The sequence below is a fragment of the Eschscholzia californica genome, unplaced genomic scaffold, assembly GCF_041429995.1.
Source record: "Eschscholzia californica isolate CP2 unplaced genomic scaffold, dmEscCali1.0.p SCAF_4, whole genome shotgun sequence".
NCBI lineage: Eukaryota > Viridiplantae > Streptophyta > Magnoliopsida > Ranunculales > Papaveraceae > Eschscholzia > Eschscholzia californica.
The window spans coordinates 20,969,382-21,101,695 of record NW_028238461.1 but is presented as its reverse complement, the minus strand read 5'-3'; the positions used below and the strand labels follow the sequence as shown (position 1 = coordinate 21,101,695).

The 132,314-nt window shown below is 36.8% G+C and overlaps 7 protein-coding genes and 3 long non-coding RNA genes across 11 annotated transcripts; 2 read left to right on the top strand and 8 right to left on the bottom strand.

Moving 5' to 3' along the window:
- Positions 1-4,206: 4,206 nt before the first annotated feature.
- On the bottom strand, positions 4,207-8,920 carry LOC147543590 (uncharacterized). Of its 2 annotated transcripts, none has more exons than XM_086632788.1 (8): positions 7,887-8,920; positions 7,759-7,809; positions 7,621-7,665; positions 6,586-7,086; positions 6,098-6,247; positions 5,900-5,998; positions 5,280-5,740; positions 4,207-5,022 (listed from the first exon to the last, which is right to left on the bottom strand). In XM_086632788.1, exons 1-8 carry the CDS (start codon positions 8,146-8,148, stop codon positions 4,393-4,395), a joined length of 2,199 nt encoding a protein of 732 aa, XP_086488914.1. In that variant the 5' UTR covers positions 8,149-8,920; the 3' UTR covers positions 4,207-4,392. The 2 variants fall into 2 exon arrangements, with proteins under 2 accessions (XP_086488914.1, XP_086488913.1); XM_086632787.1 differs by having other exon boundaries at positions 6,586-7,089; positions 7,887-8,914.
- Positions 8,921-23,366: 14,446 nt separating this feature from the next.
- Positions 23,367-24,302, bottom strand: LOC147543589 (transcription factor MYB15-like). The gene is made up of 3 exons (XM_086635474.1): positions 24,167-24,302; positions 23,952-24,081; positions 23,367-23,877 (listed from the first exon to the last, which is right to left on the bottom strand). The coding sequence occupies exons 1-3, from the start codon at positions 24,300-24,302 to the stop codon at positions 23,367-23,369; spliced, it is 777 nt and encodes a 258-aa protein (XP_086491600.1).
- A 16,841-nt stretch (positions 24,303-41,143) lies between these two features.
- LOC147543587 (putative WRKY transcription factor 46) lies at positions 41,144-50,930 on the bottom strand. Its single transcript, XM_086672833.1, has 3 exons — positions 50,647-50,930; positions 50,421-50,546; positions 41,144-41,801 (listed from the first exon to the last, which is right to left on the bottom strand). The coding sequence occupies exons 1-3, from the start codon at positions 50,853-50,855 to the stop codon at positions 41,231-41,233; spliced, it is 906 nt and encodes a 301-aa protein (XP_086528959.1). The 5' UTR covers positions 50,856-50,930; the 3' UTR covers positions 41,144-41,230.
- LOC147543588 (uncharacterized) lies at positions 45,901-49,767 on the top strand. Its single transcript, XR_015239631.1, has 6 exons — positions 45,901-45,983; positions 46,063-46,106; positions 46,345-46,401; positions 46,487-46,548; positions 48,094-48,154; positions 49,322-49,767. It is a non-coding gene; the product is annotated as an uncharacterized LOC147543588 (long non-coding RNA).
- A 14,027-nt stretch (positions 50,931-64,957) lies between the features above and the next one.
- Positions 64,958-67,127, bottom strand: LOC147543586 (putative WRKY transcription factor 46). Its single transcript, XM_086637803.1, has 3 exons — positions 66,859-67,127; positions 66,619-66,744; positions 64,958-65,659 (listed from the first exon to the last, which is right to left on the bottom strand). Exons 1-3 carry the CDS (start codon positions 67,062-67,064, stop codon positions 65,101-65,103), a joined length of 891 nt encoding a protein of 296 aa, XP_086493929.1. The 5' UTR covers positions 67,065-67,127; the 3' UTR covers positions 64,958-65,100.
- Positions 67,128-67,932: 805 nt separating this feature from the next.
- Positions 67,933-68,343, bottom strand: LOC147543585 (uncharacterized). Its single transcript, XR_015223844.1, has 2 exons — positions 68,127-68,343; positions 67,933-68,025 (listed from the first exon to the last, which is right to left on the bottom strand). It is a non-coding gene; the product is annotated as an uncharacterized LOC147543585 (long non-coding RNA).
- A 1,765-nt stretch (positions 68,344-70,108) lies between these two features.
- On the top strand, positions 70,109-71,719 carry LOC147543584 (uncharacterized). Its single transcript, XR_015224142.1, has 5 exons — positions 70,109-70,421; positions 70,768-70,830; positions 70,922-71,105; positions 71,196-71,324; positions 71,465-71,719. It is a non-coding gene; the product is annotated as an uncharacterized LOC147543584 (long non-coding RNA).
- Positions 71,720-80,438: 8,719 nt separating this feature from the next.
- Positions 80,439-81,377, bottom strand: LOC147543583 (uncharacterized). Its single transcript, XM_086635473.1, has one exon. The coding sequence runs from the start codon at positions 81,375-81,377 to the stop codon at positions 80,439-80,441; it is 939 nt and encodes a 312-aa protein (XP_086491599.1).
- A 10,242-nt stretch (positions 81,378-91,619) lies between these two features.
- On the bottom strand, positions 91,620-92,051 carry LOC147543582 (uncharacterized). The gene has a single exon (XM_086635471.1). It carries the CDS (start codon positions 92,049-92,051, stop codon positions 91,620-91,622), a length of 432 nt encoding a protein of 143 aa, XP_086491597.1.
- Positions 92,052-97,994: 5,943 nt separating this feature from the next.
- On the bottom strand, positions 97,995-98,471 carry LOC147543581 (uncharacterized). Its single transcript, XM_086635470.1, has one exon. It carries the CDS (start codon positions 98,469-98,471, stop codon positions 97,995-97,997), a length of 477 nt encoding a protein of 158 aa, XP_086491596.1.
- Positions 98,472-132,314: the final 33,843 nt, after the last annotated feature.

The following is a 132,314-nucleotide window of genomic DNA, read 5'->3' as shown; positions in this document are numbered from 1 at the left end:
TGTTTACAAACTTTACGTTCCGATAATGGTTTCGAGTTTCTTTCTCACGAACTCTAAACATTTTTCAATAATAAAGGGATCGTTCATCAAAAGAGTTGTATCAACACTCCTCAACAAAACGGGATGGTCGAACGTAAACATCGCCACATTCTAGATGTGGCTAAAGCTCTTTGCTTTCAAGCTCACTTACCACTCAAATTTTGGGGTGAATGTGTCCTAACGGCCGTTTACTTAATTAATAAAATGGCAACTCCCATTTTCAATGGTCGTTCCCCACATGAAGTCCTTATTGGTTCTCCTCCCTCTCTCGATCACCTTCGAGTGTTTGGTGTCTTTGCTATGCACACAACACTTAAATTCGTCTTAAAATGGATCCCCGTGCTTCTCCCGACATGTTTATAGGTTACCCTATGCCCAAAAGTGTTATCGCGTTTATGATTTACAAACTCATAAAATTTACACGTCTCGTAATGGCACTTTTCAAGAAACACGTTTTCCGTTCCAAAACTTTGATCGACCACCGTCTCGCCCTTCACGTCCCATTCTGTCCATAACGGACAATGGGTCGTTCGGTTTTCTGCCACAACCGGTTGACTCGACTCTGCAGGCACCCACTGCTTCAACGACTACGGGGTCCATTTGGGCCACTGATCAACAAGCTGCTGATCCATCTCTATAGGCATCCTCGCCCTCGGGTTCACCGGCTATGGGCTCCAGTCGGCCCGATGTTCCCTCTCTACAGGCACCCTCGCCCTCGGGCTCCCCCACTTTAGTACTGACTGTTCGGGTACCCGACAAGTCGGTCGATCCTCCCTCTTCCGCAGAGGTGTCCACGACCGACTCCTCCGACCCAGTGGATCCACCTCTCCCATCCTTAGATTTGGGCACTCCTTCACCTAACGGACGACCGATCCGGAATCACCGACCCCCCTCTCACTTGGCGGATTATGATTGTAACAACATATCTCTGCCTTTTTCCAACACACGTTCTGACATTTCTTATCCTTTAACGGATTATCCTTCGGTTGCTTCTTTCACCCCAGTACATAAAATCTTTTTGACATCGGTTCTGTTTCATTCCGAGCCAACCTCTTTCAAAGAAGCTACGACCTCCCCTCTTTTGAGAGAGGCCATGGCCGCCGAAATCAAGGCACTTGAGTCCAATCGTACTTGGACATTGACTCCTCTCCCAAATGGGAAAAAACCCATTGGCTGCAAATGGGTGTATAAAATCAAGTTTAACGCCAATGGGTCCATTGAGCGTTACAAAGCTCGTCTTGTGGCGAAAGGCTACACTCAGATCGAAAGACTTGACTATAATGATACTTTCGCCCCTGTTGCAAAGTTAGTCACTGTTCGAGTTCTTCTGCCCATTGCGGCCGTCAAAGGCTGGACACTCCACCAGCTTGACGTTAACTATGTCTTCCTCCAGGGTGATCTGGATGAAGAGGTATTTATGAAATTACCACCTGGCTTTTCACTTAAGGGGGAGACACGTGGTTGTCGCCTTAATAAATCCCTTTACGGTCTGAAACAAGCCTCTAGCAAGTGGTTTTCTAAATTTTCCTCTGTTCTTCTGCAACGAGGATTAACTCAATCACTTTCTGATTACTCTCTCTTCACGTATCGTAAAAGTAACACGCCCGTTTATGTATTGGTGTATGTTGACGACATAATTATCACAGGGAATAATACTGTGGCAATCCTTCCCTTACATCGTTTCTTTGCTCCGCCTTCTCCCTTAAAGATCTTGGCCGCCTTCAATACTTCTTGGGGATTGAACTGTCTAGATCTTCGAAGGGTATATTGGTATGCCAACGTAAATATATCGTTGACATTCTTAAAGATTCTGTACTCACAACCTCCAAAATCTTTCCTTTCCCTATGGATCAAAAATCCAAACTCGGTCAGATGGATGGTCTACCACTTCCAGATCCTACGGTATATCGCCGTCTTATAGGTCGTCTCATTTACCTCACGGTCACTCGCCTGGACATCACATTCGCGGTCAACAGTCTTAGTCAGTTCATGCAAGACCCCCTGTCCCCTCATACGGATTGATCCCATCGGGTCTTACGTTATCTCGAAGGTTCCATTGGAAAAGGAATATTGTTATCTTCTTCTAGCCGCCTCCTCGTTTCTGGTTTTTGTGACTCTGACTGGGCTGGTTGTCCGACCACCAGACGTTCCACAACCGGCTATCTCACAATGCTGGGTTCCAGCCCACTTTCTTGGAAATCCAAGAAGCATAACACTATCGCTCACTCTTCTGCAGAAGCTGAATATCGAGCACTTGCCACACTCACCTGTGAACTTCAATGTCTCAAATCCCTTCTCCTCGATCTAGGAATCAATCACTCATCTCCCATGTCTGTCCACTATGACAATCGTGCTGCAATTCACTTTGTAGAAACCCCGATATTTCATGAACGTACCACGCACATAGAAATCGACTGCCATTTAGTGCGTGAAAAGATTAAAAGCAAATTGATTTCTCTACAATTTGCTCCCTCCTCGAAACAACTCGTAAACATTTTTACGAAGCCACTTGGTGCAGAAGCTTTCAGATCTACTATTGGTAAGTTGGGCATCATTGACATTTCTGCTCCAACTTGAGGGAGAGTATTAGAGTCATGGATATGGATCGGTCACCCGATCCATATGCTCGAGCCGACCGACCCGGTCGGCCAAGAGGAACCGGTCCCACCCGGTTCCACCTTCCAGAAGACTTCTTGTTGTAATTAGGATATACATCAAATACTTGTAATCTTTATCCTAGATTTACCCTAATTGTGTTTCATTAGTCTATAAATGCTTGTAAACTTCATTATTATCAATACAAAAGAGAAATATTAATCTCTAACTGCTTCTTTACTATAATTGATATCTCTTTCTTTCGTTCGATCAATACTCGGACTATTTAAGAGATAGTTCTCACACCTATCTGCAATATGTAGCCTTGAGCTACTAGTGTTGTCTCGTGGGAAATTCTACTATGTTTTATTTCTTTAGCTAAGGACCTCCTTATAGTCTCGACATGACTGTAATTTCAGCCATTGGGTTGCAGAGCCTCTTTATCTCCTAGATTTTCTGGTTCTGGTCTTTGCCTTTTGATCTTTTCTGGTTCTCGAAACTGGATAAATGCTTTATTGGTTGACCCTTGAGTATAAATAACTCTAGTGGGAATAAATTCTTTCCCTGCTTACTTCGATATTTCATATTGCTTCTTTATCTACTGTGATAGTTCTCCACTTTTTCTCGGGGAGTGACCCCTTTACGCAAGTATTGCGTCTTTGGGTATATTCTAACCTTTCTGTTCATCGTCTGCAGGCCTCAATGTAGGAGTCCCAGGAGATGTAATGATCCTTTGTTTCTGGAACCTAGTTGATTCAACTCAATTTGACATGATTCGAAGAGAAATACCAGAGTGCTACTTCTGTCATACCAGCAACAAACATCTTTTAGATTCTGAAGAAGTCATTTTTGAAGTTGAAGAAGCTCTCTACGGATTTGGGAGCTGCTCGTTATGCTTTTCTTCTATGGGGCCGCTCGTCTTGTCAACTGCACCTTCTCCCTATATAATGAAAAAGAAGTTTATGTATGCCCACTGAGTTCTGTTACTTTCATTTTATCTGTTTTGCTTGCAACCTTTTAATCTGACCTTGATTCTGCACTCCGTCGGCTCCCCGAACTGGTTCTGCAGAGGGGAGTTTCGAAGTTCCCCTATTATAAGAGCTGACCTCTTACACAAACTGATTTATTAACCTAGAATCCCGCTTTGACCAAAGTAGACCTTTTTGAGATTTTCTCTGCTTAGCGGTCTAACAGTCAACTCTGATTTTGTCTGTATGAAAGTCCCAAACACGTATAAAACAAACTAAATTTGGGTTGAGAACTCATTTGGAGCCGCAATTAGGATTGGAACTCAGGAGGTTCACGAAAAAATTTAGAGGCTCTTCAAATAAGACTGAACCTCCATTTTAGGAGTTTCTATTGGGGTTGCTCTAACTTTGGACGGGGTCGGTTACACTTTATGGGCCAATTGGGAAATAACCCTAATTTGATACTTCTTTCTCAAGGTGATCCAATCTTTCTTGTGAAGGTATAATTGTATTCAAGAAAGAGACAGAAATGCAAATCAACAAAAAAAAGTTACATACTGTGAAACTATGCATCTCCTGATAAGATTAAAACAGAAAAACCAAATTCACAAATTAGCAACTTGATTATTGACTTTGCTAGTTACAGTTAATCACAGACAAATGTAGCTGAAAATGTACAAAATCATGAACTACAAATACGAAACTAGCTCGCATTGAAGAATTAGTTTAGAGGAAAAAAAAGCGCAAAATATGATTAATATGTTCAAGCAAAATATGTTAAGAGTGTTCATTATTTCCACCAGACATGTTGATTCTTCCTACCGAAGATCTTGGGCTTACATGTAGAACGAAAAATCTCTTTGAACAATGGAAACTGCAACAAGAAGAACAATGTCACAGGGACTAAGGCAATCAACACTAAAGGAATTGGAATCCATGAATATTTATCCTCAAGTAGAATCGTAATTGCAGCACCAAATGCTACCACAGTGGTTGCTATCGAAAAGAAGAGAGTCGCTAGGCCTATTATCATCTTCTGTGGTAATGATTCGAGGAAATCTTCTTCAGCGTAACGTGAAGTTAGCATTGATAAAAATATAATAACCGAAGTAATCGAGGAAAAGAGAGCTAAAGCATCTGATATTACAAACAGCATGAAAGGCGTCTTACTTAAGAAAATTGGGTTGCCATTATTTAGGTTGTCTGTGTCACTGACATTTCCACCCGGTACTGTAAAAGCTGATGCAAATACTACGGTAATAATGAGAGTTGATACCAGTGAACATTGTTCAGCTGTTTTTTTCATCCATTCCTCTCCTTTCTTCATTAACTCGGCGTGTTTCTCTGTAAATAATTCTTCAGCAGTCTTTCCCTCAACTATTCGTTTCTTATGTCTTTCTAACGTAAGATTTTCTACCTCCTGACAAAACGGAAAGAGCGTATTAATATGATACATATATTGTTCATCTAGGGCTAGTTACGAACAATGACGTATGTGGGAAATGTTATTTTCATATTCTCGGTATCGTCACGAATAGTTCCCACCGTGGGCAATTCAACCCGACCAAATAAGTTATGAAGTCAATGATTAAACGAGTTTTCTACAATTGTTTTGTGAATCTCACAGAGTTAACAAGAGTGTCAAATGTAATTGATGATTCTTAACTGTGTACTTACCTTAAACCATTGAAGTTCGCGTTGCATCTGAAGTGCTGCGCCAGATACTGAATTGAGTTGACGAGTAGGAGCTAACTTAGCAGCCAAATGCAAGATAGTATTACCACCATCCAAGGAGGGGACCTTCATTTTTGGCCCGTTAAGAACACATATGAGATTGAAAATTTTTTCCTGTCGGAATTCAATCGCTTCTTGTAGTATCGTTCTCTTTGTTTTATTTTCTTTCTTGTCGTCCGTCTTGTCCATACTCAACCAAATTAGATCAGGACATATTTTGATGCACTCGAGTACAACTTCAGCTACACCATACCTTGTAGCTGCTAACAGTACCCCCGTTTCATTGAAAAAATTAATGATACTTTCGCTACTCATCCGAGAGATTTCTCCACAGACGCGCTCAACCAAAGCCATGGCTTGCTTGTGGATCAACTTTTGCTCGTATACTTGTTTGATACCAACAACTGAAATATATAAATAAACTTTTTTTAAACAATAAAACTTGAAACCTCGCCCAATCTTGTTGACATTGATACATGTTATCACCCTACTAAAGAGGGGTTCAAAACCAAAGTGAGCTTGACACAAGTTAATAACTCAACATGAAACAAAAATAAACTTACGTCGACTTAAATAGGTCATGGAGAGAAACTTGGTTATAAGTCCTTCTCCTCTGTTCAAGAGCTCTCCCGATCTCTTCGAATAATTATCCACAGGAATATCTGCATCGTCCGAGAAAAATAAATGCACAAGTGATAACTATTTACTTAGCATATAACACTATCATGAATCAATATTAAGTAGGAAGTTGTGAAACAAACATGGGTAGATGAATCGTTGCCATGATCTTAATTTACTTCCACTTGGGAATGAAGATGGTCTTCTCGCCATCACTTCTAGTGCAGAATAATCCGCTTCATGTTTTTGAGTAGCTAAGTTTGGGTACTTTTGGATCAGGTACAACGCAATATCTACAAACAAACATTATATTCTTTTCAGCATCGAAATAAGCAAAGTTTATATTACAAAAGTATGACTTGACTTTGTTCCATAATTGGATCAGGGCTGTTAAAGCCAATTGCGTCTAACTCCTCTTGAAAAGATTTACGATGACTTGTCTACATCACAAACTCGAATAAGTAGGCGATGTGGGATAATGCTAATAACTCTTTCCCAATCACTAGGCTTTCCTTTTCCACATAGGGCTAAAGTTACGAAGTCCTTCATTTTGTGCACAAAATGACCAGGTGAAGATCATTACTTTTGTTTCAGACATGTTTTTCTGATTAAAGAAAAGTTAGTAACTTACCGTATAAGTAGCTGGTAGTAGTAATACCAATTAGGTTTCCACCAAAAACTCCGGAGTAGGGTTTTGGGTCCTCGTTCGTAGTAACTGAACAGAGATACTCAACCATCTTCTTTTGGTCAGGTGAAGCAAAGTAAGCAGCAACTACAAGAGGAACCCAATTCATATTATCAGTGATTTGTGTCAAATTAGGGTTCTTTTTAACCAGAGCCTTAGCAGCTCTTGTGATTCCTGCACACGCAACAACATGAAGTGCTGTCGAACCATCGTCATCTTTCAACTCAAGTGATTCTGGTGTCATGATTTGCACCATCTTCTCCACAAATGTCGAATGCCCTGCGCGAGCAGCTACGTGCAATGCCGTCTCTGAGAAGATTGTGATCCTTGCAGTGACAGCATCTGGATCAACATTCAAAAAGTCTCTAGCCCTTCTCCAATCACCATTCAATGCTGCTTTATATAATGATAAGTACTCCTTTCTAAGGTCTCTCTTCCCATTCTCCTCTACTAACAAAACACAAAAGAATTAATGAAAACCTAAAAGAAAAGCAATACTGAGATGACTTGAGATGTTCTAAAGGATTGTTTTTGTGAGAATATTCTTCGTACCGATTGCTAACTGTCACAATTATCAGTTTGCGGATGTTATTTTGGTTAACACTACAGAAAGGACGTTAAATGATCTCTTCCAAAAATTTAGATATTGAGTTGGACGTTTACAAACTTAACGTGATAGCTGAGCTAGATACACATGTGATAGGCCCAAAGGCTGCACGTGTCCTACATAACCCACAAAATAGACACGTGCTAGACTTACACCACATATGAAAGGGCCTGCAAGAATAATCCCACATAGACAAATGGTACTCTAGAAGAACATAATATCTAGGCCCTCTCCCTTCATCCCCAAGAAATTTTGAGTTGGATGGTCAGTCGGTCACAAACTTAACCACGACAGTCGGTTATTCATATCTTTTAGAAAGAATAGACCAGAGAGTTCTTAAAAAGATAAAGAGAATCATCTAGGAGTGAGCTTACCCAAGTTAGTGTAATTGGTTTCATATTTATCAGCTGCCAAGTTTTCTGGTACATCGATCAAACAAACCGTCCGGTCAGTTTTAATTGTTGTTAATGTCAATGAAATCAAGTTCAATCAAAAAAATCAAATGAAACTACCAGAGTAATTAATGTAGCTCTCTTTGTTAAGCTTTATCACCGGCGAATCGTCTGCCAAATATTCGAAAAAACAGTTAACTCATAACCCAAGTTAATTAAAGTGCAAAAGTAGAATGTATATAGTTCACCAGAATTGATATAGTCATCACTATTGAGTTCCAATTCATCTGGTATCCGTACTGCATTTGCTGTTACATATTCTGGTGGATTTACGACGACAGTATGTGTCTGATTTTGATTAGGTTCCCATCTATAAGATGTTTCATGAATATTAACATTTGGTGATCGTTGAGTTCCCGTTGCTCCTGTTGTTGTATAGACATTGTTTTCGAATAATTTTGCTACTGACATTTCGAAATCGTGATCAAATGTTGATGAAGATGCCCCCATTGTTGTATTTGTTTTTACTACTCAATTCTGATTCCTATTTAGATACTAGAACCTCTTTCATATATGTATATACAGAGTGAGTGAGGGACAGAGCTCTTAGTCATAGTGGCAGATTAAGTTCTATTTTAGTTTTTGTTATAACCTTAATGTTGTCTTATTTCAATTGAAAAACAGAATATGTGCATAACTAATTAAACTACATTTTTATAACCTAATTCCCACTTTACAGCATGGCAATTAGCAAGGCTAATTAAGAATATTTTCATCTTTAATACCTTAAATCCCAATTAGGCTGGTTGATTAGTGCATAATGAATTACAATTAGGACCAATTTAGATGGTCCCAAACACCAATCATAAAAGCAAGAGATTCCTTTATTTTTGTTCTTGTATGCATGATGGTTGGCTTCCAACCCCATGAGTGTTCCAAATGAGTGCCAACCTGGGATAAGATTCATGTGGTTGTTACCAACAGACCAACTTAAAATCTAAAACAAATGCAAGTAGGGAAGAAAGAACACATGTTTTGAAGCAAGAGTAAAGATGCAATTCCAAATACATATGCAGTTATCTTGAAGATCTGTTATACATTTAGTCCATGAAGAAGAACATCTTTAATGTAACACACCACCATAAAAATCTCGAGTGACACTCAGAGAGATTGATTACTGACTGTAAGACTAGCTAGGATGGATTTACCGATCGATCCCTTTTGTATATATTTATACATGCAAGAGTTTACTAAGCTATGGGAAGTTACAAAAGATAGATAGTACAAAATGTTGAATATAGGGAAATGCTAAATGTACAAAGAATCTTTGACAAGGTAGGGAAATGCTAAATGTACAAAAATTCTTGGCAAAATGTCATGAAGATGCTAAATGTACAAAGAATCTTTGACAAGATTCTTGACAAAATGCCATTTGAACGGTCCCGATCAAAGTCAAACTTTGAAAAGCTTTGATCAATTTTTGTCTTTTAGTGAAAAAGAGTCATTAAGTCACAAATTTTGTCAAGGATCTTGTACATGTAGCACTCCCGATTCTCTTAATATGGGATATATATTGAAAATATGATATATATGATACATGGGATATATAGGATATACGAAAATACTTTATATAATATATTCTATATATGTAACTTTTGTAATTATATAAGGGGAAGAACATCTCCTATTATATACACAAGAATTATTAATGAAAACGAGTTTCTCTCAATATCTTATTCTTAATTTGTATTAGTTTCTACTTGGTATCGAGAGCAGGTTCGATAATTGAACCTAGTTATTTCGAATTGAATTGAATTCCGCTGCGAATCTCGAAATTGAAAGCTCAATGGGTTCCAATGATGATGCAACAATGGTACTATCAAACCCTCACGTTGTTCACAGCCACATCGATGCACCCTTTCCATTAGGTAATACCCTGAATGAGAACAATTACACTCTTTAGTCAAAGGTCATGAAGATGCGTATTAATAGTCGGAAGATGTGGGGGTATATCAGTGGCACTAAAACAAAACCTGCAGAAGGAAGTGAAGAATATGAAAATTGGTACTCGGAGAATGATAAGGTGAAGGGATGGTTGTGTGATTCAATGTCCACAACACTAATAAACACATATGTTTGTTTGGAAACTGCGAAGGAAGTTTGGGACTCTCTTGAAGCTATGTATACAGACACATCTGATGAAACTCAAACCTTTGAGTTACATAGGAAGTGTTTATCAACAAAACAAGCTGGTCGATCTATTGCGACCTACTATGATGAATTAGCAGCAATTTTTCAAGAAATTGACCAGCGTAACACTGTGAAAGGAAAAATGTTGAATCTATCGCCCTTGTACAAAAATATGTAGGACGTCTTAGGGTTCACATGTTCCTCTCTGGATTAGATAGTATGTATGATCAGGTGAGTGGTGAGATTCTTCGAAAAGACCCCCACTTACTTTGGAACAGTCTTATCAGACAGTACGAAATGTGTCAGTTCACAAACAGGTGATGGGAACCTAAACACTTGTAACTAAGTCTTCAGTTATGGTAGTCAACTATAATAAGGAACAACCTCAAGGTTCCTGGAATTCTCACAAAGAGGCTAGACCGCTACGCCTTGATCTTGAGTGTACCCACTGTGGAGAGAAGGGACACACAAAACAGAAGTGTTATGAAGTCATTAGGTATCCGGAATGGTGGGATTTTACAAAGCGACCTAGAAAAAACATACCTGCGAAGAAGGATTCTGCTATAATTCCTCCATCAGTGAATGTTGTCCAGTCAGGTATGAAAACTAAAGGTCTTTGAATAGTACTTGGTTAATTGATACTGGTGCATCGGATCACATGGTAAATGACACTAACATATTATCATCCATTATACCTTCAACCCAAACCTCTATATACACAGCAAATGGTGGTTCTTCTCCTGTAATTGGGGAACGTTCCACTGACATATCTGAAACTCTAACATTAAATTATGTCCTTATTGTTCCCGCGCTAGAGTACAATATCCTATCAGTCAGTAGGATCACTACTGCACTTGCATGTACTGTGACGTTTTGGCCTCAATTCTGTATTTTTAGGACATAGTAACGCGGCAGGTTCTTGGTTGTGGTGTTAGAAAAGGCAATCTCTACTTTTTGGACCTGTCTAGTAGTGGAGAGCAGAGGATTCATCAGGAGAATAAAGTTGGAGGAATTGAAGAAGCAAAAGCTAATGTTTGGTTATGGCATCGGCGATTGGGTCATCTCTCCTTCGGATATCTTTAGAAATTGAATTCATCGTTATTTTCGAAGTGTAATATTTCAAAATTTAAGTGTGATATTTGTGAATTTGCTAAAAATCACGTATTACATATTCTCTAAGTTTCAATAAAAGTTCAGAACCTTTTAGTATTATTCACTCTGATGTATGGGGTCCTGCACGTATTCCTTCTTTATCTGGAGCTCGTTACTTTGTGACTTTTATTAATGAGTGTACTCGTATGACGTGGGTATCGCTACTCACTCATAAAAGTGAAGTCTTTGAAGTATTTAAAGTATTTTTTTTAGATGGTTTTGACCCAATCCCAAAGGAGGATACAAGTGTATCAATCTGATAACGAAGGAGAATTTACTAGTGATGACATGTCGAAGTTCCTGATAAATAACGACATTCGACATCAAACCTCTAACGCTTATACCCCACAACAAAATGGGTTAGCTGAACGAATGAATAGACAATTGTTAGAAGTTGTTCGTGCATCTCTTTTCGGAATGAGTATGCCATTGAATTATTGGGGAGATGCGTTAAAATATGTTGCCTATCTGATAAACCGCACACCATCTCGGGTCATTGAATTTCAGACCCCTTTCAAAAAACTCCACGATCTTATCACCATCCCTGCAATGCCAAACCTAGAACCACGTGTTTTTGGGTGTGTTGTCTTTGTTCATATACCTAAACATCAGCGAGGAAAATTAGATCATTATGCTCGAAAGTGTGTGTTTCTTGGATATGCTGTTTTTCAAATGGGTTATCGCTGTTATGATCCTGTGGAGGGGAAAGTATATATCTCATTAGATGTTTCGTTTCGAGAATTAGATGCATATTTTATGGGATCTTCCCTTCAGGGGGAGAAACAAAATGATAGTGAAGGAAAGTTCCCCATTATTGGGGATATGTTTCAGGAACTAGAGGATTTGACAAGTAATTTGAATATGCATAGTAGTCTAAGTGATGGGAGTGAATCAGAGCAGGTTATAGGGGGAGATCAGGGCATTGAAGATGAATTTTATGAAAATAGAGAGGATCAGACGACAGGGGGAGATCAAGCTGAAGTAGTAGAAGTTGTCTGTGACTCCAGCTTTCTAACACCATCTACTGAAGACCTGCCTCAGAATGTCGAACCTCAGGTATTACTTGATCCTACCACTGTTAATGATGTTCAACCTAGACGTTCAGAAAGATCTACTAAAGGTATTCCGAAGTTTACTTATGAACCACATATTAATTCTAAAGCCAAATACCTAATTTCTGATTATGTGTCCACCAATAGGTTGTCTAAGTCATTTACATGCACCATGAATCAATTATCCTCTGTATCTATTCGTAGTAATTTGTAGGAAGCACTATTAGATCCACGATGGAAGAAAGCTATGAACGAAGAGATGAATGCATTACAGAAGAATTCCACTTGGGAACTTGTTGATAAACCCCACGGATGTCGTATTGTTGGGTGTCGTTGGATCTTTACAGTAAAAATGAATTTTGATGGAAGTATTGACATGTATAAAGCCAGACTTGTTGCCAAAGGGTATACCCAGACGTATGGTGTGGATTATTAGGAGACCTTCGCCCCGGTGGCAAAGATAAACACTATTCGTGTACTCATTTCTCTTGTAGCCAATCAAGGTTGGCCATTACAACAGTTTGACGTGAAGAACGCATTTCTCAATGGAGACTTAGAAGAAGTATACATGGAGTTACCACCTGGAGTCACGAATTCTGAAGTAGGAAAAGTATGCAAATTCAAGAAGGCATTGTACGGGTTAAAACAGTCACCACGAGCTTGGTTTGGACGGTTTACGAAGAGCATGAAGGCATTTGGATATAAACAAAGTAATTCTGATCATACCTTGTTTATAAAACAAAAGTTAGGCAAGCTTACTGCTCTTATTGTTTATGTTGATGATATGGTTGTTACTGGAAATGATTCAGTGGAAATGGAGGCTCTGAAAAACTATTTGTCGCGGGAATTTGAGATGAAAGATTTGGGGCAGTTAAAATACTTCTTAGGCATTGAAGTTGCAAAATCAAGTCAAGGTATTTTCATGTCCCAACGAAAGTATATATTAGATCTTCTTGTTGAAACTGAGATGCTTGATTGCAAACCGATAGATACACCGATTGAAGCAAATCATTACTTGGGAATATTTCAGATCAACTTCCATGTGACAAAGGAAGGTACCAACGCTTAGTGGGGAGACTAATTTACCTCTCTCATACTAGACCGGATATTGCATATTCCATTAGAGTCGTGAGTCAATTCATGCATAATCCAAGTGAAGAACATATGAAGGCAGTCTTTTGAATACTAAGGTACTTGAAGAAATCTCCGGAAAAATGTTTCTTATTCCGGAAAGTTGGTGATATGGAAGTAATGGGATACACCGATGCAGATTGGGCAGGAGATATAACGAACAGGAGGTCAACCTCTGGATATTTTACGTTTGTATGTGGGAATATGGTAACATTTAGAGCTAAGAAGCAAAAAGTTGTTGCTAGATCAAGTGCAGAATCTGAGTTACGGGGTATGGCTCAAGGGGTATGTGAACTACTATGGATCTACATTGTGACAATAAAACAACAATTATGATTGCACATAATCCAACTCAACATGACCGTATGAAACATGTTGAAGTGGATCGGTTCTTTATCAGAGAAAATATTGACAAAGGGTGCATATGCTTTCCATTCGTAAAGTCAGAATATCAACTTGCATATATTCTTACAAAAGGAGTTTGCGGACGAATATTTAACAAAGCGATTGACGAGTTGGGCATGATTGACATCTATGCTCCATCTTGAAGGGGAGTGTTGAATATAGGATATATTCTCTTAATATGGGATATATATTGAATATATGATATATATGATACATGGGATATACTAAATACTTTATGTAACATATTCTATATATGTAACTTTTGTAATTATATAAGGGGAACAACATCTCCTATCGTATACACAAGAATGATTAATGAAAACGAGTTTCTTTCAATCTCTTATTCTTAATTTGTATTAGTTTCTACTAAAAAAATGAAAGATATGATTCATGGAAATCTTTCAAAACCTAATAAGTTATCTTAGTCCGTTTAACGTGGACTCTTAACAGAATTAAGCCGAAGATTAAAACTGGTACACATCAAGAAACCTCCACCTAGACAAACTTTTGGTTAGGATGTCTACCAACTGACCGTTACTATGAACAAACTTGATAAGTAGCAAGCCGTCAACAACTTTTTCGAGCACGAGGTGATAGTCTAATGCGATATGCTTAGAACTCCAATTAAAATCAGGATTCGCGATCGTCAAGATCGAAATTTTGTTGTCAGACATAATTCGAGATGGTTGAGACAAAGAAATGCGGAGATCTTGTAAGACAGCATTCGGGAAAGCTAGTAGAGGCCGACTAGAAGAATCTTTATAGATTTGTAGACCAAGATGAATAATGCCTTTAATATACCGAAGAATCCATTTAACTACGTGGAGATGTTGTGGAGTTACTGCATGTATCAACAGACAAACTTCATTAACAAAGAAGCCAAGATCTAGTCTTGTAAGAGTCAAAATATTGAAGTGAACCAACTATCTTACGATACAAAGTCAGATCACCGAAGGGGGCCTCTGGGGTCATGAAGTGAGTACCTGTGACCATCGGTATGGGTGATGGTTTGACTCCATCCAGATTGATCAGATAAGCAATGCACGGAGTTCCTTGCAAAAATCACTTCCGAATTTTGGTCAGACAGTGGCAGGGTACTATTACTAGTCCAAAATGCTATAGGCTTACACAAAATTCGTGAGTATTGTGTTCCATGTCAATTATATTCGAACAACCCCAGGAGGCACTCGACCGCCTTAACCCTCATAGTTAGCCTTGCCCCTTTGCTCAATAGGGCTCTTTCCGAAGGCATCAGGGGGGAGAACATTTTGGTGGTTGGAGTGGATTACTTCACCAAATGGACGGAGGTTGTACTTCCATTACAGACCAAAGCCCAGAATATCCTATCTTTCAGCTGTCGAAACATTTTCACCAATTTCAAAGTACCAAAAATCTTAGTAATGGATCATGGGTCCCGATTCGACAATGATTAAGTAAGATAATTTTAGGAAGAATAACAAGTAAAATCGATATATGGCAGGTATCCCAGCCTGCTACCAATAGGAAGTGAGGTAACAAGTTACCAACCCATCCCTCATTCAGTATTTAAGAACTAGATGTGAAGAAAAAGGTAAAAATTGGGTAGACGAGCTCCTAAGTGTCATTTGGGCCTATCGAACCACCCTTAGAAGAATAGGGGAGACTCCCTTTAAGATGGCTTACGGTATGGAATCTGTGATGCACGTTGAAATAGGCAGACCTAACTTTCAAGTAAAATACTTGACACAGGGAAAACTGAAGAAGTAATGAATGAACACCCGAACCTCATAGAGGAGGTCAAAGATCAGACCGAGCTTAGGAATCCGCCTACCAAAACGTTGTGGTCTGATAATACAAATCCTACTGTTATAACTAAAAGTCGCGGAAGCTATCGAACCTATCCTAGAAATTGATCCGATTATGAAGATTAATCGAAAAGCTAAGTCAAAATCAAATATGCGAACAGAATTTAACGAGGTTCGGCTTTAAAGCCTACGTCCTCGGGCGAACAAGAAATCTTTATTGAAGGATAGATGAAGACGACTAACACAACCCGCAAGTTCGTCCCAAGATGGTACCGTATAGAATTTAACCTTCTATACTAGATCTTCGACGACCGAGAAATTTAACACCGCTCAAAACTATGAACAAAAAATTTCTCTCTCACTTGCTCTCTCTCTTTAGCTCTCTCTAAAGAAGAGTTGTTGTTGTTTGTGTTGGTGTGTTGATTACAAAGCACTCAACCCCTATTTATATATATTATAAGCCAAAAAAATTGGAAACTGCCTATTGAGCCAAAAAATTGGAAACCATCCCAATTTTTAGAAACTGCCTATAGCTGCCCCTTAAACCTCCTCTTCAATTTTTAGAAACTGCCTCTTACAATTCTCCACCTCGTACACAATTTGATATACTTCAAATTTTGGACGAACACCAGGATACTCCTTGTAAGATATATCTGCTTTTTGTAACTTCATCCGACTGCACCATATGTCCATGGCTGCCTACGTACCCTTTTATAGGATCAAGCCTACCGTAGTTCTACCAACCCTTCACATAAAGATTACCTTGTCGCCATTACGCCCTTTCGGGCAACTTAACACGAGCCGATTTGTAGCAATTCCAGGCAATGCTGAAACTTGCTACATGTCACCACTTTAGTCAACATGTCCGCGGGATTCTCATCTGTGTGTACCTTCATGAGAGAAACATCACCTTCCTCTATGACATCTCGTACAAAGTGATACCTGACATCGATATGCTTAGTACGAGCATGATGGACCTGATTCTTCGCCAAGTGGATCGCACTTTGACTATCACACCATACATCCACGCACTCCTGCTTAATCCCTAGATCATCCAGAAGACCCCACAACCACAATGCTTCCTTCACTCCCTCGGCCATAGCCATATACTCGGCCTCCGTAGTAGATAACGCAACTGTAGATTGTAACATCGATCGCCAACTAACTGGAGCACCATGTACCTTAAATACATAACCAGTAGTAGATCGTCTTCTATCTAGATCGCCAGCATAATCCGAGTCAACATAACCGCTTACCTGACATGTGTCTCCACCAAAGCACAAACCCGTATCAACGGTACCCTTTAAGTACCTCAAGACCCACTTCACAGCTTCCCAATGTGTCTTCCCTGGGTTTGCCATAAACCTGCTAACCACACTGACCGCTTGTGAAATATCTGGACGAGTACACACCATAGCGTACATCAAACTGCCAACTGCACTAGCATACGGTACACGATCCATATGATCCTTCTCCACCGTAGTAGTGGGAGATTGTTTTCCTGAGAGCCTGAAGTGTGGTGCCAAAGGTGTTGACACCGCCTTCGCATTCTGCATCCCGAACCGAGAAACTACTCGTTCGATGTAACCTTTCTGATTCAAGTACAGTTTCTTACTTGACCGCTCTCTCTTAATCTCCATTCCCAGTATCTTCTTTGCAGCGCCCATGTCTTTCATCTCAAACTCTTGACTGAGTTGAGATTTCAACTTATCTATCTCCACCATGCTTCGAGAAGCAATAAGCATGTCATCCACATACAAAAGGAGATAAATAAAGTCACCTTCGCGAAGCTTTTTGATGTATACACAACAATCATAGTCACTTCTGCGAAAACCATGCTTTAGCATGAAAAAATCAAATCGTTTGTACCATTGGCGAGGGGATTGTTTCAATCCGTAAAGAGACTTCCTCAAACGACATACTTGATTTTCTTTACCCTCAACCTTGTATCCCTCAGGTTGAGCCATATAAATTTCTTCTTCCAAATCTCCGTGCAAGAAGGCGGTTTTAACATCGAGTTGTTCCAGCTCAAGATCACTATGAGCAACAATACTCAATAGCACCCGAATAGAAGTATGTTTCACGACTGGTGAGAAAATCTCATTGTAGTCGACCCCTTCTTTCTGTGCATAACCCTTGGCCACTAGTCTTGCCTTATACCTTGTACCCTTGATTTCGGAAGAATCCTCTTTCTTCTTGTACACCCATTTACAACCAATAACAGACTTACCTTCGGGCAATGGGACAACCTCCCATGTCTTGTTCTTGTGAAGAGACTCCATCTCTTCTTGCATAGCAACCAACCAACTCTCTCTATCCTCCGCGGTAATAGCTTGTTTGAAGGTGACCGGCTCGTCGTCTTCCACCGAGAGTGCATATTCAACAAGATTTGCCTGCCCATAATGCCTAAGAGGTTTGTCTGACCCTAACCTCTGTACCGGCTTATATAACCGTTTCGGCCTAGTGTGTACCGAAACATCCTGCTGTTGTTGTTGTAAAACTTGTGTACCTTCCCCTTGAACCTCCTCATGACCGGGTTCATCAATTTTCTCATCCTGAGTATTATCCTGATGCTCCACCTGATCATGATTCCTAGAAACCCGTTGGTCTTCGGCTTCTACTTCCACTACTTGAGCTTTAGTAGACCCAACATCACCACAACTAGGCACCGTAGCTTTCGCCATAGCTACAATAGATGACTCATCAAACACCACATCTCTGCTGATTACAAACTTCTTGTCTTCCGTACACCATAGCCGATAACCCTTGACTCCTGTAGCATATCCTAAGAAAATTGCCTTCTTTGCTCTATTGTCAAGTTTGTTACCTTTAACATGGTAATAGGCCGTACAACCGAAAACCTTAAGTCTCCCGTAATCTGCATGTTCACCTGACCACACCTCGTAAGGTATGCCGCCATCTAAAGAAGAATGTGGAGACCTGTTCACAATATAACAAGCTGTAGCAACAGATTCTGCCCACCATTTTACGCCTAGTCCCGAATTGGAGCGCATACATCTAGCCTTCTCAAGTAGTGTACGGTTCAATCTCTCTGCGACTCCATTCTGCTGAGGTGTGTTTACTACTGTCCAGTGCCTCACAATGCCTTCCTGATTACAAAACTCCTTGAATGCCCCATCCGTGTACTCGGTCCCATTATCCGACCTTAACGTCTTCAGCTTTCGACCAGTTTTGTTCTCAACCATTGCTTTCCACACCAGGAATGTGTTGAATACCTCATTCTTATGCTTCAGAAAATAAAGCCAGACAAATCTCGAATGATCATCAACGAATGTAACAAAATACCTGGAACCACCCTTGGAAGGTAACTTTGCCGGTCCCCAGACATCGGTGTGTACGTAGTCTAATACCTCTTTGCGCCTGTGCTTGCTTGTAGAGAACGTCACCCTGTGTGCCTTCCCGAACACACAATGCTCACAAAACTCCATGCAAGGCTTCTTCATGTCCTTCAACAAGCCTTTCCCGCACATCAAAGATAGACCCTTTTCTGACATATGCCCAAGGCGCATATGCCAAAGCCTCGTACTAGCCGTTGGATCCCTTCCACTGATTCCTACTGTTACATCTCCCGTAATTGTTGTCCCCAAAAGTTTGTATAAATTACAGTAACGAGTACCTCTCATTACCACCAAAGAACCCTTAACGACTCTTATGGAGCCATTCTCTATAATTATCTTACAGCCGTTCCGCTCCAACACACCAAGGGAAATTAGATTTTTCCGCAAATCGGGTATGTGTCTTACGTCCGTCAATGTTCTCACCACTCCATCGTGCATCTTGATCCGTATTGTTCCGAGTCCCACAGTTTTACATATACTATCATCACCCAGTATAACTGTACCACCATCTATACTCCTATAGGTAGTAAACATCTCCCTATTTGGGCACATATGGTGTGACGCCCCTGAATCAAGCATCCACTTATCGTAGATCTTCTCAGACACCTCCGTCACCGAGAAACATTCGTCCGCCTCTTCTGACACATATCCCGCCTCTTGCATCTCTTGTTTCTCCTTGTAGCCTTCGTTCTTTTGCTTCAACTTTCTCTTTGGACAAGCCGCTTTAAAGTGGCCAAGCTCACCACAACTAAAGCACGTTTTCTTGAAAGAGCCTCTAGATTTGGATCTAGATTTCCCGCCCTTTCCCTTTCCCCTTTCATTACTCCTCCCCCTCGTTACAAACAACCCTTGTGCTTGTTCTTTGTCTACTCCACCCGACGCCATACTGCTAGTAGCAACCTTACGAAGGTCATCCGCTAATAGCGAATTTCTCGTCTCTTCCATGGTTAGACTATCACCAACAAGCATCAAAGTTTGAACAAGGTTCTCATAGGATATAGGCAATGAAAGTAACAATATGAGGGCTTGGTCCTCATCCTCAACCTTAACATCAATATCCTTCAAATCTGAGATAATCCTGTCAAACCTATTCACATATTCCTGAATAGAAGAACCCTCTTCCATTCTACATGTGAATAATTTGGATTTTAAGTAGACCCGATTCGTTAAAGTTTTCGTCATGAAACTGCTTTCTAGTTTTAACCACACACCCGCCGCCGTTGTTTCTCCGTCTACTAGGAACGCCACGTCCCTCTCAAGACACAACATAATGGTAGCCCGTGCTTCGAGATCTAACTCCTCCCAATCCTCATCTGACATATCTCCTGGTTTCTTTCCCGTCAACGTCTTGTGTAATTTCTGCGAGATTAACAGATTCTTCATCTGCATCCGCCAATAAGAAAAATCGTTTTTCCCATTGAACTTCTCTATCTCATATTTCCCTGATTTGACCGTACCACTTCTCGATCCCATCTTCTCTTCGTTCAATCTCAACAAGGCTCTGGTACCAATTGTTATAACTAAAAGTCGCGGAAGCTATCGAACCTATCCTAGAAATTGATCCGATTATGAAGATTAATCGAAAAGCTAAGTCAAAATCAAATATGCGAACAGAATTTAACGAGGTTCGGCTTTAAAGCCTACGTCCTCGGGCGAACAAGAAATCTTTATTGAAGGATAGATGAAGACGACTAACACAACCCGCAAGTTCGTCCCAAGATGGTACCGTATAGAATTTAACCTTCTATACTAGATCTTCGACGACCGAGAAATTTAACACCGCTCAAAACTATGAACAAAAAATTTCTCTCTCACTTGCTCTCTCTCTTTAGCTCTCTCTAAAGAAGAGTTGTTGTTGTTTGTGTTGGTGTGTTGATTACAAAGCACTCAACCCCTATTTATATATATTATAAGCCAAAAAAATTGAAAACTGCCTATTGAGCCAAAAAATTGGAAACCATCCCAATTTTTAGAAACTGCCTATAGCTGCCCCTTAAACCTCCTCTTCAATTTTTAGAAACTGCCTCTTACACCTACACACAAGAAAGAACATTCGAAGTGGGTGATGTCGTCTAGGAACACTAGACTGATGAAAAGCCTTCTGCTGCCAAACTCTTCCTTAAATGGGAAGGACATACAAGATCATAAAAGTAGTTTCCATGAAACATTCATCCTTAGAAGATCCACGAGGATACGTTTTACCCCGACCCTGGAATGCAATGCCCCTAGAAAAGCTTTCACGAAGAGGCTAGAAAGAGCTTTGTAAGGTACGCAATCTACCTCAAAATTCTTCGTATGAAATCAACCATTTAAGGGGGATCATGAGTTTAATATCTTGAGTATATAATGGTTATTTCTGTGAGTAGGGAACTTTTTTTTTTACATTAATGCCATAAGGGTTGTGTCGAAAAAGACAATTTTTTTTCACCTTTGGGGCCCAAAATGAACTACTCGACACTTATGCAGGCCAAATGGTCAGCTGGTCACAAATTGGGGCCTAAACAAAATTTTTCCATAAAGATATTATGGTATGAATGTCATATCTTCACTAGTCTAGTTTCTTCGATAGTGTGATTTCTTTTTAATGCAATATCTCATCAATCCGCTGACGTTATTTAAGCCTCCAACAACAATACAATGTGTATTTTAGTATAATATTTTTGGGATAGAATAAATATGCAAATTCATATTACGATATGAAAATTCATGTTGTATGAACGTTCATAATGCAATAAGGGAGCTCATATTACATTATGTGAACCATTTGACATGTATGAACGAGAAACAAAATCTTTCTACAGCGAGAAAAACTTGGTTTATGATATGTTATGAGAGCTCACAAAAGGAGATTTTGAAATTTAACCGGATATCAAAATAAGGAATTTCTAAAGAGAAAAAAAAACTTAAAAGCAAATCTGTATTATTGAACTCAAATTACTAAACAAAAACCTAACCTTCCATATGAAATGTTTTGTTTCATGTAGTAGTTAAATGGAGAAGAAAAAGAATCTGGTGACGTGCTATTAGTGACGAAGTGTGGTCGGTTAGCTTTGATATATCAAAGTCACAGTCCTTGTAGTCAATTGTCGTTTGCCTCCTGTTTTGTTATTTATAATTCATGTGAAACAATATTAATCGTATATGTTTATAATTTGTATTACACGCAATATAATTAAAAGATATATAGGTAGGTAATGATCATAAGTTAATATGTATTTTCGTACAACAGGCCAATTGAAGTGGGAGTAGTTAAATCTTGGCATTATGTGGATAATTATGTAATCCTTACTATAATCTCCTAATTATTGAAAATTCTCCCTCTTGGCCAACAGACACTGCCCACTGCAATCCTGTGAAAACATAGTAAGTGTTTTAAGATTAAGAGCCAAGAATGGCTAGAAGATGAGTAAAAGTGTAGAAGCTAAAAATTTGTGGACGTCGGAATCACCCGAAATTTAGACATCATTTAAGAAAGGAAAATTTTGGTCAAAACTCACTATAAATTTTTTTGATGAAAAAATTAAGTCAATATTTTTTAGTCTTCAGCTTCTTAGGTATTTTTTGCTAACTTGCAACAACTTTGCAACAATTTTGCAACACCTTGCGAGAGCTTAGTAACACCTTGCAACATCTTTGCAAAAGGTATTGGATTTTTAACCAAACAAAATACAAATATTGGATTTCTAACCAAAAAATATAAATTTTGAAGTTTTAAACTGCAAAAAAAATAAAAACTTGTCTTTTGAACTTAAAAATGTTTAAAAGTGGGTCTTCGGTCCAATTTTCTGTTTGAAAAACAACATTTTAATCAAGATCCACGCATCATGAACTTTGCACTTTTGAGGTTGAATTTAGTCGTGTGAACCCTCAAATTAAACTATTGTTTTGTGGTTATTTCTATTTTCAGTAGTTTTCTTAAGTTGTGCACTTTTGTTTTTTAGAAGTAATGTAATTTGAAGTTGGTTAAGATGAGGTAATCTATGATACTATGCAAAAGAAGTTCCTATACGAATAACTTTCATTCAATTGAATAAACAAAAGGAAATTTTGTCGAAATTGTTCATAATTTCTTTTATTTTGGTAAAAAATGATAACTCAAATTTTAATAGTCTTTAGCTTCTTATGTATTTTTGTAATTTGCAACTATTAGCAAAAAGATTGCAACTACTTGCAAAAGGGTTACAATTCTGTGAAAATGTTGCAAAAAATATTGTGTTTTTGACTAATTTAAACAAAATACGAAATTTTAGATTTTTTAACTAAACAAAATATTAATATTTGGTGGTTAACAAAACAAAATATAACTTTCTTTTTAACTTAGAAAAACTTATTCCGTTTTTCTGTATTTAATAGTTTTTAGCAGTTTCCTAGTCTAGCCAACTTTATAAAGTTATATCAACTTTCTTATACGTCACATTCATTACGACAAAATCACTTCGATAGTAACACTTGATTCATGTAATCGAGCTTATCAATTATTCGAACAAATTCATTAATCTAGAGAAAGCAGTTGTTTAATGTAAATATACCATATAGTATTCATGTTCAAGAACTAACAACCATTATGCACAAATACACAAGTCACAAGTACATCATTTTAATTAACAACATAAACCTCAACCACTTTGAGTTTAATTTGTAACCTCATTAATTTGTCAATAAAATATATCATGTACCATGTTTACATAATCACTATTCTCAATCTCATCACTAAAATCAAAGATTCCACTTTCTAGATTTTCCAAAGCTCCATTCAATCTACCATGATTGAGTTGAGAAGAAAATTTCTCCTCCCTGGGTAATATACCATCTGAATTATCTTTAAGAACTGTTATATGATTACCACTAAATTCTATGTTGCTTTGGATAATGAAAGGATCAATGTCTAACCATTCAGAAAAACAAATACTGGGGAGGGAACTTCGGCTCGGTTCTTTAACATATATTGTTCCATCACTACTTTCAGATGAAGACCCTTGAATTTGATTTAAGGATTGAAAAGAACCAGAATTCGAATCTGTTTTTGACTTTATTGAGTTGGTTTCGTTCGAAGTAGTACACTTAGATCGATCGACCGCCTTGAGTTTCTTCCTCAAGTATGTATTCCAATGATTCTTGATCTCATTGTCAGTTCTTCCAGGCAAATGCTGAGCTATATAAGACCACCTGATCAAATTGAAGAAACTTTGCTTAGTAAATAAATGATATAATTATACCATTAATTATACTAATAAACTTACTTGTTGCCTAAAATCCCATGAAGAATAGAGATTGTCTCCTCCTCTTCCTCATTAAAGAAGCCTCTCTTTAAGCCAGGCCTTAAGTAATTAATCCATCTTAATCTGCAGCTTTTCCCATCACGTCGTAAACCTAGATTTTTCATTCAAAATATATATTGTAATAATGTTTATTTGTACGTACAGATTTTATCGAAAAAAGACTTCCTTATACGTACCAGCTTTGACAGGAATAGAACTCCAGCTGCTGTGGCCATTCTTGATGATATAGTTCCTTAGTAGTTGATCTTCATCGGGTGACCACAAACCTTTTGTTCGCTTAACTTTAGTCTTTTCGCACGATCTACACCCCATTCTGTTAGCAAGAAAACTTAGTTACTAATGGAAATACCCGAAAAAAGAAGTTGAGAGTCTATTGGTATATTGGGATAGAATGTGAATCAAGTACTGTTGCATTTAAAAGGAGATGTGTAAAGAAGTAGTACTTTGAGGAGATGAGAGAAAAATTGAGACAAGGAGAAAGAAAGTGTATTGTTGTATTTAAAAGAGATGTTTGCATACGTACTAGATTAAATTGTAGTTAATATTTAATTATATTTTTGGTACATATGTTTAATCAACATTTTTTATAAGACGAACAAGACGGACGACAATTTGATTTAAAGACTTCGAAATCAAGTATTTAAAATTGTTATATTTGTTATATGGGTGCAGATTAGTAAATTACCTCGAAAACAGCTGAGTTAGACAAATTAGTCTAAGCTCATTGAGGTTTGTGGTTCTGGGAACAAAAGAAAAAGCTATAAATGACTTAAAACTATTTCAAAAATTTCTCTCAAAAACACCCTTCCGTTAGATTGTTCTTAATTATGTCACATTTAATTCTGAAGGAAGAAAATGAAGACGGGACAGTCCATCTTGGCGTCGGACGGGACAGTCCATCTTGGCTAACGCTATTAGATCACATTTAATTCTGAAGGAAGATAATGAAGACGATGATGCTTAATTTTTTCTCTCAACTAGAAATGCGGAAAATAAAAAACTAAACTACCCATAATATAATTACTCAAAAGACTAAACAAAATCCATGTTAATTTTAGGGAGATTGTAACCGACTGGAGATTGAGTCCACACCCCAAAATGTGGGGGTCAAATAGGTAGGAATCCCCTGCGTAACACAACTGAGTTGCAGGTCTACAAGTCAGTTTTCTGATAGTAAACTAATGGAAGATACAAATTAGGATGTACTTTACGTGATATTTATAGATTTGTCATTGAAGAAAATCTTGTGTTTATGTAGTTTTCTTGCCATTTTATTTCTTTCATTAAGAAATATCATCTCTCCCTCTCTCTCAAATTATTTTTCTCACTTTTTCCCTCTCTCCAATTTGTATCTTTCCAATTTCTAGTTTCTCTCTTTAAATTTATTCTTTCTCGCTATTTTCTCTCTTCCTATTTTCTCTATTTTTTTTCTTTTTATTTCCTCCCATACAAATTTCTCTCTCCAATCTCAAAAAATTTCTTTTTCTCTTTACAATTTTTCTCTTCAGATTTTCTATTTTTTTTTTTTTAATTTAGACTTTCTTTAAATGTTTTCATTTCGTTTATATTTTCTCTACACAAATATTTTTTTTCTCTCTTCAACTACTTTTTTTCTCTCCTTATATTTTAAAAAGTTCTAAATTTTCTTATATATAAGATACTACTACAAATGTGTAGCGCGTTAAATAACATCCCAAAAATCGTTTGACACTCGAAAATGTACAAGACATAATCAAATGTCCTAGACATCTTTCTAAAAGACAAGTTATTTTAATAAAAACTTATAAGATATTTTGTTATGTAAAACATATAATAAATTTACTGTACTGTACATATGATTATTTCTTATACATTTTCAACTTTTTAACACTGTCTGGCAAAAAGTATTGGACATTTCGTTATGTACTATACATAATCAAATGTACTGTCCATATGATTATGTCCTATGCACTTTTCAAATTGCCTAAACTTTCTAGGGAGAAAGTATGAGACATTTTGTTATGTATAGTACATAATCAAATGTATTGTACATATAATTATGTCGTGTACACTTTTCAAATTTCTGATACTTTTCAAATTTCTTACACTTTTTGGAGAGTATAAGATATTTTGTTGTGTACAACGCATAATCAAATGCCATGTACTGTAAATATGATTATGTCTTATACACTTTTCAAATTCCGTACACTTTTCGAGAGGAAGTATAGGACATTTTGTTGTGTAAAGTACATAATCAAATGTCTTGTACTGTATATATGATTATGTCCTTTATACTTTTCAAAACTTTAAAAGATTTTAACAAGATTAACATAAAATTTGTGAACTTCAGCAAATGAATGACAAAATGATCCCCCATCATCATCATCATCATCATCATCATCACCATCGTCATCATCATCATCACCACCATCGTACATAGTACATAATCGTAACCACCATCACCATCGTACACAAAAAATATACATAATCCTTCCAATAGCGTGATCATCATCTTCATACACAAAAAAAGGAGAAAAAAATGATATCATCTTCAAGCCTTCAAATCTAAAATTTATTAGATCAATCTAGTAAAGAAATTCTAGATTTAACAATGAAGATCTCAACCCTCCGCTCTTTCTCACCATTTCCCTCTTTAAAAATCTAACAGATCTCACATCTGCTGCCCTGTTGTGAAGACGAAGGGGAAGGAATCTCCTTCGTCATAGTTGCAAAGTTTGATTGAAACTATTGAATTATGGAAAACATAATCCACAATGTCGAGATCAAAAGGAGCCTCTCTCAGGCACTACATAAACTAGTTACCGAAACTGCTCAGCCTTCGGCTAGTTAGTCTATTCACTTTCAGATGACCTAAAACCCTACTTACTAATGTTCTATCTCTAAACAAGCTAGTTATAGTTATGAACTCTTCAGTAGCCATCAAAAGCAATACTTTTCATCAAAATTCAACTCATTTGTGGAACTAATTTAGAATAATGATTGGTCTGATGAACTTAAACAAGACTTCGGAAAAAAATCTTACCCATGATCATGAAATAGTTTTATATATTTTGAAGAAAATAGAAAACTACCCGGAAGAGACTTTATATTTCATCAAAATGATGGTGGTGGCCGGAATTTGTTGGGGAAGATTAATTACTGTTAGCACCTGGTGGAGGAGATTGACCAAGGTCAATCTTCTTTCACTCCAAAGTCCTATTGGCACCCGGATATAAAAAGATTCAGATCAACCCCTTGCTCAAGGTCTTGAACTGTCCAAGGCAAGACCTAAAGAAAGAGCTCAGACTGACCTGTTCAAAACCCTCTGACTGGCCAGTGCGAGTTTTTATCTTTCCTAACTTTGCTTCAAGACAAATTCATATCTAAATTGATTGTTCATTACTAGATTTAATTTGATTTATCAATGCTTGATTTGAATATGATTTGTGTTTTAGGGTTTGATGTTTTGAAATTAGCTGTTTTGGGGTTTTCTATTTAAAATTTTCACGAAGAAGAAGATGGTGATGATACGAAGGAGAAAAGGAAGTGATGGTGAAACTTGATTGTTCAATACTTGGTTTAACGTTTTAGGGTTTCATGGTGGTTCCTTGGCGTGATGATGACTGTGATGATAAGAAAGAAAAGAAGAAGAAGACACAAAGAGGAAACGAAGATGAAGAAAGAAAGAAGATAAATACACGAAGAAGAAGAAAACAAAAAGAGAAAAGGGAGCGTCAGTCAAAGTGGGTGCCGGGCACCTAACCCTGGCTTTAGCCAGTGGCAACAGTCACCTGACACGAATAAAAATTTCGCCAGGTGTCTTTAGACGATCCAGACAAAATTTCGGGCCTACGTTGGACCTAAACACATGTGGCGTGCCACGTGTGTCAAAAATCTGAGATGCCTCGATTTTCACTTTAGATTTAAAAATCTTAATATATAGTCCTTGAAAAAACGTGTTTACATAGAAGTCCTTGATTTTGTTTTCATTTGGACTATTAAATCAGATTGACGGTCCAGATCGAAACCCAAGCTCCAAACCCCTAAATCAATTAATTTGACCAACTCTTTATCTCTCCAAACGCGTTCTTTTTCCAATCGATAATCGGTAATTCATAATGTCTTTATTCTCGATTCATCACCACGACGAGTGTTCAACTAGTAATGAAATAGGTGTTGGCATAATTCCACATTGGTTGTGGAAGGGGCATTGGGTGAGTTCATAAGTGGGAGAAGCCTTACCTCTTTAGCTAGCTTTTAGGGTGAGAGAGGCCTAAGACCACCCAATACTGGTATCTGAGCTCAGGTATATATAACAAGTCTTGGCCCAATAACTATTTAAATTAAGAGCCAACGTGTGATGGAGAGATTGTTGGGATAATCCCAAGTTGGTTGTGAAGGGGCATGGGGTAAGTTCATAAGTGTCGGATAAGCCTTACCTCTTGAGCTAGCTTTTGGGGGTGAGAGAGGCCTAAGAACACCCAACACTTGTCATTGGGATGGTTTTGCTTGACGTTGTTAATTTAGCCGTCTTTAATAAGGGCACTAAACCTGTGACAGAATAGGAGTCGGATTTCATCACTGATCTTGGCCATCTAGGAAACAAGGCTGTGAATCCCAACCTTCACTTAAAAATTAAATTCTTGAGTAGACGTTAGCCTTAGGATTCGATCTTTAAAATTAAAATCTTGATTAGACGTTAGCCTTAGGATTCGATCTTATAGGTCCTTCGTGCATTCTAAAACTAAGATATTATCTTGGCGGGCCAAACACGAGCCAAGCTACACAATCCTTTTACACGACTGCCTCGAAAAGAGGAAACGTTACCAAGGCAAGCTCATAGTTTATCGTTCACCGAAGGAATATCTTGTTCATCCTTCTGCAAGAAAATAGTTTGATAACATCCTTAGTTTAAGTTTGAGGAGAAGTAAAAGTTGTCTAGATCTTTTTAAGTGAAACTGGCCAAGTTGTCGTCTAGATTTGTCTAGGTTGCTTGGTGGAGTCGGTTGGCTTGCTTTTCGTTTCCTCAGGACCTTGTCAGTTTCATTTCATCTTAAAAAAAACAGGGAAAGAGATAGAAAGATCGTGGTCCAAACATAATGACCAAAATGAAGCAAATTCCTCAAATCCACCATGGTGGTATTTAGTAAATGGTCAATATAATACTAATCAACCTAGCTACAATTTGCATAATGATGATCATTGGTATTATTCTCAACCTCAAGAAGGTTATGAGTCACATTATGGATATGTCAATAGTTCATCTTACATGCATTATAATGAAGACTTTTGTGCTTCAAACGTGTCTCAACCTCAATGGGTCAACGTTGAAACTATCGAGTCTTCATCTTTAGCATGATCTTCATTAGACCAAATTTAAAGTGATCTTGTAAACTACAATTAAAAGTTTAATCAGAAAACTCAAGAGTTACTAGACAAAAGTCTAGTCTAAGAATAGTTAGTGAAAAAAATAGAACTCTAAAATTAATAGATTAGGATTACCATAATAATATAGAGTATTTACACAATACCTATGATGACAAGGAGGGTATAATTCTTCTAAAAACATCGTTATTAAGCCTAAAATCTCATAAATAATGGAGGCCAATATTAAGATCTCCTCTCATTTTACCAAAGTTGAAATCCTTTCAGACCACAATGATGAGTTTACTAGAATTGAAGATGGTTTGAAGTTTAAACTCACAAACGAAGATAATGAGCTATGGCTAGTTGAAATGGATGATGACTCACTTTACTTACGTGAATCCTTACACAGTGATGACCTAACCGTGAGAGAAATTTTAGAAGATTTGTCTGAATCTTTATTTAGGTTAAAACAATATTACTCTAAAAAAAATGTCACTTATCTTTATAAATACAAGATCAGTAGCTGTAATCTCGACTAGATCATCAATAATAATTTAAGGGACAATAACTATAAAGGTCAAAATTATTTCGAAAATGAGTAGAAAAGCACAACACATTTCGTAATTATTATTCAGATAAAAAGACATACAAAGACTAAAATACCCTTTTACCATTTTTTGTAACTAATTTTTAAATTTTTTTTATATAACATTTTCTTGAGATGTCGGATTTTTATGAAATTTATATATATATTTAAAAAGAAATTTTCATTAAATTTCTAACAAGATCCAATTTCATTACTTTTTTTCAAAAAAAAAAAAAACGCAGAAAAACGTCGTTTTTTCTAGAATTTTTGGGTGTATGGCCCAAAAAATAGGCCCTAATAGGACTTTTAGTCCTCTCTAATCCCATAAAGGGTATAAAAACCAAAATAATATTACAAATAGATATCTGGTCCATTTGGTTCAATCTAGAGAGAAAACACAAATCCCTAGAATAACTATTAAATATTAATACCTAGACTAACCTTTCTTAAATATAAAAACAGTTATAAGATCAAAATCACCAAATATATTTTCCATTCTTATCTCCCTGTTTCTCTCTCCAATCACGTTTTTATATTAAGAAACCGTGATCTTCATTAGCTTTCTATAACCGAAACCTTCTGGTTTTGTCTCTCTCTCTACATCTTAACCGAAACCTTCTGGTTTTTCTCTCTCTCTCTCTCTCTTTACATCTTAATCGAAAAATCCTCCATTAAATCAGAAACCTTGTTTCATATTCATTTGAGTTGCTGAAATCATCTTCATCATTGTTAATCAGGTAAAACAAAAATCAATTTAAAAGTTTTCTGATCCTGTTTCAGTTTATTATAGTTGATTCTCTCTCTCTCTCTACATCTTAATCGACTGAAAATCTTCCATTAAAACAGAAAACTTGTTTCATATTCATTGGAGCTTCTGAAAATCATCTTCTTAATTGTTAATCAGGTAAACAAAATTCTTCTTTACTGATTCTGTTTCAAATCGAGTATGTTATTATTGTCTTTCTCTCTCTCTTAAAGTTTCATTAATGTTTTTGATATTGATGAGATAATCCTTCATTACTGATTCCTACAAATCGAGTATACTTATTGTTGCAATCAATCATCATATCAGATAACTTTAGATTTGCAATTTAAGCCTAATGATATTCACACTTTTTCTTCAGATCTGGTGTTCAATCTGTACGGATTTATGAAACGTGCGTTTTTCGTACGGTTCCTCATAACAGAATTAACATTACATGTACTTAGTGGTGGCCAACGGGCCGTGCCGACACGGAAACGGACCGGCACGACCCGTTTATTTAAGGACACGGAACGGCACGGAACGGTCCGTTCCGTGCCGTGCCGACCCGTCACGGGTCTGGCGCGCCGTGTCGGGTCTGGGATTTTAGAGCCCCAGACCCGTTAAACACGGCCCATTAGACACGCAGGAACGACACGGAACGGATCGTACACGGCACGACCCATGGGCACGGAACGACACGGAACGGAAACGGCAACAACGACACGCTAGCAACGGCCCAATTTAGTTATTTGAATTTAACAAAAGAGGTTTTACTTTATTTTTTTTACTTAGATTTTTTTTTGTTGAAACAAACTAAAACTTTTTTTCAAAAAAATAAACAAATAAAGTGGTAAAGATAGTCCCACACCTAAACCACAAAATATAAAGTAAATGTGGAGAGTCTTTATACAACTCTTCTCCAATAAAATAAGCAAAGATATGACATAGACTCTAAAGTTTTTGTACATCACAATTTTTTACTTGAAAAAAAATGTATATTTCTTTTATTACTTTTTTTTGACAAGTAAAAAAATATTTATGAATGGGTCGGAGCCACGGAAGCGACTACGGAAACGCCACGGGAACGACTACGAAAACGCCACGGAACGGCCACGGAAACGGCCAGAAACGCAACGGAAACGCCACGGGAACGGGTGGGCCGTTCCCATGGGCCGTTTCTGTGCCCAGACCTTTGTGGTCTGGGCACGGCACGGAACGGCACGGCTCAAGCCGTGCCTGGCGTGGCCGTGGCGTGTCTGACACGCCACGGCTGCCAAACGGGCCGTGCCGGCACGACACGGCCCGTTGGCCACCACTACATGTACTTTACCATAAATTATCATACTTTACAGTAAACTATGCAAACATCTCCCGTACGAGGTTTTTCAAAATGAGAACATGATATATGTATTTTCTAACAAATTATATATATTTTATCAGGAATATCATGAAAATTATATTATTGTCCATAAATTATGCGTAATTTATAGAACATTACGTATGTTTTAATCTCAAAACAGTACTCGTTTCATTATTAGAACAACTTCGCTTTATTTATGCAAATCTAGTGTACTTTGAAATAAATTATATATAATTTACATAAACGTTCATGTCATTTATTGTAAAAAATATGCTTTTCTATAAAATTTATATGTATTAATCTCTCTCCATTTGTTATCACAGATGGAGTTTCAAGTAGAATCATCAAATCAAAAAAAGCAAATCACACTGAAATCAGAGGGGTTGGATAAGATATTTACAGATGGAGTTTCAGGCAATATAGAATCAACACAGGGCATGATTTCAAATTCTTAAAAAATGATTTGAACCGTGTTACTGATGTGTGTCATGTTGAAGATAGCAAATGAAGCGTGCATGTGGGCACCATTGAAATGCGAATCTATGTTCATAACTGATTTTATTTCTTCGGTTACCGCATCTACTATGTACTTCCGGTTCTATTTTTGACAATCTAATGAATAAAATTTTATTATTTTTGATAAATGTATCATTATGTTTCGTAAAGTATGCATAATTTATTCTAAATTAGTCAAGTGTTTTCTTTTGTTTTCCCTTTCTTGGTGGTTGAGCTTGCTCCGACCTGTAATAAATATAAATGTTGCATAAAGCATAAACACTTAGTTACAATATATATAACATTATACATAAATTATGCATACTTTATCATAAATTACAAAAAGTAAGATTTTCAAATAAAACCCTAAACCCCAAAAATTACATTACATGTTTAATAAAGTATGCGTACTTTGTTACTGAAATTTGTCTAAATCTCAAACAAAAGTAAGATTTTCAAATAAAAATTAGGTTTTTACCGATTATAAACCATTACCAAAATCAAGATTTTCGAATCAAACCCTAATATTTTTTGTGAGTAATCATTACCAAAACGATGAAATACATTGTTTTCTGATCTATTCAAATTCGATTATTTAGGGTTTCGGTTTTGAAAAGATTTGAATCTGGATTTTGATTCCGAAACGGTTGAGAAAAGAGAGAAATGATTGATTCATATACACAGATTCAATAAAAGATGGAGACAAAGGATAGTATTTCATCGTTTTGATTCAAGTTCGATGTGCGTACGATTGTTTAGGGTTTCGGTTTTGAAAAGATTTGAATCTGGATTTTGATTCCGAAACGGTTGAGAAGAGAGAGAAAGGATTGATTCGTTGCTTGTTTTAAATCCCATAAATCACGCTGGAAAAAGATGGAAAATACGCTTTAACCCCCAACTTCATTAACACCCGCGTGTTTTGAACGAGGGACATGGACGGTATGTATTTTGTAAAGTATGGATAATTTCGTCCATTAAGCAAAAGGACTAAATATCCATGTTTTGAGAAGATTGGATCATAAATCTTTTTAGATGATTATTTTGGACCTTATACCCATGGACCCTTTTTTCTAACCTTTTTTTTGCAAACCAGGTTTGCAAATGTAAATTGCAAACTGAAGTTTCAAAACATAAATTGCAAACTGGATTTGCAAAATGTAAATTGCAATCTTCATTAGCAAGCATTGCGAACGTAATCTCGAGTTGTAGATCTTACAAACTCGATTTGCAAATCAAAAACAAAAAAAAACTAAATTTTCTTCTTCTTTATCTGAATAATAATTACTCACATTCAATTGCGAATTTAGTCTTTGTATGTTGTAGATCTTACAAATTCGATTTGCAAATTTAGTCTTTTCCAGATTTGTAAGGTTTGAGATCTAGTTGCACGTCATCATCAACATCACATTCATCGTCGCATCATCAAATTTAGGGTTTCGATTTTTATAGGAATTGTCATCATTGACATTAGAGGAAGATTCGAACCAAGTATATATAGATTTGTCCTCTCTAAACAAACAAGTTCTCTAAAGCTAGTAATTGCCAAAAAAAAAAATCCATCAGGGGAAAATGTTATTCCCACTTATGCTTACTAGTTCAGAGGCACTAAAATGTTGCCAGGATGCATGAATACCCTTTCCCTATTTCCCATGGATTTTGGGGGCAAGTTGGACTTGAACTTACCAACAACATCACTATTACCACGAAGCTAGTGTACCCCAGATGCAACGGTAATGTGATCCAGTCTTTGTAAATATAAGTCATTTTCTTCCCTCAATACCAAGCAACATCTTCCTCCTCAAGACCCAATACTATCAATCAATAAATCTCATCAAACTTAGATTCACAATATGAGCTCAAATCTCTATTCAATAACAAAGTAAAGTATCCAAAAACAACTGCTAACCTTTCAAATGCTCAAAACATTCATCATTAACTCGAGAAACTTGTTCCATTAGTTTCTCTTTTTAAAATAACAAAAAACCTCTCAAAGGAGCCACCAAGAACACTATCTTTCACTTTCTCTCACTAGGTTAGTGTTTTTCACAACAAAAACACACTCTCACTTTTTTTACATTTTTCATAGCTTTTTCTTCTAACCCACTTCTGTTTGATAACCCTATAGTACTCAAGGCCACACTCAAACTTCATATAAGGCCTAATACCAAATTTGGTTTAAAGCCCACTTTTCAATATCCCCCTTATACCAAATTTCCGTAGCTTCTCATACCTAACATTCACTTCAATCGTTCAAAGACATCATGTCTCAAAGGCTTCGTAAATATATCCGCTATTTGATCTTGAGACTTGCAATACATCACTTCAATATCCCCTTTTTTAACATGCTCAGAAATAAAATGATATCGTGTATCGATGTGTTTGCTTCTTTCATGACAAACGGAATTCTTGGCTAAAGAAATAGCCGATTTTTATCAAGGAACACTTCGGTTGGACGAACTTGAGGGCATTGAAGATGCTTCAACATATTTCTTAACCAAATTGCATGACAAACCATAGAGCTAGCGGCTACATATTTCGCTTCACAAGTAGATAAAGTCACAATGGGTTGTTTCTTAGAAGATCAAGTAAATGCCGTGTAACCCATAAAATATACAAATCCCGATGTACTCTTTCTTTCATCTAATTCTCTACCCCAATCACTATCGGAGTAACCGATTAGTTTAAAATCTTGTTTACAAGAGAAAAATAAACCATCATTGAGCGTATCTTTAACATATCAAAGGGGCCTTTTTGCAACATTAAGACGAGATTCATCCGCTGTCTCCATGTACCTACTCACTAACCCAACTCCATAAAGAATATCCGGTCTTGTACATGTAAGATAACGTAGGCTTCCAATCAAACTTTTGAAATATGTAGGATCGACATCACGTCTTCTTGTGCATTTTCTCAATTTCACTCCACTTTTAAGAGGGGCGTTAATTTACCGGATTACATGACTCCATTTTAAACCTTTTAAGGACTTCCTTGGCATATCCACTGTGAGAAATAAATATGCCATTTTCCATTTGCTTCACTTCAATACCAAGGAAATGACCCATCAACCCAGTATCGGTCATATCGAATTCCTTAACCACGTTCTTCTTGAACTCATCAAATAGTCTTAAATTATTGCCGGTGAAGATCAAATCATCAACATAGAGACAAACAAATAACATACCTCCATCTTCTTTCACTTTCATATATAAAGTGTGCTCATGAGGACACTTTTCAAACCCATTTTCTTGAAAATACTTATCAATTCTTGCATTCCATGCACGTGGAGCTTGCTTTAAGCCATAAAGGGTCTTCTTTAACTTATAAACTTTATCTTCTTTACCCCTTTCTAACATATCCCAAAGGTTGTTCGACATATATCTCTTCCTCTAGGATACCATTTAAGAATGCCGACTTGACATCAAGTTGATAAATCTTCCATGAATGTTGAGCCGCTATACAGGGAGTAACAATCTAATTGTTTCCGCACGAGCAATGAGAGCAAATACCTCACTATAATCAATGTCGGCTCTTTGCTTGTAACCTTTAGATACAAGTCTTGCTTTGTATCTTTGGAGTTCTCCACTTGCATTCTTCTTTGTCTTATACACCCACTTCATACCAATAGGTTTGTATCTCTTTGGCAAGTTTGTCAACTCCCAAGTATCATTCTTTTCAATTGAATTAATTTCTTCATTCATTGCATCTTCCCATTTTTCTTCTTTAATAGCTTCTTCTTTAATAGCAAGAAATATACCCATGTTTTTCTACTATAATCATCAACAAAAGTAAGAAAATAGTTATTACCTCCATTTGTCACCGGCTTCAATGGACCACAAATATCGGCGTGCACAAGCTCCAAGGGATTACAAGCTCTCCACCTTCCTTCTTTTGAAAAACTTGTTCGATGATGTTTACCAAAGATACATCCTTCACACACTTTATGTGGGTGATCAATATATGGTAAACCCTTTACCATATTCTCGTTTGCCAAAGTTTTCATCCCATCAAAGTTTAAATGCCCAAGTCTCAAGTGCCACAACCAAGATTTATCTTTCACAATAGAGTTTAAGCGTTTTACATCACCATGTTGAATGTTCAAAGGGAATAATCTATTTTTCGCCATCTTTATTTTTCATCAAACCCATCACAAGAAAATAACAACGTAGGATCAACATTAATTTCTACATCATTCGTAACAAGATTTGATTCTTCTTTAACTTCATTTTTATACCAACATTCGTTACCATAATGTCCAAGTTTGTGACAATTATAGCATTCAATATCTCTTTTATCTCTACCTTGACTATTATAAGGTGTACTAAAGTTTCCTTTACCTCTTCCTCTTGGTTCATTTGTTATTCCTCTATTAAAAATATTTCTTCCTCTTTGGCTTCCAAAGCTCCTTCTATGATTATCATAACCTCTACCATAATTTTCATGGTCTCTTTCTTTTTTTTGTATGTGTTGTTTTTTTTTTTTGAAATTGAGTTTTGCTCGAAGCACTTAATCAATCGAATAATTTGAAGAACTTGCGACGTTTCCATTCACCCTTTGTTCATGGATTTGTAATGTTCCCATTAATACATCTACCGTAATAGATTCCAAGTCTTTTGATTCTTCAACAACAATAACCACACTATCAAATTTAGGTGTCAAAGACCGTAAAATCTTCTCCATCACCCTCACATCATCATATTTTTCACCACACCTTTTCATTTCGTTAACATAAGACAATACTCTTAAGATATAATCGGAGACAAGTTTCTCCTTCATTCATACCTAACCTTTCAAATTCACCACGCAAAATTTGAAGACGAGCCTTCACTAGTTTATCAACTCCTCTAAAAGAATTCTTGAGAATATTCCAAACCTCTTTCGATGATTTTGCTTCAGACACTTTTTCAAATGTAGGACTATCGATCCCTTGATATATGAGAAACAAAGTTGTTTTATCATTCTTTCTAAAATCTTTAAGAACATTTTTTGTAAATCATTCATACTATCCTCTTCTTTTAAACTTGGTTCTACATAACCGTTTTGAACAACATCCCACAAATCTTGAGATCCCAATAATACACTCATTTGAATAGATCAATGTCCATAGTTTTTTTTGTTAATCTAGGTATTTGAGATTGTACCATGTTTGCCATATTTCTTAGAAGATCCCCAAAATTTTCAAACCTAGATTCTCAAAATGTTTAAATGGTAAATTATTATGGCTCTGATACCATGTTGTTTGATGTTAAAAGATATAACCACAAAAACCACTAGCAATATATAAGACCCAATACTATCAATCAATAATCTCATCAAACTTAGATTCACAATATGAGCTCAAATCTCTTTTCAATAACAAAGTTAAATATCCAAAAATAACTACTAACCTTTCAAATGCACAATTCACCATTAACTCAAGGAACTTGTTCCATTAATTTATCTATTTAAAATAACAAAAAACCTCTCAAAGGAGCCACCAAGAACACTATCTTTCACTTTCTCTCACTAGGTTAGTGTTTTTCACAACAAAAACACACTCTCACGTTTTTTTTACATTTTTCATAGCTTTTTCTTCTAACCCACTTCTATTTGATAACCCTACAGTACTCAAGCCCACACTCAAACTTCATATAAGGCCCAATACCAAATTTGATTTAAAGCCCACTTTTCAACATGAGATTGATTAGTATCAATCTCACTATGATTGTTGCGGATGACTGCATAATATTCGGTAGGAACACGATTGATAATATCCATAACCTCAAGAACATATTACAGGATTTCAGCGATACGTCAGGTCAGATGATAAACTATGCGAAATCTAACATCTTCTACTCTAAGAACTCGCATCCAAAATTTAAGAGACTTATCATGCGAACACTGAAAGTTAAATACGCGTCCACTTCCGAAAAGTATCTCGGGACCCAACTTTTCATAGGAGCTCAGAAAACTAAGGTGTTCAAGGACATTCTGGAGCAGATACAAAATAAGCTGCACCAGTGGAACCATTCGTATCTTTCTCAGGCAGGTCGCACTGTGGTCTTATCGGCCATAGCAGCGGCTGTACCCCGATATCAGATGCAATGCTTTGCCATCCCGAAAGGAATCAGCAAACGCATCCGGGCCGTTCAGCGGTCATTCTGGTGGGGTAAGGCAAAGGGTATTTGCACTAAGGCGTGGTCTCATATTTGCACACCCAAGAAAGCAAGGGGTCTTGGGCTCCATCTCCCTGACCTGGACAACGAAGCACTACTGTCAAAGTTAGCTTGGAGACTCAAAACGGAACCGGACACGGTATGGGTTAAACTTCTTAAGTCTAAATATTATCCGAATCAGGTAAAGCCGGGACCAGCGAAACACCACCATTCGTGGAATTGGAAGACAATCCATAAACATTTTAACCGCATTGAAGAGCTGGTGATTTGGGAGGTGCAGACAGGAACTGACATCAGCATCTGGACGGATAACTGGATCCCGGGAATTAATGGAAAGGTAAATAACGATTACAATTCTAATCTTAATAAAGTGGCCCAACTTATCAGAAACAATCATTGGGATAACGATATTCTCAGATCAAACTTCGATGAACATACTTGCAATCTCATCAAAGCTATTCCACTTAATAGTGATGGAAAGGACCAGATTAGGTGGAAGCTCACCGACCCGGGTAAATTCACAGTGGCATCTATGTATCAATACCTTTGCAACAATCATAGTGAGATTGATACTAATCAAAAGAACTGGAACTTTATATGGTCCATCCCGGCGGTTCCTAGGATACAGATGTTTCTATGGAAAATTTGTAACAAAGTTCTTCCAGTACGCGAAAGAATCGGGAAGTATATAAATAATAATTTTGCGTGTCCCAACTGCAATTCGATGGAATCGATAGAACATGCATTATTACATTGCGATCTGGCGAGAAACATATGGTTCCATTATAATATCATAACTGTTAATATTAACTCTATCGCAGACTGGATTTTCTCGTGGGAAGGAAATGTTAACATGAGCTATACAATGAATAATATCCATTTCTCGACTATTTTATGGGTGATATGGAAAGTGCGATGTGACCACTGTTTCCAATATGAAATAAACTCTATTGACCATATCATAAAAATGATTGAGAACTATCCAAAAGTCAGAATAAATCCCAGAAGTCGTAGCCAGAGCGTCTGTGGCGAATGGCAGCCCCCGCCGGGGAATGTTATTAAAATAAATGTGGATGCATCCTTTACGAGCCTATCTTCCAATGCGGGCCTTAGTCTCATCGCCCATAATGAAGAATCCAGATTCATAGCAGCAAAAGTCAAAGCTACCAGGGCTAGAAACAGTGAAGAAGGAGAAGCAATGGCAATGTTATTTGGTATGGAATGGGCCAAAGAAAACAACCACAAGAAGATAATCCTCGAAAGCGACAACATAAATCTCGTAAAACATCTCAAGAATGAAAGACACTCGGTTCATTGGCAATCTCTCACTCATGTCAGAAGAATAAAGAAGTTAAGTAGTGAACTTGAAGAGGTAACATTTCATTACACGAAGAGGAAGCTAAACTCCAGTGCGGACACCTTAGCGAAATGGGCGCGAAAGAAGAATTATTGTAAAGAGTGGAATGTTGTTCCTTTTATGCTTTCTGGAAACTATTGTAATAACTTTATGGTTTAAGGATATGATATATACTACTTCAACAAAAAAAAAAAAAAAAAAATACAAAGCTGACTGAAAATGTTTTTGTTGGGCAATTGCTTGTAAATGTAGCATTTCCGTTCACATAATAGATGGTATGACTCTTTCCACACAACAAACATGCAGTTGAGGGGAATCAATGGTTGTGTTGCAATTAGGCCCCATTTGGTTCCGCTTATTAGAAACTAAAAACCAACTTTTAACTTATTTTAAGCGTTTATTAAAAACTTTGCCCGAAGTTGCAACTTATTTTAAACTAGAAAAATTCATTTTCTCCAGAAAAACAGAAGCCACGATTTCGTGTTTTTTTACAGCTGTTTTTATAAAAGCTAGTTACGAAAATAAAATAAAATAAAATAATTTTTTTGTCACCACCATCACAACCACTTCACCACCTCCGTCACAACCACCCCACCACCTCCGCCACCATCAATAAGCTATATGTGTACTGAAACGAGGCCTTATTATCTGAGTCAACATGAGGCATTTATTTTGTCTCAGTGATATGAAATACTTTCTTGTCATCATCAGGAGAGACATTCTTTTTTCCAAGTCATAACTAAATCTGTATCCTAAGCATGTCTTTCAGGAAGTTAATCAGGTAACTGACTGGCTTTCTATGCATGGGGCTGGTAGGGGGGAAGAGGTCCTTGACCTCAAGACCGGGTGCTGGAGCAGTTGTTGACTAAAGATAAGCAAAGTGTCATTAGAGTTAGACAAAAATGAATCATTTTGCCTCTTTTGGTCGTTGTAATTTGAGTGAGGAGCCATCTGTGGTGCTTGAGTATTTTTTTATTCTTGTGATGTCCTTTTTGAGGGATTGTAATGCCTTGCCTCCTAAGGGCATATGATAACCTTTTGGTGTGCTTGTTTGTTTTTGTGTTTGACTCCCTGCTGATTAATGAAAAAAAAAAAAAAAAACTAAATCTGTATTGTACAATAGATTCCAAATTTCTAATACACTCAGGATAATAATTTTCTAAAAGCAAAATACAACAATATCAAAAGAAAACTTAAGTTCAATTGAAGAAATTGGCCATGTCGAACCCAAAAGAAGGGTTGGGTCCTGCAGGGTGAAATTTGAAGTTCATATCTACCGTGTTAAATATAAGGTCCAAGTCGTTGATTGGGACAGGAAACTGAAAGTCTAGGTCCTTTCTCGGAGCAGGAAATTCAAAATTCATATCGTTAACTGGAGCATCTAATTGCATATTAAGGTCCGAAAAGATTTGATCAAATAGTATTGAATCGGGCTCTGACGGGGTAGCGTTAGTTCCAACTTCTTTAGTAGTATTGTTCTTTATCTGGCCATGGCACGAGTCAAACTGGTTCGGTTCTTCAACTTTCACACTTTTACCTTTCTCAAAATCTAGGAGTACTACACCTTTCGTACATTTATTTACTCCGATTTGATTCTGATTCTGATTCTGATTTTGATCCTTATTTAGATTATATAGTAATGAAGTGACATCCAAGCAAATGTGTTCCCCCAAATAAGTCACATCCAAGATACATGGATTGCTTGATTTTTGTACACGCTTCATAGCAAGACATTGTTGTGCATATCGATAACTACATCGATAATAGCTTCTGAAAATATAATAAATTTTATGTCAACGTATAGTTTGATCCAAAAATATTTGTAACAAAAATTTAGCTCCTATTTCAAAATATTGAACATTTCAACATAAATTATTGGGGAAATTCATATCCTTGCTTGTTTTGTGAGGCCTGTATACTTTGTTTTTGTGAGAATCGATGTTATATAATAGGTCATCGTATGTTTTTAGCCAATACAAATGTAAACGAAGGGTACGTTTAAATACATCTTGTTTTCTATTGTTGCTTTCAGCACATTCATGGTACCTGATCTTAAATTGTGTTTGATAGTAAAGAAATATATTTCATAGACGTGTATTTATTTCGGTAAAAGTCACGAAAGTGATGTACTGGGATATATAAATAAGTGTATTCCATGAAATTGCTTAAAAGTCACACGTTTTGAGTTAACGTGTCCGCACTTCATAGGAAAAAAAATGAAATTGCAACCGAACAATAGAAACTAGTCATTTCTACGGATCACTATAAAAGGAAAGGAAATTATATATATATATCTATTATACAAAACAGATACTTGTGACTAGGACAAAATTAATGTAAATGAATGTGACTTGGCAATCTGACTAGGATAAATTAATACATTTTTCAGCCAAGTAGGACAACCACTGGACAAAAACAAATCCAACCATCCATTTTCTCTTCTAAGACTCCGTTCATTCTTCGATGTCCCTTCACTTGCTATTTTCCATTATTTCATAACGTCAGACCCTCTATTTTCCCTTTCTTTCTACAATTTTTTTCTTCTCTCTCTCTCCAACACACTCAAGGTAAATCACATTGAAAAATCAAAGAGTATCCACAAATCAATTTACTCATGGCGAATCACCAGAAACAAATCACATTGATACTCAATTCGAATCAACCTGCGTGGTTTCATAGATACTTAATAAGAAAACTAATAGTTCAGTGAGTTTTAATGGAAAATAGATTTTTCATATAGTTCGAACACTTCCTAAGATAGGTTCTAATTTTGTTTGTAGAAATCGAAGTCTTAAAGGCTCAATCAATTAGGGCTAATAATCATTCGGTTCCTTAACTTCCATTTATATGTTTATTTGATAAAAGGTATCCTGACTTTGTAGTTCACATTAGAGGGTTTTTTGTTAATTGGTTTGGAATTGAATCTATTGCTTACTTTTTATGTCTATTTGATTTCATTGTTTGCAGTTGTCACAGATTTGATTATTTGCAAAACTGATGAGTTTTTTTCTTTTCTCCTTTCCCAGGTGAAAGAACGGATATTCAACTTGAGTTTATGTCTCAAGGTGTTAAAATCAATCAGATTGTTTCGTTTTTTACCACTAAACTTTATCTAGACACTAACTGTTTGATGAAATGTCTCTTAGAGGTTTGAAGTCAATTGTTTGGTATTCTCTTTTAAATTCTTTTTTTGCTTCTATAATTATTTTTTTTTTCTTCTAAGAAGTTTATCAAAAGGAGGGAAAAAGAAAACTTTCCGTCGAGCACATCATAAAATTGAAACTTGTTACTTTGATTGATTTTAAGTGTTATAATTGCAGTTCAAAAATCACAATTTTGGGTTAGAAATTTATAGTTTTAGTCTAACTAATCTTACCTTCCTTTTACTTTGTACGAACGAACAAAATTAATGATAAATGATAATGAGATTTTTATTCTTAGTTTTCTATCCATCTTTTTTTTACATGTTTATATATATGGTATATGTATAGACCTAAAGTTGATGATGGCCCTTAATGTTTCTGATCCTGGCAGAAAGGCGTCTTCTTCTAGCTGACAAAGAAGTCCAAAGTTGCGCTGTCTCTTTTCGTTTTCTCAAGTAATTTTATTCTGATGATTCGCAGTTTGTTGAAGGCTTTTGATTGTTTCTTTCTTACTACTATAGATACTAACTTTGGTTCCTACTCTTCATTAGTGGTTATTTCAGGTACTTTTTTTTTCCTGGGTATAAATTATCTAGGTTTCTCTTTCACATAAATACATCCTCCTTGAAGAAGTATTTCAAGGACTCAATTATGATGCAGTTTGGACCCTAATTGTTTGGATAGAATAATGTTGAAAAAAAGAATGTGCTTTCCATGCTGTATACGTGAGTGTCCAGTTTGTATACGTGAGTGTCCAGTTTGTATTCTTATTTCATCGAATGGGTGTAGGAATCTCTCAGAAATATCGCTCCCATATGGATGAATGTTTCTTTGGCAATGAAGAAGAACCCTAAGGCAAATAGAGCTTTCGGTTGGGTGCTTGAGATGTACGTACTTTCCCTCATTAACTGAACTTTTAATCGTCTTCTAACACACTCGTCACCATTTTCTTATACTCCTTTTCGTTTTTCTGAATTGATATCTAGGTATGCTTATGCTGTTTCATCTGCTCTCCACAGTGTGGGTAACATCTTGTACAAGGATTTCATGTTTTAGTTCTAATAAGTTTGTCGTTTTGTTTTCCTTATGAAACAAGAAGGAACTATTTTAGTCTACTAAAACTCTAAAAGTAAAAAAGAACTAAATGAAGTTTCACGAAAGAGCTCAACCAATACAGAACTCGTATGAAGCTTGCATTGGTTGAGTAGTAACATGTATGGCTCTCCACTGGAGAGACCCGAGTTCGAATGTTACCGTTTCCAAAAAAAAATCCTTAACCTCATACTTCAAGTTTCTAAAATTTTCATGTTTAATTTACCAATTTTTTTTTTCTGGTTATCATGAACTAACTATGATTGGTTTCCTGTTCGATATAAAGCCTCCATGGGAAATTGGGAAGAAGTTCATAATTCATTATACTTATGGATGCGACTATGACATGAAGGTATCACCCAATGGTCCATAATTTGCTTCTTTATGCTTTTCTCTTGGTCTGTGATGATTGAAATGAACATTCCATGTTGTGATTCTAGGGTAAGATATGGGAAAATTGGAGAATAGAGATTCGACAAAAGATCATATGATCGAACCCCACCCTGAAAAAATCTTCCAATGCCTCCCCCTGGTATACCAGAAAGTGTTGTATGTTTCTTCATCTTGTAGAACTATTTGTCTGAGTTTTACTACATATAGGTGCAACCAAGAACATGAAATAAGCCATACTGCTATCCTTTACCGGTATGAAGACTCATACAATGAGTGGAAAAAGAATTATGGAGTTACAAATATATAACGGTGTTAACTATTAAGTCCTTTATTGTAGCGATATGAAGTTGCATATATCAATTAGAGTAGTATTTTATGGTTGTAAACGAGAAATTGAAGTATTTTCAAAGCTCATGGCGTCTTTGCCAGCGTGTTGTGCTCTAGAACTTCATAAAAACTCCATTCTATGTGCTTCCACTTTTTCGGTGGTATGTGAAGTGATCGCCCTGTAAGTTATACGAAAGAAACGACCATGATTGGGAGATCGGACCTACAGAGTAAAAGATTCCATAGGAGAGTTAATCTTTCCCATCTCTATTGAGGTTTCTTCGTATCGAATTCTTCTCTATATTTTGGTGCTCGAGTGTTAAATAAGGGTGAATGAAGCAACACCGATATTCGAGGCACACTGACCAATACAAAGCAGAAGTAAAGCAAAAATTAATTCAAAATTAACATTTTCTTGCAGGTGACTCTTGTGAGAATGGTGAATGAAGCAACAACCAATATTCAAAATTGGGGTTCATGAAGAAAACCCATAAGCCATGTCTATGTAGCTCTATTGGATAACAAGTTAGAAAATTTCTAAATCATTTCGATATTCTTGCAGGTATGTTATACTGTTTTCTTCTAACATAAATGTAAAAATCTCCTCTTACAACCCACTTCGACTGCAGAATGATTCATGGAGATGAGCCAGAATCATTTGAATAGCACCTGACTGGATGAACTCAGTATTCCCATTTCGTTCTTATTCAGTATAGAAAGACACAAAAAATAGGATTCCTACAGTGAAATATGAGCAGTTGTATTTTTATTTCTATAGTATCAACCTTTTGATGTTGTATACTCTGAATCATTAATCAAATGATGTTTTATAAGAATAGGTTGAAGTCTGCCAGACTTTTAACGAAGACATGATTTATAAAACCAAAAACTCGGACAGGTCTTGCCAACTTGGCCCCGAAAGGCCTGAGCTTGTTAAAGGAGTTGAGCTTCTCTTCTCTACTAAAGGGAAGCTCTATGAATACTTTACTGGTTCAAGGTACTCACTCTTCTCTCTGATCCGTCTCTAATTAACTTATGTTTCTTCTCTGTAATTGTTATTGTTCTTTGTAATCTAGATTATTGTTGCAATTTGTGGTATCTCTCGCCTATACTTACCCAGGTATTTCCTTATCTGTCACCCAATTGTATTTTGCTTGCTTCCAATCTTTACTTTTATGGTGTCATTTATGGAGTTATCTTGATGTATTTTGGGTTATTAACACAACAAATCTACCATGAGTTATTACTTACTATTTTAAATTGGAAATATGCTCAACAGTAACTTGTGGTTGTGTGGAACCAGTTGGTATTTTTTTCCTCGAGTAGTTTTTAGTTTAACGTCTTCGAGACTTCTGTAGATTATAAGTGATTGGGAGAAAAGCAAACCTTGGATTCCTAAAGACAGAACTAATGAGGTACTTCAACAATCATCTACCTGACTTGTTACTCGGCTTTAAGTACAAAAGCTTATAATTAACAATTGTGGCTCGATTTTTTCAGGTTCTCAGCAAGGTTGAGAAGCTCAAGAAGTGGTTGACAGAGAAGGAAGTCGAACAGAAAAGGTAAGCGGTTCTTCACAAAAAATATATTCATTGGGTTTCCTTTCATGTAAATTTCGTGAACAATTAGTACCCATTTTCGTATTATAAAGTCTTATGAGAAAATCTTTAATCACCGATTAGCTAAACTCATTTCGTTGTTACTATTATCGGTAATGACGCAAACATTTGGCACACACTAACTGTTCGATAAAATGTCTAACTAAACTCATCACATGATATACTTTTTTGTTATAGTTGAGAGATTAAGAACTACATCTAATCAAGGCTTATAAAATCTAATCAAGACTTACATTGCATTTAAACTCATGAGAATATGAAAAAAAAAATTCACCCGTGTTAAAAAAAAAATTAAATCAATTGAAGATTGAAAATGAATAGGAAAAGAGAAAAAACAAAAACAATAGTTGTCTTTTTAAAGGACAGTGCCTTCTCGTTATTTGTTAGGTATGATTTGAATGATGGATTTGTCATATATATATAGTAAATTATCAAGCAAAATTAGTGACTTTGTTGACGAGGTTGGTACCTCCCAGATTGTCAAGCCAATCCAATTGAGGTAATTAATATCATTTTTTTCTTGATAAATTCAAGTATTAAAGTCAGTCTCTTAGTTTAAATTAGTCCCCCATAATTAGAACCAAATGTATAGATCCAAGGACAAGCCAAGTTGATCTTTAAAGGTATCCTTCTCATTCCCAGACTGAATAGATTGGATAGTCTTAATTTCTCGCTCAGTTCTTTTTAATATCATTTTTTTGTTACAGATTTAAATCATAGTAATCGAAGAACAAGAAGAGATGGTCTTAAACACCAAACACTATGTTGTGTCTGCTAACAGACCCAAAAGTAAATCCTCTAGGAATTCAACTTCTTTATCAAAAAACATTGTTCCTATATAGCCTTGGGTTGATGATAAACTTTGGAGAGGTAAAAAACTTAGCAGTAAAATAATTTGCACAATATGTACTTATTAATGGTTGTGATTAGACTACTTTTAACTCAATCATTGATTCATTATTATGTCCAGACAATATAAATGATGTTCACTCAGCCTCGAGAAGGTCATATTTTAGCATGGATGGAGTTGGTTTATATGAAACGCCAACTCCTAAGTACAATTTGTTTTTTCCAACATCCGTAAATATAAAAAAGTCAGATTATTGAAACAACAATGTCATGTTAATCATCTGTTCTGCGACCTACTCAAATGTACTAAAAGTAATGATTGGAACATAATCATTTAGTTAACTACGATTGTGAGTGGTATAGTATTGAAACCATCAATTGCCATCTTAGTTGAATATTTTGCAAATCGGATGTCTGTAACACTGAAAGCTACAATTCAGTTTTTCTACTTTCCATGCCTTATGCTCCAGTGTCCGACAACCATCACTATAATACTTCTTTGGTTATCGTGCCAAAATCTTATTTTTAATATATTTTCATTCAAGGTTCCAAAGAAAATATATGTTCTTATATGTTCTAAATTCTTCTTCTCTTACTAGGTATTAATCCATTTTTCAAATTTATTTATTTTGTTAATAGGTGTTATTTCCGGGGTTATAAACGTTCTTAGAGGGTCATCTTCTTCATTATATATTATTGGGTAAGTTTTAGTTTTATTTATTTTTATTTAAGAAGTTTTATACAATGTTGTGCAATAACATTAATTACATTCAGGGGATCATAAACGCGTTGAACGTACTACGATGTTATGCGTATTTGCTTACTTAAAGTGTTTGTTGTTGATTACTAGATGCCAAATTATTTTTTTAATTATTTAGGCTTACAATAGATTTATTGAAATATTATTTGATTATATGACGAAACAAACATGGGTTAAGAAAAGAGTTGTATCAGTATCACTGACATTGGACACAACAACTTTGGAAATTCGACCACCGTTGGTCACTTGATTTACAAGTTGGGAGACATTGGAAACTGTGTTGTCGAGAGGTTCCAGAATGAGTCTCCTTAGATTTTTAAGAGGTCATTCAAGTCTCTTTGGTTCTTGACAATCTCAAGGTTGAGCGCGAGCGCGGTGGTACCGTCGACATTACTTTGTGGAAGTTTGAGACCACCAAGTTTTAATGTATGGTTGTTGATGCTCTCGGACATCTTAACTTTATCAAGACCGTGATTGCTGGTACCTCTCAAGTGGAGTGTACTTCCCTTATCATTCACTCCACCACTTGAGGTATTGAGGTCGGTACTTGTAAGGATGGACACACCCGGGCACACGTTCATTCCCTTGGTGTCAAGAAGATGATATTTTGTTGTAACAGGGTGAGATTTATGTTGTGGGCTCGTGATTATTTTTTGTTAGTTTATGTTAGTTTAAACCGTGGTCAAGTATTCTTCGGCCAGTGTTTTGTCAAACACATGAACCTATGACACATTGATGAGTCATGAATTAATTTTTATGTTTATGTGTTTATGTTTAGAAGTTAATAAATCATATAAGTACAATAAGCTAGCTGCGTTAGTTTCGTATAGTCATGAATTAATTTTTAGGTTTATGTGTTTATGTTTAGTAGTTAATAAATAATAGAAGTATAATAAGCTAGCTGCTTCAGTTTCGTATAGTCTAAAGATCCATACATCTTCTCCAGTAATATTATTATTTGGTAGCATTGTGTAAGAGAATTTCGGGTCAAATATGTTTGTCTTCAGGACTAAGAAATCGGTTTACTTTCTTTTGTGTACTTTTTTTCCAAATTCTTTTGGGGTTCGGTAAATCCTAATGTTATGTTTTCTTCTGTTTGTCTTTTAGGTCAGTGATATATCTCTAGCCGATTACGTCATGATTAATGCATCAAAGTATGCTACCTATGTCTCCCATACATGTTATGAGACTGGCTAATGATGCACGACTACGACTAGAACAACAAAAGGAAGCCAGTGATTGTGCGGATTGCCAAGCGTGCAATGGATATCAATCATCTTCTACTGAAACAAGAAACTAAATTATTTATATTTATTTGTTTGTTTGTTTTACACATTCCTATGGCCAAGGCAAGATACTACAAGAACCGGTTCTCCTGATGTGGTAAGGCGTCTAGCTCTTGATGTCTCTTTTGAGAAGAATATAAATCAGGCAATATATTCCTTACCACTGCAGCTGGAGAAAGCGTTTTTACAAACCTCAAAATCGTTGTTGAATGCCTTTCTAATTTAATTATTATAGTAGTGAATGGTTCTTCAAACAGGTTAATGTTTAGTGACCTCAAAGTGCGAGGTACTTGTCGGTAGTGAAGAAGGTAGATGCTTTCTCTATTTTTCTGGTTTAATGACAAGGTTCTGGAACTATTTCTAAATTAAATTCTCTTTAGTGACATAATTTAGTAATTAGTATATAGTTATTTGCATCCGAAAATGGCAAACATCATTTTATTTTTCTATATTATTGATTTTATATTGACTTCGTCATTACAAGTTTTTGTGCTATCCTTTTTTTTTTAATTTCAAGTGTCACTTTTATCAAGTTTAGATATTTTTTATTTAGGTCATTAATTAGTTTAAAAAAATGTTAATTAAATATCTTCCGGAAACTTTTAAGATCGTATTTTGTATGTCTATTCTTTTGTCGTGCGTAAATGGCATTCCCCCGCCCGTAGGGCGGGGGTTGTGCCTAGTATATATATATATATATATATATATATATATATATATATTATATTTATTATATGGGTGGGTGGGTATTTTAAGTAGGTCTGGTTGTCTCATTCTTTCTCTTTATATGCTTGATTCTAATTTTGCTTTTGAATATTCTATCTCTCCTTAGTGGATATGAGAGAAGGAGTTTGTTTAAGTTTCATCAGACAAGATTTATATATCAATAAATAAATGTTTATGATGATTATCAGGTATACCTGGGATACTTTGCTCCAACAATGACTTTTTGGCCATATTTCCTCCAACTATAACCATCATCTGGAACTTCTTCAAACCCATTATTATCTGATGGATTAACCCTAACTTTTTCAGTTAATATTTTCCTATATTACATCACACATGCATAAACAAAAAAAATCTGATTAGTATGAAATTAAATAACTTAAACTTCTTAATTAGTTTCAAGACATGATGTATATGTACCTTCTCTTTGATTGTAGATATGATTTAAGTGGACCTCCTCCTACTAAACTCATGGAAGACTTTGAGATAGCCCTGTCAAAGGAGGAAATAATCTTATCTAGTAATATTTCTCCTGTTGAAGTTCTATCTTTGTCAAGATGAAACTTTAGCTGTTTTGCTAACTCCTTGGCTTGAATTAGTTCATTCATCAACATAGCTTCAGCCATCATGTATCAACTTGAGAATTCCACAAGGAGATTGAGAGAGAGAGAGAGATTGAGAGTGAGAGAGAGAGAGAGAGAGAGAGAGAGAGAATCTGATTGAGAAGAGGGGAGAGGTATCTATTTATAGAAAAGGTTACAATATGTCCAAAAGAAACATGTCAAATGTTGAACATAGAAAAGTGAACCTCAATTTTGACAGAAGTAAACAATACTGTGTAAATTTGACTACTAGTGGACCCTTCAAATGCAAATATATGTGGTACTGAAGTGGTGGGTGGTGGTCATGGTTGGAGGGGGTTCCAATCTGGCTTTTTGGTTGGGAGATGGTTGAGTGTCGTTCTTTATGGTCCTGTATGATCGTCTTTGGAGTAATTCTCTTTTTCACTTACTATTGCGAAAAGGATGTCAGCTGTCAAAGACACATAACGGAGAACTTCGTTTCAATTATGAATGTTATATTTGTTTCTTCAAGTTTGTATCTTTCCTTTCAGTGTTGTAAAGTTCATGTATAAATAAGACAACGATTAATGCTTGTTTAAACCCTAGTTTTTCTTTGAATGATACATCAAGTTAGTGTCAAGTGAGTGGGCATGATTTCGCATGGACAACCTCTGTTTTTTTTTTATTAATGATGCTATGCCCGACACATCTCCCGTCTGAATCCTGGCCGACTGATGTGTCGGGCATAGATCTAGAGAGAGAAAATTTAAAATTTTCTCTCTCTAGATCTATGCACGACACTTTAGCCGACCGGGATTCAGTCGGGAGATGTGCCGGACATAGCATTAGGGCTGTTTTTTTCTCTCTCCAACCGAAGTACCATGTCCATTTTGCTTTCTCTCTCTCTCTCTCTACGGCGTGTGTTTCACTCCCTTCTTTCCATGTTCTTCTTACTTTCTCTCTCTAAAAATGACAAAGATATTAATGGTGAAAATTTATTATTTGTGTTCTTTTTCTAATATTTCACTCTTGTAAATGAAACTATCATGTAATTTAATGGTGAAGAAATCTGATGGGTTTTTAATGGAAAAGAAATTCAATCTGGATTTTTGTAATGGTGAAGAAATCACATATCATTTTTTTAGTTAAACCAGAATTTCATTCATTTGTAGGAATCCAACCCAAGAAATTGTAGATGGTTTTGAATCTTTTGGGTCCTTTGCCTACAACATGAGACCTGCAAAAGATAAGTTACAAGATGAGACTTGCAAAAGTAAATTACGACATGAAGCTAAAGGAGCACAACATTACTATAACAAAATGAAAAGACCCTAAAAGTTACAAAATGAAAAGATCATGAAGATCATAAATGAGAAGACGCCAAAGGTCATAAATTTTATTATACCTAGATACATCCAAAGATCTACTAAGTAATTCTTGTAAATAAGAGGGAAAATAATATTTCAAACTGAAATTGTGTTGGCGAAGAGAGAAATGCATTTCTTTTTCACTTGCACCTGTTGTTCCTCTGGTTATCAATCGATAAGTCGATTTCTCTCTGTCTTGGCTTGATTTAGACAGAGTTTCCTTTCTCTAACTTATGGAGAGATAGACTATTAAAGAATAATGATTTATCAATATTCCTTCTTTCGGATTAACCGAGATAGACGTTAATGTAGTCGAGGCGAGAATAAATTCTCTTTCCTTAAGACATTTTACACCCCCGTAACAGCACCAAACGTTAGGGTGTATGCCTTCGGTATACAATGACTTTCCTTCAGAGTTTTAAGATGGTACTTCTATATTCTGAAAGCGGACGAACCTTTGTAAATATTATGAGCTCTTGGACTCATGCAGATGATCTTCTAGACGCTTTGGAAATTCAAACTTCACTCGAAACTTCTTTCTTCCTTTTTCTAGATATTCTAAGCAAACCAGAACCTCTAGAAATACTTCTTAATCAGATATTCTAGGCAAACCAGAACCTCTAGAATTACTTCCCAATCAGATATTCTAGGCAAACCAGAACCTCTAATTGTTAGAAGAGAAGAAGAGAATGAATTGATGATAAATGAGAAGGGTTTGGGTTGTTTATATAGGAATTGAATGGGTGCATAGTGACTTTTGGGGTTAATGGATGTATCCTTTCGAAAGGGTGGACTAATCTGAAATAATAACTGATTTCTTGAGTCGGTTGCAACCTGGGACGTTGGATCAGGCTTTAAAACTCGGAAGAAACGCCCATCGTCAGATGGGGTTAGATCTGTCCCGAACTAAGCCCGACAGAGGGCAAAATTGGCCGTTAGATCAAGATCTCAGCCTATCTCGAACTGTGACCGACGCGGAGGTGACGTGACCCGTTGGATCTCGCGGATCCAACGCTTATGGTCGCGTCCCACCGTTGTCCCGAAACATAGGATGCGCGGCCGTCAGATCTCGCTTCAGAAACTCGGGTGGAACGCGAGTCGTCCAGATCTGGACGTGCTCGCTTCGCCCAGATGGTCCTCAATCTAACTTTGTCCGTTTTGACATTTCAGTCCTATTTCAACCGATCTTCGTCCAAACTTTAAACTTGAATTTCTCATTCATCCAGAATCGGATTTGAGTGATTCTTGGCTCTAAATTGAAGAGCTCGACGAGACGAACACAATGGCGCATTCCGTTACTGAGTTTGACGAGTCGGGTCGAGCCAAAATCAGCTTCGATTCCAACAGCACCTTCATGATAGTGGTCTTCTGTTCTAGTCACAAGCTTGTCTGCATCATTGTTGTGGCTGAGATCCTAATTGTTCGACCAAATCAGAAATTTTCTTAGGGTGAGATGTATGTGTTTATGAAATAAGTTATGGAGATAAATAATCCCTATTCAATGTCACACTCTCTTCGGAAACAATGACGACTAAGAGAAGTAATTTCTCTATATGCCCTTTACCATCTTAACAATCAGTCAGAGAGAGAAGATCAAAATCAAACTAGATGATCAGACCCTATAGTTAAATTTATGATCTCCAACTGCAGATCGTTGTTGCCAATTTGTGTAGCGAACGGTTAAAGATTGTTGGCAAGATCATATAGATAATCACAGAAGACAGTAGTAACGATGGTGATGATGAATCTGGGGATGGATCTTAGAGAAACGACGAAATCATCTTCCTCGTATATTAGCGTCATCTTTATTCCCTCTCTTACTCCAAAATACCTTAAATAGATGACGAAAATAATAAACTGGATAACATTCCCTTCGAAATTAGTGAATGGGATTCCGATGGAGGAACCCCTCCTTCCGCGCCGATAGAAACCCGTATATCATTTTATTGAAGAATAAAAAAAAAATCTAAAATTTTATTAAAGATTTACACAAGTTGAAGATTTACACAAGAGCTTGAAGATTCGAACAAGATCTAGATTTTCTCTCTCTAAAAGTGAATTAAGAGAATTTGAGAAAATATCAAGTACATAAAAAGATATTGCATACAATATAAAAAAAGAACAAAAAATTTGGAGTACAGTACATTCACAAATGTCCTATCTCCTTATGTTTTAGTTGCTGCTTCTTCCTTCTTTTTTATTTCTCATTTTTTGTCAGGGTGTCTGTATGATCTCCAAATGTTTATCACTAGCAATGAAAGAAGTAAAAACAAATTTCGTGCAAAGAATTGGAGAGGTTTCCTTGTTGCCTCAGTATGTACCTGTCTCTTAACTCGTCTTTTCTTCTTTTAAAGAAGCTATTTCTGTTGCTAAATCTTTGTCGTCAGACATTGTGATGTTGAATTTGTGAAAAATGAATGTTTAGAATTGCTTAATTCGTGGTTTACAAATTCTGATGGCTGCTGAAGTGACAACTCATTTCTTTAGTGGAAAAGTGATGTTGTCGGAAAGTAGTTTTCTGGGTATTCCTAAAAATTAGGATTTGTAACACTTAGATGGGTGGTGAGGACCAACAAAAATACTCTGACGCTCAAGTCAGTCAAGGGTAGCATTTAGATTGCACACTTTCATCTATGTGCATCATAAGAATAAGATTCACACTTGTCTTATTTATAAAGCTTTGCATCTCTCTCATCTTAAGAAGTTACAATGTGAGACTATGTTATTATTACAAAATAAATTTTGTTCTCCACGGTTTAATCCTACATCACTAAAGACAAACAAAAAGTGATTGCAAGTTCTTATAATAGAGTTGAGGGATAAAACACTGTTGGTTGGACTATTTATGGGCTTTACTCGGGTGAAATCTTAATGAGTATCTTTTATAGTCACTCGAATTAAAAATAAATAAACATTGTGTCCGAGTCCGAACGGTCCGATAGCTGAATTGCCTGGCAATTTTGGAGGGCTCATACGGGCACCGAACATCTAAACTCTGTCAAGTGCCCGCACGATTTGTCCGGATGTACGAGCAGACAAATTGAAAATACGCCGCCCGCACCGAAAAATTAAGTGACTGTAGACTGCTTGTCCAGTCTGCTTTCTGCCCCTATTTGACACCATTTAGCCCTCCAGGCAGTCGTCGCTCTCCTCAGGCAGAGTACAGGTCAAAGTGCTAAACTGGCTTCTACAGATCTCCGTACTTTGCCTCTCTTGCCAAAGCTATGCTCAGGGACAGAGGTGACTCACATCCACCTTTCTGCTTGCTTTAAGGAAAAACACAGTTGAAGGTGTTGCGAGTAGACTTTTAGAGACCTTTGTATTTTCTTTCGAGGTGCAAGCAGAGTTCAAGGGCAAAGCTGACTCCGATCCACCGCTTCGCTAGCTTCTAAGCTAGTGTACTATCCAAGGTGCGTACGCGACTCTTACCGACCTCCCAATAATCTCTCTTGTTAGAGTTGGGATCAGGTGGTATAGCTCTTTCAAATTCACCCTTCTGATAGCTATCGAGGATTTACTCTTGCATATATAAGCTTCACACGTGTGGCTGGGTCATTGTTGACTTCTGAACTATTCAAAATTGACTAGAACAACAATGTGATGTAGAACAATTAGGTGAGTAATGAAGGAGAATGAACTTTGAACCCCAAACATAAAAAGTCAAATGTTATTACTAAACTTTATGTTCAAAAGTTAATTTAACCGATGTCACATACACCAATACAAATATGGGAGTCAACAATGACTCAATGAGAGTTCAAACCCTATTGAAATTGACTTTGGAAGGACTACTGAAAGGTTTTTTCATTTAATATAATGTACTTATTCTTTTTGGTTTTTTCTCACCCATCTCTTGACTTCCTTTTATCCACTTTAAGACTCAGATAAACTACAAGGTATAGAAGAGTCTGAAAGAAAGGCAACAGCAATCACAAAATAGTCAATCCGGGCTTTTGTGGACCTTTAGGAGTCCACCAAAGTTGGTGACATTCTATATTGGAACATCTAGCAAATGTCCAATTACATTCTTTTTTTGTTTTTGATGAAATAAACTAAAATTAAAAAAACACAGCAATACAAGATCTCTGGTGTAAACCAGAAATAAAGGAGGGTACAATATTTCAAATTTTCCTATATCCATATCTACGACCCCATTTCGCGAGTGCATCCGCCTGAGCATTGCAGTCTCTAAGAACAAAGGTGAAGATTATGCTCGTGAATTTATCTTTAAGGTTCATAACTTGTTGCATGATTCTTTTGGATTGCAAATGAAACCCTACACTTTTTCCGTTGATGAACAGTATTAATGTTTGGTTGTCACTCTCTACATGCACGTGGGTAATGTTCAATTGTATAGCCCATAAAAGGCTAGACAGAATAGCAAGCTTTCGCCTTCTTCTGCGTTCTGGCAACGTACTGAGTCAGCAGCTGCTATGATAAAATTTGCTTCTTGATCTCAAATGATGCATCCTATCCCGGCCGGTTCAATGAATATAAAAAATGAGGCATCGACGTTTAACTTCAGGAATGGTGTCGATGGATGTCTCCATATTTGTTGCTTGGTTTTTTCCCTGCAAATGTTAGTAATCTAGTCTCAATCTTGAGTGGAGTGGTCGAGGTATTGTTGATCCTCTCAATCATTTGTCTCGGGTTTTGCTTATTCGTGGAGAAACAATTTTCGCACCTAGCTTTCCAAATGAACCATAGTATTTTTGCATATAAATTGATAGTTTCTTCGTCTAAGGTTTTCCATTGTTGTATCCATTGATTAACTGTAGTTAATTGATCCGTTCGAACATGAAAATGGAACCAAATGACTTTCGCGAAAGTACAATGAAGCATCACGTGGTTTATGGTTTCGTCATCATTACAGATGATACAGTATGAGTTTCCAATATATTTACCTATAACTGGTAGACTGTTCGTACAACATTTTCATAAAAATAGTTTGATGCGAGGGATCATATTCATGTTCCAAATAAAACAATTATTAATAATATTAGGATTTCAAATGTATCGAAATGTTTGTAGCATTAGATAGTAGAATATTAAATTTTCTTTAAATCGGTAATTCACTATCGCCGTGCAAGCAAATATAACCACAAGTTTGTCTTGGAAAGGGATCTGACTTTACTTCGATTATTTGATTTTCAACCTGTAATAATAAACTGACTTGAACGTTGGATCGTCTTTGAAAATACTTTTTCCCTCCACCATCATTTCACCGAAAGAGATGGAAGAACAGTAACTCGAAGAGTCAAAGACAATTATCAATATTTGTGGATTTTCAATATTTGTGGATTTTCAGTTCTGATAGATTTTATGAAAGATTTAGGCCAGACTGTACGTTGAAATACTATATTAACTTTGTAAAAATAGAAAAAGGGCTAAGATTTCCCACCAATAAAGGTCGGACGGACTTTTGAATTGATCCAAAAATTTCTATTTGCGTAATAATTGTTATAATTGTAATGATAGTAATATATTAACAATAAAATATCAGTCTTAATAGTTCTAAAATGAATATAAATAATATTGTTATAGAATATTATACTATATAATAATTTTTATTAAAGAATATTAACAATAATACTAAAACTATTGCCCAGATACTAATTTTCAATGCTTTAATATATAATGTTTTTTTTATATTCACTCAAGATTCGTAGGATAGTGTGGGTACATCATAAATTGAAAAAGCTTTACAACTACCGTCACAAATGCATTTTAAGTTGTAAGAGACATATAAATATCTTTAAGGTCCTCTTTTGAAACCTGAATGTCCATTCCTACATCTATGTTAATTATACCTCTGTCCAATAAATCATAAATTTCTAAGTCGAGTTGTACATGCATGGTGTAAATTGTTCTTGAAACTTCTTAGTTCATTGTTGGCCTTTTTGTCATGCTCTTTTATCAACTTTGATAATTTGTTGTCAACCTTTTTGTCCGTTTATTTGTACTTTTTCTTGTTAATTATGTTCTCGTAATTGTTATGTTTTAGTCTAATGTCACAGCAACATCGGCTTGTTTTCCTAACCTTTGGTCAATGGATTCAATTAACATGGATACATATATTTGAAGAGATTTAAAATTTATAAAACATCACCAATTTTGTGAATGCAAATTTTGTAAAAATCCTCTGAACTAAGATCACATTATTTTCTATTAAGAAGACAAAAATTTAGGGTTGATACTTAATGTTCTTTAAGGTGGCACCTTTTCTACCTAGGGTAAGAAGATTCCCCAACTGCACTAAAATTTAAAAATGAAAGGCTCTTATCCTAATCTAATGTCTACATGGTCAGTGAAATTAATAAAAGAAAAAACAAATCCTCAATAAACTCCTTTTTAGGGAAAGTTTGGTCCGACTAAGTATGTATTTATTCTAATAACTTCATGAGGACTTAGATAAAAGAGTTGTACTACTATTTAAGAAGAAAATTTTTGTTTCTCTTGAATGAGTTAGGAAGTTGAAAAAAAAAATGTAAAAAACAAGAAGTCAGGAACTTCTCCAATTCAAAACTCACGAAAATCTCTATCAGTCCTATTTGTCAAATTCCAGTTGAGATTCTCATTTCCAGGTGGAGAAAATAGAGATCCTCGATTCTTTTCTGTTTTCAATGCAGAATTTTAAACTTGTCTAATTTACTTATAGGGCATAGTTATTTTTGAAAAAAATAATTAGTTATTTTGAAAATATATGAAGACTCGAATTCTATTGGTTTAAATTCAAATATTGATGAGTTGGATAATTGGAAATAGAAGAGTGTCCTCATCAAATATGTTCATTTAAAGCATCTCCAATGCAAAACTAAATTTTTTTTATTAATCATATGTGTCAAATTTCAATTAAATTTTCACTCGTACGTGACAAGATAGAGATTCTTCAATTGTTTATCTCCGATACAAATCTCTAAAGTTGTTTACTTACGCATGATAATTTTTCTAAAGAAATATTTAATTATTTCGAAAATATATGAAGGCTAAAGTTCTATTGGTCTAAATTTTAAAAATGATTAGTTGGACAATTAAAGATATCTAGAGAGGACACTCTATTTCTCTTTAATATCCTCTTGAGATATCTCTATTTACTTAGATCATTTCCGATGTAACGCTCAATCTTAGAAACTCTGAAGGCCACATATTATTTTTCGAGTTTTTCCATAAAAATCATCTCCAGTGCAAAACTTAACTAAGATATCAAAGATGACGTGTTGGTGGTGGAATAGAGATATATCAAGAGGACACTCTCCTCTTGAAATATCTTTGACCGCCGACTCAATAATATTTGAATTTAAGCCAATAGATCAAATATTCATATATTTCTCAAATGACTAATTTTTTTTTTTTTAAAATAACCATCTCAAATAAGTAAAAATACAAGTTTAGAGTTTTGCATTGGAGATATACAAGAACTGAGGATATCTATTTTGCAACCTAGGAATGAGAATCTCAATTAAAACTTGACAAATAGGACTAGTTGAGATTTTTTTGAGTTTTGCATTAGAGATGCTTTACAGCCACAGCATCTCAGGACAAGTCCAACGAGGGGCTCGGGCTCCCAATTTTGGGAGCCCCTGAATTTTGGGAGCTCTTGTTTATTTTTCAACTCCAATGTAGGGCTCCCAACAAGTGCTGCGAAATCTAAATCATGTATGTGTGTGATGAACGTGTGTGATGAACGTGTGTGGGTTTTTTATTTCACTTTGTAACTATAAATTATTAATCTCAAATATAAAATTATAGTTTTATATTATTTTATAGAGAAGTAGAAAATTTTAAAAGGGTTATTTCCCTAATGGCCCCCTACTTTGTGACCAGTTTCCCGCCTGGCCCCCTACTTTACAAGAAATACCCATATGGCCCCCTAAAACCGTTAACTTTAACTTTCCGTCACTCTCTCTCCTCCATATCTTTTTCTCTCTCTGCCATGTCACGCCACCTCATCTATTAGGCCACCTCATCACCTTCTCCGGCAGAGGTCGTCGACCGGCCAAATTTCCGGCCGGCGACCTTCAAACTAAAAAAAAAATTTTTTTTTTTATCTCTCTCCTCTCTCTCTCTAAGAACTCCGGCGAAGGAACCCTTCGCCGGAGTTCGTCTGTTCGTGAGAACAGATCCGTCTGTTCTCACGAACAGATCTGGTCTGTTCGTGAGAACAGACGAACTCCGGCGAAGGGTTCCTTCGCAGGAGTTCTTAGAGAGAAAGAGAGGAGAGAGATAAAAAAAAAAAAAATTTTTTTTTTTTAGTTTGGAGGTCGCCGGCCGGAAATTTGGCCGGCCGGCGACCTCTGCCGGAGAAGGTGATGAGGTGGCCTCATAGATGAGGTGGCGTGACATGGCAGAGAGAGAAAAAGAGATGGAGGAGAGAGAGTGACGGAAAGTTAAAGTTAACGGTTTTAGGGGGCCATATGGGTATTTCTCGTAAAGTTGGGGGCCAGGCGGGAAGCTGGTCACAAAGTAGGGGGCCATTAGGGAAATAACCCATTTTAAAAAGACAAAAAAAGTTAGAGAAAGAATTGAGAAAAAAAACATATTTGAACAACTAACATTTGAGAAAAAAATTAGATAAAAAAAAATTACAAAAATAAGAAAAAATACAGATATAATTGGGGGATCCACCCAAATGTGACCGTTGGGGAGTCCCCAACGGTCACATTTGGGGCAGGGAGCCCCCCAGCCCGCACTCTCAAATGGGAGCCCGAGAAGGTGGGGCTCCCAGTCCCACCGGGAGCCCTGCCCCAGGGCTCCCGAGTTGGAGTGCGATGAGCTTGAATTTGGGAGCCCCAACACCCAACATTGGAATCGCCCTTACAACTCCAAATTGAGTTTTGCATTAGAGACGAAATTTTTTTTTCTAAAATGTGGCACTCAAAGTTTATGAGGTTAGGTGTTGCATTGGAGATGTTCTTAAGTACCTCCACATCATCTTAGAACTCCAAATTGACTGTTGCTTGGAGAGAGTTTTTAAGAATTTTTTTTTGAAAGCCCTATGTGGCACTCAGAATTTCTAAGATTTAATAGTGCATAGGAGATCCTCTTAACTACTTTCACATCATCTTAGAAATCCAAATCGAATGTTGCATTGAAGTTTAAACACCCGATGTTGTACACTCAAAATTTCTTCGATTGAATTTTACATTGAAAATTAGTTTGGCTAACTTATTTCGTTACTTTCTCTCTCTAAAACTTCGGTTTATACGGCTATAAAAGGAGAGAACAATTGTATCTTATGAAGTAAAACAATATAGTTTTGCGTTGGAGATGCTCTAAGACCAATACCGGTATTGTTTACGATTACTTTACGACGGCACTTTACCTCGTTGTAACAAAACTTGTTCCGACGGATTAACCTTTATTTTCGACGGATCAATGCCGTCACGAACTCTCCTGTGTTTTGTAGTGACCACAAAAAACCAATATGTTGCGAATGGAGTGACCTGAAATTAGACAAAACAACATACCATGATTACTGGGAAGCAAATTTGTTTTGGTTAGGGTTATTAGTTTTATGTGAAATTTCAAATTTGCAATGTTAAATGTTAAAGCTATCTCTCGCTTTCATGGGTTCCAAAGCATTTGATGATGAGAGCCTTTATTTTTTCGTTCAAATCCTAAAAGGTTGCGTGAGCCTACTGACGATTGCAAGTGTTTTTCTCCAATGTTATATTTAGCTTTCCCACATATACGACTCTTCATAGAAAATAAGATGAAAATTTGACGATTTATCGTTTGGTTTGACCACTATCGGATCGAGAAAGAACAACTGTCTTCTACCTTTAACTACTCTAATACCACTTGAAAGCGGCTAATTATAATTTTAGCAAAATTTTGTCTTTAGTAAATAAATAATCATGCTTTTTTAACAAAAAAAAAAACAAACATTTAAAATAAATAATCATACAGCAAAAAAACAGTCCAAAATATACAAATACAAGATGTCATATAATTTCTTCACCATCCAACGAGTAACTGTTTTTTAATGTGTACGTTTGTCTCATTGTTATTGTATTTGTTCCATTTCCGTATCTACATTTGTTGCCTATTTTGGAAATTTTCTGTTGTTGGAAATTTTCTTTTAAAATACATATTTCTTACTATATCTGTATATCATATCCATAGGTCCTATAATATTATAAACAATGCCCATAGATAAACAGCACGTACCTCAAGAATATTGTAATAGAAAACATTTATAATAGTGGATATTAGACATTTTACTTATGATCTACAGTCATTTATAGATCTGAGCTTCTTAATTTGTCATCTGTTTTCAAAATCTCATAAATTTTAATAATCCTACAGACGCGGCAGATCCCTCTTGCTAACGCCCTGATTATATGAAATTCTTTCCTGCAAATGAACAACTTCAATAATTTATATCAGGCGTCGGATGATTTTATAAAACTCTTAATAAAAATAGACGGTCGGACTTATACTTCACGTAACGGACTCAGTTGTTTTATTATTTTTCCAGTTGTTTTATTATTTTTCCTCTTTACTATTAAAAGATGGTCAAAATTTTCATACTTAAGAAAAGTAAAGTTACAATCGTGACTAAGCTTATGTATCCCAGGAACACCTCCCCTTGTTACCCATCAACTTCTTAAATATCCAAACACATTTTATCCAGCAGTCAAACTTGAATAAGATAATACGCGGTTGAAATTAAATACTAAAATAATTTTTTTTGTTGAACTAAATACTTAAATAACTGCCATGAAAAACAAAAGAGGTAGGGTTTCTTCATTATTTTTTGGACAAAAGCAGACATCATTCAGCTTGCCTTTTAGAACATTTTAAAATGGCAATTTGTTTGTGACGTAGCCATTGTTGTTAAGAGGCTACCTCATCACAATATTGTTTGTGACACCATTCTACTGTCATCTTTTAATTATTTGTAACTAACATTTAAATTCCTTTTTTCAGTATGTCATGAAATACTTGATTCATGTGGTAAATTTTGAAGAGTATTTTTTGTTTCGGTTGAAGACCATTTTATACAATTTCTTCTTTTTCGTTTCCATTGTCTTTTGAAGTACTTGATTCTCATGACAAATTTTTTGAGAGTGTTTTTTTCGTCAGTTAATGATCATTTTATGATGAATTACAGATGGTTAGTAATTGATACCCTATTGAGTTTGATAATCTAAATACAACTCGAAAGAGGCTTTATGTGCAAGTTTAGTTGTCTCTCCTACATTGTGGCGTACGTAGGACTGTAGGAGACTGGTCATGCTGCTCTTCACAAACCTCATATGAATGAAACGACTTTTGAAGATCATGCCTCACATGTCACTCTTGTCAGTTTGGCATAAGCAAATGCCAAATTTTTTGAATTGTCTACGAATATGACTCCAACCCCTCTTCATCTTATTCGTTGTGATATCTGGGGGCTTCTTCCATTGTTACAGGTTCCGGAGTAACATATTATATTATATTCTTAGATGATTATAGCTAGCAGCCTAGCAGGGTTCTTTTGATCAATCCTATGAAACAAAATTGTGATAGTCTTGTTTGTTTTAAGAAATTCAAAGCTACATATGATAATCTTTTGTGTGTTAAGATCAAACTCGTTTAGAGTGATGGTGCATCTGAGTTAGCCGAAGAGAATTTAAGGGATACCTTGATGAGGATGACTTCTTCTTGAGAGTCTCATGTCCATACACTCCCCAACAAAATGGACGGGCTAGCTGAAAGAAAGAAGACAAAAATAAATGAAAGGGGAATACATTGAGTTTTCAAGCATCAATTCCAAGGAAGTTCTGATTTGATGCTTTTGAAGTTGCCTCTTATATTCTGAACATACTTTTGAAGTTCTCCTATTTACAAAGGTTATAGATGTCTTGATTTTTTGCTGACAATCTTCATATCTCCAGACATGTTTTGATGAAAATCCTTTTTTTTTATGAAGTTCACTTAAAAGTAAGTCTTTTTCTTCGGATCAGATTATCTTACAAATGCCACAATTTACTCCTACATGTTTATCAGTTCCATATCCATTGAAAATTACCTACGCCTTTGTACCTAGAAAATTACCTACGCCGCTGGTGTTTGATGAAAACCCAATCTCAATATCTTCACAAAGAACCCTAATCAAATGTCTCCTTGTTCCCTAAGCTCCAGATTTAAATGAAATACAAGCCAACTTTCTGAAAGTTAAAGTCACCCCACTACCATGATCTCGATCCCCTGCAGTTTATGTTTCATTATTCTCATTATGAGAAAATGGTTGAAGGTTTTTTTTCTCAGTGAGGCGATTCTCTTTATAAAAATCAAAACCCTCGATTTTATTATAGGAGATTATCGTCTTCTTATTAGGGTTTTAACAAAAGACTAATTCCCCAACTAGTTGATAATTTTGAAGAGGATATATAGAAGTTTGAAACAAAAGCTGAATCAACTGAAAACCCAGGGATGTGGGTCTGATTGCAAGCCGTATGATGAAGATTAAGGAAATAGTAGCGACGGAGGAGAGGTGGTGATGGTAGTCGAAAGTTGTGATGGTGAAGGATGGGTGAAGATGAAGACGAAGATTGAGGGGCTATCTACAATCAAGTGAATTTTGGATTAAAAAATAAATACGCCTCCAAGTCAATCTTAATTGACTAAATCTTTATTTGCTACAGCTATTTCTTTATTCCCAAAGTCCCTCGCAAAAAGAATTGACATGACAATCATTTGAGGGGAATCAATGGCTATAGGTTGCAATTATTATCCGACTTGGCAGGAGACATTTATTTTGTCCTAGTGGGGTCAACCACTTTCTTATTAGTATTTCTTTTTTGTTGAAATCACTTTCTTATTAGTAGGAGAGGCATTCATATTTTCCAAGTGATCATGACTTGATCTGTGTTGTGCAATATATTCCAAATTTATAATAATTCAAGATAATAATTTTCTAAAAGCAAAATACAACCGTATCAAAAGAAAACATACTTTCAATTGAACAAGTTATCCATATCAAACTCAAAGGTAGGGTTGGATCCTGTAGAGTGGAATTTGAAATTCATATCTACCTTATCAAATATAAGGTCCATGTGGTTGATTGGAGAATGAAATTGAAAGTCTAGGTTCTTCTTTGGAGCAGGAAATTCAAAATTCATATCGTTGAGTGGAGCATCTAATTGCATATTAAGGTCCGATAACATTTGATCCAATAATTCGGAATTGGGCTCCGTTGGGGTAACATTAGTTCCAACTTCACTAGTTGCATGGTTCTTACCCTGGTCACGACACCAGTCAAACTGGTTCTGTTCTTCAACTTTCACACTCTTACCTTTCTCAAAATCTAGAAGTACTACTCCTTTTGAACATTTATATATTTCGAGTTGATTCTGGTTTTGTTCCTTATTTAGATTATACGATAATGAATTGACGTCAAAGCAAGTGTGTTCTCCCAAGTAAGTGACATCCAAGATAGACGGATTGCTGGATTTTTGTACACGCTTCACAGCAAGACACTGTTGTGCATATCGATAACTACATCGATAATAGCATCTGTAAAGTATAATAAATTTTAGATCAACATAAAGTATTTGTCCATGAATTTCAGGAAAGTAAAGTGGTGGGGCATAGGGGTACTGCCCTGTTTGGATGCAGGATTTCTAAGTAGGATTTAAGATTCCATTACATATTTGGCAACAAAAATTTATAGGATTCTTGAATCTTAAAGATTTCTAAGATCTAAATTTGTATTGGACCAAAATCTCACATTACCGCTTAAGATCTGTTAGGATTTTGGACCATTATACCAAAATTTTAAACTTAAATCAATCAAAGAAAATTTTCTATAAAATAACGGCTCGAAAATTTTTCTTTTTAAAAAACCGTTGTTTTCAAAAACTTGATTTTTGACCCAATTCTTTCAGAAAATTAGTTTTTGGAAAAAACGGCTTTAAAGAAAATGTTTTGGTTTCGAAAAAAATATGTTTTCAAAAAACGGTTTTTTCGGAAAATAAGGATTTAAAAAAAAATCGTTAAACTTCAATTTTTTTTTTTTTGAAAAAGCTTTTTAAAAAAGAAATTAATAATTATAAATCCTAACAAACAAAAATATCATTTGAATTCATAAACGCATAGACTCCTTATACTTTGGTCGAAGCACACATTTTTGTTAAGAGTTTATGTGTCTACACTTCACAGAGAACATTAAACACCAACCAACACCACAAGAATGGAAACTACTCAATTTCCCTAATAGGCTTAAATCCGAATCCCATCTCCATATCCATGGTATTTTGAACTCTGCCATATATACACCTTTTTTTTATTGAGATTAGTGGGGGTTTTAACTAGGTCTGGTTGTCTCATTCTTTGTCTTTATATGCTTGATTCTAATTTTTCTTTTGAATATTCTATCTCTTATTAGTGGATATCAGGAAAGGAGTTTGTTTAAGTTTCATCAGACAAGATTTATATATCAATAAATAAATGTTTATGATGATTATCAGGTATACCTTGGATACTTTGCTCCAACAATGACTTTTTGGCCATATTTCCTCCAACTATAACCATCATCTGGAACTTCTTCAAACCCATTATTATCTGATGGATTAACCCTAACTTTTTCAGTTAATATTTTTCTGTATTACATCGCACATGCATAAACAAAAAAAATATATGATTAGTATGAAATTAATTAAACTTAATCAAAGCTTATCTTTGCTTCATAGTTTCAAGACAAGATGTATATGTACCTTCTCTTTGGGTTTAGAGAGGATTTGAGTGGATCTCGTAAAGAAAACATGGAAGACTTTGAAATAGCCCTATCAAAAGAAGAAATAATCTTATCTAGTAATATTTCTCCTGTTGAAGTTCTATCTTTGTCAAGATGAAACTTTAGCTGTTTTGCTAATTCCTTGGCTTGAATTAGTTCATTCATCAACATAGCTTCAGTCATCATGTATCAACTTTCAGAATTCCAGGAGGAGATTAAGAGAGAGAGAGAGAGAGAGAGAATCTGATTGAGAAAAGAGGTAGGATAGGTCCCTATTTATTGGAAAGGTTACTGGACAAGTTGATGGGCCTAAAAAGTTTCCTAAATAGGTCACCACCCGCAAGTATACGGGCGTCAAGTGATAATTCCGGTAAGTCCGGTTCGTTCCTCAGAGACTAAGTGAAACCTATTCTAAGACTTGGAAGTAAGACGGTTTTTGTAATGATTCGATTTTGGTTTTGAATAAAATATTAAAATAAAATTATGGAAATAAAATAATTACAAATGATACAAGGAACTCAAATGGGGGAGAGGCTAGGGTTTTCTGAATCCGTTCTCCTAACAATTCTAACGACAATTTATTTTGGTCTGATTAGATAGTTCTTTATATAACTCAGGTTTTCAGTCCATGAACGGTCTAAAAACCCGGAAGATTTTATCGTTAAAATGGTAAAAACTTTAATAAATTGTCGAGAAAATGATTATTACGACTTCATCTAAACCCTAGATAGAAAATTAGTTCTTCATGATAAAGGATGGAAGCTTAACTATATAGAAAAAGAAAAGAAAAGTAGAAAAGTTGAATTTCTTACTAATTTTCCAGCCAAACAGAGCCTAAGGAAGTGATTTCCTTCTGATTTTCCGAGATTCTGCCAAACGCACCCTCCGGGAAAACGATTTTCTCGTCTTCCCGGAAATGAATTCTCTGAGAGAAAATTATTTTCTCGTCTTCTTTCTTTCTGTTTCTTTTTCAATCTTTCTGTAATCTCTCTCTCTCTCTTTCTCTGTAATCTTCCTCTCTCTCACTAAGAAGTATAAATTAACAAGAGAAATCAAAAGATCACGAAAAATCAAATTACTTTCTTAAAAACCGAGAATCTGTTTCTCTCTCTCTCTACAATATCCCTCTGTCTCTCTCTCTAACTTTCTCTCTTTCTCTGTAATCTCTTCTCTCACTAAAAAGTTACAATCAAAAGAAGAATAAGAAAGATAGAAGATGATGATGATGATCGGTTTTCTCTCTCTAACCTCTCCTTCTCTGTTTTTCTCTGCTAAACCCGTGATTTCTGTCTAATCTCTCTTCAACCTCTCTTAATTTCTCTCTGTCACTAAAAGAAATTCAGAAGATGAAGATGAAAGATGGATGATGATGTTGAGCGAAGAGATGATCGTCTGGTTCCTGTCACTCCCCTTTCTCTCTCTAATATAGTCGGTTTTGGTTGAGCTACCAGAGGAAGACCCTCCAGTCGAGATGTCCCTCTCTCCTTTCTTCACTCTGTTTTTATAGAATCACCCCCCAAGAAGAATTCGTTCTTCAGCCGAGAGAATATATATCTCTCTCTCTCTCTCTAGATTTCCTTCCTTCTTCATCATTTCTTTCTTTCTCTTCTCGGTCTCAGCCAATCTTTCTTTCCTTTCTCTTCAATTTCTCTATCCCCGTATCTTCCTTTCTTTCCTTTCTCGGCTCTCTTTCTATTTCTGCTTCGTTTAGACAGCTCTCGGGTATAATAAAAGGAAGAAGAAGATGATGACGTCAGCTGACGTCATCGAGTCGGTTTGGGCTGTCCGGGTCAGGCGTATATCTTGGTGTACCTCTAGACGTGACAGAAAGTAGCCCGCGCATTCCCTGATCCATTCGATTTCTTGCCGGATGCATGCCACGTGTCCCTCTTGACTTTTAGTATACCAAATTTAACCCGAACTTTGACTTGCTCTAATTTATTCATCCGGACTCCGATTTGACTTCCGTTTTCTCCTAAGGACTCGTCATGGACCCCTCTTCTCATCCGAGCATCAACATTATCCAAAATTACCATGCTACCCCTGTCACCAAATGACCAAAATGCCCCTGACATTAATTTCTCCCGATTTCATCTGTTTTTCACCCTGAACTCCGTAAAAGACACCTGAGAAAGCAAAACAAACAATTCATCAGAGTAACGGCTCGAATTGGACTAACTAGTCTAAGTTAAAAGACTCAAATGGGACATTTTCATGTCTCATCACAAGTCCAAAAGAAATTAAGAAACATGTGAAGTGTTGAACATAAAAAAGTGAACCTCAATTTTGACAAAAGCAAACCATACAGTGTAAATTTGACTACTAGTGGACCCTTCCAACACAAATATATCTAACCCTAGTTTTACTTTGAATGATATAACAATATGAATTCGTATTGGTTTCCGATATATTTACCAGTTTCCAATATATCTACCAATGCATTGACGTACTGGGAGGGCCCCTATGCCATATGAAGAAATTCCACTACACTTCACTGTTGTTGTTGGTGGTGGTGTTTTGATCATTTACTATGTGTTGGTAAATCTTAGTTAACATCCATCTCATAGTATTGTTACCCTCACAAGGTAAAGCTAGGGGCTTATATATTACGGTGCTCCTTTGCTAAAAATATTTGGTTTTACTTTAACGTCATGTCTACTGATATTTCATCTCTTGTAGGATGAATTATCTCATGAAAAGATCATATCAAACAGAATAACTACAAGTAATTGATCTCTCATTATGTTACAATCTTATGGTTCATTTGGAAAGCTCGATGCGATCAATGCTTCCAATGTACAATTTACTTCCCCAAACAAGTCATCGAACAAATACTAGCATTCCCAAAATTGACGACTACTCAAATTTCAACCAAAGTTACTCGTAAACAATGTAAATGGCCACCCCCAATTTATACATTCATTAAATTCAACAAAAAAGAGGTCCAATAGGGACACACGTTTTTACGTTTGTCCCTAATTCATGAACAATAGGGACAACTTTGTAATATTTGTCCCTAATAAAACTAGAATAGGACAAATGAAAGCATTTTAGGGACAGATTCTTGGAGTAGCGGGTAACAAAAAAATAAAAAAAAATGCGCCCACTTTTGGGGCTAAATATATTTCCCAAATTATCCAAATACATTTATATTTTAAAATTTTTTTTGGGTTCCATTCTTTTCCTCTCCACGTTTTCCCTCTTTTCATCAGTTTCTCAAATTCAGCCGATCGAGTTCTTCTTCTCCAAGGTGCTGATCCCCTAAACTTCATCCAACAGGTTAGGCTTTTTATTTTTCTTCCCCTTCTCTTCTTCTTCTTCTTAAACTACTACAAACTACTTTTGAGATTGTATCCATTGAATGACCGAGTTCTTCTTCTCCACAGTTCTTGTTATGCTAATCTTCATCCAACAGGTTAGTTTTATTTTTCTTTTGTTAACTATTTTTCACATTATTGATTGAATGATTCCAGTGAAGAGGCTAGAACAAATTTTTACGAACAATCAACTTGAACAAATAAGACAAGTCGGCTGCTTCTATAGGTATTACTACTATGACTAAATTTCTTCTTCATCTTCTTTTCTTTTTGTTCCTAACCATAGTTATTATGAGTAAGAACCCATTTGAACTATTTAGGGTTTTCAAATCATAAACTTAATTTCTAATGTAAGACAAAAATTTGTTTAGGGTTTTCCTTGGTTATTAGAGAAAATCAAAGCGTGTAGTTTTATTACTATGTTTTCTTGACCCCAATATATTTCTAGTAAGCTATAATGAGATGATGAAGGGTCATAAGAAGCATTCAAGCCATGGTTAGAGTTAATCCAATGGCCTGGGAGGGATGTGATTCACTATGTTGTTCCCTTACATAATTTCTTCCGAAAACAGGTACAAGAGTTGGAGTCCATGACAGTAAATCCAATGGCCTGGGAGGGATCGATCAATTTCAAAGTACACTCTCTTAATATTCTTCTCAAACTGAAATAACCCAGATGTTTGTCACAATGTATTTTTCAAAACATTTGATTCCTAACTACATCAGGCAAACAATTTCGAAAGGCCCAAGATTGTCTTCTACCCATGGGTGCCGCGTCTGAAAATGTTGCCCATTGTAATGATGTAACAAGAATGGAGCAAGAAAAGTACGCTATGAGTTTTACGGATGCTGCAGTCTGTTATAGTTATCTCGCAAATTTAAAGCTGAAATGGTGTCTTTGTCCATAAAGGTAGTATCCAATCTGTTAGTTGTTTATGTTCGAGAGGATGGTTTCTACTTTTATTGTGAAACCGACAAGTTTTTCATGTTTAACTTGAAGACCGTGGACCCAAAAACTGAAGACGAAAACCTGTTACGATATCTGTGGATGACGGAATTCGTCCCAGCACAACATTGGCATATTTGGCTAAGCTGAAGACTGTATTAAAAAAAGATGGCACCACAGCAGGTACATACATCCTTCATCTCTTTCTCAAACCATATTCTTACAAGTTAATATGTGTCTAACCAATGTTTTCCCCATACCATATGTCGATCAAACTTGGGCTTGGTTGTCGTTTTCTCAAAAGGCTTTCATTTTGTGTGCAGGCACCGAAATAGGAGTTGCAGCTGTGTTCGAGAGAGGTGATTATGTTGACGATCTTCGAAATGCACGTAAAATAAAAAACAACAGTTTCTTATCCAAGGATGCTAGGTAGATTATCGACTGGTGAGAGTAAAGTATGTGGAGAGATCCAAATAACACAAGCAATATAGAAAGAAATTTAGCAAAAATTGGAGAATCCAATAGGTTACTGTCTTAAATACTTATACACTAAATCTGAACTCTGATATTTAGACTTTCAGCATATCCTAGTAGTCTACATTATTTCATTTACAATCTTTATATCTGTTCTCAAAAACCAAAATTGGTGAAACTATTATGTCTTCGAATCCTACCACTTTTAGTATTTTTTTGGTTATAAAACCACCTTATTGTGATATGGTTGTCGATAATAACTTGTTGTTGGTATGGGATTCGAAAATACTAATATTTGCTGTGTTAAATGCAAGCAGAGAAAGTTTCCGCCAATTTTACATGGAGGCGGTTAACTATAATACAAGCTACATAAAATTCTCGCCAAATTCATAAAGACGCCTATTAATTATCCCAAATACTAACAGGAGAAAACTCCCGTAAAACTTTTAGGTACGGATGTTCATTGTCCCAAACGGTAAACAGTTAAAATTCCCGCCAAACATTGAGGGACAGTAAAATACTGTCCCTCGTAATCGTTTAAACAGGGACAATTAGGAATCGTCCCAAAAAAGTATTGGGGACGGATATAATCGGTCGTTATAACTGTCCTAATACCATTTGGGACACCCTTTAGGTGTCAGATTTTATCCGTCCCTCATAGTTTATCGGGGACAGTTTTGGCCAATGGGCATATTTTTTGTACTAAAAGTTAACACATATGCCTCTTTCACTAATCATAAAAAGAATATTAAAATGCAAATAGTTGTCCATGATCATGATGCGAACTTCATTGGAGCTGAAACAATCAATCTCTGAGCTCGTACAAACAAAGAAGGTGAAGCGAAAGCAATATTAGAAGGGATAATATGGGCAGCAGAACAGAACTACAAGGTCATCTACATCGAAAGCGGCAATCGGAGTATCATTCCCTTCTTAAACAACGTGAAGACTACCATTTAATGGCACACCAATCTCCACATCAAGCAAATCCAGGAACTAAGAACACAATTCAACAACATTCGATTCACATACATCTTTCGATCAAGGAACTGACAGGTAGATGCACTAGTGAAAAGGGCAAGATCACATAGGCACACTATATGGAATTATATTCCATCTTGTATCTCTTACATGTACTGTAGTCGCACACTAATTAGTTATTAATGACATTTAATATTTCAACAAAAAGAAAAGTTAGAGTCAAATGAGTGGGCATTTTGCATGAACAATCTCTTTTAGCTCACTTTATTGTATAATATTATACGGGAGTGCCATCTCGACAGAGGATTTTGACAAAATGGGTTAAAAGTGTTTTGAATATTTGTCGATAACTAATTCAGTTTGCGACCCGCCAACGTTCCCGGCACGAAATTATGGACACATTTGCAGGGTTAATCTCTGAGGCAGAGTTGGTATGCGAAACAGAGCTTATGTTAAGGCGGTTCTTAATGTTAGTGATATCCATGTATATTTCTGTAATTATAAAAAAAATAGTCGGTGAGGCGGCGTGTCGGTGAGATTAGGAATTTTAGTTGTTATATAAACTAAAATCCTACAGAAATCTTACTATCAAATTCTCAAAAATATCCCTTGTGTAACTTCCTTATCTTATCACAGCAAAGTCTGTGTGATTGTTTACTTTTCTTGTTTTGAGAGATGCTAGAATCACAAAAGATTTTGACAAAAAAAAGTTCCCAGCTGATGTGGCGGTTGTGATTTTCATCTCTCAACGGCCTAGATTTGGTCAAAGTTTGAAACCACACCCGCCACATCAGCTGGGAACCTTTTTATGTCAAAATCTTTTGTAACTTTATCATTCCTCTTGTTTTTCTTGGTTTATTTGATTTTGTCACAACAAAATCTTTGACTTGCTGATTCAGTTTCATTCCAAAACAATATTTTTCAAAGTTTGACTACGATCCCGACCGATCTCGACCGTTCTTTTATAGGATAACAAGCTCCGTTTACTACAAATAAAATAATATGAAAATTATTGAAGTGTTGTTATTTTTATGGTAAAATTAGGCATGTAATGGCCGATTGTGAAGTTTGAGCAAAAGTACGAGAGGCAATATCGGACCAATGGTCCAATGAAAAACAAGAACAAGCAAGACCTCTTTTACTTCCAAGATTTACAGATGATATCAAAGCAAGCTTCAAAAGAAACCCTAGATATGACAAAGGAAAAATAAATGGATAGGAGAGAATTGAAAGACATACTAGTAAAACAACAATGGAGGTGTTGAAGATTACTGAGCAGGAACAAGAGATGCTGACTACACAAAAACAAAGTCGGACAGTACAAAAACCGCATATAAAAGTTACTGGGATATCAAGAAAGCATATGTTTCCAATGGGGAATACAGATGGAAGTTCGGGAACTAGTATGTTAGATGAAGACACAATTACTGAGATAATAGTTCAACAATTTATTCAGAGTACAAAGATACTAATGGAAGAGGAGCCTAAGCAGAAATTGAAGAGGAAAGTGGAGAATGAGAAGAACGATGAAGAAGGGAGAAATTATCAACAGAAAGATGAACTGGTAAACAAGAAAATAGCTAACCTAAGGGGACCTGATCAAGTTAACGGAGATGGAGGGAAGCAACTCATTGTTGAAGGAAGTATGTGTATTACTGGGACAGAACAACAAAGAAATCAGCTAGTACAAAAGACTGATTTTAACAGTCGAAAACAAAGGAACACCCGTATTACAGAGAAGATGGTTGATGGAGGAGGGTTTTCGACTCAGGGCAAATGGAAGAAGATGGCTAGGGATTTACCAAAGGTACTAATCGCAACTGTTGAATCAAAACGAGACTCTCAAAGTGCCTGATTTCGTGACTTTGTCGACACTTAGGAGTCCGACTAGCATTATCCTACATTTTATGCATTTTCTGCTTAGTCTATTGTAATATTAGCAACATCAGGTTTGGTTTCCTACCTGTAGTTAAAGGTTTCAGTTAACAAAGGATACATAAGTTTGAAGAGATTTGCAAATTTTAAAACATCCCCAATTTTGTGGAGGTTGTTTTTGTGAGTGACTACTAGACTATATTTCTCGTTATTTTCTATTAAGAAGACAAAGAGATAGGGTTGATAATAATGGTAACAATAATCAGATTCAGGAAATAATTGACTAAAGATTTTGGATGAGATTGGACTTGATTCTTTCCAATATATTGTATATACTATTTCCTACCTTATGTATTTTCTTTCCTCTCTTATGTATTTTCTTTCCTCTCTTGTGTATAGCTATCTATGTCAATTACATATTTATGTAAACTATTAACAATATAAATATACAAGGGAGGTTAATGGTTTTCCTCACACAAAACCTATTCATATTCTTTTATGGTATCAGAGCAGGTGTATACGGACAAGAAGTACGTCTGTCAATGCCATTTTCACTTAGAAAATTTAAAAATTGAGTATTTTGAAATTCACCTCCTCCATCTAATTGAAGAGTCTTAATTTTAGAGTCCAATTGATTTTCGACAAGAGATTTAAATTTTACAAAGACTTGAAAAAATTCAGATTTAGCACAAAGTGGATAAAACCAAGAAAATCGACTGTAATCATCAACAAAAAGCACATAATATTTAAAACCATTAGAATTAGGAACAGGAGAAGGGCCCCATAAATCAATGTGCACAAGAGCAAGAGGAGAAGAAGCTCGTTTATTATTCAAAGTAAATGGAAGTCTATGACTTTTACTCATATTACAAGAAATACAAGTAGAAGACATAGAATTCTTGGAAACAGACTGAATTAAATTATCCTTAATTAAAATATCTGATACCCCTGTCAGTACATTCGTGACCCCTATTCCTGCACCTACTGGGGAGGTGCCTTCAGTCTCGTCTGAGGGCCCCTCCGCAGCTCCTTCTACTACACCACCGGAATCTACTCCTACCACTCCTCTAGTATCGGGTCCTTGTTCTTTGGCAGGTATTACTCCGGTTCCCATGCGTTCTCTGACGGATTCGATTACGGGAGGGGTTTCTCCGACGGTTTCATTAGATTCTAGCTCGGAGTGTGGTCCTCAAGGTTACAGGTTGATGGACTCAATCATGCGTGATGCTCTACTAGTTGACACGACTCCATCTCAGGTATATTCTCGGCACCCTATTTCTCCCCGTGATTCTGATATTTTTGGTTCTTCTGGTTCCAGCTTTTATGCTGCCTTATCTGCTATCACGGAACCGCGGGGATATCGTATGGCTAGTAAATCAATACATTGGCAACGTGCTATGGAAGAAGAAATGGAAGCTCTTATGAAACAACGTACTTGGTCTTTGGTGCCCCCTGCCCCCTCTATGAACATTGTTGGTTCTAAATGGGTTTTTCGCACTAAGCTCAAACCTGACGGCACTATTGACAGGTATAAAGCCCGTTTGGTTGCCCAAGGTTTTACTCAGAAACCTGGACTTGATTTTGATGAGACTTTCAGCCCTGTGGTCAAACCTACAACTATTCGGATTATTTTATCTATTGCAGTTTCTCGTGGATGGTCCATTCTTCAGTTAGATGTGAAGAATGCCTTTCTTCATGGGGATCTAACTGAGGAGGTTTACATGGCCCAACCTCCTGGCTATGTTGATCCTTCCCATCCATCGTATGTTTGTCGTCTTCACAAGGCTCTCTATGGTTTGAAGCAGGCTCCTCGGGCATGGTATGACAAATTCAGCTCTTACCTACTCCGTATTGGTTTTCGTGTTAGTAAGTCTGATACCTCTCTTTTTATTCGTACGACTCCAGTGGGTATGATTTATTTGTTGCTTTATGTTGATGATATTATACTCACGGGAGCTGATTCCTCCACCATTGATACTATTATTTCTCAACTATCTTCTGAGTTTGATATGAAGAATATGGGTTCACTACATTATTTTCTGGGTATTGAAGCAACTTCGAATAAGGATGGTCTTTTACTTACTCAATCTAAATATGCATTAGACATCCTTAAAATTTTAAATTTAGAGGGTGTCAAACCAGCTTCTACACCTATGACTACAGGCATTCAATTGTCAGAACAGGGTGTTGCTTTTTCAGATCCTACTCAATATCGTAAGGTGGTGGGTTCTCTTCAGTATCTTACGTTGACTCGTCCAGATTTAGCCTATGCAGTCAATGTGGCGTGCCAGTTTATGCACGCTCCCACAGTTGACCACTTTCAAGCTGTTAAACGCATATTGCGTTATGTTAAGGGGACGATTCACATGGGTTTACAGTTGTTTGCGGACTCTGCCTCTAATTCTCTTCATGCTTACTCTGATGCTGACTGGGCAGGTTGCCCTGATACACGTCGTTCTACATCTGGGTTCTCCATTTTTCTTGGTCGGAATCTTCTCACCTGGAGTGCTCGTAAGCAGCCTACGGTTTCTCGTTCCAGCACCGAAGCTGAATATCGGGCTCTTGCCTCCACTACTGCTGACTTAACTTGGATTGGTTATATTCTTCAAGAATTGGGTATTTGCCTATCTACTCCTATTAGTATCTATTGTGACAATAAAAGTGTCATCCTCATGACTGCCAACCCAGTGTTTCATGGTCGTTCTAAGCACATTGCTTTGGACTACCACTTTGTTCGGGAAAAGGTGGCAGCCGGATCAGTGAAGATTCAGTTTGTCCCATCTCATGATCAACTCGCTGATATTTTGACGAAAAGCTTATCTCATTTCCGGTTCTTGGAGCTTTGTCCCAAATTGAACCTTCGCGTCTCCTCGAAGCTCAATTTGCGGGAGGGTAATAATGGTAACAATAATCAGATTCAGGAAATAATTGACTAAAGATTTTGGATGAGATTGGACTTGATTCTTTCCAACATATTGTATATACTATTTCCTACCTTATGTATTTTCTTTCCTCTCTTATGTATTTTCTTTCCTCTCTTGTGTATAGCTATCTATGTCAATTACATATTTATGTAAACTATTAACAATATAAATATACAAGGGAGGTTAATGGTTTTCCTCACACAAAACCTATTCATATTCTTTTAGTTGATACTCATTTTTCTTTAAGCTGACACTTTTTCCTATCTGTACTAAAAAAATACCTGAAATGCACTAAATTTTAATAATGAAAGGCTCTTATCCTAATTGAGTCTCCACGAGATATGCAACTGAAGTCACTAAAATTAAACTAAAAATATTAGTCCTACATAAGCTCCTTTCTAGAAAATTTTTGTCCGCGTAAATTAATACATATTCTAATAACTGCATGAGAACTTATGTAAAAGAGTCGTACTATAGTATGTCGGATGTAAGAATTTCTTTGGCTTTTAGACTCTGGATACCTTTCTTTCACACTCTTACTTTCCCTATATTTTATTAGGAGGAGTTAGTAAGTGCATAAAAACAGTCAAAATAAGATCAATACATGAATAGGTATTGAATGGAATGCCCTTATATCACTTTCATGATAGATTTTCCATGAAACTGTTATCGCTTTACGCGTAAAATCTAAACCTAAAATAAACGTAAAATCTAAACCCAAAATAAAATCAGTCATAGAAGTCTTTTCACTTCATTTTATAATCAGAAAATACTGTGACGCAGCTATAATTCTGAAAAAAAAAACTAGATTTATATCCAGAACTTAGAACTTGAAAAAACTCACAAAAAGTTAAGAAATACTGAAATTTTATTAATAAATTGCACTAATTAAACACTACTGGATCCCTTTACATAGTATTAAAGTTTCCTAATCTATTATATTAAAACAGCTCAGTTAGTTATCCAGAAGATAAGTCTGGCCGTTTATTTTTGTTGGTCGTTCACATCCGACGGATGATATCAAATCCTTTCTCTGTAATTTAGATCAAAACAAAAGGATATTGGAGTCAATAAATAAATAAATTTGAAAACCACGAAATCATAACTTCCTTGATATTCTCCACGTTTTCATTTACATTGAAATTCAGTCGGTTATTTTCACAACTTCCTTAAATGTCTCTCGATTTTCTTCTCATTGAAATTCAAACGTGTGAGAGAGAGAAAATAGGAGAGATAAATTGACCTTATTAAGTAACTTCTCAAAATAAATATTCAAAAATCTTTTTCGTTTATTTATTCTTCATATTTTTCAAAATATCATATTTTCCTTGTGTTTGGTAGTCAATTTAGAGTAAGGGAAATTTAGTGTCACGTGGCTTTTTTTTCTAAAATTTCCCCAAAAGAGGTGGAATTATTTACCCTTCTCCAACGGAAGAAAAACTTTCTCCTTCAAGCAACAACCTCTCTCTACTCTTTCTCTCTCTAGATAAGGTAGAGAGAGAGAGAAACAACAACCGAAGAGCTGCTTCAAATTTCACACTTGAAGCCTCATCTTCATTTCTCTTTTAAAACAAAGAGATTAAAGACAATTTTTTGCATCATCTAAATCTGATTTAGTTTCAATTTTACTCTTTTATCTGATCCTTCAAGAAATGGAACTCTCTTGGCTTGAAGGAGGCAAAAGATTAATTCAAAAAAGTAGTTGAACTTCGTTTAGATCAAAAAAATGCTCTTCGGGAAGAGATTTACCGTCTAAAAGAAGAAATAAATTAATTGAATCTACGTTACAATGGTGTTATTGATCAAGTTGAGTCTGTTGGCTTTGAACCAGATTCCTTCGAGTTGTCTGTGAAGAACTTGAAAAATGAACCCTCGATAGTGAGAGAGACCAGAATGAGAGAGATGAAATATATTCTCTTCCACAAAAACTCGAACACATGGAGAAGCTTTTACAAACTAAGTGGACTTCCTGGTTTTCATCCCATTTCCTAATCTTTTCAGCAAGAAATAAAACCTTTTTAATCAATTTTGAAAGAGAAGACAGAAGATGTTAGAGCTATACAGTAGGTTCTCACTAAATTGACTAGTTCATTTGCCCCTGATATTGTTGTCCTCAATTGTAGCCATCACTTTCTTAGGATTGATATCTTCCACTATTGGTCCAATGTCAAGAGGAAGAGTAACCAGGTATGGAGAATTTGAATGCTATTGTTGTTAAATTTGTATGCTATTGTTGTTAAATTTGTATGCTATTGTTGTTGAAATTTGTTGACATTAAAACCCAAATATGATGATTTTTGCGTTAAACTAGCTGGATTTTTTTTCGTTACTAAACCGAATATTACAAAACGAAAAAAATTAGGAAGCAATATATAATTTTTCTTCATCAACCAAAAATGGAGAGTTTGAAAATTCCAAATTGTTTCTCTTAGCGAACCAAACATTAGAAATGTGGAAAATATTTTTGGAGAAAATGTTTCATTGTGAAAATAATTCTCGAAGAAAATTTTACTCTATTATTTTTCCATTTCCCGACTTGCTATCAAACACAACCTTGGTTGTTTGAGTTTTTAAAGTTCTTATCTTCTTCTTAGGTTGGTCAATTGATGTTTAATTTTTATTTTCGGGTGATATAAGAATCAAATTGCTTCCATTGCTCCATAGTAATGTTTCGTCCAACTAATTTTATATTTTAAGTTTATCCCTGTGATCTTTACCTTCAACAGAGAGTTGAATGATAATTATTTTTTGTGGAGGATTTAATGTTGTCTCATATTTTTTTCAGGGAGAAAAAATAATTTAATGAATCAATGAATTTGGCGATGAATGCTTTGTTTCGAAGAAGGAAGGAGAATTTGACAATTCTTTGAGAAGATGCATGTAATTCTTCATTATTATTGTATTGTTTTTTAAATTTACTAATTGTAAATTTACTACTCATTTATTGTTAAATGTTATTTTTGCTACTCATTTTGTAAAATTAGATTACTTCTATGTTTTTTTTTTTATGGAAATAGGCTATTGCCTAGTTTTATTAATTTTATTAACTTTCAAATTGAAGACAACAGTTGGCTTTATCAATGGCCAACTGACTTACAATACATGGAGGAGTATTCATTGTCTCCTCCATTACTTCTTCATTAGAGTTAAAAGTTGATTGCGCTAACAAGTGCGCGACTTGGTTTGCTTGACGGGTACAATAAGAAAAAGAACAATTCGTTAGCTTCGCTTTTTCATTCTTGATATCCACGACTAGAGCTCGAATCTTCCAAGGCATTTCATCATCAATTGAGCTACAAGCGTTTACAACTACTAACGCATCACCTTCCACGGTACATCCATACTGATTAAGGTCAGTGGCTAACCTTATAGCTAATCGAGCTGCTCTAGCTTCAGCCTCCGTAGCCGAAAGAGCTCTAGTTGACTGGGATAGAGCCATTATGAACTCACCCTTTGCGTTTCTACACACAGCAGCTAATGCTGCCTTTCCGTCCTTGTAAGCGGCATCAAAATTCACTTTCAAATTCTCTCGATCTGGCGGGTTCCAACTTGGTGAGAGTTCAATCTTACTTGTTTCATCTTGAATTGGAGATTCTAATTTTGCATCGGAGAAGTCTTGCATCATAGTCGTAGCATCTTTGATTATGACTTGACTACTCGGATTTGTTCCATCAAATACACATTTGTTTCGGGCTTTCCACATGAACCAAGCCACATAACATCGCAATGCAATCACTTCTTCCTCTTCTTTACCTTCAAACCACTTACACAGTAAGGTGGGAAAGGTAATATATCCTTCCAATCTTAGTTGTAGAGGGTGGCTCATCCAAGTTTCCCTGGCAAGTCGGCATCTCCGGAATAGATGGTCAATGTCTTCTTCTTCATTCAAACATACAGAGCACAATTTTGAAACTTGTGAATTGAATCGAAGTGCACGCTTCTTAGTAGGTAATGCATCTTGGAGTACCCTCCATATAAACATCTTCACACGCGGAACAAGTTCCACCTTCGTCCATATTCGGCGCCAAGTGATCCCATTAGTGTAGGGGAATAACCTAGTGTATCTCATACACTTAATTGAATAGTGTTGGTAGCGGAATCTCAAACATCATATGTTTAAACACTATATCCAGGATCTATACATGAACATACCAATGAACTAGATTGGAAAGAAGATTACCTTTTAATCGCTTTCCCACGAACTAAATTCCGATCAGTATTCGGAAGATAAGAGCTCCAAATGTAGCTCCTCTACTTGAGACACGGAATAATGACTTGAACTCCCTCCTTGCAGTCAGCTAGGACCTTCTTGAAGGTTGAGATGAAGAACTCCTTCTTCTTGACTAGATACTTGAGAAAACTCCTTTTCTCTCTCTCTCTCTGAGATGTATATTCTGAAACTCTTTCAGACACTCAGTTGCATGTCTCTCTCTCTAGGTTGTATAATTAGGTATATATAGAATTCCCTAGAAGAGGTATTAGACTCAAACTAGGATTCCATAAACCTAATTATTAGGCAACACCCAAAATACCCTCCATTGGGTCACTTAAGTGTGGCCGGCCAACATAGCCCTTTATGGGCTTTCTTGGCCGGCCCACTTAGGGCCTAGCCGGCCATCACATGGCCGGCACTATTTCCTTGGCCGGCCATCACATGGCCGGCTTCCCTAAAGCCATTCCGGGCCTCCCTTTTGGGCCCGGACATGTTTATCTCTTTCGGACTTCTCCGAATCTTTCAGGACTTATCAATAACGGATCCAATCCACTTATTTGCCATTATCCATCTAGTCAATTCTCTCCGTTCAAATCATTATTCTGTTGTGTAACCCTTGTAGGATCCGGTCTATGTTAGCTGCGAATCAACTCTTGATTCGACGATCGTAGTTGGCTTCTAGCTAAGCATTACAACCCCTAATTGGACCGGACTAATGATCTTCCGAATAAGGTCATTAAGATCCTAATAGCCAAATTGCACGCATTGCATCCTTGGTCGAAGGACACTCCTTCGGAAGGATACCATTCCTTCAGACATTAGGCATCATATCCTTCAGTCTCCCACTTGTACTTAGAACAAGTGCAATGCTCGATTCCCATGTTTTTTCGTATCTCATCTGATATGTCATATTTATCAGACTCTCTTGATCCCGAGAACAACTTCCAATCCAAACAATTAACTCTTAATCCGTTTGAGCACGACCATGCATTTTTCAGTTGTTTCTCATCAAGTGGCCCGGAGATACTTTATCCTGATTTTACTCAGGAAAACATAATCCATTCTTGTACTCCCACTCAATTTCATGTCTATCCTGTCTCCCCCAGTATGCCGCTTTTATAACCACTTTTTACGGATGGCGTTTGACGGTACCAAAGTTCGACATTCCTTCCATAAACTGAGTGAGTACTCATGTTTTGAGGAATCTCTCCAATTTGCTTAAATGAGAGTTATGACATCTTATAACTTCAACTCTTGAAGTACTCTCATTCGGCGGGTTTCCAGTGTATCAACCATACACCCATGAAGTTGACCTTTGAATACTCCTATTCCCATAGCCCAATAAACAACGCTATCTTGTCAATCACTCATGCTAGTCTTCATAAGTCATTATTGTCCAACTAATGACCTGGACTAGGGATAGTAGGATGATGTGCTTCCATGTTCACTTAGTAGGGTTTCTTTCATTAGATCACGTATCTAATAAACCTACCTGGAACACTCCATCCTTTTGGACTGTCGTCTAAATTCTAAACCACAATTTAGATGACGAAATAAACCTAGTTTATTTCGGATAACAAGAGTTTGTAAAATTTGAGCACCCGCGTGAACTCCTTCACGTTCTCAATTTTACAAGTCCTTTTAGGATTCTCCTTCTGGATCCTAATTCCTTAGACCCGAGCATCTCATGATCGTTCTAAGGTGACAGTTTAGTTTCCTTTTCACTTCGCTTTGTAATTATCTTGCTTTTGAACTCTTCGTAAGCTGTTATGATAATATCAGTTTTTCTCCCACTGAAATTAGTACTTCCCAAGTTCTAATTTTACTTTCTTATCTAGTAGAGTTAAGTAACGACTCCCAGCATGGAAAACTCTTTCCCATCTGTTAGCCCTTCCTAAAAGATTCCTATCTTTATTTTCGGAAGATTACTTTTATGACTTTCTTCAATCTTCTGACTTGTATGGGCGACGACATCTTTTCGTACTCCAAGTACTTTTTAGATGTACGGGTAAACAACAATCATCTCATGATCATTCTTATGTTTTCTAACATAAGTGTCTCTCCTGTGTTTATCACGGGAGTTGGGTAGAATTTCTCTCCAAGAGAACTTCTTATTCAGACCTCTCCAAAACTCCTTTTGAACGAGTCTTTATCATCTCAGGTCTATCTCCATAGACTTTTGATGCCCATGGTTAATTCACCCTCGTCTTCTTGTCCTTTCTTGTATGTCTCCTACATACAGGACCTGAAACAACTCTTGTTTCACTCCCACTTACCTTCCTGTCTCACAAGATTTAACCATTCTTACTCTTATCTCTTTGGATTTCCGATCCAATTTCAGAGTGGTTTCTGCTATAGTTCTTTTGAATCTTCTCAAGACTCATTGGGGTTTTTGAGCAACCTTCTTAACTCCTTAAGAAGTTTCCAGGCGATCGTCCCTTGAACCATTCAAGTCGACATCCCTTGTCACGTAAGCCGAGTAACTCTTACTCTCTTTCGTTTTAAGCCGAGTAACTCTTACTCTCTTTTGTTTTAAGGTAAGTAACTCCTTACTTCCTCTTGTTGCTCTTTATCGAATCCCATTCGATTTTTCCTCCCACTTGTCTTCTTAGAAGGACCCTCCTTTTAATGAAGACACCATCGAGAGCAACAATCTCATTGTGTTCCGATGTTTGGCGAGAAAACCCTGTTCTTCTTCTTGAAGAACTTATGTCTAACACGCTTTAGACATTAGAATAATTGATAATTTTAGAACTCCTTCTAAAATAATATCCATATCCGGATGGACTCAATTATTCACTATAGCTTTTAGGTTTTTAGTGGTTTGGCAGATACGTATTAGACTTTGTGTTTTGGAAGACCGATGACTGTCGAACTTATGATCTCATCATATTCTTTAGTCATCCAGACCCACTTCTCGATTTTGGATTTGTTTCTAAAACTTCTCCACAATCAAGTCTTACGTCCATTCTAATCATACTAATCGCAGACTTTCATGTCCAACATTGTTTTCTACGATTAACTGAACTCTTGTACTCTTACAAGATTTAGAATGACTAAGTCGGATCGTTCGTTAAAATTACTTAAAAGTTAGATAGGCTCTTTTAAGAACATCATAAAATATCTCATATTTTATTCACTCCCATAATCTCATTACAGAGTTAATGTTCTAAAAAGAGAAAGAAATACTAAAACTACTTTAAAGTATTGCCTATCGAGTCTATGATCCTTCTTCAGCTTTTCTAGCAACTCTTGCCTTCTCAGCTTTTGACAGGTTCATCTCCTCTTCAATAAATACTCAGCTCCCTCTTGCTCCTGTCATTCACAATGATAAGAGTCTTTTAGGTATCGCATACCTTGAGGAATGTGTATTTAATTGAATAACTTTTAATAATTTTTACCTTGACCGGAACTCCCAGCTCCGCTCTTTCTGTCTTCCAGGAATTTTGGACAGTTTCTTTTCCAATGGCCCGTGCCATCGCAATAGAAACACTTGGAATCAGAATGGGTACTCTTGTTCATGGCAACTTCTTTACCTTTCACTCTACCCGTTTTCTTCCTTTTGAATTTCTGCTTCCCGTCCTTCTTAAATCCCTTTTCTTTATGAACCATTAGAACTTCTTTCTTAGGTTCAGCTATTACAATGTTCTCTTCGGCTGTTTGGAGCATAGCGTGTAGTTCTTCTAGAGATTTGTCCCAGCCATTCATATTATAGTGCATTCTAAATTGATTAAACCCACTATGAAGTGAATGCAAAATAATATCAGTGGCAAAATCTCGGCCATTATCGACTCCCAGTCGATTCAGTTTTTCAAAAAGACTAATCATTTTGAAAACATGTGGCCCTACAGGCTTTCCCTTTTCAAGACGCATATCCAATATCGTCCTTGAAATCTCATACCTCTCCATTCTTGACTTCTTTTGGAACAAATTCCTAAGTTGTCGAATCATGGTGTAGGCATCCATCTCTATGAACTTATCCTGAAGATTAGGTTCCATGGTTGCCAACATGAGGCATGTTATGGGTTCGGACCTCTTCCGAATGTTCCTTTCTTGCTCCCTTTCTTGTTCAGTCGAATCTTCATTGAGAACAGGAATAGGTGTGTCTAATACGTTTGCCTTATGTTCGGATCTTAGGACGAGTCCTAGATTCCTTTCCCATACCATAAAGTTGTCACCATTCAACTTTTCTTTTTCCAGAAGCCAGCGTATGCTGCTTGAGTCTTTTGTTGTCATAATTAAACTACATGTAAGAAATGCGAAAGTGATTAAACTTGTTATCCTGACAATTTTCTTAATTTGCCTATATTATTCTACTTTTGTTGTCCCCTTAGAATAATATAATTCCTAGATCCCATTCCTGTGAAGTTAAGCGTACTTTGGCACTGCCCTTAACTTCACCCTCCTGGGTGAGTAACTCCTTACTGATCATATCTCATATGACTCTTGGTTAACGATTTAAACATTAAATCGTCCTTTAGCCTCGAAGTCCAAAACCCTTTTGCTGACTCGTTTGAGAATAACCATTTAGGCATGTAGACCTCTTCATAGATCTACCCGTATTGTCCCGAGGTAAAAGATGGCACCCTGCTTTGGCATGACCCACCATCGATGAACAAGGGCTCAACAGGTGTCTTAATCTTGGTAGGCTTTACTCAAAATTCTTTTTGGGACTTATTACGTAATTTATCAAGTTGCGTTACTGTGAACTCTAGCATAACCATTCATGATTTATTACGTAAAAGTTTATGTGGGTTTGCGTAATGATTTGTTAAATCTTAGTATTACCCCTTAAAAGATCCCATCTTTTAAGTTTATTTCTTGTTCGCCTATGGTTCGATTGGATTCATATCCAAGAACCTCTATTGACTACTCCCACTTGAACCATGATCTCATCATTCAGTTCGTCAATAGATTCTAAGACCCTATACTCTAAGTATTATTCGGGCACAACTCCTTGCGCTTAGAACAAGAAACGATAATCCTATCTAAAGGTATACTATTCTACGCAATCACATACATCCATACATACAAAAATATGACAATCATAATAAATAAAGTATGTATCCTAGATTCGTTTCTAGGTTTTGCTATCGCATAGCTATTCGTGGGAATTTGTGACATCTCTATGTCTAATGTTTCTATAGTTTCGTATTCTCAATACTCAAACTAGAACATTATGTTTCTTCCTTAATTGTTTCCAAAATCAAAATAAGGAAAAACTCCGTTCGGGTACTCCTCTAACCCGGGTCTAAGTCGGAAAAATTATGCTCGGAACCGGGAGAAAAGTCTGAAAAACTCCCTTTCAGATCATGGCCCAAAAAAAAGCCCTTGAGTCTCACTCAAAAAGATCTGAGTCAACCCTGGTCAAAGTCCCTTGACTGGTCTCTAGTCAACTCTTGACTCAGCCTGGTCAAGGTCCGGTCCTAGAGACAGCACCTTCCTCCCGTGCTATGTCTCTCGGGCAGACGCATCCTAGCCCAGCTAGACGCTTCTGTCCTAGGACAGACCATAGACATCTCGGGTGAGATGTCCAGACCATCCGGTCGCTGCATATGCCTCTCGGATGCTTAATCTGAGAGCTGTTGGAACTTCCCAGACGTGTCTGGTCTCGGGACAGCACATGTGCCATCTCGGATGTTCGGTCCGAGATGCACCCGTGCTCCACAGTCGCGTCCCAGACGCTTCTGTGCACAGACGGAGAGGCCATCCTATCTTGGATGCCTTCTGGACGCGTCCAGACGCGTCCTAGACGCTTCTGGATGCTCCGGTCGCACCAGAGTTGCGTCCGGAAGCTTCCAGTCGCATCCGAGATGCTTCTGGTTGCTCCAGACGCATCCGAGATGCTTCTGGTTGCTCCAGACGCATCCGAGATGCTTCTGGTTGCTCCAGACGCATCCTGGATGCATCCGGACGCCCGTCCAGTGTCTCGGTCCTAGACCGAGACTCTAAATAGGTTCCCTCGAGCGCGTCCCAGACGCGTCAGGGATATCCGAGACGCTCCTGTCTCGGAATCCTATTCCGTCTCGGACTGGGATGTCCCAGACGCGTCCCGCGCGCTGGGACGTCCGAGACCCGAGAGTCTCGGACTGGGATGTCCCAGACGCGTCCCGCGCGCTGGGACGTCCGAGACCCGAGAGTCTCGGACTCCTAGTCCGTGTTGGACTGGGATTCCCAGACGCGTCCAAGACGCTCTGGGATGTCCGAGACCCGAGAGTCTCGGACTCCTAGTCCAGCTCGGACTAGGATTCCCGGTCCTTCACGGACTGGGATTTCCAGTCCATGTCCCTATCTGTCTCGGACTGTCTGTCCGAGACGTGTTGGTCCGGCCCGGACGCGTCCTGGACGCGTCCTGGCCGGTCCGGCCAGTAGGGTTTCCAAACTTTTTGGAAATCCTGCCGTTCCAACTAATTTTTCTTTTCTTTTTCTTTGTTCCAGCTGCTGTTAGGTACTGTTTTTGATCAATTCATCAACGAATCTTCATGGTTTTGATGATTTTTATCAAAATTCTAAAACCCTAACACTTGTTTATGAAAACTCTTTTCATAAAACTATGTTTCTAGTGTTTCTAGGTCATGAATCTCATCCAAAACCCTAATTTGATCTCATCAAACTTATGTTTAAATCTCTATTCAAACATTAAAACACTAATATCTAGTTGTTCAAGTATGAATCTAATTCATCTAGTCAAAGATAGTTCATGCAAACGGCTCGTGATGCCACTGTAGGGGAATAACCTAGTGTATCTCATACACTTAATTGAATAGTGTTGGTAGCGGAATCTCAAACATCATATGTTTAAACACTATATCCAGGATCTATACATGAACATACCAATGAACTAGATTGGAAAGAAGATTACCTCTTAATCGCTTTCCCACGAACTAAATTCCGATCAGTATTCGGAAGATAAGAGCTCCAAGTGTAGCTCCTCTACTTGAGACACCGAATAATGACTTGAACTCCCTCCTTTCAGTCAGCTAGGACCTTCTTGAAGGTTGAGATGAAGAACTCCTTCTTCTTGACTAGATACTTGAGAAAACTCCTTTTCTCTCTCTCTCTCTGAGATGTATATTCTGAAACTCTTTCAGACACTCAGTTGCATGTCTCTCTCTCTAGGTTGTATAATTAGGTATATATAGAATTCCCTAGAAGAGGTATTAGACTCAAACTAGGATTCCATAAACCTAATTATTAGGCAACACCCAAAATACCCTCCATTGGGTCACTTAAGTGTGGCCGGCCAACATAGCCCTTTATGGGCTTCCTTGGCCGGCCCACTTAGGGCCTAGCCGGCCATCACATGGCCGGCCCTATTGCCTTGGCCGGCCATCACATGGCCGGCTTCCCTAAAGCCATTCCGGGCCTCCCTTTTGGGCCCGGACATGTTTATCTCTTTCGGACTTCTCCGAATCTTTCAGGACTTATCAATAACGGATCCAATCCACTTATTTGCCATTATCCATCTAGTCAATTCTCTCCGTTCAAATCATTATTCTGTGGTGTAACCCTTGTAGGATCCGGTCTATGTTAGCTGCGAATCAACTCTTGATTCGACGATCGTAGTTGACTTCTAGCTAAGCATTACGACCCCTAATTGGACCGGACTAATGATCTTCCGAATAAGGTCATTAAGATCCTAATAGCCAAATTGCACGCATTGCATCCTTGGTCGAAGGACACTCCTTCGGAAGGATACCATTCCTTCAGACATTAGGCATCATATCCTTCAATTAGGCAGCTCCATGTTTTGCGAAGAAGACGACATTTATTTTTCTAAAGACTGATAGAGTGATTTAGATGTGAACTCCCCCTTTACTGTGAATGTCCAAATTAGTTTATCATCTATATTTCTGCCTATCAATGGGATTTGCAAAATTGCATTTGCTGATAACGAATCAAAAGTAGCTTCAATAATATTCTTGTTCCACCTTCCATCGATGTCAAATAGGTCACACCCCCGAAATAGGTTTTTTACATCGGTGTCATCTTTCTTAGTTCCCGGTTTAAAACCTCGGAGGGTTGGAACCCATGGGTCGTCCCAAATTCGAACAGTTTCTCCATTACCAACCGAGTAACACATTCCATCTTTCATAATGCCTCTCATCTCCATCATACTCCTCCAGGTTAATGTACTTGTTGCTTTTTGTTCATGTTTCCAGAAATCCTTGTTTTTTAGGTATTTGGCCCTTAATAATTGTACCCACAAATCCTCCGGTTCCGAAATGAATCTCCATATTAAGTTTCCCACCATAGCTTTATTCATTGTACCCATATCTCGAATACCCAGTCCACCATTCTTTTGACTAGCTTGTAGCTTCCTCCAATTCAAGTAATGCATCTTGGGTTTTTCCGTATTGTGCACCCACCAAAAGTTTCGCTGAACCCTTTCAATTTTATCAACAACTCCTTTAGGTGCAATATTTGTCGATAAAAAATAAATGAGAATCGACAATAGTTCACTCTTTAGAAGCGTAGTTCTTCCCGCATGAGATAAAGTACTTCTTTTCCACCCCATTAGTTTTTTTTCAATTTTTGTACTATAAAATCATAAGAAGATACTTTATGCTTTGGTTTCAATATGTAGTACTTTATGCCCAAGTATACTTCATCGCTTTTCATCTCATTAACTTCGAGCCTATTCAAGATAAATTCCCTTCTATCATCTTCACAGTTAGCACTAAATTGAATTGATGATTTCTGGAAGTTGATAAGTTGCCCTGAGCATTGAGCATACATATCTAGGATGTCTTTTAATTTTGATACATTGGTCTCACTAGCTTTCCCGAAAAAGAACAAATCATCAGCGAACATAAGGTGTCTAATACACGGAGTATATATGTTAACTTTAATTCCATTATACGACCCATCTTTCTCTGCTTGTGCCACCAATTTTGTGAGAGTTTCCGAGCATAGAATAAATAAGTACGGGCTAAGTGGACAACCTTGTCTTAGCCCTCTTTCACTGAAGAAGTGGCCTTTTGGGCGCCCATTCAATAATATCGAAAAAGATGCCGTTGAGACACAATTCATGATGAGTAGATGTGTATTTCCAGTAATACCATATCGTGTAAGAACCACACTCAGAAATTGTCATTCCACCCTATCGTATGCCTTCGCCATATCAACTTTCAAAGCAAAATAGCCATCTTTCGCTGAGGTCTGCGCAATAGAGTGAAACATTTCTTGGGCCACAATAATATTGTCAGAGATCTGACGTGCGGGTACAAATGCATTTTGTACTTGAGAAATAAGTTGCCCTATAAGTGGTATGAACCTGTGTGTTAGTATCTTTGTAACAACACGATACAATACATTACATAGAGCAATTGGTCTGAACTCCACTGGTCTTTCAGGTGCCTTCACTTTTGGAATTAATGCGATGAACGTGTGGTTTAGATTACCTGGTAATTGACCTGATATAACGATGTTCCTGATTTGGCTAGTAGATTCGTCACCAATAATCGACCAACACTTCTTGTAAAATAGAGTTGGAAAACCGTCAGGTCCAGGCGCTTTAGAAGATTTCATCTCTTTAAGTATGTTCCAAATCTCCTCTTTCGATGTGGCGCACTAAGCATAAGGTTCTCTGTAGCTAATAGTGGACGCTTTGTGAGTTCCAGAGCCTCGGGGAAGTCGTCTGTTTGTTCTGACCTAGATGCTCTGTAAAAATGATCAATGAACTCATTAGAAACTTTAATCGGGTCTGCAGACTAGCTCTGATCGGCTAATTTGATAGCAAGAATATTATTTTTCCTCCTTCTGTTATGAACCGAGAGGTGGAAAAATTTGGTATTAAGATCGTCATCCTGAGCCCAATATTTCTTTGCTCTCTGCTGCCAAAAGGTCCTCCATTCTTCTTAAATGTTCCAACTTCACTGTAGCTCTTTTTTCCTCCTCTAAAGAGACCGACGAGGGTGACCGATTTTGTAGTTCGAGGAGATCTTTTTCAGCTTGTTTGATTTGAGAAAATAGTTGCCCTACCCTGACTTTGCTTCATCCCTTGAATTTCTATGCCAATTGAGGTAGTTTCTGAACAAATCTCCCATTAGTCAGACCCCAACTTTCTTTCACTACATTGTCAAACTCAGCATGAAGAGTCCAATGAGCTTCAAAACGGAAAGGAATATTTCCATGAGTTTTCTGTTTCGAAGTGTTCATTATAATAGGTGCATGATTGCTATTAAACCTCGGCAAGTGTTTAACTATCGAGTTTGGAAATCGAGGTCTCCATTCAGGGTTTGCAAGAACTCTATCTAACCTTTCTCGTATATGATGTTGGATTCCTCGACCATTTGCCCAAGTATAAGCAGGACCGGAGTATCCTAAATCAATAAGATTACAATCTGTAATCATGTTTCTGAATTGTTCCGCCGCTTTACTGTTTAGTCCGGATCCGCCCCATTTTTCTAAATTAGTGGTAATAGCATTGAAGTCCCCCATCGCACACCACGGTTCCTGTATATTAAAACTGAAATTTCTCATAAAATCCCAAAAAGCTCCTCTATCATTCATACGTGCATGGAGGCCCATAAACTGAAAGTAAGCTCCAATTCTGTAATTGCCCTATCTCCTTTATTCTCGAGTGTATATGATTTGAAGAAGAAAAGACAATGTCTAGACACACATCGTCATCCCATAAAACCCATAGTCCTCCACTCAACCCAATTGTCGGTACAATAAAATAGTTCTTATAAATCAATTTTTGAATCCAAATATTCGAAGAAGTTTGTGATAACTTAGTTTCAGACAGAAAAACAATAGAAGGTTTTACTGCCCGGAGGAATGTATTCAAGGACATAATTGTCGGGTCATTCCCCACTCCCCGACAATTCCAACTTTGTACAATCATTGAGGGAGCGGCCTTAAGGGGCTGGCCGCCATCACCCTGGTATGGTCTACACGTTCAATATCAAATTTTCTTTTTTTACCTACTTCTTCGACTATCTCTTCATCGATTAATTTCATTGCTCGACTCCGCTTTGTACTCTTTGGACTTACTAAGTCTTGAGATTTCTTAACTTTGTTCACCATTCTAGCTTGCTTCCTCCAAGACCCGCGACTGGGGCTGTGTATTATTCGATCGGAATTTTTGGCAGCCTTGTGCATATCATTTTGTAAAATTAGATTACCTACCTTGAACATCTACATGATAAACATAAAAAAGTAATATTTTGTTTCTGTATGAATTTTATTTCTATTGGTAAGTCAATTTGATTCGGTCATTCGAAACAAAGTATAAATGTTACACTTAAGAGATTCGGAATTGTAAGCCACTTTATTTGTTCGGTCAACCTAAACATGGACAAATCTCCCATTTTAAGTTATTTTGATTCGGAAATTTTATTGGTAAGTTAATTTGCTTCCTCTAAAGGTTTTTCTATTGGTAAGTTAATTTGATTCGGAAATAAAATATATATCTTTCTCTTCTTCTAGAGGTTTTTCTATTGTTAAGTTTAAGTTTTTTACCTCTTTTTATCCCAGAAGTCTCATCCGACATGAGAAGTTTAAGTTTTTCTCTTCAAAATTTGATTATCTTTGAAGAAATAACTATATTTTTTTTTCTTTTATTTGCTTGCAGGTTTTCATCAACCATATGGATGTAAGTACATTTTCATTTTACTTATGGCAAATGTGTCCATGTTGATTTGTATTATCCCTGTTGTTTTTTAATTTTCTTATCTTACTTATCTTTGTAGGTTTGATTAGTGTCTACCTGAAATTTAAATTGATTTCTTTAAACAAATTCCAGATTAAAGAATATTAATTTGATTTTTTTTTTTTTGAAAAATTAGACAGGAGAAACACTGAAATTGGCAGTGAGAAAGATAAGAAGGAACGAGGGAGAAAAGATAGACGTCTTTGATTGTAAAAGAAAATTTGTGGTTGTAAAGCTTGAGGTTGTAAAAGCACGTTTAGGTTTACTAATATATAAAACGATTTTTGTTTTTCTTTTCAACTTCATTATTTTTTAATGTATTTTTACGATAAAATACGTTACTAAATGTGTTTGGAGAAAATATTGAGAAGAGTAGTTACAAATTCTTTTGTGCATAAATGTTGATGAGTTTAATGTAAAAATTTGTTTGTGTTATATGTTGAAGAGTTTAATCATATGAAGTCCGATGGTTTACAGTTTTTTTTTTTCATTCTCTCTTTAGTCTTTTTTGCATAAATGTTTATAGTTTTTTCTTTTTCTCTTTAGTAGTTACTAATTCTTTTCTGTATACATGTTGATGAGTTTAATGTATTTGTTTGTGTTATACGTTGAAGAGTTTAATCATATGAAGTCCGATGGTTTATTGTACTTTTTCTTTCTGTTTAGTAGTTACTAATTCTTTTCAGCATAATGTTGATGAGTTTAATGTATTTATTTTTTCTATGGCAATAATGTATTTGTTTTTTCAATGGCAATAATATTTGTGTGTTTTAATGTTGAAGACTTTAATATTAAGTTCCATGGTTCTTTCAAAAAAAAAAAAGTTCCATGGTTTATCATTTTTTTCTTTCTCTCTTTAGGTGTTTTTTTTTAGTTTCTCATCAATCTTTCAAATTTTAGACAAACCTAAAAAGATTTCCCTTGCATGTAGAATGTAAAAAAGTGAAATCCCGTCGTATTGGTCTGATTAACACAAACCAAATCAAACTGACGACACCAATGTATAATTAACTAGGTTCCCACCGCGCCTTACGGGCGCGGTAGATCCCTTTTGGCTAACGCCGTCGAGATAGAATGCGGTGAGACAATTTATTTATCGCGGTCGACTACAGCTAAGCGGTGCATGTATATCGAGTCAATGCATATACCAAGATGTCCATACATCATAAAATTCATTTTTAGGACATCTAGGATCACAATCGAGAGACATTTAAGGAAGTTGTGAATATAACCGACTGAATTTCAATGTGAATGAAAACGTGGAGAACACATTACGGATGACAGCTACTCGCGTGACCTCATATTGTGTGAAAATGGGCAGCAATGTGCATGCACTTCTTGGGTCCTCCACACGCTCAATGGGTAAATTCGAAGCCTACTGGTTAAGACATGAAGAGTATTCTATGCAACTTGATCGACATTGGCAAGATTTTGACACTGATGTCCCTACCAAATTACGTAATGTGAAAGAGCAACTACAAAATTGGGGTAGAGCCAGCTTTGGGAACATTGACAGACGCCTTTTGATTCTCAAGTGTAGACTCGCTCAAATCCAATCCCAGCCTGTTTCTAATTTGTCGCTACAACAGGAATCTCAAATACAAGAGGATCTTATAAATTTGGAAGAACTACAAAGAACTAGATTAGAGCAACGGACACGACAGTTCTGGGCTTTGAACGGAGACAGAAACACGAAGCCCTTCCATGTTGTTGTTTCCAATAGATGACGCAAAAATCATATTCAACGCCACTCTAATGAGAATTAGATCACTTCCAAATCAGGTATTGAGGATGAACTAGTTGATCACTTTCAGAACGTTTCTGCAGAACAGGTTGATCTAGCCCCACTGTCGGTGTTATCAGGTTTTTATCAAATGTCGGCAGATAATATTCAAGCTATTCCGACGATCCCTTTAGCGGAAGAAATAAAACAGATAATATTCAATATGGGTGCCCTCAAAAGTCCGGGCCAGATGAGCTACCATGTCTATTCAATTGGAATGGTTGGAATATCGTAGGCCCAGAAATTATTAAATTTATCAGGAGACTTTTAGAACTGAGCATTTTCCTCCCGAATTGAATACGACTAACATTGTTTTGATTCCCAAAACTGGTCATCCATCAACACCTACCGACAACCGACCGATTACTCTCTGTAACACCTTATACAAGTTCATCACCAAGATCATTACAAATCGTCTAAGGCCATATCTAGAAAACTGCATTCACTAGAATCAGAACGCATTTGTGCTAAATAGGCAAATTATGGACAATATTGTTATAGTGCATGAATCTCTTCACTCTATGAGGTTATCAAAATCTAAGGTGGGGGTTTTATATTGAAAGTTGACATGGCAAAAGCCTATGATAGGGTGGACTGGGGATTTCTTAAGCAGCTTCTTGTTTCTTTGGGAATCACAGACTATATGCTTACTCTTATAATGTGGTGTGTTACTTCTGCCAGATTCAGTATTCTAGTCAATGATTAATATTATGGGGAATTCACATCTTCTCGAGGGCTTCGACAGGGATGCCCTCTGCCCCTCTATTAACTTATTCTGGTCTCACAAGTTTTATCTCTCTTGATCGAGAATTTCTAACTGGGGGCATTATTTGATGGATACAGGGTGAACTCTCGAGCACCTAGAGTCATTCACCTATTATTTGCAGGCTACCCTAAAAAACCTACATGATATTCAAATTATTCTTGATAAATAAATGGGTTTCTCGGGTTAGAAAGTTAATTTTTCAAAATCCTCGATTATATTCAGCTCAGGAGTGGTGAGGGAGCTTCGAGAACTATTAATGGAAACATTAAATGCACCTCTGATGGTAGATACAGAAAGGTATCTAGGCTCACTCATTCTTAAGCCAAAAAATCGAGTACAATCCCATGAGGTACTAGTACTAAAATTCATATCGAGACTGGCGGGTTGAAAGAGAAGATTCATATCCCAAGCTGGTCGAACTACTCTTATCAAGGCTTCTTTGAGCCCTATGAGTACCTATGTCATAGGACTTTCTCTTCTACCTCAAGGTATCATTAATTAACTAGAAAAAAAATTAAGAGAGACTTTTGGTGGAATCAGGAGGAAGGGGGACACAAGATGCACTTCCTCCCATGGAATCTCATCCAAAAGTCAAAGGAACCCGGAGATCTGGGTATTAGGCTTTTGGCGAAGGTTAATAAGTCTCTTGTGGCAAAATTAGCCCGAAGACTTATCACAAACCTTAAATCTACATGGACGCAGATCATTATTGCTAAATATTATAGAAATTCGTCCTTCTGGACTGAAACAAAGAAAGCAAATGCCTTCCCTCTCTGGAATTCTCTCATGGAAGTAAAGGAAGACCTAGGAAACAGAGTTGCTGGCAAGTGGGAGATGGATCTTTGATTAGTATATTGAACGACCCCTGGATTACTGACCTACCGGATTTCAAACCTCAATGTATAGCTCAACTTCCTGAAAATGTAAAAAAAGTTTCAGACTTAATTAATAGTATTCAAAGGTCTTGGAATGTGGATACATGATAACATATATTTCACCCAGATACAGTCGCAGCTATACTTTGAATTCCTTTATCTAAATTCATAATTTTAGATAGACTTACATGGTTACCTACCACTACTGGAGTCTTCACACCAAAGTCTTTTTTCGGGGAAATTAATCAAGTCAACACAAGCAACTGGGCAAATAGTTCATTTTCTTGGTCTAAATTATGCAAATTAACCAAAAGTGTTGCAATTCTTATGGAAAATGGTAAATGGAGGTTTACCTGTGCTATCCTCCAACGCCAGAGCTAACAACCACATTTGCACCACCTGCCCTCTTTGCCTTCATGATGAGGAAACTACACACCACTTATTCCACTCTTGCCATATATTCATGGAACTATAGACGAAAGCTCAGGTAGTGGAAACATGTAACATGGAGGAGGATTCAAAAATATTAATATAGTCTCTCATCAATCTTGCAAAGGTAAATCCACAAAAACTTAAGTTTTATGCTTACCTCTAATGGTTCTTTTGGAAAGAAGGAAACAAGAAACACTTTAATCAGGTTCTGATCCATCTCGAGGGCATCATCATCAGGGCATCCAAGATGGAAAACAAATCAGATCCAACTGCATCAACTACTTCGCCTCTTGATCCTCACTAGATCGCACCACTGCCAGATATGAATAGAATACACTTTGATGGTGCTTATGGCCCTCAGGGTGCCTCAGTAGGGGTGTTTATTCGGAACACAGAGGGGTCGGTTATCTTCAAGGAAGGACGAAGAATCAATCCCCAATCGCCATTGATGAGTGAGGCGGAGGCTGTTTTTGGCATTTTAGAAGGCTTCAGGTCTAGGGTTAGCTCGGCTATTTATAGAAGGAGATTCGAGTGTGTTAATCGAGCCAGTAAGGGATGACCAAGATTGCATCCCATGGAGAATAAGATCAACTGTGTTAGAGATCAAGGAATACGTGGCTCGGTTTGAAGCAGTCATCTTGCAGGCAATCCCGCGTGGCGACAATCTGGAGGCCCATCTCACGACTCAAGCAGTTTTTTATCCGGATTGAATTATCTTTTGTATTTTGGTCCTCCTTTTTTGGAGTCTTGTCTTGTTTGATCCTTAACTTCATTTGTAATGACTCTTTCGCCTTTGACAATCTATGAAGTTTTTTTTTTTTTTTGATGAAGAGAAATACCATTAAAAAAACTAACGTCAATTACATACCAACTAAACATCCGAAATAAAAGAGGGAAAATCATTCCAAATTTTCTTTTGACAATGTGTACGGCCCCATTTAGCTAAAGCATCTGCATGAGTATTGCAAGTTCTTGACACATGAGAAAAGATTATTCCTGTGAATTTGTCGTTGATGTCTTTAATCTGTGGGATGATTCTTTGCGACTGCCAGTGAATCCCTCCTCCATTGCTATTGAGATATTGAATTAATGCTTGATTATCGCTTTCTAATTGCACGTGAGAGAGTTGTAGTTGAATCGCCCATAAAAGACCATGTAATATAGCCAAGCTTTCACATTCTTCTGCGTGTTGTCCGCGTACGGTATCCGCTGCCGCTATTATAAAGTTTGCCTCTGCATCTCGGATAATGCATCCAATCCCAGCCGGTTCATTGAGACTAATAAATGAGGCGTCGACGTTGATCTTTAAGAATGGTGTCGATGGAGGTCTCCATGTTTGAATCTTCATTTTTCTCCGCATTTAGTTGTAGTATTGGACTCATTCTTGAGTGGTGTAGTCGTAGTATTGTTAATTCTTTCGATCATTTGTAATGGATTTTGTTTATTCGTCGTAAAGCAATTCTCGCATCGTGCTTTCCAAATAAACTATAAAATTTTAGCATATAGATTTATAGTTTCTTCCTCTAGAGATTTCCATTGTTGAATCCATTGTATAGTAGTAGTGATATGATCCGTTCTAACTTGATAATGAAACCAAATTGCTTTTGCGAAAGTACAATGCAGCATCACATGGTCAAGAGTCTCATCCTCATTACAATTAACACATGAGTAATTATTATCAATAAATCTACCAATTTTTGCTTTCACCGGTAAGCTATTAGTGCAACATTTCCAGGGAAATAATTTAATGCCAGGTAGTGTATTCATATTCCATATAAAGAACCAGTCCATCTGTTTTAGTATCGTGAGCTCTATATTAGTTCTTAAATGGTTGTACATAGATTTGAGTGAGAAATTACCAAAAAAAAACAGTTTGTATGACATTCTAAAGCAAACAGAGCCACATGTACTTTTAGGTATTTAAAAAATTTAAGGGGAAAAGCATGATGTTTCCAGGTTGCATCAGCACACTGACGATTGTAAGTTCCTTTTTACTCAATGTTATATTCAGCTTTCCCACATATACCACTCAGGAAAAAAATGAAAATTTCGTAGACCCACTTAAAAAAAGAATCCCAAATTAGATTATTGGCTGGTTCTCAATGGTGACATTATATACCGAGTTCATTGAATCGTAGTTTATAAATAATTAAATCACTTTCGGATAGAGAAAGAGTAATTGTTGTATACCTTTAACTACTTTACTACCACTTGATGGACGGTATATATATTTTTGACAACATTTTGTCTTTCACTAAGAAAATAGTTATTTTTGTGTTAAATATTTGGTTTGTCCTATCCTTATTTGTATGTGTTCCATATTCCTATCTCCATCTTGTTGCCTTTCTACGGAATCTTCTTCTGTTGGATTGTTTCTACACACAAACTATTTTTATTACATACATATGTTCCTCGGTGAACAATATGTATCACAAGAAAATTATCAATTGTTTAATTTACAGATGAGTGATAATCCTCGAGATGAATGGAAAATAATGAAGACCGACATTTAATTAGTAAAAAAATTCCTTAAACTATTGATTTACATAAACGGAGAAATTGTTAATAAATTTGTTATATTAATATCAATAACTATGAGTTATGAGATATTTTTAAAACTACAGTAATATATTGATTGTTGTATTGAGACAACACTCACATATTAAATAACATCGATTTCCAAGAAAACAAGAAGACTGAGAAAATACCCCTATAAAAATTCTAGTTGCCTACGAATAATGATCTATGGTCAATCCAGAAAGTACCGAGCTTCTTAATTTGTCACCAACCTTTAAAATCTCATAGAATACTTACAATCATGAGGAAGCTTGTTAATTCTGGGAACACCTCCCCTCACTACCCACCAACTCAATAAGGATCCAAAAACATTTTAATAAGACAATATGGGGTTTAACTTAAATAAACTAACTGTCGCAAAAGAGGTAGGAATTGAGATTTTTATACTTTAGGACAAAAACATTACATCCCTAAGCATGGCTTTTAGTCCATTGTTAAATCACAATTTGTTTGTGACGTAGAGAAGCTAACGTATACATCATAATATCTTCTTACGACATTTGGTCGACTGTTAATTATTTGTAATAATTTTTATCTTTTGCCCACTATTATTTGTGTTAATTGATGATATTTATCTTACGAAAAACTTGAAATAAGTTTGTTAATGGATATCCGAATATTCGACATCCGATCCGCATCTGTATTCGAATTTCAAAAAAAATATCCGAAATTTCGGATAACAGATACTATTATCGGATATCTGCTTATCGGATACGGATACATTAATATTCGATCCGATAAATATCTTATCCGATAAATAATGTAAAAAAATAATAAAAATTTAAATTTATTTATAATAATATATAAAATGTATGGTTGAGATTTATTATTTAGATCTAATAGATAAAAGTTTAAAGAAAAGATTTAAAGTATTGTTAAAGTTTCGGATATTATCCGATATCCGTAAATATTATCGGATTCGGATATTGATTTATAATATCCGTCGGATAATTATCGGATATCGGATAGCTTATCGGATACAGATATGCCTATACCCGATCCGATAAGCTACTGTTTACAGGCCTAACTTGAAACAGTCCAAAAAAACCCACTCTAGTAAGGTGTCAATCTTCTGCATCCTAGAAATGGGAAATATGCTTTGTAGTTAAAGTTTTAAGTTTCCAAAGCAAAATTTTGTGTCAAGATATTTCTTCCCGCTTCATTTTACCATTTTCTGCATTATCTCATTTTTATCTCCTCAGTTAACAAAGATAGGTCGTATGTTTTCCTCTCTTTCTTCTGTTTCCTCCATTGATACTTTCTCTAACTGAGAATTTTTTTTCCTAAATATTTCACTCCTACAATGCTAGATTTGAATTTTTCCATAGCTAGATGAAAGATTTAGGTTTTGGTTGAGGAAAACCATATTCCTCCTGATAATAAGGTTTTTTTGAGCTTACGCCCTCGTCACTAATTGGTGATTGAGTTTACCCCCTCAATGATGAGTAATTGAGCTTACCCCCTTTAGATTTACTATTATGACAAAAACAGAGAGGTTGTGTTTCACGTACGTGAAATAATTGTGACTACGTTAGAGCAATTATTCTTCAATATGATTCCTAGTAGAGATTCTACTTTACTTTATTGTCTGTTTTGGCCAGGACTATGATTAGTAAAGATTGATTTTTTTATATGTTATTTAATTTATGATTTTATTATCACATGCCAAATATATCCTTAGTAGTTTTGAGAAAAATCTAAATTCGAGGGTGTAAGTTCAATTACCAATTACTGAAGGGGGTAAACTCAATCACCAATTAGTGACGAGGGGTAAGCTCAAAAAACCCTTTATAATGAAAGAGTATTACAATGGATGGAAACAAATAACATAAACGTAGAACAATTCGAATTCTAGTGATGGAGGCCATCATCATGGGCCTCACGTTCAAGTCATTGGGCCTCACGGCCGAGTCCATTAGGGTTAGATTTGAGAGTTTCAGGTTTAGAAGTTTTTATGTTTGAGTATCTTTGATATTTAGGAATCCTAGTTTGAGTCTATCTAGAAGTGTCTTAGTTCCTATAAAAGGAAGTCCAGTTTGTCTTGGTCATTCAGATCAGAGAATATTATCAATCGAGTTTATTATTAATCAGGTTTATCGTTTTGTTCTTTACTTTATCAGTTTATTTACGTATTTTATCAGTTTATTTACGTATTTATCATTGTTATAATGGTGGATTCCATTACTTTTACGCTTCCGCAACAATCTACATCAGCTGGTATTCAGAGCCTGAAGAATCTGGGAACAGATGAATTTTTTTTCATGGATACATCTCTCCTTGAATGCTGGAAATTTTTTTCACGTTTAGGTTAGGATCCCTTTCGAGATTCTAAACAATTCTACGTTGATCGAAAAGATCAAGAAAAAATTAATAACGTTTCCAAAATTCCTCTCTTCGACGGTCAATACCATATAGATTTTTGGATTCAACAGATGGAGGATTGGTTCATAAATCAAGATGTACATGTCGAAGATAAGGTTTTTGTCATGGAACAACATATGTCCGAAAGAATCTATGAACAATTCAATGCAATGCAATGGAGACTCATTGACGAAGGAAAAAAAATTCATAGACGATTGGACGACATTGAAAAGCATCTTCAGGTATGTTTTTCTACCCTTGGATGAATATTTGTCATATGCTGAAACAATGATTGAATCAAGTAGACAATTTTCCAACGTTACTTTAGTCACCGGGATCGATGATATTGAAGAAGTTCTTGACAAACGGAACAAAATTCTATCAATAACCGAGGAAGAAGACGAAAGTGATTTTCCTTCACGAGACATTAGTACCAAGAAGTTCATGCTCCCTCTTGTAGGAGTCTCTTTTCTCAAAGAAACAATGAACATAGGTGTAGAAGTTGATGCCCATCACCTGTTCGATATTAGGTTTCTTAGAATTTATAAACTTTACGAAGATGAACGAGGGAAGATAATTCAAGTTATTATTGAGAAGGACGAAACAGAGAAAGTGATGAAGTGGATGATGAAATTCATAGTTAATTTTTCCATAGTGAATTATGTGGTGTTCGTGGTCTTCTTCATCAAACTAAAAGACGACGGGAGATGTCAGAATTTGTTAGAAGTTTCTTTCCTACATTTGTTTTTGCGAGATTCTTTGCAATATGAGATTTATGTCAGTGATTTGGTCCATCATTGTCTTCTTCAGATTTTCGCCAACTTTCGTGCAAAGTGGGAATTAAGGATCGCATTGTTAAGTCTCACTTGAGGGCAAGTTCGTTCTCGGACGGGGAGTATGATGGAGGCCATCATCATGGGCCTCACGTTCAAGTCATTGGGCCTCACGGCCGAGTCCATTAGGGTTAGATTTGAGAATTTCAGGTTTAGAAGTTTCTATGTTTGAGTATCTTTGATATTTAGGGATCCTAGTTTGAGTCTATCTAGAAGTGTCTTAGTTCCTATAAAAGGAAGTCCATTTTGTCTTGGTCATTCAGATCAGAGAATATTATCAATCGAGTTTATTATTAATCAGGTTTATCGTTTTGTTCTTTACTTTATCAGTTTATTTACGTATTTTATCAGTTTATTTACGTATTTTATCATTGTTATAATGGTGGATTCCATTACTTTTACGCTTCCGCAACAATCTACATCATCTAGTGTATCTGTATCTTAGAAATTTGTATGAAAATATTTTCCTGATTTGTATCTTGGGTAGGAATATTTGATATGAGCTTCACTTTTCCTCTTATTATCCTCCCGCAAATTGAGTGGAGGATCAAACTGAAAATTCAATTTGGAAAATTACTTGATGAGACAAGTCCCTGACACCTTCTTCGTTAAGAGAAAGATGTAATTGGTTGATGAACAAGCTTTTATTTGGTGTAGATCGATATAATATTATGTACGGTAGTAATAACTAACAAATATGACATAATCACATTGGATTCAGAGGCATTTTAAAATCATGGGCATAACCACACTAGATACAAAATCCGCTTGCACTTAATGAGCTTAATCACAAAGGATTCAGAGGCCTATTTGATTATGTAAAGTACAAATACACTTATGTTTGGACGAAACGTATAAGATATTTGATTATGTCCTACAGTTTTTCAATTGTCATAATCATCTGTAGAACCATATGTAGTTCGGAAGATTTTTAGAGAGAGAAAAAAAGGAGGGATGAAACAGATGGAAAACAAATTATGGTGAAGGAAAAATTGGTTATGTCTTATACAAAGCAAAAATCATTTACATTCCACTAAGATAATGTAAGAAATTTGAAAAGTGCATAGGACATTATCATATATCCAATAAGGACATTTGGTTATTTGATATACATAACAACATGTCCTATAGAAACGGATGTACCATCTGATATTGTCTCCAATCTGTCCACATGGATCGCAAAACCTGATTCCTACTTAATGTTCAATAAAGCTTCCCTTCTTATGTGGATTATATGGAAAGAGAGAAACAATATGATTTTTAGCTCGACTACCTTCAACACAAATACTATTATTAGTAGTTACTTATCAGACTTTTTCTTCCTACCATTTGCAACTCCCATATCCTTGCCATCAAACAATCGACTATTACATCATGAATGGATTCCACCCGAGCTGGAACAACATAAAATCAGTGTCGACGGGTCGGTTTTACCACAAGGATCAACATGTGCCGCAGTAGCTAGAAATTGAAATGGTGATTTAATGGGAGGTTGTTCGAAACACCTTGGAAATGTTTCTGTGATAGTAGCTGAAGCTTGGGCGTTTTACATGGGACTCGAATTGGCGCATTGGTTGGATATACAAAATTGTATTGTCGAAGGAGACTGCAAACTAAATGGTGACGCAATTAATGGAAAGGGAGACACAATACCTTGAGAAGCTCGATCGATCATACTCGACATTCATCATCGTATTGAAGAATTTGATTCGATCCATTTTCTTTTTTGTTATCAATAATGTAACACCTTGGCTCATAACTTGGCACACAATGCCTTCTTGAACCATGCTACTGAATTTTGGGATCGTTCTAACATCCCAACTTGTATTGCTACTTGAACTTTATGAATGAAGTATATCTTGTTTTTTCAAAAAAAAAATATCCTATACTTAAGAAAGGTAAAAATAAGTGTAAGAAAATTGAAAATGTTAAAAATAAATCCATCTAAATTATAAGGATAAAAAGTAGCTAAAGAGGGAACAAATATTTGTAGAGTGGGAAAGTATAGAATAAGATGAAAAAATTTTAGAGAAATGTAAAATTAGAGAAATGAAAAGTAGAAAAAAACTATAAACAAGAAAAGTAGAAAATGTAAAAAGGAAAAGTATGTGTGAGTTTCAATAATATATACTAGGTCCTGTTATGCCAAACAAACTGACGTGTGATGACTCCTCGACGGAGTCGTTGCCCCCACCCTGCGCAAAATACACAACTGGTAGGGAGAAAAATAAATAAGGAAAAAAAATAAGAGAGAATTCGCTCCAAAAATTTAGACAGCGAAAAGCTGGACTAGTAGTTAAATATTAGAGAGAAAAATATTAGAGAGGGAAATTCAAGAGGGTATAAAAGAGAGATTACGGAAAAAGAGAAACTTAAGAGAGACATATATTTTTGCAAAAAAACGTGTTTGATTGAAAGAGACGAGTAGAGCGTTATTTCTTGAATGGCCCAATGGGCAACGGCAAAGCCGTAATAGTGTTGTGAAGTGAAATCCACGGTTGTAATTTCGAAAAGTCAAAAAGTTAGTTTTCTGCTTATTTAAGTAAAAAAGTCAGAAAGTTAGTTTGGTACGCAAAAATTACTGACTTCATTTAAGTTAAAAATTTGACTTTTTTTTGAAGTTAAAATTTTTAGCTTTTGACTTCAAAGTAAAGTAACTTTTTTTAGACATGCATGAATTTTACTTGACGAATTTTTTTTTTTGCCTATCTCCGCTCCACTACCACAACTAAACTTCTACCATATCATTCTACTCTCACCACCACCGCAACAATCATTGCACCTCCCCCACCACCCTACCTCAACTACCACCACCACACCTTAACCACCACCTTCGTACCACCACCATACACCACCACACCTCGTCAGCAACCACCTCGTAGCTCCATCACCACCACAGCCACCACCATACCTTCACCACCACCACCATACCTCAATCACTACCACCTACATATCTTATCCACCACCTTTACCACCATCATCATACCACCACCACCATAACTCCGTTATTATCACTCACATACCTTATCCACCACCACCACCGACGTGTCCCAACCACCACTGTACTTCCACCATCATCGCCATCGTACTTCCACCCCAACCATACTTTCACCACCATCGCCACCATCATACCTCTACCACCACCGTTGCCACCATTATACCTCTCTACCACCACTACCATAAAACCTCAACCACCACCACACCCCATAACCATACCTTCATGGTACCGCCACTACCACCAATATCACCACTACTTCGTATACAAGAGTAATCGTGTAAATCATAAATAAATTCAATTAAAATCAAGTATCTCTATGAGAAGAAAAAATTATCAAAAGTAAATTGAGTTACCAAACTAAATTTTTGACTTTTTTTATTTATAAGTAACATTTTTCCAAATGTACTTTTGAAATTTTTTTACTTTTTTAAAGCAAAATAACTTCTACTACAAGCAAAAGTACTTATACCTTTGGTTGTCAAACGACACCTAAGACTCACTACTCTTTTTTTTTGCTGTCATGAAACCTTCCCTTTGACTCTCACTTTCTAGACTGTTGGATGACCAGCCCTCCCTTTATTTCATGAAAAACTTTTGTTTCGACATGGCTAGATATTATTAGCATTTAGACCGAAACTATTACGGTAGAAACAACTGATGTCGATGGAAAGTGGTTTTCTGAGTATTTTTAGAAAGTTGAACTTGTAACTCTTCTCTGGATATCCTTATATTTGTGTGATGTTGATATGAGATTATTGTTATTAGGAAGTAAATATGTTTTGGTTAGATACTTAGAATTATAACAGTTTTATGTGAAATTTCAAATATCAAATCTCTCTCCCGATTTCACGGGTTCCAAAGCAATTAATTAATTTGATCCCCGCGTTATTTGGTTCAAAAACTAAAAAGGAAGGTGTTCCGAGGTTGCATAAGCCTACTGACGATTACAAGTTTTTTCTCAGCGTTAAACTCAGCTTCCCCACATGTTCAACTCTTGCAATAAAGTAAAAAAAAGATATTGTAGGTTTATCGTATGGTTGGAACACTTAAATATGACTAAATTACCTATAATTTATAAATAATTAAATCACTTCTCGATCGAACAAGAACAATTGCTGTCTGTCTTTAACTACTCTACCACCACTTGATGGCGGCTATATATATATATCTTTAGCGACATTTTGTCTTTAGCAAATAAACAATCAAGCTGTGAAACAAAGCGTAAAATATAGAAATAAAACATGTCATATGATTTCTCATATCAACGTACGATAATTTAATTTTTAAAGTGTATGTTTGTCCGGTTGTTGTTGTATTTGTTCCACATTCGTATCTACATCTTTTATTGCCTGTTTTGGGAATTCTCTTTTGTTTGGTATCTTCTTTTCTAAATACAAGTTTCTTCCCGTACATTATACCCCTATAATTAAAATATGTATCTCTAGAGTACTCAGGAACTTGGGCCGAAGGCCCAATTTCATATTTTTTTGGTTAAAAAGACAACTGATCTTTTTAACAAGCTAGGCTTCAAAAAAAATTTCAAAATGTTGTTGAAGGACAATTTTAAAGACACTCTCATTTGTAAGGTCGAAAATACCCTTTGATGATCTAAAAATCCCAAGAAACCTAATTTCCAATAAAGAGGCAGTTTCTTAAACGACTGAAATAGAGAATCGAGCGAGGGAATTTGACGATTTTGTCGAGCTGAATCTATAGGGTTGAATTTGATTTCTTGCAATAAGATCATCAATCTATTTTAAGTTTTGGTGATTGGATCTCTCTATTTGTTGTATGAAGATGATTTTAAGGGTTTTGAGTTAGTTTTTGGTGAGGAATTCTAGAGAGAGAAAGTTGCAATTTCCAATTTTTGAATCTTTAGGGTTGAAGTAATTAAATTTTATTGCTATGTGAGTTCTAATGTTTTGTTAGTTTTGATGTTTATGTTCAAACTTATTTGTTGGATTTATATGGAAATTGTGGAAATATAGTTGATGCAAGGAATATGTTTGATAAAATTCTTCAAAGAGATGTCGTTGCTTGGAATGCAATGTTAGTTGGTTATACAAGATTTGAGTTGGTTGAAATAACTGAGAAGTTGTTTGATGAAATGCATGTGAGAAATGTTTCTTCTTGGACAATCATGATAGGTGCTTATGTTCAAATTGAGAATTTCCAAGAGATGTCGTCGCTTGAAATGCAATGTTAGTTGATTATACAAGATTTGAGTTGGTTGAAATAACTAAGAAGTTGTTTGATGAAATGCCTGTGAGAAATGTTTCTTCTTGAACAATCATGATAGGTGCTTATGTTCAAATTGAGAATTTCATGAAATCTTTGGAAGTTTTTCGAATAAATTAAAAAGGATGGTGCCAGAGCTGATAAAATGACTATCAAAACTATTATGACTATTATAAACTTTTAGGGTTTTTAGCTAGTTTTTGGTAAAGCATAATAAAGAGAAATTCTAATTTTCTGTTGTGTGTTAAACGAGTTTGTGAGGGTTTTTAAAGGATTCAAACAAACTTTCTTCATAGTTTTCATCTGATAGACAAAATATAGTCATTTGTAACAAATTTTGTTAAATCAATTCAAAAACCATTTGCAAGGCACTGCAAGGTGTTTGCAAGGTCATTGCAAGGCTCTGCAAGTTTTTTGCAAGACACTGCAAGCTCATTGCAAGGCTCTGCAAGTTTTTTGCAAGACACTGCAAGATGTTTGCAAGGCATTGCAAGGTGTTTGCAAGGCACGGAAAGGTGTTCACAAGCACTACAAGATATTGCAAGGCACTGCAAGGTGTTTGTGATGCACTGCAAGAAGTATTCAAAACAATAATAGAATCCAAAATGTAACTGTAAGAGGTTGAAATTTATTTGGTAAATGTTGCTGACCTTCTTTTTATTGGGGTTCGGGGGTGGAATCCCTGTTTTTTTTTTTTTTGTAGAAATTTTCAAAGTAATTTTTTGTAGAAAATTTCAATGCAATTAATAGAATAAAAAAAATGTAACTTTAAGTATTCGAAATTTAAAATCTATTTAAAAAGATTAAGAGTAACATCTAAGCATCATGGAATTGTTCTTGCAACCCTTTAAAATCAATTCAAAAAATAATTTTGCAAAACTTTTGCAAGGCACTGTAGGCAGTTTGCAAAGCACTGCAAGGTCATTGGAAGACTCTGCAAGGTGTTTGCAAGGTAATGCATAATGAATATTTGACATATATGAGAACAAACTATCATAAAGGAAATCACCTTCCATATCACATTCATTCATCAAAATATTCACAAACACATTCATTCATTTATCAAAATATTTACAGCAAAAAACAAATTCAAACGTCTTTTTTCGACTTAGACCAACATTATTTGTCATTTGAAAACACTTGAACAACTATCTTTCTCCTAAGTTTCTGAAGGAGTTGAAGGAGATGTCCTTCGACCAAGGTGACAATGCGAACAATTTGTCGGATAGGACAATTGATGTGGAAGATCATCAAGTCCGATTGATTTAGGGATCGTAGAGTTGTAGCTAGAGACCAACTACGATCGTCGAATTACGAAGTAATTCGCGGCTAACTTCGATCGGATCCTACAACGGGTTACACATAAGAGTGACAAATTGATCTAGGATATGACTAGTGGGAGTGAGATATAATCATGGGAGTGTCCCATAAACATATCTCATAGGCCTAAAAAGGAATTAGGCAAAGATAGTACAAAAAGGCCAAAAACAGGGTTTTTGGGCCTAGACCGGTTCGGGTACTTCTAGGACTCGGATTGGGCTGACTTTTGGAGGGTTAGTTTCTGATATAATAAACATTATATCTGCCAATTTTCGTGGTGTTTGGGCACCTCCTCCTTAGGGAATTGAGAAAATACCAATAGTTGCTATTTTCGACTATTTCCCTAAATCTTATTCTAAAGGGTGTTTTAGGAAACCTAAAAGGAGGTGGATTCTTATTAGGGTTCTATATAAACACTCTTAGGGCAGAGAATAAGGTGTGGAATTTCTCTCTAAGCTTTCTTACTCTACCACATCAAGTAGAGAGGAGAAAGTGAGCTAATTCCCATTAACTATCTATCTAGTCAAGAAGAAAGGAGTTCTTCTTTTCAACCACCATTGGTGTGCTAGCTATACAACAAGGTGGGAGATCAAATTGATTGCTCGTGTCCCAAGTAGAGGAGCTACACTTGAAGCTCTTGGTCTTCTTATAAGCAATTGGAAAGGTTCGAGGGAAAACTAGCGAATAAGGTATTTATCTTTCTAGTTTTAATTAATGATTATCATAGGTTTATGCATGTGATCCTGGGAATACTAGTGTAGACATTAGATGTCTTAATTCCGCTATAAACACTAGTAGAAGGGTGTAAAACCCAACAGTGGCGTCAGAGCCTCTTGCAATTAGCCTATCTTATCTAAGTTTTGGACCAATTCCATGCTTTTCTAGATAGATTATTGTGTTTAAAAGTGTTTAAAACACAAAATTTTTGATTAATTTTGAATAAGATTCAAGTATTTGTCAAAAGATTTCAAAATTTGTTCTTGAAAAGAATTTCAAAATCTAAAATTTTGATCCAAATTGGTTTGATTAAAAGAGTTGTTTTAAGTTTTTTGGAAACTTGTGAAAAACAAAATTTGGAAATTTAGAATAGTTCTAAAAAGAATTTGAAATATTTTAGAAGTGTTTCAAATTTTGGAAAAAGCAATTTAAAATTGCAACACAAAAAAAAAAGGGAAACTATTGAGTTTTTTAGAAACTCAATAGGTCCGGCCAGGAAGCTTCCTGGCCGGACCAGTAGCCTGGAGGACGCGTCTGGTAGACGCGTCCCAGATTACTGTTGGATGCGTCTGAGGACGGAACTGTTGGATGCGTCTGGTAGACATGTCCCGAAACAAATCACGGTTGAGGAAGTACGGAACTTCTAAGGCAATCCGGAGAGGCATTGGAATGTCTGAATCAAAGAAAGAACTTCAACTGATTCAGAAGAACAAAAGGAAAAAGGAAGGAACTCACGATTCCGACCAAGGTATCTATGTTATCGAAGTTAACTTAGCAAATACATTTGATTCTCAATCCTGGGTATTCGATACCGGATGTGGTGCTCATATCATTTATGATGTGCAGGGCCTTAAGGGAATCAAGTATTTATCTGGAAGGGAGTTTGTCCTACGAGTAGCAAATAGAGCAACGGTTGCTGCGAAAGCTGTAGGAACTTTCAGTCTACCTTTGGAAACTGGTCTAGTTTTAGAACTTCATAATTGCTATTATGTACCCTCTATTTCTAGAAACATTATCTCAGTCTCAGAATTAGACAAAGAGGGATATCACCTATTAATAAAAAACCAGCGTTGTTCTTTATACAAAGGTGAAATGTTTTATACCAGTGCTAAGCTATACAACGGTCTCTATATTACGAATATTGAGAACGAAGTCTTCAACATAGAAACCAATAGGCTACTGTCAGATGATTCAAATCCAAGTTACCTTTGGCATTGTCGTTTGGGTCACATTAACATGACACGCATGAAGAAGCTCCATGAACATGGACTTCTAGGTTCGTATAATTTAGAATCATATGACACATGCGAATCATGTTTAATGGGTAAAATGACGAGGTCTTCTTTTAAAGGAAAAGGAGACCGAGCCAAAGAACCCTTGGAACTCATACATACGGATGTATGCGGACCAATGAGTACTCCGGCGAGAGGTAACTATGGCTACTTCATCACGTTCACGGATGACTTCACTCGTTATGGTTACATATACTTGATGAGGCATAAGTCCGAATCGTTTGACATGTTCAAACAATTTCAGAACGAAGTAGAGAATCAACTTGGCAAGAAAATAAAAGCCATTCGATCCGATCGAGGTGGTGAATATTTGAGTCAAGAATTTGACGATCATCTTAGGAGTTGTGGTATAGTATCTCAACTCACTCCGCCAGGAACACCCCAGATGAATGGTGTTTCTGAAAGGAGAAATCGCACCTTGTTAGACATGGTTCGATCTACGATGAGCTTAGTAAATCTTCCAAACACGTTCTGGGGGTATGCTCTAGAAACGGCTGCTTTCACACTTAACCGAGCTCCGTCAAAAGCTGTAGAAAAGACGCCATATGAGTTATGGTTTGGAAAGATTCCAAAGCTGTCTTTTCTCAAAGTCTGGGGATGCGAAGTTTATGTAAAACGCTTACAAGGAGACAAACTCGCACCTAAATCAGACAAATGTCTCTTTGTGGGCTATCCAAAAGAGACAAGGGGTTACTACTTCTACCACGAATTTGAGAACAAAGTGTTTGTTGCTCGAGATGGTGTCTTCCTTGAAAAGGAATTCCTTTCCAAACAGACAAGTGGGAGAAATGTAGATATCGATGAAATTCGATATGAGCAACAAATAAACACAGATATAGAAATATCAAGAGGTTTAGCGGCTCCTATCTATACACAAAGTATGGAAGAGGAAAATGAGGTCGAGAGAGTACCTCCCGCTCAAGTCGAATCAAATTCGCAGGAGACATCTCAACTAGTTGAGAACACTCCAAAAGTTGCTCCGGCCCCTCGTAGATCTCAAAGGCTCCAGGAATTATCTCAGAAAACAGATATCCTACTGTTAGAAGATAATGAGCCGAGTACCTACAACCAAGCTATGACGAGCCCCGACTCCGAAAAATGGCTAAAAGCCATGAGATCGGAAATGGATTCCATGTCAGAAAATCAAGTATGGAACTTGATCGATTTGCCCGATGGAGCAAAACCAATCGGATGCAAATGGGTTTTCAAAGTAAAAACTGACAAGGATGGAAACGTTAGCGTTTTCAAAGCTAGACTCGTGGCAAAAGGATACAAACAGATTCATGGCATAGACTATGATGAAACCTTTTCACCTGTCGCAATGCTTAAATCCATTCGGATCATTCTAGCAATTGCAGCTCATTATGATTATGAGATTTGGCAAATGGATGTCAAAACCGCCTTCCTGAACGGACACTTGGAAGAGGATGTGTACATGACATAACCCGAAGGTTTTGTAGATTCCAAAAATGCTGGAAAAGTTTGCAAACTTAAGAAACCCATTTATGGACTCAAGCAAGCAAGCCGGAGTTGGAATCTTCGATTCGACGAGAAAATCAAAGAATTTGGATTTCTCAAGAATGCAGAAGAATCTTGTGTTTACAAGAAGGTTAGTGGGAGCGACCTAGTTTTCTTAGTCCTTTATGTCGATGACATATTAATCATAGGAAACAATATTCCGATGTTGGAATCAGTTAAAGACTGGCTTCGGAAATGCTTCTCTATGAAGGACTTAGGGGAAGCAGAATACATATTGGGAATCAAGATCTATAGAGATAGATCAAGGAGGATGATCGGACTTAGTCAAGAAACTTATATAGATAAGATTCTTCAACGGTTCGAGATGACAAACTCCAAAAGAGGATTCCTTCCCATGTCACATGGTATGGTGCTTAGCAAAGATCAGTGTCCTAAGAGTCCTGATGAGCTAGCACACATGATGAAAGTACCCTATGCTTCGGCAATAGGATCAATCATGTACGCCATGATCTGCACTCGCCCAGACGTCTCATATGCTTTGAGCATGTGTAGCCGTTACCAATCAAATCCAGGCCAAGCGCACTGGCACGCCGCCAAGAATATCCTAAAGTACCTGAAAAGGACTAAGGATCATTTCCTGGTATATGGCGGGGAAGATACACTAAAAGTTGTAGGCCATGTTGATGCAAGCTTTCAAACGGATAGAGACGACTTCAAATCACAATCTGGGTTCGTCTACTGTCTGAATGGAGGAGCGGTATGTTGGAAAAGTTCCAAGCAGAGCACAGTTACAGACTCTACCACTGAAGCAGAATACCTAGCGGCCTCGGAAGCTGCAAAGGAAGGAGTCTGAATCAAGAAGTTCATGATAGAACTTGGTGTCGTACCTGGCATGGAAGAGGGTGTGACTCTCTATTGTGACAACAACGGAGCTATAGCTCAAGCCAAGGAACCAAGAGCACACCAAAAATCCAAACATATCCAAAGGAAGTACCACTTGATTAGAGAAATCATAGAGAGAAAAGATGTGGTAATTTGCAAGGTTCATACGGATGATAACGTTGCAGATCCGTTAACCAAACCGTTACCTCAGCCCAAACATGATTCACACATGAGGGACATTGGTATAAAGCGCATTGGGGAATGGCAACAAATGTAATTTGGATTCATAATAGAGTTTATGTGCCTAATTACTTACATTCGATAAATAAAATAAAAGAAATTTTATTTTGTCCTTAAAATTTGGTTTGGTATTTTAAGAGACAGTCCACACGATAAAGAAAACGCTCCGAGTAGGCTTGTCAGATACGTGATCTGATGAATGAAACCCTACTAAGTGAACTTGGAGTGATTCATTATCAATTCCCTAGTCCAGGTCATTGCATGGACAACAATGACTCACGAAGACTAGTACGGGAGTCGATGGGATAGCGCAGTTTCATGGGCTATAGAAATAGTGTATTCGATTCGACTACGTGAGTGCATAATAGGGATTATACACTGGAATAACCCTCAACGTGAGAAGTTCATCCAAAGAATGATGAAATCGTCAAACTTCTCACAAAGACAAGATTGAAGAGATTCCTCAAAACATGAGTGCTCAGCTCATCTTATGTAAGGAATGTCTGACTTTGGTTCCGTTAAACGCCGCGCCGTAAAAGGAGGTTATAAAGGCGGATACTGGGAAGGACAGGATAGACATGAAGTTGAGTGGGAGCGCAAGAATGGATTATGTCCTCCTAACCATGTTAGGGTACAGTGTCCTCGGGCCACTTGACGAGCAACAACTGAAAATGCATGGTCGTGCTCAAATGGATTAAAAGTTAATCATTTGTTTTGACAGTTGTACTCGAGATCAAGAAAGTCTGAATGACGTGACGTATCAGATGGGATACTAAGTGACATGGGAATCGAGCATTGTACTTGTTCTAAGTCCAAGTGGGAGTCTGAAGGAGTTGAAGGAGATGTCCTTCGACCAAGGTGACAATGCGAAAAATTTGTCGGATAGGACAATTGATGTGGAAGATCATCAAGTCCGATTGATTTAGGGATCGTAGAGTTGTAGCTAGAGACCAACTACGATCGTCGAATTACGAAGTAATTCGCGGCTAACTTCGATCGGATCCTACAACGGGTTACACATAAGAGTGACAAATTAATCTAGGATATGACTAGTGGGAGTGAGATATAATCATGGGAGTGTCCCATAAACATATCTCATAGGCCTAAAAAGGAATTAGGCAAAGATAGTACAAAAAGGCCAAAAACAGGGTTTTTGGGCCTAGACCGGTTCGGGTACTTCTAGGACTCGGATTGGCCTGAATTTTGGAGGGTTAGTTGCTGATATAATAAACATTATATCTGCAAATTTTCCTGGTGTTTGGGCACCTCCTCCTTAGGGAATTGAGAAAATACCAATAGTTGCTATTTTCGACTATTTCCCTAAATCTTATTCTAAAGGGTGTTTTAGGAAACCTAAAAGGAGGTGGATTCTTATTAGGGTTCTATATAAACACTCTTAGGGCAGAGAATAAGGTGTGGAATTTCTCTCTAAGCTTTCTTACTCTACCACATCAAGTAGAGAGGAGAAAGTGAGCTAATTCCCATTAACTATCTATCTAGTCAAGAAGAAAGGAGTTCTTCTTTTCAACCACCATTGGTGTGCTAGCTATACAACAAGGTGGGAGATCAAATTGATTGCTCGTGTCCCAAGTAGAGGAGCTACACTTGAAGCTCTTGGTCTTCTTATAAGCAATTGGAAAGGTTCGAGGGAAAACTAGCGAATAAGGTATTTATCTTTCTAGTTTTAATTAATGATTATCATAGGTTTATGCATGTGATCCTGGGAATACTAGTGTAGACATTAGATGTCTTAATTCCGCTATAAACACTAGTAGAAGGGTGTAAAACCCAACAGTTTCCTCATTTATTGTGGTTCAACCTCCATTTCATTAATATCCTCGCCTTTTATAATATTCTGAATTAAATAGGCATATGTACAACGCACCAGTCAACTCTGCAAAGAAAATGTCAATACATTTAGCTAATGCAAATCAACTCAAAAAATATTCTGCAACTGAGTTACAAGGCACTGCAAGGTGTTTTTGCAAGGCAGTGCAAACTCATTGAAGCATTTCGTCGAGCAGGTCGTATGCATCATCTATACGACCAGATTTCAGCAAAACGTTAAGAATGGTACTATAAATATGAGTTGCTTTTCTACGAAGATTTGATTTTCTTAAACAAATTAAGTTCAATTATATGTAAGGAGGGATTTGAATCAATGTAGATGGTGAATACAACAAAACATCAATCTGGAGAGAGAGAGAGAGAGAAAAAAAAATAGATTTGAAGTTACTGAAATAAATCGAAGAGATTGTCATAAACAATAATCAAATGTGTAAGTTCCTGAAATAGATCGATAGATTGTCATGAGCAATAGATGGTCTTGAATAATTTAATTAGAAGTAATTGATCATTACCTATACATAATCGTAAGAGAGATTAGGGTTCGAGTTGTCGTCGGTTAGAGGGTCGGCCCTGGGCCTAGGCAACCCAGGCGGTCGGCTAGGGCCCCTAAATTTAGGGGGTCCCCAATTTATAAAACATTATATATGTAGATAGTATTATTATATGTATTGTTTTATGCACATATATAAATTTTATTTGGGTAGTACAGTTGGTAGAGTAGCTGGTTAGTGAACATAAGGTCAAGGGTTCGACTCCGACAACTTACATTACTTCTTAGAATTTTTTTTTCTTTAAAAGTAGGCACTAAAAGTAAAAATATAGATACCAAATAACAAAGCTTACCCAAAAGACATCTTAATAAAGAACAAAAATCAAATTAAATACATATTTTTGTAATTTAGTCTTTTCTTTTTTCTAATTTCTCTTCATTCTCACATTTCTATTTCATTCTCTAGAATCTTTACAATGGGTTTATCACACATTTACACCTGAAGAATCATTTCGAGTCAACTACTTTATGCATATTGTTGATCAAGATATTTCATCTATTAAAATTAGGTTTGAACAGTTTCAACTATATGCAAATATTTTTGAATTTTTATTTGATTTAAGGAAGTTAGACAATGAGAGTTCAAAAGTTTGTTACACCAATTTAGAAAGCTCTCTTAAGCATGAACAACACGACGACATTGATGGAGATGATTTGTATTCTGAAAAGAAAGTTTTAAAAGGATTTTGCCAAAGAATACCAAAAGACCAATTGAAGTGTTACACTATTTGAAATTGATGGAAGGGTGTCCGAATGCGTGGATCGCTTATAGAATTTTTTTGACCATTCCGATTACTGTGACTTATGCTGAGAGAAGTTTTTCAAAGTTGAATTTTATCAAGTCTGACTTGCGAACATGTCTCAAGAAAGAGTAAATGAATTAGCTTTATTATCTATTGAACATGAATTAACTGAGAATATTTACTACACAAATGTGATTAGTGATTTTGCATCGAAAAATGCAAGAAGAGCGGTGTTTAAGAAGTATTTGTTTCATGTATAATTTTATCAACTATAAATTTTATAAAAAAATGTCAAATTTTATATTTTTTTGACTTAAAGTGTAGGGGCCCCCGTCGATACGTTGGCCTAGGTCACCCGTCGATACGTTCGCCTAGAGCCCCCCAGAAATCAGGGTCGATACTGCGTTGGTTTTACAAAGAGAGGGAATCGTGGGTTTAGAGAGAGAAAAAGGGAAACTTTTTTTTGAAAGAGAAATAAATTTGATTTCTTTGACTGAAAAAAAATTATACAATTGCCACAGGGAGCTGAAGCCAAAAAATATTGATGAATCTTTTTAGCAAAGCTCAAACTTATTCTTAGAGAGTATTTGGCCAAATTCCCGTACTGATAATTTGTGATATTAGACATATGACTAATGATGTCTAGTCAATACATAGCTTCTTATGTTCTCTATTTTTAAAATCTCGTCAAAATTTTTTTTCAATGAAAAATGGGGTTAATTAGGCAAATATATTATATAATATTATATATATTCTCTATTTAAATGGTCAAACTAAATAAAAGATGGTTCGATATTTTGATTTATGAAGAGAAGAATACTTGCAACCCCTGACTAAGAGCATCTCCAATGCAAAACTCAATCTTAGAAACTCTAAGTGCCACATATGATTTTTAGAATTTTTTTCTTAAAAACTCTTTCCAATGCAACACTCTATTTGGATTCTAAGATGACGTTTCGAGGGTGGAACAGAGATATCTCAAGAGGACACTCTAGAAATAGAGTGTCCTCTTGAGATATCTCTAATTGACCAACTCATTAATACTTGATTTTCAACCAATAGAAATCGGGTCTTCTATATTTTTGAAATAACCAATTATTTATTTACTAAAATAACTACGCCATAAAAAAAATTGAGGATCTTTATTTTTGCCACCAAGGAGTGAGAATCTCAATTGGAACTTAACACATATGATAAATAGAGAGTTTTGCAATTGAGATGCTCTAAGCTTAAGCATCCTGGGAAGACCTCATCCCCTCATTAGTCATTAACTTAAAAAAAATCTGAACACATTTTAGCTAGCAATTGAACTTGAATGAGATGATATGCGGTTGAAATTATGTAAGGGTCTGTTTGATACATGGGAAAGTAGTTGGATGTATAAGTTTTTTTTTTTTTTTTTTTTTTTTTTTTTGAGTCTCCTTATATAACAAGACAAATTACATAGGGTTCGAACCAAAACAAAGAACAAATTCGGAACAACCATGTAAGTTTTTAACTGCTGAAGGACTAAAGTAAAATATAGCTTAATTAATGGGCCGAATCGAAGCAGCCAGGTTGTGTGCGTCTTCATTATGCCTACGATCACACCATCTGACTTCAATCCGACGCTCAGAAATAATCGATCTTAGACCGTTGATTCTATGGGCCAATCTCCACGGGATAATCGGATCAACGGCTGTGATGTAATCGATTAGAACCCTAGCATCTTCTTCCATTATAAATCCACTACTTTGTATCTCTTCTGCTAGGGTTAAGCCGACCTCTAAGCTTCCTACTTCACTTTCTAGAGGCGAAATCGGCGTTATTGCTCGTACCATCGAAGCAACCACCTCCCCATTTGAGTCTTTAGCGATGGCTGCGCAAGAGGCAAATGATTCACAGTATCCGCCATCGAAGTTGATCTTGATCATACCAGGAGGAGGAGGGATCCAGGTTGAATCCTGTAAAATATTGTTAGAAGATAAAGGTTGAGTTGGAAAAGTTAAATACCTGAGAGCTTCCTTTGTAGTCCACCATACCCGAGCCAGATCTGGTTGCGTTTGCCTAAAATGAGTTTCGTTCCTCGATTTCCACCATTCCCACCAAAGGTAAGTTACTTTATACCATTCCATATTAGCCCTTTCTTTTGTGATTAATATTTTGTGTAGACATTTGATCGGATCCTCTTTGATGTATGGTAGGTCTTCAATCCCAGCGAGATTTAAAAGATTTTGGTACTGAGAACAAGAACCAAATAAATGGTTTATTGTTTCAACTTCTCCTGTGTTGCACAGGAGGCAAACTCTGTCAATATGTGGTAGTCTGATTCCTATGTTTTCTAATGTTGGTAAGCCTCTTTGAACCAATTTCCATATGAAGTTTGTAATTTTAGGAGCCATTTCCTTTTTCTTCCAGAATTCCTTCCAAGGGAATTCATATACCTCTTGAGCTAGAGCTGGTAATTCCTTTATTTCTGCATAAAAAGACTTGGCAGAGAACTTACCATTCTCTTTAGGACACCAAATTAACTTGTCCTCCATAAGATTATGATGAATAGGAGTAGATAAAATTACCTCAGCCTCGGTTTCATTGAATAGATTGTTGATTAATTGTAAATTCCATTGATTTGTCTCCTGCAACATGAGATCGGATACATACTTGATATTATTTGGTACATTAGAAAAATCTATATTAACCAATGAGTTAGAGTTCTGGATCCATTTGTCTGTTTTGATTTGAATCGAGTTACCATTACCAATATGCCAAATAATGTTAGGTCTAAGAATGGGTTTAGTAGAATTCATGGCTTTCCAGAGATGAGAATCTCTATTGGAGGATTCATAAGTCCAAAAATCCGAATCCTTAAGATATTTGGCTCTAAGTAGTTTAACCCATACCTCATTATGTTTAGTAAGAAAATTCCACGTCATTTTAGCTATCAATGACATATTAACTTCATGAATAGAACGAATACCTAAACCCCCTTTATGGTTAGGACATGAAATAATGTCCCAATTAATGAAATGCATTTTCCTCTGATTAGTGTCATGTCCCCACCAAAAACTCCTTTCAATTTTTTCTAAATGTTGAGACACATGTTTAGGGAGTTTTTGATAACTACATGTGTAAGTGCAGAAAGAAGCCAAGATAGACTTGATAAGAGTAGTTCTACCCGCTTGGGTGGTGAATTTTTGCTTCCATCCTGAAAGAGAGTTTTGAAATTTGTCAGTCAACCACTCATAAGATTCTATTCTATTTTCTTTTTTGAGGACAAGTGCACCCAAATACTTCTCTCTATCTGTCATGAGAGGGGCTTGTAACCGGTGGATATAGCTGTCTCTGATGTCGGAGGGAACACCCTTGCTGAAGTACAAAGAAGATTTTGAAAAATTTACCTTTTGGCCGGAGAAGCTAGCATAATGTTCCATGAGTTGAATAGTTGTATTTAAGTTTTCTGTATTTGCTTTACCAAACACGATAAGATCATCGGCAAACAGCAAATGTGTAATGCTGGGAGCTGCTGGATTGATCGTGTATCCTGTAAACTTTCCTTGATTTTCATAATAATGAAATAAGAGAGAGAGAGAGACTGAGAGGTTAGAATAAATAGATAGGGCGAAAGGGGGCAGCCCTGTCTAAGGCCTCTAGAGGCCGAAAAGTTCCCAACAGTGCCCCCATTGAAAAGAATATTAAAAGTGGGAGTTGTTACACAACTCATAATAAGGTTGAGTATAGTCCCATAAATGCCCGAAGCTTTAAGCACTTTTTCAAGAAATGCCCAACTCACTCTATCATTGGCTTTAGCCATATCCATTTTGAGTGAAAAATAACCTTTCTTGGCCCTGGAATAATGCATAGAATGTAATAATTCTTTGGTGATAACGATATTGTCCATTATTTGTCTCTCTGGGACAAAGGCACTTTGAGTCCATGTGATACTATCTTCCAGAAAAGGTCTAATTCGATTTGCAATTAATTTAGTGATGAACTTGTAAACTGAATTGCAAAGGGAAATTGGTCTGAACTCCGAGGCAGTACTCGGATTCCTAGTTTTAGGAATTAAAGCCAAGGTCGTGTTATTTAAGAGAGGATCGATCTTACCCAACGAGAATGCTGATTGAATGTAATTGATTAAGTCCTGACCTATTACTTCCCAATTATGTTGAAAAAAGAAATGCGGGAGTCCATCTGGTCCCGGACTTTTGATCGATCCCATGTCCATTACGACCCCTTTAATTTCCTCAAACGAAGGAATTCTTGAGATGTCAGCCAGTTGTTCAGCTGAAAATACCTTATAAGCATTCATGATTTCAATAGGAGGATCATTAATTGGTTCTGCCTGGAATAAGTTCTGAAAATATGTGATTAATTCCTCTGATATCTCATTCTCATTTCTTGAAGGTTGACCATTTGCAAGTGTAAGTTGATGTATCTTGTTTTTCTGTCTTCTAGTAGACATTGCAATATGGAAAGCCTTAGTGTTCCGATCGCCATTTAAAACCCATTTCGATCTGGATCTTTGTTCTGCTCTGGTTCGGTTTATATTTTCTAGACTGATAATTTCCTCCTGAACCTTGCTTTCTATTTCCAAAATATCTGAAGTTGAAGGAAGTGATTGAATATCCAACAATCTTTTATACAGGATATTTAATCTATTTTTGGTAACTCCAAAAGCCTTTTTACTCCAGTGTTGTACCGAGTTCTTAACATGTTGAATTCTATCAATGAACGTTCCTGAACTACCTTCCCACTTTTCTTTAAAAATATCCTGATATTGATGATGTTTGGTCCAAAATACCTCAAACTTCGAAATAGTATTGACCGGGCGCCCTTCCACCACAAGTTTTAGGAGGAGGGGGGCATGATCGCTATTATAACGAGGTAAATGAAAGACCCCTGCCTCTGGATATTTCGTCAACCAGTTCGCATCACATAACACTCTGTCCAACCTTTCTTTTGTAAGATGATGCAAGGATTTGTTGTTAGTCCAAGTATAAGCGGGTCCATTAAACCCCAAATCAATTAAAGCCGCTTCTTGGATAAACTGTTTAAATTGAGACATAAAAGGAATGTTAGATTGGCCTCCTCATTTCTCATTTCTACAGGAAATTGCATTTAAATCCCCTAAACAGCAGTAGGGATTCGTCAGGTTTTGTATTCTGTTTAATAGGGCAGACCAAAAATTTGGTCTATTTTGGGCATTAGGGGGACCATAAACACAGAGTAGATCCCATGGGTCCATGTCCGATTGTTCAACCGTCGCATGAATTAGATTACAGGAAGAATAAACTATATTAATATTAATTTGATTGGTCCAGCAGAGAATTAAACCTCCGCTACGACCAACCGCAGGAACAGGATAATAATTTACAAGATTAAATTTATTAAAACAACAAAGAGGGATAGAGTTAGATATTTTAGTTTCAGAGAGAAAAACCACTGAAGGTCTAATCGCTCCTAGGAACTGATTTAAGGTTTCCTTTGTCGGGGAGTTCCCTAACCCGCGACAATTCCAAGCAAAGACCTTCATATAGTCTTCGGCATTTGGGCTGCCGTGGCCCCTTTAAAGTGTTTTTCCGAGGTAACTTGACGTGTAGATCTCTTATAGTGTTTTGTTGATCGGACATCAATGTTCTCCATTTCACGTCCTGTGTGCTTGGTACCGACGTTGTTACTCCAACTTGAAAAAGAGAATTGTGGTATAGATCCGTTGGAATATTGTAAATTTGTACTCCACGTTTCCTGGATTTACATAAACTAGAAAGTAATTCACCAAAATTAGAATTGATAGAACTATCTGGTTGGATTTCATCTATAGAACCATCGGTTTCAGTGTGACCATACGAACCCAGGGTGGTATTTCTATTTCTATTGGAATATGGGACTCGAAAATCCTCATTATACCTGGGAGTCATAGCCTTTACTACTAAGTTCCGTTGTTCATTGGTCAAATTGTGTTTTAAAAGGTCATTTGAAGCAAGGACCGTTGGGCAAAATTTAATAGTATGACCAGAAATCCCACAAAAGATGCAAAATCTCGGTAATTTTTCGACCTTAAGGACAATGGAAATCAGTTTGAATCTTGAGAGAGTTAGAGTAACTCTCTGAGTCATGGCTTTTTTGATGTTTAGTTCTATTTTAGCACGACCATATAGGCTCCATTTCGAAGCCTCTGTCTGTGTAACCGGAATAAAATTACCAATAGACCCCGCAAGACGATTGACCGTCTCACAAGTGAGAAGATTAGGAGGAATTCCGTGGAATTGAACATAAAACCAAGCCGAATCGAATACATGATCCTCCGGTAAGACATCTGGGATACACTTCTGAATCACTATTAGTTCGTCTTGAATCACCCACGGCGAACTCTCCATTGCTAATTCTAATTCTGTAGCCGTATTGAACTTGATTAGGAAGACGTTATCTTTAATCTCGGTTAAGTTAAACCGGTTTGGACCATGAATCACTCTTGACAAACGAGACATTGCTTGTAGTATTTCAATTTTCTTTGTGCTTTGAAACCAAATAACCCCGTTTTTCATCACATCAGTATTCAAGGTTTGAAGATCGTCGCCTTCAACTGTGATTGGTGCTGGATCATCTGTAGTAAGTGCTGCAAACTGTTGTATGAAGTTATTACTTGGTTCGGCCATTTTCTCAAGGAAGTGGGATTAGAATTGAAAAGGAAAAATAGAGAGAAATAAGAGACTGAATCTCGACAAAAACTCCTAAAATGTATAAGTTATTTTGATGAGGAAAAAAATCAAATTTTTTTTATGAAATGAAGTTTGAAGTGTTTGATAGGAAGATAGGAAAACAAGAGTGGTTTTAGAAAATGATATACTAGTTGCCATTAATTGGCCTTTTAGACGGTGTCTTTAAACTTTTTGCCTGACCTTCTACCCTAAAGGCCTAGATTTCCATTGAGAAAGAGAGAACAAGTCGGTAAAGAGAGAGAGGGAGCAGATCGGGAGAGAAAAACCTTCGTGATTCTTCATGGCGCCATCACCCTCTTCTTCCCTCTCTAATTTCAGTGACCAATTTGGATATCGATTCTGCGATTTTGTTGATATGGCGACTGGAAAGTATTTATGGAGTCATTTGTCTTTGTCGAAAGTCAATCAAGAAGATCGTCTTTAAAGTTTTTCTTCTAGTTTTCAATCCTATGTGATAAGGGTGAATTGGGGATCATTTCGTGTGTTTCATAAAAATGGGCATTTCAATTGCCATTTCAATGGTGATTAGAGCTTGTTAATCCCATTCTAAGTTCTTATTCGCTTCCTTCATGGCCATTTTGATGGTGATTAGTGAATGTTAGGATTCAAACAAGTCTAAATATTCAAGATTATGAGACGAGATTCATGAGGACAGTGACGATTAGTTCATGACTGGATTGAGAGAGGGAGACCAGGGATTGAGAGAGAGATAAAAAAACGGGAGAGATAGCACGACAACAGAGAGAGCTTGTTTCGTGAGATAATGGTAAAGTTGTTTTTCCATCTTTTTTATGGGAAATTTTGAGACCCTTTATCCAATCTTTTTTCTAATGGAAATCCACTTAATTTCTTATTTTTTTTGTGAGTTAAACCAGAATTTCATTCATAACTAGGAAATCAGTCTAGAACATTACATGGTTGAGATTTTAACTCCTCTGAGTACAACATGAGAGTTACATAAGTAAAGTACAACATATAACTTCCAAACGTAAAGTACCTCATGAAGGGAAAGGAGTAACAAGACAAAACCTAAATGAAGAAACCCTATAGGTCACAAAATGAAAAGATCATCAAGATCGCGAATGAAAAGACCCTAAAGGTCATAAAATTGTATTGTTCTAAAACATAAGTAGAAATTATAAACCAAGTAGATAAATGGAGATCGTGCGAGTCTGTCAGACTGAAGTCTTCTTTCTTGCACTTCCAATCGGTTGGATTGTGGACTATAGATTGATAGTTAGATGTCTAATCGTTATATTTTCCATAGTTGTTTAAATAAGGAATTGTGGATCTTCATGAATGGACGAAACGTGGTGCCATACTATTCATGAAGAACTACCAAATCGTCGATCTTCATCAATGGACGAAACATTAGTCTTCATCACTGGACGGATCACCTTAAGAAACCACCACCTTTACCCACTTCCTCCTCTCTTGACAATTGAAAATGGTTAGTCAGATGATGATGTATCGATATTGGTGAATCTGATCTTCTTCCCATACCAACATTTTCGTCTCATTTCTACAGTTATACCACTCTGCTATACTCCAAAAACTCTGCTCGGATGGTAATAGATGTTAAATTAGGGCAAGAAACGAAAACAACACACTCGTAGAAGGAAAGAAGTAGAGATTCCGGCGAAGGGACATCCCGTCGCCGGAGGAAACGATGAACTTTACGGTTTTCTCTCTAGAAAAAACAGTTATTCAGAGAGAAGAGGAGTAAATCCACTTTCTTATTATTTGTCTTATCAAATAGCGGAAAATCGATTAAGCTTGGGTTTTAGTCTATTTAAAACCGCATGTTGTTTCCGACGTGGTCGTTGTAGTTAAAAGGCTATCTGATCACAATAATTATTTTGATAACACCGTATTAACAACGGTTAATTCACTCTTTCATGAAATACTTGATTCATATGGTAAATTTTGTAGAGTATTTTTTGTGTCGAGATAATCTTTTTATAATAGTATCTTTTGTGTTAATTGATAACCATGATGGGGCCTAAAAGGTCTCCACTCGCAAGTATATGGGGGTCAAGATAAATGATCTAGAAACTAATGACGAAGGGAACCTAGGGTTTCGAACACCTTAACATGCATAAGCTACGACCTATTCATTCATATCTTTCTTATAACTCAAGATTCGATAACCTCTTGTACCAAATCTTAGAAACTGTCTTTTTTTTCTCTGACCATTTTCTCGAAACCTTTTTTTCACGAGAATTAGTTTTCCTCATGAAAATCTTTTTTTTTTCACGCAAACCGTTTTTTTTTTTTCACGAAAATATTTTTTTTCTCCGAAAATTATTTTCCCGAGAACCGTTTTTTCTCATAAAAACTGTTTTCCTCATAAAAACTGTTTTTTCCCACGAAACTTTTTCTTTTTGAAAATTGTTTTTTTTTCGAAAACATTTTTCACGAAAACCGTATTTATGTCGAATAGGCAGGTTCAAAAGGGACACATTTGTTGACAATTGGGACGCCATTAGTGACTGTTTGAACTAAACAGTGACGATTCGTGACTTAAAAGCGGCGAAAACTATGAGATCCGTTAGATGTGGAGATAAAGCGCAGAACGAACGTCACTCGCTGGACTTTAGACGCCCTACCGGAACTGTGTCGGAATAGATAGAATCTCGGCCGTTAGATGGGCTCTTCGGGACCATCTAGAAGGTTGCCTGAAGAACGCCCGAAGACAAAACGCTGGCCGTCCAATCTCAGGCTTTGGAAGCGTGATCATCTTATTTGGATTTTCCTGATAACGGTTTGCTCCCCAAACTGATTTTCCTCTTTGTCGTTTTAGTCCCTCAAATGACTAAACGTTGTCCAACCTTTAAACGGGAATATCTCATTCATCCGGAATCAAATTAGTGATTGTTATAACTATAAGTCGCGGAAGCTATCGAACCTATCCTAGAAATTGATCCGATTATGAAGATTAATCGAAAAGCTAAGTCAAAATCAAATATGCGAACAGAATTTAACGAGGTTCGGCTTTAAAGCCTACGTCCTCGGGCGAACAAGAAATCTTTATTGAAGGATAGATGAAGACGACTAACACAACCCGCAAGTTCGTCCCAAGATGGTACCGTATAGAATTTAACCTTCTATACTAGATCTTCGACGACCGAGAAATTTAACACCGCTCAAAAACTATGAAAAATTTCTCTCACTCTTGCTCTCTCTCTAGCTCTCTAAAGAAGAGTTGTTGTTGCTTGTGTTGGTGTGTTTTAGATTGGACCCAAGACCCCCTATTTATATAATAATAATAGCCGACTTTGTGAATCCAATTTAGAAACTCAAATTGAATTACAAACCGCCTCATTAATTTGGCTGCACCAAACCGCCATTGCCTTCAATTTGGAAATTGCTTAAACCGCCAATTCCAAGCTAAACCGCCAATGCCCACTTTTAGAAACTTAGAAACCACCTCTCACAATTCTCCACCTCGTACACAATTTGATATACTTCAAATTTTGGACGAACACCAGGATACTCCTTGTAAGATATATCTGCTTCTTGTAGCTTCATCCGACTGCACCATATGATCATGGTTGCCTACGTACCCTTTTACAGGATCAAGCCTACCGTAGTTCTACCAACCCTTCACATAAAGATTATCTTGTCGCCATTACGCCCTTTCGGGCAACTTAACACGAGCCGATTTGCAGCAATTCCAGACAATGCTGAAACTTGCTACACGTCACCACTTTAGTCAACATGTCCGCGGGATTCTCATCTGTGTGTACCTTCATGAGAGAAACATCACCTTCCTCTATGACATCTCGTACAAAGTGATACCTGACATCGATATGCTTAGTACGAGCATGATGGACCTGATTCTTCGCCAAGTGGATCGCACTTTGACTATCACACCATACATCCACGCACTCCTGCTTAATCCCTAGATCATCTAGAAGACCCCACAACCACAATGCTTCCTTCACTCCCTCGGCCATAGCCATATACTCGGCCTCCGTAGTAGATAACGCAACTGTAGATTGTAACATCGATCGCCAACTAACTGGAGCACCATGTACCCTAAATACATAACCAGTAGTAGATCGTCTTCTATCTAGATCGCCAGCATAATCCGAGTCAACATAACCGCTTACCTGACATGTGTCTCCACCAAAGCACAAACCCGTATCAACGGTACCCTTCAAGTACCTCAAGACCCACTTCACAGCTTCCCAATGTGTCTTCCCCGGGTTTGCCATAAACCTACTAACCACACTGACCGCCTGTGAAATGTCCGGACGAGTACACACCATAGCGTACATCAAACTGCCAACTGCACTAGCATACGGTATACGATCCATATGATCCTTCTCCACCGTAGTAGTGGGAGATTGTTTTCCCGAGAGCCTGAAGTGTGGTGCCAAAGGTGTTGACACCGCCTTCGCATTCTGCATCCCGAACCGAGAAACTACTCGTTCGATGTAACCTTTCTGATTCAAGTACAGTTTCTTACTTGACCGCTCTCTCTTAATCTCCATTCCCAGTATCTTCTTTGCAGCGCCCATGTCTTTCATCTCAAACTCTTGACTGAGTTGAGATTTCAACTTATTTATCTCCACCATGCTTCGAGAAGCAATAAGCATGTCATCCACATACAAAAGGAGATAAATAAAGTCACCTTCGCGAAGCTTCTTGATGTACACACAACAATCATAGTCACTTCTGCGAAAACCATGCTTTAGCATGAAAAAATCAAATCGTTTGTACCATTGGCGAGGGGATTGTTTCAATCCGTAAAGAGATTTCCTCAAACGACATACTTGATTTTCTTTGCCCTCAACCTTGTATCCCTCAGGTTGAGCCATATAAATTTCTTCTTCCAAATCACCGTGCAAGAAGGCGGTTTTAACATCGAGTTGTTCCAGCTCAAGATCCCTGTGAGCAACAATACTCAATAGCACCCGAATAGAAGTATGTTTCACGACCGGTGAGAAAATCTCATTGTAGTCGACCCCTTCTTTCTGTGCATAACCCTTGGCCACTAGTCTTGCCTTATACCTTGTACCATTGATCTGGGAAGAATCCTCTTTCTTCTTGTACACCCATTTACAACCAATAACAGACTTACCTTCGGGCAATGGGACAACCTCCCATGTCTTGTTCTTGTGAAGAGACTCCATCTCTTCTTGCATAGCAACCAACCAACTCTCTCTATCCTCCGCGGTAATAGCTTGTTTGAAGGTGACCGGTTCGTCGTCTTCCACCGAGAGTGCATATTCAACAAGATTTGCCTGCCCATAATGCCTAAGAGGTTTGTCTGACCCTAACCTCTGTACCGGCTTATATAACCGTTTCGGCCTAGTGTGTACCGAAACATCCTGCTGTTGTTGTTGTAAAACTTGTGTACCTTCCCCTTGAACCTCCTCATGATCGGGTTCATCAATTTTCTCATCCTGAGTATTATCCTGATGCTCCACCTGATCATGATTCCTAGAAACCCGTTGGTCTTCGATTTCTACTTCCACTACTTGAGCTTTAGTAGACCCAACATCACCACAACTAGGCACCGTAGCTTTCGCCATAGCTACAATAGATGACTCATCAAACACCACATCTCTGCTGATTACAAACTTTTTGTCTTCCGTACACCATAGCCGATAACCCTTGACTCCTGTAGCATATCCTAAGAAAATTGCCTTCTTTGCTCTATTGTCAAGTTTGTTACCTTTAACATGGTAATAGGCCGTACAACCGAAAACCTTAAGTCTCCCGTAATCTGCATGTTCACCTGACCACACCTCGTAAGGTATGCCGCCATCTAAAGAAGAATGTGGAGACCTGTTCACAATATAACAAGCTGTAGCAACAGATTCTGCCCACCATTCTACGCCTAATCCCGAATTGGAGCGCATACATCTAGCCTTCTCAAGTAGTGTACGGTTCAATCTCTCTGCGACTCCATTCTGCTGAGGTGTGTTTACTACTGTCCAGTGCCTCACAATGCCTTCCTGATTACAAAACTCCTTGAATGCCCCATCCGTGTACTCGGTCCCATTATCCGACCTTAACGTCTTCAGCTTTCGACCAGTTTTGTTCTCAACCATTGCTTTCCACACCAGGAATGTGTTGAATACCTCATTCTTATGCTTCAGAAAATAAAGCCAGACAAATCTCGAATGATCATCAACGAATGTAACAAAATACCTGGAACCACCCTTGGAAGGTAACTTTGCCGGTCCCCAGACATCGGTGTGTACGTAGTCTAATACCTCTTTGCTCCTGTGCTTGCTTGTAGAGAACGTCACCCTGTGTGCCTTCCCGAACACACAATGCTCACAAAACTCCATGCAAGGCTTCTTCATGTCCTTCAACAAGCCTTTCCCGCACATCAAAGATAGACCCTTTTCTGACATATGCCCAAGGCGCATATGCCAAAGCCTCGTACTAGCCGTTGGATCCCTTCCACTGATTCCTACTGCTACATCTCCCGTAATTGTTGTCCCCAAAAGTTTGTATAAATTACCGTAACGAGTACCTCTCATTACCACCAAAGAACCCTTAACGACTCTTATGGAGCCATTCTCTATAATTATCTTACAGCCGTTCCGCTCCAACACACCAAGGGAAATTAGATTTTTCCGCAAATCGGGTATGTGTCTTACGTCCGTCAATGTTCTCACCACTCCATCGTGCATCTTGATCCGTATTGTTCCGAGTCCCACAGTTTTACATATACTATCATCACCCAGTATAACTGTACCACCATCTATACTCCTATAGGTAGTAAACATCTCCCTATTTGGGCACATATGGTGTGACGCCCCTGAATCAAGCATCCACTTATCGAAGATCTTCTCAGACACCTCTGTCACCGAGAAACATTCGTCCGCCTCTTCTGACACATATCCCGCCTCTTGCATCTCTTGTTTCTCCTTGTAGCCTTCGTTCTTTTGCTTCAACTTTCTCTTTGGACAAGCCGCTTTAAAGTGGCCAAGCTCACCACAACTAAAGCACGTTTTCTTGAAAGAGCCTCTAGATTTGGATCTAGATTTCCCGCCCTTTCCCTTTCCCCTTTCATTACTCCTCCCCCTCGTTACAAACAACCCTTGTGCTTGTTCTTTGTCTACTCCACCCGACGCCATACTGCTAGTAGCAACCTTACGAAGGTCATCCGCTAATAGCGAATTTCTCGTCTCTTCCATGGTTAGACTATCACCAACAAGCATCAAAGTTTGAACAAGGTTCTCATAGGATTTAGGTAATGAAAGTAACAATATGAGGGCTTGGTCCTCATCCTCAACCTTAACATCAATATCCTTCAAATCTGAGATAATCCTGTCAAACCTATTCACATATTCCTGAATAGAAGAACCCTCTTCCATTCTACATGTGAACAATTTGGATTTTAAGTAGACCCGATTCGTTAAAGTTTTCGTCATGAAACTGCTTTCTAGCTTTAACCACACACCCGCCGCCGTTGTTTCTCCGTCTACTAGGAACGCCACGTCCCTCTCAAGACACAACATAATGGTAGCCCGTGCTTCGAGATCTAACTCTTCCCAATCCTCATCTGACATATCTCCTGGTTTCTTTCCCGTCAACGTCTTGTGTAATTTCTGCGAGATTAGCAAATTCTTCATCTGCATCCGCCAATAAGAAAAATCGTTTTTCCCATTGAACTTCTCTATCTCATATTTCCCTGATTTGACCGTACCACTTCTCGATCCCATCTTCTTCTTCGTTCAATCTCAACAAGGCTCTGATACCAATTGTTATAACTATAAGTCGCGGAAGCTATCGAACCTATCCTAGAAATTGATCCGATTATGAAGATTAATCGAAAAGCTAAGTCAAAATCAAATATGCGAACAGAATTTAACGAGGTTCGGCTTTAAAGCCTACGTCCTCGGGCGAACAAGAAATCTTTATTGAAGGATAGATGAAGACGACTAACACAACCCGCAAGTTCGTCCCAAGATGGTACCGTATAGAATTTAACCTTCTATACTAGATCTTCGACGACCGAGAAATTTAACACCGCTCAAAAACTATGAAAAATTTCTCTCACTCTTGCTCTCTCTCTAGCTCTCTAAAGAAGAGTTGTTGTTGCTTGTGTTGGTGTGTTTTAGATTGGACCCAAGACCCCCTATTTATATAATAATAATAGCCGACTTTGTGAATCCAATTTAGAAACTCAAATTGAATTACAAACCGCCTCATTAATTTGGCTGCACCAAACCGCCATTGCCTTCAATTTGGAAATTGCTTAAACCGCCAATTCCAAGCTAAACCGCCAATGCCCACTTTTAGAAACTTAGAAACCACCTCTCACAGTGATTATTGGCTCTAAACCCAAGAAATCGACAAGACGAACGTAATGACATATTTCGTTTCTGAGTTTGACGATTCAAACCGAGCCAAAATTGGCTCCCATTCCAACAAAAACCTTACCAG

Bases quoted from the DNA above. Each gene is read 5' to 3' on its own strand.
- LOC147543589 (XM_086635474.1), bottom strand. From the start codon at position 24,302: ATGGGGTGTAGATCGTGCGAAAAGACTAAAGTTAAGCGAACAAAAGGT. The intron at 24,082-24,166 runs GTACGTATAAGG...TGAAAAATCTAG, and splicing joins TTCTATTCCTGTCAAAGCTG to GTTTACGACGTGATGGGAAA. The intron at 23,878-23,951 runs GTAAGTTTATTA...CAATTTGATCAG, and splicing joins CATGGGATTTTAGGCAACAA to GTGGTCTTATATAGCTCAGC.
- LOC147543590 (XM_086632787.1), bottom strand. From the start codon at position 8,148: ATGGGGGCATCTTCATCAACATTTGATCACGATTTCGAAATGTCAGTA. The intron at 7,666-7,758 runs GTAGTTTCATTT...TCGATGTACCAG, and splicing joins GAGCTACATTAATTACTCTG to AAAACTTGGCAGCTGATAAA. The intron at 5,999-6,097 runs GTTTGTTTCACA...CGGACGATGCAG, and splicing joins GCAACGATTCATCTACCCAT to ATATTCCTGTGGATAATTAT.
- LOC147543583 (XM_086635473.1), bottom strand. From the start codon at position 81,377: ATGTTTATATGGAGGGTACTCCAAGATGCATTACCTACTAAGAAGCGT.
- LOC147543581 (XM_086635470.1), bottom strand. From the start codon at position 98,471: ATGAAGATTCAAACATGGAGACCTCCATCGACACCATTCTTAAAGATC.
- LOC147543586 (XM_086637803.1), bottom strand. From the start codon at position 67,064: ATGATGACTGAAGCTATGTTGATGAATGAACTAATTCAAGCCAAGGAA. The intron at 66,745-66,858 runs GTACATATACAT...GATGTAATACAG, and splicing joins TCTCTAAACCCAAAGAGAAG to AAAAATATTAACTGAAAAAG. The intron at 65,660-66,618 runs GTATACCTGATA...TATACTTTACAG, and splicing joins GTTGGAGCAAAGTATCCAAG to ATGCTATTATCGATGTAGTT.
- LOC147543582 (XM_086635471.1), bottom strand. From the start codon at position 92,051: ATGGGGGACTTCAATGCTATTACCACTAATTTAGAAAAATGGGGCGGA.
- LOC147543587 (XM_086672833.1), bottom strand. From the start codon at position 50,855: ATGATGGCTGAAGCTATGTTGATGAATGAACTAATTCAAGCCAAGGAG. The intron at 50,547-50,646 runs GTACATATACAT...GATGTAATATAG, and splicing joins TATCTACAATCAAAGAGAAG to GAAAATATTAACTGAAAAAG. The intron at 41,802-50,420 runs GTATACCTGATA...TTATATTTTCAG, and splicing joins GTTGGAGCAAAGTATCCCAG to AAGCTATTATCGATGTAGTT.